At 47.7% G+C, this 140,681-nt stretch overlaps 9 protein-coding genes and 1 long non-coding RNA gene across 15 annotated transcripts; 1 reads left to right on the top strand and 9 right to left on the bottom strand.

Annotated features, from left to right (window-relative positions):
* Positions 1–42,976: 42,976 nt before the first annotated feature.
* On the bottom strand, positions 42,977–45,071 carry HOXD1 (homeobox D1). The gene is made up of 2 exons (XM_037523595.2): positions 44,444–45,071; positions 42,977–44,083 (listed from the first exon to the last, which is right to left on the bottom strand). The coding sequence occupies exons 1-2, from the start codon at positions 45,069–45,071 to the stop codon at positions 43,749–43,751; spliced, it is 963 nt and encodes a 320-aa protein (XP_037379492.1). The 3' UTR covers positions 42,977–43,748.
* Positions 45,072–45,429: 358 nt separating this feature from the next.
* LOC119255960 (uncharacterized) lies at positions 45,430–56,794 on the top strand. Of its 2 annotated transcripts, none has more exons than XR_005127588.1 (4): positions 45,430–45,451; positions 54,949–55,125; positions 55,590–55,742; positions 56,316–56,794. It is a non-coding gene; the product is annotated as an uncharacterized LOC119255960 (long non-coding RNA). The 2 variants fall into 2 exon arrangements; XR_005127586.1 differs by having other exon boundaries at positions 55,590–55,803.
* A 2,480-nt stretch (positions 56,795–59,274) lies between these two features.
* Positions 59,275–78,685, bottom strand: HOXD3 (homeobox D3). 5 transcript variants are annotated; one of them, XM_037523588.1, is made up of 4 exons: positions 78,647–78,685; positions 67,258–67,343; positions 62,650–63,952; positions 59,275–60,852 (listed from the first exon to the last, which is right to left on the bottom strand). In XM_037523588.1, exons 3-4 carry the CDS (start codon positions 63,188–63,190, stop codon positions 60,095–60,097), a joined length of 1,299 nt encoding a protein of 432 aa, XP_037379485.1. In that variant the 5' UTR covers positions 63,191–63,952; positions 67,258–67,343; positions 78,647–78,685; the 3' UTR covers positions 59,275–60,094. The 5 variants fall into 5 exon arrangements, with proteins under 5 accessions (XP_037379485.1, XP_037379486.1, XP_037379483.1 ...); XM_037523589.2 differs by lacking the exon at positions 78,647–78,685 and adding an exon at positions 78,302–78,343; XM_037523586.2 differs by lacking the exon at positions 78,647–78,685 and having other exon boundaries at positions 62,650–63,273; positions 63,846–63,952; positions 67,258–68,789.
* On the bottom strand, positions 78,113–90,221 carry HOXD4 (homeobox D4). The gene is given in 3 exon segments (XM_037523594.2): positions 78,113–78,743; positions 79,289–79,420; positions 79,423–90,221. Coding segments are annotated over 3 exon segments (777 nt in total). The 5' UTR covers positions 79,721–90,221; the 3' UTR covers positions 78,113–78,396.
* Positions 90,222–99,196: 8,975 nt separating this feature from the next.
* Positions 99,197–100,873, bottom strand: HOXD8 (homeobox D8). Its single transcript, XM_037523592.2, is given in 3 exon segments — positions 99,197–99,909; positions 100,289–100,616; positions 100,619–100,873. Coding segments are annotated over 3 exon segments (876 nt in total). The 3' UTR covers positions 99,197–99,616.
* A 4,610-nt stretch (positions 100,874–105,483) lies between these two features.
* On the bottom strand, positions 105,484–108,320 carry HOXD9 (homeobox D9). Its single transcript, XM_037522119.2, has 2 exons — positions 107,519–108,320; positions 105,484–107,171 (listed from the first exon to the last, which is right to left on the bottom strand). The coding sequence occupies exons 1-2, from the start codon at positions 108,288–108,290 to the stop codon at positions 106,930–106,932; spliced, it is 1,014 nt and encodes a 337-aa protein (XP_037378016.2). The 5' UTR covers positions 108,291–108,320; the 3' UTR covers positions 105,484–106,929.
* A 2,145-nt stretch (positions 108,321–110,465) lies between these two features.
* On the bottom strand, positions 110,466–114,521 carry HOXD10 (homeobox D10). Its single transcript, XM_037523590.2, has 2 exons — positions 113,627–114,521; positions 110,466–112,229 (listed from the first exon to the last, which is right to left on the bottom strand). The coding sequence occupies exons 1-2, from the start codon at positions 114,369–114,371 to the stop codon at positions 111,952–111,954; spliced, it is 1,023 nt and encodes a 340-aa protein (XP_037379487.1). The 5' UTR covers positions 114,372–114,521; the 3' UTR covers positions 110,466–111,951.
* A 7,608-nt stretch (positions 114,522–122,129) lies between these two features.
* HOXD11 (homeobox D11) lies at positions 122,130–123,903 on the bottom strand. The gene is made up of 5 exons (XM_054699458.1): positions 123,660–123,903; positions 123,130–123,548; positions 122,870–122,951; positions 122,601–122,660; positions 122,130–122,365 (listed from the first exon to the last, which is right to left on the bottom strand). The coding sequence occupies exons 1-5, from the start codon at positions 123,901–123,903 to the stop codon at positions 122,130–122,132; spliced, it is 1,041 nt and encodes a 346-aa protein (XP_054555433.1).
* A 6,408-nt stretch (positions 123,904–130,311) lies between these two features.
* Positions 130,312–131,272, bottom strand: HOXD12 (homeobox D12). Its single transcript, XM_054699188.1, is given in 2 exon segments — positions 130,312–130,575; positions 130,577–131,272. Coding segments are annotated over 2 exon segments (960 nt in total).
* Positions 131,273–136,353: 5,081 nt separating this feature from the next.
* On the bottom strand, positions 136,354–138,175 carry HOXD13 (homeobox D13). The gene is made up of 2 exons (XM_037521855.2): positions 137,398–138,175; positions 136,354–136,610 (listed from the first exon to the last, which is right to left on the bottom strand). Exons 1-2 carry the CDS (start codon positions 138,173–138,175, stop codon positions 136,360–136,362), a joined length of 1,029 nt encoding a protein of 342 aa, XP_037377752.1. The 3' UTR covers positions 136,354–136,359.
* Positions 138,176–140,681: the final 2,506 nt, after the last annotated feature.

Here is a 140,681-nt window from a genome sequence, read left to right as displayed (position 1 = left end):
AAGTGTTCCTGTTCCCTGCCTGCCTTGTAGAATATAAATCATTTTAATGCCTTGTATTTATGAAACACTCATATTTCTAAAGTACAGATATAAATATTTAATTTTTTTCTTTGAGCATGTCATATTTTGACTGTACATTAGCAGAGGGTGATGCCCCATGATAGCAGTTACTGCCTGTGTGTGTGGAGATGGCTGAGGGGTCCAAGGTAGGGTGATGAGTGCTTCCAGAATGTTCCTCCTGACACCGTCCTCCCCCTCAAAGCCTGAGTCATTTCTCATGGTGCTTGCTCCTGTTTAAATCACTGGTCTTTCAACTTGAACAGTCTAGCTTTGTTTAAAAAGTACTATCTTAAAAGATGACAAAAGTAACTCTTAGACTGTGAAAGAATAAAGTGATTACCAGACAGAGGTGGGGGGGGCGAGGAGGGGATAGAGGAGAGAAGGTGATAAGGTATCGGCACTGGAGCTTTGGTGGTGGGTGAGTGAAGCATGTGCACATACGGAGGGGTGAAATTGCACTCCTGAAATTATATAGTTATGTAAACTTTTGGCAAATCAGTAAAATTTTCAAAAAATGAAATAAAATAAATGGAGCTGTCTCAGCCATCTTGTTGCTAGTGTTTGTGGCCTACTCCTCCATTACATACTTAAAATGTGAACTTTGGGATTTTTTTTTTAATATAGAGTAACTTTTATTTATTTATTTATTTTTAGGATTTATTTATTTATTTATGCAAGCACTGGGTCAGTCAGAAGCGCGGGAGGGTGAGAGAATTCACCAGAGCCAGAGCGGGGAACAGAGCAGGCAGAAGGACCGAAGTACACTGCTGAGGGGAGCAGCGGGCGGCAGGAGAGGTCTGCGCGCCATGTGGGACCCTCCTTCGGTGGCCGGGGAGCAGCCGGGGATCGAACCGGTGCTGCAAAGGCTGCGGGCAGCTTCACAACCCAGCGCTCAACCGCTGCGCCACCGGGGAGGCCCTTTGGGATTTTTTTAAAGCAGAGTTTATATCTCACCTATTTCAGTGTTGTGTAGGAAGCACACAGAAAATACAGGGGCCTCTTTGGTGGCCGAGAGGTTAAGTTTCAGTACTATCACCACTATGGCATGCGTTCCATCCCCAGCCAGGGAGCTGACCCACAAGGCAAGCAGACCTCTCCTGTCTTGCCCGCTACTCCCCTCAGCAGTGTAAATCAGTCAGTCTGTCTGTTCTGTTCCCCACTCTGTCTCTGGTGAATCCTCTCACTGCTCACCCCGTCCCCCGTGCCCCCTGGCCTGTACCCCAGTTCTTCTACATAAAAATTTAAAAAAAAATTGTTCTCTGATTTCTTCCCATGTTGTGGCAAGGCAAAGTCATCCTCTAGGAGGGAGGAGCAAAGTTATGGAGGTTTGAGGAGAGAGAACCTACAAAATAGTCTAGTGGTTTAGAGCAGTGCTACTTTCAAAGAGTATCCTAGAAACCAGTCCTCTTTTGTAAATTATTCGTTGTCTGTGAAAGGTACAGAAATTGAGAGTAAGCATTTTAAAATTTTTGTAGTGATTCAACAGCAATTTTATGACTGATAAATTTAATAATAAAAATTTGGGACTCGCAATTTACATGTCTTTGTTTTATTTTATTGATCTTATAACTCATTTGTTCTTTTTTTCTTAAAGTATTATCTCAAGAATGGATTTAAAATAAGAAACTGGCTCTGTACCACAGATAGTTTAAAATGTGGGAGAGAGACTGAACTAAGCAAGTAGAGCTGGAAGCTTTAGGGCCTACCTCACAGAACTTGATGTTAGTAATCATGATTTAAGTCACACAGAGGAATCCTAGCTGTTTATGTCTTCTCTTATTCAACAGCACAAATAAATTTTTATTGGATGGAGAGTTGTATTTAAGCCCGGTTTAGTTTCTCCAGGTGAGTACAGTAAAGACAGAAGGAGCATGAAAGCTGGGAACAGCAAGGGATGGAATCCCAGAATGACTGTGCAGTTTGTCAAAAATCAGCAAATGTGAGTTTAAAACTTGTATATTCCTTTGTAAGTCGTGCACCAAAAGAAAATGTAAACAAATACTAAACTCCATTTAATAGTATGTGTACTGAGAACTTAGGGAGAAAGTAGGAATATATGTAAATTATTTTGAAATGCCTTTTTTTATAGATGAATTAATAGTCAAATAGAGGCATGACTAAAAGGATAAAAAGCTGATAAAACTGAAAGGTAGAATTTAAGTGATGGAAATATGGGTGGTCACTTTCAAATTCTTTCCATTCCTCTCTTTGAGATTTTTCATAATAAATGTTGGAAAAAATATTGCCTTGAGTATTTTCCATAATTATTCATTTTATCTTCTCTGCCCTGAAGGACAGGGAGGGTATATCTAGGAGGTTCTCTAGTCCATGCTTCTTTTTTTACAGATGGGGAAAATGAGTCCTGAAGGTACTGAGTGGATTTCATCAAGATCAAATGGGAAATTAAGGCATATAACTCCTACTTAGTTTCTTCCCACATAGAAGATGGGCAATTGAAGTGCATGACTCACCCCAAGAGGATCTATGAAAAGGTTTCTGGAAAACCTCCACAACCCAGAAACTGAATGTAAAATTTTGAGTGACTGCTCAAATGTATGTTTTCTAAGAAGAAATGCATAACTTTCAAAATATTCCCAAGTAGTGTGTGACTCAATCAAGCTTACTGTGTCTTTAAAGAGTTAGAAGGGCAAATTTTATATTCATCTCCATTCCATGGAAGTATTATAGTGTTTTACTGATAATCAGTGTTAAATTGATAATATTATAAGCTAATTAGTGATAATGATATTCAAGAAGGCTTTTTGTAGTTCTAAGATAGTAGGGATATTTATAATGTACAATTATACATTATAATTCTTGTTAAGCTTGTCCCTTTTGAACTCACATGAGGTTAGCTAAGTTCTGAAAACAATATTTGTTTTTATTTTCTACTGCTTTGATGTTCACAGATCATTGGGTTGTTTAGCAAAATCCATCCAAGGTTTCAATTTATAATTTCTAGCAAAATTTTTTTTAAGGATTAACATCCTTCAATCAAGCTTTGAATATGAGATAAGGAGCTGACTTTGAGCATAGATTTATGGTCCCATGCTCTACCCTAATTCTCTCCTTACCACCAGGTAGAGGAAAGCTATCTTCCTGAGGGTTAGATTGTTTGTTTCTTTGTTTACCTATAAATTAAATACATCCTGAAGTATGGCACAAAATTCTGTCAGTATTATGAATTAGTATTTTTAAAAGTTTATAGCAGATAAGACAGTAAATTATTTATATGACATTACAGTTGGTCAAGTCAAGGGGAAAATACAAGTTTGTATACTTCGAGAGATCCAAGATACTGTAAATCAATGATTTCGCAGAGATTACTCTAACACTGGGGATGGGTGTGGGAATGGGGATATTCCTTACCTCATATAAACATTATTCCAGAGTGAGTCTCCCATCTACCTATGCCTTAGTTTGCCATCCTTCTATTTTTCAATTGTGCCAACACCTACCCTCATGTCCTAAGGGCCACACTTGCTAAGTAAGTATTTCAAACTTATAAACTATCTGCAACAGGTTCTTAGAAGCTCTCATGGCTAACTTGAATAGATAGGTCTCCCTAGCGAAAGCAGGGCTGTCTGTGAATCTGCTTGGGTTGTCAAAAGAAAGAGAAGAATTGCACAGGAAGTAAAAGAGTCAATGAGACAAATTAAAGGAAATAAAGAATTCTGGTGTGGATTGAACTGACAAGCTTAAGGATAAAATGATAAAGACCTAATCATGTCAGAAAGTCTATAAAACTGTGTAAGTACAAGGACTAGAAAACGTTAATAATAAACCTCATCCTGTTACATAAGAAACAAAATGAACTGCCAAAATTTCAGAAAGGTCAGCTCTATCATATATTGTATCTGTATTGAATGCTCGTACTGAAACTAATTGGAAGTTTAATGAAAAATTTGCTTTGCTAGGAAAGAATGATCTTTGTGGTAAGTCAGATGATTTAAAATATGGAAGGCTCTTGGCAATCTGTACTTGCCATGAGAACATGCCTGGGCTATTCTATTGTAGGATGAGACACAAGGAGTGGATAAGCAGGCCCACTGAAGACCATCCTAAGTCAGCCAACTAGTTGGTCCTAGCTGAACAACAAGAAGAAAAAATCAGCCAGCCAAGTTCAGCCAAGATCAGCAGTCACTCAGCTAGGCCACAGCTCAGTCCCTCTTTAGCAAATACCCCTGATGGTGGTACAGGGCAGGGAGAGGGGCACCCCAGACCCCACAAACCTGCCTGCTCTAAATGGGTTCTGCCATCTGCCACATCAACACAAAACATATGAGACTTTAATGGGAAGCAACTTTAATTCAATTAGAAACAATACAGGAAAGGCAAAGAATATAGCTTCTAAATAGAGCACCCAAGGTTACCCGTCCGCTTGTGGGTAAAAGTCCATCCAAATGGGATTGGCCCAGATCAAGGCTCCAAAGCCTGCCACAAGTCTAAAGCATCTTGCAGTGGGGACCCACAGAAAAGGATCAGAAACCACCAGACAAGTCTGGAAGGAAAAGAGCAAAATCAAAATCAAGACAAAAACCGCCATTGTCACCTCCCCACGGGTCTCTCACCCACATCTGTGTCACCCAGTCCACGACCAAACAGCAAGCGCAGTTTTTCACGTGTCTCTCTCCATGTGCCTCCTCCAGGTCTCCTTCTGGCTCCATCTTGCTTCCTTCCTTCCTCAGTCTCCTCTGCAGCTTCTTCTCTCCCTGCTCAGCAACACCCTTCCTTGGGTGGGGCAGGAAACCTGGAAACTCCCCCTTTCCTGGGGACCACCCTGTTACAATGGGAGCAAGGCAAAATGGGAAGACAGTGAGGAGGTTAATGCAATACACTGTGCTAAAAACTCCTAAACCAAGAATCAATGCTGACATCACAAAGAGACAATTAATAGGTATTATGTGCGTTCTGAAGTGCACATAATGGCAAGGCTGCATCTTTTTTAAACTGAGTAGTATTCTATTGTATATATATCTTCTTAATCCATTATCTGTTCTTGGGCACTTAACTTGTTTCTACAACTCGGCTATTGTCAGTGGCGCACCACCACTTAAGGAGTCTTCCCAAGCAATAGAAACTGCTCTGACTACTGATTTACAAGAAATACAGGGGACAGGAAACATGTTAAACAATTACAGGGGCATGCAATCAGCAAAATCCAGATTATGGGAAACTCTATGGGACAAATTACTTAATTTCTTCAACAAATAGAGGGTGAAGAAAGAGGGAGAAGTAATCTATAGACTACACAACAGTGTCTAGTTTCTACACAAGTCAACTGTAAAAAAAACCACACTTATGGGCCTTCCTGGTGGCGCAAGGGGTTAAGCACAGCACTGTGAAGCTATCCTCACCCTCTGCAGCATGAGTTCAATCCCAGGCCGGCCAGGGAGCTACCCACATGGCACAGCAGACCTCTCCTGTCTCACCCTCTGCTCCCCTAGGCAGTGTATTTCAGTCAGTCTGCCTGTTCTGTTCCCCCACTCTGTCTCTGGTGACTCCTCTCACCTGGCCCCCACCCCTGCACCTCTGGCCTGTACCCCAGTACTTGTATGCATAAATAAATAAATCTTTTTTTAAAAAAAGGAATCTACATTAATTGGTCACTGCTGAAGCTAGTTGATGGATATGTGGATATGTGTGGGTTCATTGTACTATTCTCTTTGCCTTTGTGTATGCTTGAATTTATCTATTTTTTTTAAAAGTTTTAAAGGTATGAAAGAATACCATCTACATACAACATGTGATAGGAAAAGGTGCATGGCTTCTGCTCATTCTTGTGACAATTAACCTTACTACTGCAAAAAACCCTTTTCCCTTTTCAGACACTTATTCCTCTGGAGATCCCAAATGCATTATTAATGCAAAGATCCCCCTGGGCTGGAGAGTGGCTCCAGCCAACTTAAGAATGAAATGAGAGTCTGGTAGAGATGCATAAGCATAAGGTATGCCTGCAGGCCTTACTAGGTGTCTCAGTGTATATAGTTACTGAATGACTCTCCTTTTTAGTTAGCCAATTTTTAAATTATTGAAATAAAGTCACATTCTTGACCCAAAAAAATATTTTTCAAAGAGTACAGAAGATGGGAAAAAAGTGAATGGAAAAGTACTTCCCTTCAAAACCCAATCTGACTCCAGAAGTGTGGAATTAACAAACGTATACTTGAGTATCCTTCCGTAAATATTCAATGCCTAATGTGTGTGTGTGTTTAGAAAAGTTATTTTTTAAGCAATATTTGATTAAACACAAAAGTGATCTGACATGGTTAATTTTATTGTAAACAATTATTAATGAATATATAATTCATCTTTATTTTGCAGCAGCACTTTATATTCACAAAGCTATATATTTAATCAACTTAATCATAACCCTCATGTCATGTGATTTTCCATGTCATTCTAACAGTTATTTACATTTTATTTTTATCGATCATTTGAAAATATAAATGAACATTGCACAGTAATATAAAGAACATGCATTTAAGTGAGAACAAATTAATGACTTATTTATCATTGTTTCTTTAAATCCTTCAAATTGAAAATGTTCATGTATATTTTTCCCTTTGAGGCTATTATGATGCTGTCTTTCATCAACCAACTAATACAAACTTTTAGTGAATGAAAAGAACAAGATTGACATCTTGTTCTTATGTCATCAGCCCAAATTAGAAGTAAAAATGATTTTTTTAGAGATATGAACACATTTTCAAAATATATTAAAATTGCGAGTGTAGCTTTTTAATATTACCTTTCTATAATGTCTAAACTTTCTTTAAGTGTTAAGATTTGCAGTAATAAAAGTATTTTACTCCATAAAAACATTTAACCTGCTAATTTTCCACATAACTATATAATTATTGCATTTAAGATGACTCTCCATTGAACATAGACTACAAATTCATCTTTTATTAATTATTTTGCAATATTTCAATTCAGGCTTTCAGGCTTTAGTTATCCATTACCCTCATTATCATGTTATTTTTGTGATATTGACCCTACTGGTGTGTGCTCATTTTGTTTGTGCTCTTCCAAAGATTACTGATTTTTCAAATTACTAATAAAGAAAGAGCCATTTTTTACTTTAGTTATATGCAGCACTAGCTTCAAGGGTGTGTCACCTACGTGGCCCAGGTTTGACCTAATGCTCTGCTATCACTGTCTTGAAATTCATAAGATCATCTTTGTAGTTGTGTTTGGTAAATGAAGTCCAACTTCGCTTTTTCTTTAAAAAAAAAAAAAAAAAGAAGTGCTGGGCCTCCCCGGTGGCGCAGCTGTTGAGCGCTGGGTTGCGAAGCTGCCCGCAGCCTCTGAGGCGCCGGTTCGATCCCTGGCTGCTCCCTGGCTACCGGAGGAGGGTCCCGCATGGCGCGCAGACCTCTCCTGCCGCCCGCTGCTCCCCTCAGCAGTGTACTTCCGTCCTTCTGCCTGCTCTGCTCCCAGCTCTGGCTCTGGCGAATTCTCTCACCCTCCCGCGCTTCTGACTGTACCCAGTGCTTGTATAAATAAATAAATAAATAAAATCTTTAAAAAAAAAAAGTGCTGTCTTGCAGATTCTTGTGCACCCATGGCTCCTTGTACCCCTTTGCATACAGCCTCCCCAAGCTGCATGAGCATGGAATTCCAGTAGCCACAAGATGGGAGTGCAGCAGGACTAGAGGCCACCCAGAGAAGATGAGCATTTTATGGAAGCTATTGACATCCCTAGAGTGTTTGCAGAAAGTACATGTACCAAGAAGTGAAATAGAAAAGAAACAGTAGAGGTAGGATTTTTTGCAGCAATTCCAATGTTCTAGTAAGAGCAAAACACCTACGCATGTTCAAATTACAAAACACAAATTGTGTAATTTCAGTGATTTTGCATAGAAATTAAATGTTCTCCTGTTTGCATTTAAGGCTGGTATTTCATACTAGAAAGATGAATGGTAAAAATCATGCCAGTAATTTAAATGTTTAGATTTCTTTCCTTGGAGCAACATTAAATCACAAATTTAAAAACACTGAATTCAAAAGAGAGGCTGTGGGAGAAGAGAAAAAGATATATATTTTAGTACCTTGAAATTTTTGCCTGACTTTTGAACAAGGGGCCCCACATTTTCATTTTGCACTGAGCCTCACACATTCTTTAACCAGTCCTGGTTATGTGTTCTTTATCTGCTGGGGAATCCTCCTGCAAGAAGCATCTGTCTTCCATTCTGAAGTCATTAGTTCAGTCTTGCTGAGAGTTCTGGTCAGAGGAAGGACATCTTTATTTTGGCCAATTGACAGAACTGGCAAATAGTAGCAAAAGGAATCATCACGTGTCATGAAACCTGGTATTGTAAAATGCCTATGCTCTTATATTAATAGATTAGATTTTTTTTTTGGCTTGGCTTGGCTGCAGTTTATAGCTATGTATTTTTCCCACTGAAAATCAGTTGTCAAATAAATACTTTTCCTTCATTATTTCTTTACAAAAACTCAAGACTTCCCAGTGCTGTGAATTTTCTTTTCCTTTAAAACTACTCAAAATGACCCAAGACTAACCAAAAGCTGTAGTAATTCTTTTTTTTTTTTTTTTAAAGATTTATTTATTTATTTATACAAGCACTGGGTACAGCAGGAAGTCCGGGAGGGTGAGAGAATTCACCAGAGCCAGAGCGGAGAGTAGAACAGGCAGACTGACGAAGTACACTGTTGAGGGGAGCAGCAGGCAGCAGGAGAGGTCTGCGCACCATGTGGGACCCTCGCCCAGTGGCCGGGGATCGAACCAGCTGTACAGAGGCTGCGGGCAGCTTCGCAACCCAGAGCTCAACTGCTGCGCCACCAGGGAGACCCTGTAGTAATTCTTATTATGCCCTTTCTGTCATTATCTCTGATGAACTGTCTTCAGATTATTTCAACAAATAGTTATTGAGACCTGACCTTATGAGAATCTCTGTGTGAGGCACTGGTATAACAAGTGAAAGAAAAAGCCTCTGGCCTCAGGGATTTAGATCTAAAGGTTGTCCTGAGGGAAATGAGTAAGGCCAAAATGGGATGGCGAGTGATCCAGTTGATGGGAGAGTTCTTTTGGTTTTCTTTTTTCCTAGACTAACCAACAGACATTATTGTTCATGGTACATAAATCATTCCTTAAGAGCAAGTTAAGCATATTAAGTTAACTTAGAGTACCACAGGGTAAATTATATTACTATTGCAAGAAATGGCAAGAAGGGATCGAAACTGACTCATTTGGGAAGGGAAAATGCTCTTTTGAAAAAAGCCATTGTCCTTTTGAGTTGGAATTTCAGTTTCTCTGATTTGAAAACCTGAGAAATGCTGTTTAAGAGAATCTGACCAAAATAAAACTCCTGGAGTCCCAAGTCTGTGATTCAAAGTAACCCCACTGACAATGATCAGAATCTGCTCAAGTTGTGACAGGCTGCTGTTACGTGGAGCCCATTCATCCACAACTCTCTAAGGTCTTTGTTTCCAATGTTCACTCACTCTTTATTCTCAACACCTACATTAGGAGGAATAACTTGTGATATGTATCTAATACCAGGCCCTTAAGAGTTGCTCTAGTGGATCTATTGTAAAAGTGCTCCTGAAGATAATTTAACTTATATTTTAAATGAGTCACTTGATGTTAGGAGACAGTAATTCTTAGGGACTTGTCTACATGAAATGTTAATATATGGCTTTACCCCAAAATGCCCCAAGTTACATTATATGTATTTTTTCCCAACATCTATTCTTTTTTTTTAAGATTTTTATTTATTTATACAAGAACCGGGGTACAGGCCAGAGATACAAGGGATGAGAGGATTTACCAGAGACAGAGTGGGGAACAGAAAAGTCAGATTGACTGAAATACACTGCTGAGGGGAGCAGCAGGCAAGACAGGAAAGGTCTGCCGCACCATGTGGGACCCTCCCTGGCAGACTGGGATCCAACCGGCTCTACAGAGGCTGCAGACAGCTTCACAACACTGCGCTCAATCGCCTGCGCCACAAGGGAAGGCCCCCAACATCTATTCTTTCCCTCTTTGAAGTAGTACTCCTGATTTTTAGCTGGGTAAATGGTCACCTTGGTATAAAGGCATTTTTCAGCTTCCCTAGCTGCTATGTATGGCTATATGACTAATTTTTATCTAATGTGATATAAACAAGATAATTGTATATAATCACCTTCTCTCCTGTTGGCAGGAATGCAAGTGTGACAGCTGGAGCTTTAGCAGCCACTTTGGATCATGAGTGGAACATGCAAAGGAGTAAAACAGCAAGACAGGAGAAGCCTAAATCCTGATGACTTCAAAGACTGTCTAATTCTAGATTTGCACATGAAGAGAAATAAAGTTCCATCTTGTAAAAGTCACTATGATACAATGATGATAATTATTAAAGATGAAACATGACATAACACATATGTTTTAATATTTTTCCCCCTTTATCCAGTTTTTTTATTGTGTGTGTGTGAGGGGGGATGTTTTAATATTATTAAATAAGTAATGAGTGTTTCTATGCCAGATCCCATACTAAATATTTCACACTTACCATTTCAAACCAATTACTATTAGGTGTTTATTAGGAGCCATTATTATCCCCACTTGGTAGAAGAGAAACATGAGACTTATCTCATAAGTCTCATGACTTAGAGAAGCCAAATTACTTTCTCAAGGTTGTAAATATGACTCAAATCCAAGTGTGTCTAACACCACAGCCCATGCTCCTAAACACTACAACATAGTTGAATTTCATCAAAGGCACATGATTCAAACTCTGTGTCCAGTAATCATACTAAGAAAATATTTTTTAATTCAAAAGAAAGGCAATACCATCCTGGAGACAAATGGTGGTGGTGATGATTGCACAACAGTGTAAATGTACTTGTCACTACTATACACTTAAAAATTGTTAAAATGATACATTATATATTATTTATATATTGCCACAATAAAATTTGTAAAGAATTCAACAAGAAGAAAACAGTATTTCAAACTAAAAAGGTGATTTTATAATATTTTACTTTAAATGTAAAAGTAATGTCAAAATTAAATATAAATATACATTTCCTGTTTTGTTTTCATGTATAAAATTGCATATTCAAGTTGACTAAAAACTTTGAAACTATTTTCTTATTGGGGAGATGAAATTTTTCTTAAGTTTGATATTGTCATATATTTGAGCATGGCAATTTTCAACCAAAAATCAATAGCCATCTAAATGAATATTTAATGAATTGAAAAACAAGACAAAGATAGCTTTGGACATGAAGTGACTCAGAAATTTTGCCATCCAGAGACCACTGAGGATTATCTCAGAGGTTATTACAGCAAATTGAGAAATGTAGTAAAGGAAGACAATGGCTTAAGAAAAATTAAATTAATGAGTCAAAAAAATGAAGACAACACCAGATACACAAAGATGATGTATGCTATGTTATTTTAATTTGCAAATTTAATGGGAAGTAACCAAAATGCCCAAGGAAAATGAAAAAAAAGTTAGCTAAATTATGTTTCCACTTGAGAGAATATTATGTAGCCATTAAAAATTATAAGTACAAAGATTTTTGTTGCAACATGGAAATATTTATGCCTTAATGTTAAATGGAAATATGAGATGAAAAAGTTTATTCACATTATATTTACCAGTGATATAAATATATGTGTACAATAGGTATATGCAGACTGAAACAAAATTTGCAAAATAAAGCAATCGCCTGGTTGAATGAGATAATTTTTCCCCTGTACTGTCCAAACTTTCTGTAATGCTATTACATTGTAATAGTAGTTATTTTTTATTTTGGAACAAATTACCCCAAAATTTAGAGACCTCAGACAACAAGTATTTATTTTTGCATCATTTTTGTGGCTTAGGAATCCAGGCTCAGCTTTACCAGATGCCTCAACCTCAAGGACAGCAGTCAGCTCAAGGCTTCACCAAGAAAAGATTCACTTCCAAATGCTTTCAAGAGGTGGTTGACCAGATTCAGTTCCTCCAAGACTGCTGCATTGAGGGGCCCAAAGCCCATCTCAGTGTCTTGTCACGTGGCCTCTCCAGAAGACAACTCAAGACATGGCAGCTGGTTTTCAGCAGAGCAGACACAGGAGGGCAAGCACGACCGCAGGCAGTCATTTTGTAGCCTCATTATCACTTTTGCCATATTTGATGGTTGGAAGGAAGTCACTAAGTCTTGCCCATACTCGAGGAATTGGGGATCATTGAGGCCATCTTAATTGCTGCCTGCCATCATTGTCGTTGAAATAAAATACACGAAATAAGAGCTCTTCTTTTTTTATTATCCAGCAGAGTCTAAAATCAGCCGATGACCCATTACTCTTTGAGAATAAGATTCAGTAACTTCCTTTAGCACAAGTATCAGTAAGAACAAACAGAAGCATCTTTAAAAATTGAAAAATTTATGTTTCTAGGCATGCAGGGTGGCCTTTTGGGACTTTTCCTAAAAAGGATGGAGTGGAGTGGATGACTAAGGGGGAAATGTAGAAACAGTCTGCTGCGAGTCCCTAAGAATGGGAGACTATCTTCCTCTTCCACCCCAAATTCTAAAGGATTTCTTTAGAATCTTTGACACACAAATGTCTTTGAATCTCCTGACTCAGAAATGAATCCTCATATTGTGTATTTTTTAAAAGGTCAGAAGTAGAATAAGAAGATAATGGGGAAAAACCAAGCCCAAACTGGTGGTTTGTCACAGGTACATTGGAGTCTACTATAAAATTTGCACATATCTCACAGAATGGTGATATACCTTTCCATTTATGAGGAACTAGGAATCCCTGACTGGTCAAAGACACAAGGAGGAGAAAAATGACAGGTAGGAGGAAAAAAGGCGAATAAAGATACCTCCTCAGCTAATGATCAGAAAGGGAGAGATGCATTGACTAGATATTAATAGTATTTAATTATGACTCAGCTGCCAATAAAAGCCACTCTTCAAAACCTGGCTTTGACAGCACTATTTGTAGTAAGGTCTTCACACCTAGAGCAAGAAGTTGCAATATGACCTCTTAAAGGGAAAGGGAAAACTTATCCCACTTACCAGTCCAGTTCAGCCTAGAATGATAAATATTTAAACTCTTACCTGCACATACCTGTAAGAAAGTAGTCCTTTATCTGAATTTACTGTTTGAAATATGAAATATACTCCTCCCACCCACATCCACCCCCACCCAAGGACTCAAGAGTTCTCTTTTAGCTGAGTATGTGACTGTCCTAAGTCTGAGAACTCTCCCTTACCTCTGCAAGGCTTACTTGGAGTTTATAATTCAAAAATAGTTGCTCCCAATCCTCAAACTAAATGACAAATCTCTCCAGCTGAGAAGAGCTTTTGCTTTGCTGAAAAAGAGAAATGCTTTGCCCTTTTTGTTGTTTGGTTTTCAGAGAGATTTTATTCAGCCTGAAGTAGGCAAAAATGTTCCAATCCTAATCCCTGAAACCTGTGAATCTGTTAGGTTATAGAGCAGAAGAGAATTCAGGGTATAGATGAAATTAATGCTAAAATAGTGAAATAACTTAAAATAAAGAAATTTTCCTGGAATATAAAGACTCCTCAAAAGTGAAAGCTGGAAACAGAGAACGTTCAATGTTAGAATAATATGATGTGAGAAAGACCTACCCAGCTCTTGCAGCCTTTGAAGATCTGCAGTCAGGGCATTACAGTGCCTCTAGAAGCTGGAAAGATCAGGAAATGGATTTTCCTCTAGAAAGGAACATAGCCGTACCAAGACCTTGATTAGGCCGGTGAGATTCACATTAGACCTCTGACTTCCAGATCTGGAAGAACTAATTTGGATTTTTTTTTTTTTTAAAGATTTATTTATTTATTTATACAAGCCACTGGGTACAATCAGAAGCGGGGGGGGGTGAGAGAATTCATCAGAGCCAAAGCAGGGAGCAGAACAAACAGACTGAAGAAACACACTGCTGAGGGGAGCAGCGGCCGGCAGAAGAGGTCTGCGCGCCATGTGGGACCCTCGCCCAGCGGCCGTGGATCAAACCAGCACTGCAGAGGCAGTGGGCAGCTTCACAACCCAGTGCTCAACCGCTGTGCCACCGGGGAGGCCCTAATTTGGATTATTTTAAATGGCTAAATTTATGATATTTTGCTAGAGCAGTTATAGAAAAGCAATATAATCCACAAGTCAAAGAAATTGCTAAAGTATAGCTTAGTCAGTCACAATTAGATTGAATGGTTGTTTTGCTAGGAGGGGTTGCATAGAAATATAAGGATTCTTTTGGGACTCAGTTGTAGGACAGCTGTGAAAGCAGTCTAAACTAGGTATTGCAATCATTAGACATGTTCACAGAAATAGCAACCTTAACTTTCTCATTGACTTTTCACACTGACAATAATGTTCATCCACTACATAAATTGATTTCAGTTAGTGAAGAAACTGGAAAATATAAGCTTGTGTATTTCAATTGAAATGAATGGAAAAATAAAGACTTTTCACTCTACTGATACTGTGAAAACATAAAGACTATTCTCAGCTTTAAATCCAAGTATTCAGAGTCATTTTGGCCTAGGTCAAAAAAAAGTTCTTTCATTTCCATTTAAGTCAGAGGGACTTGGCTTTTCAAATTGTGTCTTTCATGGGATAAATTAGATGAAATCCCATTAATCTATCCTATAAAGATAAAGAGCAAATTTCACCCTCGTGGGATGGGAACATGTGATTCCAAACAGTTTAGCCATTTTAAAGCTGAGGCTGTGGTATGGTAAATTCATAAGTGTAAAGAGATGCGCACCTCTTACTTGAAAGTTCCATAGGATTTTCTTTCCTTTCCCACCTGCCTTCAAGAGACTGTAAGTATAGACAGATGAATGTGGGATGTTAAAAGGTAGATTCTTCCGATGATGCACTTGCTAAGCTTCCATTAACACTTTGGGGAATTATGTGCAACTATCAGTGGGAGAATATATCCCTAAGACTCTATTTTTAATTTTTTTTTCAATTAACAAGTATGTTTAGTCAATCCCCAGTAGGATTTGTTGGTAAGATTGCTGGCTTCCTAATGCAAGTTTTTTTTCAGTTAGCCCAGCTAATGCTGATGAGCTGTTTTCACTTGATGATGCACTGTTAGATATATCCAGTGTCTACCTAAATGCATTTGTGAATTAAATCTTGTCTGGGAAGGTTTGCTCATTCAATCTAGGGATTAGAAATTATATTGACCCCAGGAGCAAGACTTGCTATATTTAGTCTGGGATCAGTGCCAAACATGCACAGCCAGACCAAGGAATTGGGGAGGGGGGGCTTGACATCATTTTTACTCTAGTGTCTTATAAAATCTCAAGATTAGTGATTATGCTACATCATTTGAAAGATACAATTCCCAGGTTTCAAATTATTTAAGATTTTTTGTTTAGAGCCTCTTTTTCAGGTCAGTGATGTTCAGTGCTTGAATGGAAAACAAGGAACTACAAAGGGGAAGAATCAGCCTTTAGCAAGGAACCAATATTTTTATTCACATTCTGCAATGAGGAAACCAATCTACAGAAAGGCTAATTAAATAAACTACAAAAAGGTACAATCTAATTAGTAGCCAGATTAGTATTCTAGCCCATACCTATGTGACTGCAGATCCCATGAACTTCTCTCTTCACTGTGAAATGTATCTTGATGGGAGAGAAAAAGAGGCATGTATGTTTCACTTCAGTTGGAGAAGTGAGACCATAATATGAATGGAATTAGTTCAGAATCTCCCAAGAAAAGTTGAATAATAGCTTCTGATTCAAGCTTCCATTCCTTTTTTAGACAATAATTTTCTTCCTCTTCTGCCTTTCCTTCCTAATAAAAGCACGAATGAAATTAAACATTAAAACTCCAGGAGGAAAAAAATCTCCAGGAGGGCACAGCTTGTCATTTATCTTTGTATCTCAGTGCCTTGTATATTACCTGGGCCAAATTAGGTGCTTGTCACTGACTGTCATAGGAAAGAAAGAATGAATTAATAAACGAGTGAAGATTGTTCTATTTATAATGTATATTGGAGCTGCTGTTTCACTTTCAAATGCAGAGAAGTATTTTGTTATTATTTTAAGTCAGTGGATTTGAATATTTTAAATATTCTAAATCTCTGAAGTGTGTTATTATGGACTGATTCTGGACATGAAACTGTTTTTTCTCTCTCTCACTTTATACAGACACACATATGTATTCAAGTACTATGTTTTTTGGGTTTTTTTTTAAAGATTTATTTATTTATGCATACAAGAGCTGGGGTACAGGCCAGAGATGCGGGAGGTGAGAGGATTCACCAGAGACTGAGTGGGGAACAGAACAGACAGACTGACTGAAATACACTGCTGAGGGGAGCAAGTCAGGGTAGGTCTGCTGCGTCATGTGGGTTGCTCCCTGGCTGGCCGGGGATTGAACTCATGCTGCAGAGGCTGCAAATTGCTTCATAGTGCAGTGTTTAACCCCTTGGGCCACCAGGGAGGCCCAAGTACTATGTTTTTTATTGTGCTTCCAAAATGATTTGCAACAGTTTATATTCAGAGCTGTAAACATTCTGAACTCCCAAGGACCAGTCTCAATAAGGGTTTTTTTAAATTTCTTTAATTAAAAATAAGATCTCCAGAACTTCCATATGATCCAGAAATACCATTTCTGTGCATTTACGTGAAGAACGTAAAAACATTAATTCAAAAAGAAACATGCACCCGTATATTTATTGTAGCACTATTTACAATAGCCAAGGGAAACACCCAAATGCCTAAGGATGGATTACTGGATTAAGAAGAAGTGTACAGCGTTTCCCTGGTGGCGAAAGGGGTTAAGTCTCAGCACTGTGGAGCTATCTGCAGCCACTGCAGCACAAGTTTGATCCCCAGCTGGACAGGGAGCTGACCCACATGGCACAGCAGACCTCTTCTGTCTCACCTGCTGCTCCCCTCAGCAGTTTATTTCAGTCAATCCATCTGTTCTGCTCCCTACTCTTTCTCTGGTGTATCCTCTCACCCCCTGCATCTCTGGCTTACACTCCAGTTCTTGTAGACATAAATAAATAAAAAATAAATCTTTGGGGGGGGGGGAACATGGAATCTTGTCATTTGTGACAACATGAATTGATCTTGAAGGACCACTCTAAGTGGAAATAAGTCAGAGGGGAAAAACAAAAAACATGTGATTTCACTCATTTGTGGAATGTAAAAGAAAAAAAAAATCAAACAAGAAAACAAACAAAACAAACCTGTAGACTCTGACAACAAAATGGTTACACAAAGGGAGAAAAAGTGGTAGGCATAGTTGATAGATGGTAACTGGATATTTATTGGTGAGAGTGGTGTGAAAAATACAATTGCTGGGTGAGAAACTATATGCCAGAGGCTTCTACAATGTTGTAAACTAGTGTTATCTCAGTGAAAAGAAAAATATATATAAATAAAAATAAAGTTTCAAATTTTAAAAAATAAAATAAGATTTCTAGAGTTTATATATTGCCCAACAGTAATGTAAAATAGTTTTAAAACTTGTGTAGATGTGAAGTCACCGTTAACAAGAAATTCAGGGGAAAAAGTAGTTCATATGTAAAAGCTGACTGCAGTTGAAACAGTGGTTATAGTTATAGCTACACAATTAAAGGCAGCAGTCAAATCTTTCCAAAGGTAATATGTAATGATGCTTTAGAATTCTTCTCAAAATATACACCTAGTGTTTTCCACATTAGATTTTTTGCTAGAACAAAGTATGACATCATTAGTATCTTTCTAGAAAAAAGCAAAAAAATTTTGGGGTTTTTCTTATATAGCATTCTAGAAAATACTTTGTGTCCAAGTTAAAAAAAAAAAAGTCCTAAGAAGTTATAACTAAAAACATCACTTCAGTAAAATGACCATTCCCAGAATTTTATTTCTAGCCAAAGTGAGACATTTCCACTGAAAGACTTTAACATTTATATCCTTGAGAATAGAGAATTTTTTCATAATACCAACTTTGGAGGGTATATTGGTAAAATGAAAATGTCAATACACGCAGGTCATACATGAGGTGTGTTTGGATTGATTATATGTTCTAATAGCCCTAAATCTAAATGAAGAGGTTTTTTAATAAGAAGGTAATAGGACTATAGAGATCTTTGTATGCCATAAAAATACACAGAGAGGTGTGTTGTAATGTGAATAAGACTAATTGATCATGTTATTGGAGAAACACTGATCTCAAGATGAATAATGGCTACATTGTTGTTTGACATTTGGATTGTCGATGGCTTGACCAGAAGAAACCTTAGTCAAACACTCCAGAGACATGAGCAGTTCAAGAGAGCAGTTGCTTGCCAAAGGTCACTGATAGAATAATGGGTTTTTTTCTTCACAGTCTTAAGAAAATCATCTGATGCTTCTTCTATCCCAGTGAGGGGGAAGTACAGTGATGGCTGAAAGTCATGTTTCCATTAAAAATAATAATATTCATGTAAAACATGTAATATGTTTCCTGTCATGTAATATGACAGGAAAATCCTCAAAATTTCTACATATTAGAAGCACTATGTACCCTACTTAGACATGTAACATGTTGTAGTGGCAAGAGGGGCACAGGGCTGGTTCTTTTTTTTTTTTAAAAAAAAGATGTATTTATTTACGCATACAAAAACAGGAGTACAGGCCAGAGATGTGGGGGGTGAGAGGATTCACCAGAGATTGAGTGGGGAACAGAATCTTCAGATTGACTGAAATACACTGCTGAGGGGAGGAGCGGGCGAGAGAGGAGAGGTCTGCCGTGCCATGTGGGAATCTCCCTGGCTGGCCCGGAATCTAACCAGCACTGCAGAGGCTGTGGACAGCTTCACAGCACTGTGTCAACCTGCTGCGCAGCCAGGGGAGGCCCAGGGCTGGTTCTTTATGATTCGTGGAGACCTGGTGAAGGAGAGTCCTGGAGCCCTCGGTGGCTTTCTTGGGCTTTTATTGAGCTTTACATGTAGTGTGGCAAACAGGTACACAGCAGGCAGGGGTTGCAGTGGGGTGAGGAGGGGGAACCAGGAGGCCAGGAGGCCTCCTTGCCAGCTCCTGGCAAGTCTTCACTCTGGGTTTCCGGTTCTCTCTCCTGCCTCTCTCCTGCCTCTGCTTCTCTTTCCCATATCTCAGTACTGACGTATGGCCCACAGAAATAAACAACACAAATGCAGGTGCCCACCATCAGGCATGCAATCCTAATGGTGGGAGGGCAGAAAAGCCTGAAAATCATTTACCCTACACCTGTACTTGGCTCACCTGATGGATAGCAAAAGGAAAATACCAAATTCTTTTTCAGAAAACATAAGCTGAGAAAATAAGTTGAATCACTACATATCTAGCTTGAAAATCACCTAAATGAGAGACGCCTCAAGTTGAAAATACCTATTTGTTTTTTACATTTCCATAATAAGAAAAATTTTTCATTATAAAGGCATTTTTGAAAAGAAACAAAGAAAAAGATCCAGCAAGCCTCTCTTCACTACCATGGAGTTTCCCAGAGAAGAGTTAGTGAATGTGCTTAGTCATTCCATGCACCTTTGCTAATTTCTACATTTCCTGTCCCCTGAAGCTGCTCACATTAAAAATTTTAATTTTAAAATTGTTTGGGATTTTGATACCACATTAGCAAATACCACACAACTGAATTATTTAACAAGGAGTTGGTAACAATGCTAAAATGACTGGTGGACTCAAAGCATTCCTAACCTTCTCAAAGACTTCTCACTCTTTATCAAAGGAAAGATTTCACAAAGCTCTCATTTCTAACCAAACAAATGCTACCCTAAGGCAGATAGATATAAAACCTAGGACCATATCTGGGGAATTAAAAATTTCCCCACTACACCCCCACCCCAGAAATTTTTGCACAGTGGATTTCAAGTTAAAATATATAGTATCAGATATACTTCAAAGCAAAAAGAAGTCAAAACAATGCAATCTGAAGCCTGAATTTCATGCAGAAGGTGCCGAAGAAGGTTGAGGCAACTTCATTCCCCTTTGCCTTAATTTAGAACTGGCTGTGCATAAAAGTCACTCATCTTACCTCCACTCTTCTCTCATACAAAAGATGGGTACTCTTTCCTTCCCTGTCCTGATCACTAGCAACAAGGAATCTCCAAACAATACCACACCGATTCATACCACCCCAATGAATTTTCTGGAAATAATCTGCTGGTTCGTGGCAAGTAACTAAATTGACCACTAAACTGTTTTCTGCCCTCAGCAATGTGAAATAAATTTTGAGTTCTCTTAGGCATGAACATTTTCACTAATGGCATCATTTACCCACAGGCTCTAAAAAGTACAGTACAGTTTGGGTAGAGACAAAGGTTAACCTAACAACCAAAATCACTGTGAGATTCAAATTCTCACTAGCACTTCCTCCACCCTGCCTAGGCCATTCCTATATCACTTAAAGAGCATGGAAGAAACTTAAAAACAACATCTCACCTGTCCTCTTCAATCAGGCATCCATGCTTATAAGTCCCAGAGAAAATGTAAGTATCTCTGAAATACCTTTCCTCTATGGCTACCAGTTTCACTAATTCAGTAAAATTAACATTTTGCCAACATTATTTTTACAAGATTCCATGCAGATTGAAGTATTTCTTATAGCCAAAGATTGCCATCATCTCATAGCTTCTTTTGATCTATATATGGACAAGACCTATAGGATCCTCGGCCATCCTAGAAACAAACATGAACTTCAAGAATCAACTGTCTTTGGAAAGATGAAAAATTACCTGAAACAGAAGTGTCATGAAGTACCAAGCTGAACTGCTGGTCTACAGAAAGATGGTAACATCCAATCTTCTGTCTGATTTTGAGGAAGTAGCTTCATCCCAATCAAACCATTCAAGTGCTTGAGCAATTTTATCATTGCGCCTCAGACTCAATAAATATTAGTTAAAAATCTGGTGAGCCAGAGCTCTGAGAAGGGGCCCTGTCCACCAGGATGGGCTTTGTCATTAATTTCTGGGATGTTCCTCTACTTACTCTTTTTTGTTTTTTTAAAACTTTTTTTTTTAAGATTTATTTTATTTATTTATACAAGCACTGGGTACAGTCAGAAGCGTGGGAGGGTGAGAGAATTCACCAGAGTCAGAGGGGAGAGCAGAGCAGGTAGACTGACGAAGTACACTGCTGAGGGGAGCAGCGGGCGGCAGGAGAGGTCTGCGCGCCATGTGGGGCCCTCGCCCAGTGGCTGGGGATCGAACCAGCACTGAAGAGGCTGCAGGCAGCTTCGCAACCCAAAGCTCAACCGCTGCGCCACCGGGGAGGCCCAATGCTAGTTCTTTTTAACAAAAATTCAAATTTACTTACATAGATACTTTAAATGGGATGTGGATTTCTTTTATCATTAATTTAGTGGTAAATTATCTCTTTTTACTATTTCATAAAGAGGAATAATCAAGTTTGTTTAAGATTTGCACATTAAAGACCGACAGTTTACAATATTATATTCCGTTTCTACTCTTTAGTTAGCTTTATTTTTTTTTCTTTAGTTAGCTTTATATTTTAAAAGACATTTCATATAATTTCAAATAATGTTCATTTTGTGCATGCAAAATTTTCATCGTGATTTTTTTGTTCTATTACTGGGTATATAGTTTCCAATTTTTCAATATTATCATAAATAACATTGGGTGGGAGGGAAAACTTTGTGCACAAGAGTTTTCTCTCCTTTGGTAATTGTTAATTATTTAAGATACAGATCTAGAAATAATATGACTATGTCAAAGTGTGTGAGCACATTTTTATGGTTTTGATCTGTTTTTGTTGAAATTAAGTGCAGAGGAAAAAAGCTGTTAGAAAATGGGGTCACAAGAGGTCAGAAAATACAGAGATTTACAAGGTGGGAAGAAGAATATTTCAGGCAGAAAAAAATCTGAAAAAATAAACAAAAGCAGGGTCTCCTTGGTGGTGCAAGGGGTTAAGTCCCAGCACTATCAAGCTATAGGCAGCCACTGCAGCACAAGTTCGATCCCCAGCCAGGAAGCTAACCCACATGGCACAGCAGACCTCTCCTGTCTTGCCCACTGCTCCCCTCAGCAGTGTATTGCAGTAGATCCACCTGTTCTGCTCCCTACTCTGTCTCTGATGAATCCTCTCACTGCCCCCCCACCTCTGCATAAATGAATTTCATGCATAAATGAAAAAATAAACCTTAAAAAATAAATAAACAGAAGCAAGCACAAATGCTTAATATGAATAAAAGATACAAGGAAATTAATCTCACTAAATTAGAAGGACCTGGGAGCAGTAGCGGGAAATCAGGAAGGATAAGGATGAGTTAAGTACATTTTTATTAGTGGTGGTCCTTGAAGGTGAGATCTAATGTTTAAGCTTGCTGTGGAATGCCTCGAGTCCAGGGCAGGAGAGGAAGGACACTGGATGATGGAAAAATTGCTATAATCAAAGCTTCCTGTGTGGTGGCAAAGGAGAGAAATATGGAAAGTGGGCCCAAGAATTTGAAGATAAAAATAAAAAAAAAACTTAGAATTAGGTTCATATACAAGAATGAAAAGGATTGTATTTCCCAAGAGCTCTCACCCAGTTACAGAAAGTGAGAAGTAGGTGTCACTGAAGTGACAAGCAGTCAGGTAACTAGGGAGGGGAATCAATTTACGAGAGAGGTAAATTGGTAGGGGATATTGATTTTAAGTTGAGAATAGGATATGCAACTGGAAAAGCCAAGTATAGGCAGGTAAAATCTTTACATTCTTAGGACTTAGTGGTTTACGTTGAATGCATATAAAACAAGGAGTTCATCTTTCAGCTTAGGATATTTTACCAGAATAGAGAAATGAAACTATGAGATGCTTAAATTCTGAGCTTCTGACATGCTCAAATCAGCCAATCCTTGGACCAACACAGCAAGAAATCCTGACTTATGAACACATAACTTCCCAGGACCAAGGCAGGAGTCTGAATTTCATGAGAATTCATGTCTCATTTTCTAGTTCTCCATCAAATATGTCATGAAGCATCAGAACAAGAAGTAATGAAATTAAAGTTATTTCATTTAATGTAGATATAAAACTAGCAATGCTAATATAGTGTAACCAATTTTATTTGGAGGGTCGATGACATATTATTCATAAATTATTAATTTTTCACTTCAGAAAGTATCTATTCTTATAAACTATGTCATAAGGACTCTGGAACTTAAAAATCCTGAAGTGTGACTAGCTTTCAAGAAACTATATAACAGTGAAAATCTGGCAGGCCTCACACCTGCAAAGACTTAAAGATGGACTCCAATCTCCACACCAACAGTCAGAATTCTGGATTCATCTTTTAACTATAGAAAATTCCACAAGAAGAATCTAATAATCCCCTGGGTCATCCAGAACCACTGAACACAAACCCTGTATTCTAAATATAATCCTCGGCATTTTTCCTTAGAGGAATACTAATCACATGTGTGGACCATATGTTGCAGTCTAATATCTCCCCAATCAACAAGGAATTTGCTCAGATTTTTCACAGAATCCCTGAGGAGCCAGAATAGACAGCAGGAGAATACAGTTCGAAGTAATCCTCTTAGATTGAATTAAATATAGTCATATATGTAATGGTACAAGGATCTGCTAGGAAAATTGGGGTGTATTATGTGTTCCTGAATTTATACGTTTTATCTACTTTCAATTATCACTTTTAAAATTATGGAAATCTTTCATTAAAATATTTTTATAATTCTAGAATCATAAGTAAAATCATCAGTGGAGTCATAATGAGTCACCTCAAAAAAATGCTCACATTATCTTTGAGGTAAGTCAGGAATGTACCAGAATAACTCATTGACAGTCGGACTGCTCATGGCCCGAGGACTGTCAGCACAACCTATCTGCTGAGCATTCTCAGCCTGCAGAGGAGGAAGACTATGGAAATTGCTGTTGATGAGTTACCCTAAAGTCCTGTTTCAGAACTGATCAAGCCAGAAGTGCGTTAGAAACATCCATCTCACACAAATTCTCAGGCACCCAACTCCTAACCCGCTGGGTATAGAAAGTGCCCTAGGGCCTCCCTGGTGGCGCAGGAGGTTGAGTGCAGCGCTGTGAAGCTATCCACAGCCTCTGCAACATGGGTTCGATCCCAGCCAGCGAGATACCCACATGGCGTGGCCTACCTCTCCTGTCTCCTCTGCTGCTCCCCTCAGCAGTGTATTTCAGTCAATCTGCCTGTTCTGTTGCCCGCTCTGTCTCTGGTGAATCCTCTCACCCCCCACAACTCTGGCCTGTACCCCAGTTCTTGTATGCATGAATAAATAAATCTTTTTTAAAAATTAAAAAAAAAAGAAAAGAAAGAAAGTGCCCTAGCCAGAGGTCTCCTACTTTCTCTAGATCTGGGCTGGCTAGATAAAGAAGCAGGAGAGAGGGAGAGAGAGAAAAAAAGGAGCAAGGGAGGGAGCACTCTCTTCCCTATTATCAGAATTACCTTGAACATTTAAATTGATAAAAGTTCACAGAATTATATATATTTTTCTTTTCTATAACTCCAATAAATATGTTCATTGCAATTAAATAAGATTTTGCAGTCCATTACCCTGTAATGAATGTAGCCTTTGGGTATTTTTGAAAACTAAAATTAAAAGAAAAATGAGCAAGTAAATATGTTGATTAATGCATCTATGAGGATCGTTCTACTGTCTCTTAAGCAGAATAATGAACATTTTAAAGCAAAATAATAATATGTGAAAAAAGTAATGAGTATTTCTAATGATGGACCTGATTTTCAAAACACCACCAATGAATTAACAGTATCAAACCCATTCCTAACACAGAGACAGTAAGACTGACTTGCTATGCACACGGTAAGCTGGTATCTAAAACGGTTGGCCGACTAGGTGACAGTGGTTATCATGACATTTGTCAAGAGTTTCAGGGTGGTATCCAATTTGCTTAAAAGAGGAAGCATTTTATCTATATTTTTGTTGAGCTTTTAATAATTCTTTATTGAAGTAACATTGTATTATAACATAGATTTCAGATGGGCATCATTATAAATAAACATCTGTAAATTGTACATTAAGTTTTCACCCCTTAAAATCCAATTCTCTCCTTCACCATACAAATTAACCCCTTTCATGCCATTTTCCCACCCAACCTCCCCTCTGATAACCACTAATTTGATAGTCTAAAAGTTCATTTTGGTTTTATTTACTTCATGAGATTGCTTGGTTTCTCTATATTTGTTTTTTGTTTTAAAGATTTATTTATGTATACAAGAACTGGGGTACAGGCCAGAGGTGCAGGGCATGAGAGGATTCACCAGAGTCAGAATGGGGAACAGAACAGGCAGGCTGACCAAAACACACTGCTGAGGGGAGCAGCGGGCGAGGCAGGAGAGGTCTGCTGTGCCATGTGGATTTCTCCCTGCCAGGCCGGGAATAGAACGCATGCTGCAGAGGCTGCGGACAGCTTCACAGCGCTGAGCTCAACCTACTGTGCCACCAGGGAGGCCCAGTTTCTCTATGTTTTGAAGCAAGCTTGTGTTTCTGAGGTCTGTATTTCCCTTCAGGGATGGTCTCTTCCAGAATATCTCTCAGATCCTCTGTTAGGATAGGGAAGGGTGGATGAAGCTTACTTTCTTGTTTCCCTGTCAAACTTGTCAGGGCCAGTTTAAGACCCCCCTCCAGAGCCTCCTCACCCCTGTTTCTCCTGTTCCAAAGTTAACTCATAACTAGGACTGGAGCAAAGGTAGGTTTGACAGCCAACCCTCAAGCCCCCCACTCCCGGTCTTCACACTGGGTGTAATCTACTCCCACATGGAATCAGAGCTGGCCCGTGTGGTTGACAGACCATTCCAGAGTGACAATTTCAAAGGATAGACCATAAAGGCATGAGCTACAGACCTTGGTTTCTTGTATTATTTATTTGGAAGGCAACAGTAGTCACGGCATGAGGACACCCAAGCAGCTGCCTAGACAGTCCCACCTGACAAGGCTGACCCGTCAGCTCTGTGAGTGAGCCACTGTGGGAGAAATCCCCCAGGCGCTGCCACCTGTCAGGCTGCTGCGGCCTAGCTGACACCTGGCTGTAACCTGGTGGGAGATCTGGAGCAAGAACTTCTGACCCACAAAAACCAAGGGATTTAATAAATGATTGTTGTTGCTTTGAGCCACTAAGTCTTGGGGTGATTTGTTACACCGCAATGGATAACTAAATACAGGAGGTTAATACATAACCCCTCTTGAGGGGCATTTATACTTTAACCAAAGTCTTTTACTAAAGGAAAAAAAATGATGGAGAGACAGGCAGGGTAAGTGAGGAGGGGGTGGGCATCACTGGCAGTCTCTCTAGCATAAGCAAACCCTCCTTCCTTTGCTCTGCCTCCCTTCTTCCTATTATGGGAAAATAAAATGGTGCTTTGGGCATCAAGTTATGTTTTTTCCCTCAGGCCTAGACAGAGTCTTGATTATAACCTTGTTTTCTCCCCTCCTCCTGGTTTCAAGAAACCCAGACGGCTAATGAGCATGTAAATCTCGAATTATCCTGGTTCTCCTGACTGTATATGAGTGGCCAGTGCAGGATCTCTGTGCCTTGGTTTTTTTCAAGAGTAAAATGGATGGCTAATGTATATTTAGTGTTTTTTACATACCTAAAACTCATCTTACATACTTTTTGTACATTGTTTTGTTTGATCTATAGCAGCCCTGTGAGGTAGATACCATTTGGTTAATGCTTCATAAGGAATTTGAATCACAGAAAAGCCCAAATAACTTGCCCAAGGTCAAACAGTACTAGAGCCAGCCTGAACCAGACCTCTGATTTCTAGGCCCACACTCAGAACTGGGCTGGGGAATCACCAAGGTCCTTTCTAGTACTATGACCTTTCTGTACTATGAGAACCTCTTCCTCCACTCTCTGCTTCGTGCCACAACAGTGCACCCTCCACCTTTATCTGGGTGTATGGGTACTGTCAGCCAACAAGGTGTTCCTCTATCCAGGATGTTGGAGAGAGCCCCATCTCTGCCCTGGACACATGTGTCTCACCTCTTTCTTCATCAGCTTGTGCTCTCCTGAAATTTCCAGGTGTACCTTATCTCTTGGAGGTCTAGTTAAAAAAAAAAAAAAAAAAAAAAAAACCTTGATCAAAACAGAAGTATGGAATTGAATTACGGAATTGCATATCAGCCATTTGTCATCATCCACACTCATACACAGAGACCAAAGGGACTAGGAGAATGGGCAGATACATTTGAATCTGGAGGAAATTTGAGAGCTATCTAAAAATGAGGCATTTAGGCTGTTTGGAAAGCCTCCTGAGGGACGGAAGATACCCAGTAGGTGAGAGTAACCGCTTTACACACCCACCCACAGCCCAGATGCAAAAATAGAAAAGTTTTACCTCAATTATCCAGAAATTTGTAGTCAGAAAAACAAGACCCATATGTTTTTTAATTTAACCACATACATAATTGGGGGTGATTTTTGAAATGCAATTTTATCTTAAATGACTTCTAATGGAGTGAGGGACAGTAAAATCACTTCTATTTTGAAAACAAGCTGGTCAAAATAAGCCAGACATGAAAGAACGGATATTGTATGATTCTACTGTGTGAAATATCTAGAAAAGACAAATTCATAGAGACAAAAAGAATAGTGGTGGTAAAGGAAACTCTATGGGGACTACACCTGAGGGGGTGGGGGAAAGCAAATATTGTTTAAAAATGAACAATGATGGGGCCTCCCCAGGTGGCGCAGGCGGTTGAGCGCAGAGCTGTGAAGCTGTCCACAGCCTCTGCAGCACCGGTTCCATCCCGGCCACTGGTGAGGGTCCCACATGGCGCAGCAGACCTCTCCTGTCTTTCCCACTGCTCCCCTCAGCAGTGTATTTCGTCTGTTCCCTGCTCTGTCTCTGGTGAATCCTGTCACCCTCCCATGCATCTGGTCTATATCCTGGTTCTTGTATTAATAAATAAATAAATATTTTTTAAAAATGAACAATGATGTAAAAAATACAAAAAATAATAATTTAAAAAATTTAGGAAGTAATGACAAAAAAAGAATAGTGGTTATCAATAATTCAGGAGATGAGGTAATGGGCAGTCAGTGTTTAGTGGGAGCAGAGTTTCAGTTTGGGATTATGAAAAAGTCCTAGAGATGGATAGTGGAGATTGCTGTTCAGTACGAATATATTCCATGCCATGAAGTATATTGCAATGACTTGCACATTTTAAAAAGTGGGTAAAATGGTGTATTTTAATGTATGTGTGTTTTTCCATGCTTTTTTAAAAAAATATTTATTCATTTATGCATACAAGAGCTGGGGTATAGGTCAGAGGTACAGGAGGGTGAGAGGATTCACCAGAGTGGGGAGCAGAACAGACGGATTAACTGAAACACACTGCTGAGGGAAGCAACGGGCAAGACAGGAGAGGTCTGCTGCGCCATGTGGGTCAGCTCCCTGGCCAAGGATTGAACACATGCCGTAGTGGCTGCAGATAGCTTCATAGTGCTGAGATTTAATCCCTTGTGGCACCAGGGAGGCCCTACCATGATTTTTTAAGATCATTTCTATTCCTAGATCTGTAAGGTATATTTTTGGTCTTGTTTCTCCTCTTCTACATCAATCACTAACTCCTCCCTCCAACTGTTTTTCCTCCAAAATGTATGTTTTATATTTTCCTGTCTTCTTCATTGCCCCAAGCCTTCACCATCTCTCATCAGGGCTGTTGAAATGAATCCTTAAATGACCTCATTGACTTCTGACTCTTCCCTTCTAAGCCACTGACAGCACTGCTTTCTGTGTCATCTTGGTTTTTAACACACTCACTGCCTCACTCATGCCTCTTGAAACTTAAAACACATTAAAGCAGTGTTAGCTCTCATTCTGAGAGAAATCTTGTATATGTAGGGCTGGATACCTTTTTTTAATATTCATTTTGTCACTTACATTGGTTGTGAACTGCAGCATACATGCAGAGAATACATCTAAATTCTTGTGTACAGTCTAAAAACCATCATTAGAGGCCATTCGTGTAACCAGGTAAAGATAGCTTATTGCCAGGGCCTCCCTTGTAGTGCAAGGGGTTAAGACACAACCTCTGCAGCATGAGTTTGATCCGTGGCTGGCCAGGGAGCTACCCACATGGCGCAGCAGACCTCTCCTGACTCACCCGCTGCTTCCCTCAGCAGTGTATCTCAGTCAGTCTGCCTGTTTTGTTCCCCACTCTGTCTCTGGTGAATCCTCTTACCCCCCCACACACACACCTCTGGCCTATACCCCAGGATATTGCCAGTTGGTGCTTAGAGGGGACTAATCCACTACTGTTGGGAAGGTATGAGTAGAGAGAATAGGGGCAGAAAGAGAACCCCCCCCAAAAAAAAGACATAGAGACAAACTTCTCTTACTTTATCATTTCAACACAGACATGAGAGGTAGTACCTTCCAACAGACCAGAGTGAGGCACATGGACAATGATTTTAATCTCTTTATTAATTTTGTTATACAATCAGCACAATATTAAACATAGTAAAATTGGATATGGTACAGATTCTTGAGTCAGAAAAATGAGTCTATTACTGCTCCTGCCCCAGAGGAGATACACACGGATGCAGATCATTGCAATGAGCGGCAATCATTCTGCAATAAAGATGTAAAGCAAGCAGTGTGGAGCATAGGAGGCTTAGAACTAGAAGGCATCAACATGAATCAAACTAAGAAACAAGCAAGAAGCAATTGGTAATGGGGTTTCTGTCATTATTTAGTCCAAAATCTCCACTTTAAGCTGACAAATCTCTTTGGAACCAAGAGAGATGGAGAGGGAACAAGCCTACTCTACTTCTCCATCGTAGTGTCGATGAATCAATCCACTGCAAGTTACCAGCGAAAGTTGTGGAATTCCCTTCTCCGGAGATCTTACGATTGACTTTGAAGCCTTAAGTATTCAATGGGCTGCCAAATTTGTTAAAGCAACTGGATGCACACCAGATGGCCACTTCATTTTGTGCTGTGTAGACACAGTCCTAAGCATGTGAAGCTCCTGTAGGGCACTTAATGTTATTTTTGGACTTGTCTCATCTCCCTCACTAGTGAGTTTATAAGTTCCTTGAGGGCAGTGCATCACACAGGGTTCTGAAAGGCAAACTTTGGCCCCATCGTGCTAGATCAAACAAGAGAAAAAGATTAACTTTAGTTCTCTCTAGGAGGGTCACGGAACTAGGCTTAGCAGAGACTCTGTAGCCAGCTGGGAACAGTACCATGAATGTAAGCCAGGGACAGACCCCAGAGTTGGCCTCATCAGCATGGGCATGAGAATCCCCTGTTCCTACCCCACAGAAAAAGTGAAGGCCATTTGGGGACAAAGGAGGATACTGGGCAAAGCAAAACAACCAAGACAAGGGTAGTTACCCATGTCATTGATGATCCCCAGAATTTTAATAATTTTAGCCAAAGGAAGATAACTACTACAGTCAGAAAAGATATACATCTTTTTGTTTTTTAAGATTTATTTTATTTATACAAGAACCGGGGTATAGGCCAGATGCGTGGGAGGGTGAGAGGATTCACCAGAGACAGAGTGGGGAACAGAACAGGCAGACTAACTGAAATACACTGCTGAGGGGAGCAGCGGAAGTGGCAGGAGAGGTCTGCTTGCCATGTGGGTTGCTCCAAGGCCCGCGGGGATGGAACCAGCACTGCAGAGGCTGCGGACAGTTTCACAGTGCTTCCCTCAACCGCCTGCGCCACCAGGAAGACCCAAGATATACATCTTTTTAAGTTTTCTCATACATATTTAGAGGACCAACTTGGTAATGAAATAAGCCAACTTCAAAATAAAACTGGTAAAAGAACTAGTATCTCCTTATTGTGGTTATCTAACCCTCAGCTTGCTTCCTGGAGCCTTCTAGACCTGTTTCTTTGTGAGTTTACTTCACAGACCATCCTAGAATGTCTTCCCACCACAGAAATGAAAGAAATATACCAAAGATTATTCTGATGTCACTCTCTAGAAATATGTAAGCCTTGTTAAGAATCTTACAAAAAGTTTGCTTGTATCTTTATAAACTTGCTTTTTAATATTAAAAGCAATATTAAAAGTTTCTTTGGGGAGTATGTAGATACCATATCCAGAAATAGAGTTTTCCATATTTCTTGGTTCTCCATTTTACTTAAACAAAAGGTATTCTCTTCTTATTCTTTTACTAATCATGAATTCTGCTTTTATCAGCACAATTCAGAGCTAGTTTCCAACTGGTAGGATGAAAATTGAACATATGTGACACCCAAGTGCTGAATTCCCTGCTGAAGAAATGAATGATAGACCTTATCTATCATTTATCTAACTCATGTGTACACCCATGTATATTACAGACATTTTTATTTAATTATTCAGGAATTGGCACATGAGATGCATTATCTAATTCCTCTGGGGTATTCCACTGGCAAAAATAAGTGCAAAGATTGTGGCTACCGAATGCATTTTTTCCATTTTCATATGTTTTAGAGTAAAGATTTTACTATCTCAACATTTAATGGTTCATTATTTTAAAATTTTAATATAGAAAAGTACTACAGAGAAAAAAATGAACAAAATCCTGTTATATCAAAATAATCATCATTAACATTAGTTGAACAACTTTTCTTGACATCTTTTTCTAAATAGACACACAGATAAGAGGAGTAGTATGTAAACACATGGGGTGATAGTTTAATAATCAGAAATCATTTTCATAAATGCATGTTATTTGAAATATAAATATTAATATGTATATAATATATATATAATTTAACAAAATAAACAGGTGAAACTAACAGTCTGATCACTGTTTTTCTTCATAAAACAGTAATCTTTAAAAGAGCTTTCTGAGATTAAAGGGATGAAACATTTAAAAGATTGGATCTTTTTAGCAACCCAAATGTGCTTTTAAATTCTCTTAAAAGTGCCCATGATACTACATAATCCTAATTAAGAAAGATTTAGGATAACTCCATTTGACCTGAATTCAGAATAACTTTTATGACTAAAATGGGAAAATCTGAAACTTTTGTTCAAATAACCTGGTAGTAGCTCAACAGACTACAATAACTCTTTGTCTTTTATGATGATGCATATTGAGTTAAAGAGAGGACATTCATAAAGCAATGCCTTTATTGGTCTGTGATCGTTTTTCTTTTTTTGAGATTTATTTTTATTTATCTATGCATACATGCATACAAGAACTGAGATGTAGGCCAGAGGTGGGGCAGGGGGTAGTGTGAGAGGATTTACCAGAGACAGATAGGGGAGCAGAACAGGCATATCTACCAAAATACACTGACGGTGATGTCGCAGTGACTGGGGATAGCTTAACAGGGCTGAGACCTTAACCCCTGTGCCACCAAGGAGGCCCCTAGTCTTTGATCTCTTAAAATGAGGTTCTTTCAGCTCACTGTTGTAGCAAAATATGGAACTTACAATAGTTTGTCTTTTCATGTGACCAATTAAGAAACCTCTAACATTTTCTTATAATATATATTTTTTTCCAAACCAAGTACCAAGCCAAAAAATCACAAACCTTCCACAAAAAGTGGACTTAGGAAGTTCTTGTACAGCATCTCCATTTGACAAATTCTGAAGCATCTTCAGAATACAAACACAGCTGTTTTTGAAGTTTGCAAAGAAACCATATGCTACTAGAAAAATGGATTATTATGAATACATGTAGGCTTTTATTTGAAATGAAAACAGAAGAATAAATTGGGCTTTTTGACAGGTTAACCCAAGGAAATTTAAATTGTTCTTAACGTTGATTGGAGGTTTTTAAGGACAAATAGTATAATATCCTTGTCTAAAAGAAAAACATTATAGCTTTAATTTGTCCTTTGGAACTCATTTTATTTATTTACATTGAATCTATCTTTTCTAGCATCTTTTATAAGCTAGTAATTTCTCGCCTGCTATAGCGAAGCCAGCACACTTCATGAATTTGAAGCATAGCTCAGGTTTCAAATATAAGAGGAAATATAAACAATTTTATATAATAGAGTGATCACTCATATAAGTAATTGAATACCAACATGTTTTTGTCAACTAGTCATTGGCATTTACGAAAAATTACGTACTATTTACTCAGGACTATCCTTTAGCCATTAATTAGAACTCAAAGTGTCCTTTTAGCAGCAAACTTTTTTTTTGTTTTGTTTTGTTTTCAGTTTAAGGGCAGATTTTCATAAACCCACAGTGGAAACAATTACAGATTTATGTACAGTTGAGGAAATTCATGATTCCCTGCTGCAAGAATAGGTGGAGAGAGGAATTTCTTCTTTCTGTAGCAACAGTCAAGAATGTGGTTGATCCTACTTTAACTTTGATGTCAACATACTACAATAACCCGAGTGTCTATTTCTAAGGATGATAAATTCAACCCTGGGGAGGCACCACAATGTAGGAAACGCATGTAAATCATCACTGCATTCTAATTTATGACACCTGACCTTCAAAATACCATGCATGTGAATTCACATGTCCTTTTGGAGAGGAAAAGATGGAGCAGAAGTGTGATGGATTTCAGTATTCTGAAATGATCCAGTAAATTGGAATGATCCAGTAAATTGGAAGCAATGTTTAAAAGTATCATGTCTCTTTCTTCTTTTATTTTCTCCTGGCTTCTTCTAAGGTCTTGGACTCCTGTTTAATTTAGTGAGTGCTCAGCCATTACTCTCATCAAGTATCACTGACTGCCATTTTACTTTCCTCTGCTATCCTGTACTATCAATATTTGTTCATTTTATCAATAATGCATTGACTTTTACTTATTTTCTCCAACCTGATTCTCTACAATTCTCATTCTTTTTTCATTGTCTCTTCAATTCTATTTGTAAAGTCGGTGCCTGACACCTGGGAGCTCAATAAATATTTGTTTTATATATAAATATTTTGCTCCCTTAGTCATTTCTTTCCATCCTAGCTACCTATTACAGCTCTCATAAACCATCCTGACTTAATAGTTAGCAAATGTTTATTAAGCCTCAGACAGGCTAAACAGTATGTATATTCATCTTCACAAATTAATTAAGTAGGGACATTATTATTCCCATTTTTAAGGGAGAAATTTAGAGCTCAGTGACACTGAGTCGCCTGGCTCAGGAGTTGCTTTTCATGCTCTAAGGAATGTTCTTATACGCACTACATTTGTCTCCAGATCACTCTTGAGAAATCTCACTCCAGACCTTGCTTGGTTTTAACAAAGTTCTGTTTCCATAAGATACTCATGTGACTATAGCAAGTAACAAATGTAATATACTAAAAAGCTTCAAACAATAGCCAAAGTGCATTATAAATTATAATGGATCATTTTAGATAAAATTCACACTCCTTATTGGTTTAAAATACATTCAATCAAAAGAATGTGCTTTGCACTCCCAGACTTCAAACTATACTACAAAGCCATAATCATCAAAACTGCATGGTATTGGAACAAGAACAGACACACAGACCAATGGAATCGAATAGAAAATCCAGAAATAAACCCACAGATTTATGGTCAACTAATCTTTGACCTAATATGCATTGGAGCAAAGAAAGTTTGTTCAATAAATGGTGCTGGGAAAACTGGGTCACTACATGCAAAAGAATGAGGCTTGACTACTACATCATACCATACATAAAAACCAACTCAAAATGGATTAAAGAACTAGACATAAGACCTGAAACCATAAAATACGTAGAAGGAAATATAGGCCAAACACTACGTGATATGCACATCAAAGACATCTTTACAGACACATCACGCAAAGCAGTGATAGTGAAGGCAAAGATAAATAGTTGGGACTACATCAAATTAAAGAGCTTCTGCACAGCAAAAGAGACAATAACAAAAACAAAGAGAAACCCCACCAACTGGGAAAACACTTTTGCACACAACACTAATGGTAAAGGACTGATCACAAAAATCTACAAAGAGCTGATGAAACTCAACAAAAACAAAGAAAATAATCCAGTCAAAAAATGGGCAGAAGAGCTAAAAAGAAACTTCTCTGAAGAGGAAATGCAAATGGCAACAGGCATATGAAAAAATGTTCAACATCACTTGTCATCAGGGAAATGCAAATCAAAACTACCATGAGATGCCATCTTACACCAGTGAGAATGGCACATATTAAAAAAACTAGCAACAACAAATGTTGGCGAGGTTGTGGAGAAAAAGGAACTCTCCTGCACTGTTGGTGGGAGTGCAAACTGGTCCAACCACTATGGAGAGCTGTGTGGAGATTTCTTGACCTACTAAACATAGAGCTTCCATATGATCCAGCAATTCCACTTCTAGGTATTTACCCAAAGGACACAGAAACATCAATTCCAAAGAGCACCTGCACCCCTATGTTTATAGCAGCACTGTTTACAATAGCTAAGCTTTGGAAACAACCAAAATGCTCAAAAATAGATGACTGGATCAAGAAGATGTGGTATATATACACAATGGAATATTACTCAGCATTCAAAAAAGATAAACACATGCAATTTGCAGCAACATGGAAGGAGCTAGAAGGGATCATGCTCAGTGAAATAAGCCAGAAAGAAAAAGAAAAATACCGGATGGTCTCACTCATAGCAGGAATCTAGAAAACTTAAATAAGAGACCAGGAAAAAGAATAACTATAAGAAAGAAAATATCAAAATCAACAAACAACTATAAACCAGAGACACTCTATGGGAGGTGGGGGGCAGGGTGGGGAGGGATTGGGTCAAAATAAGGGGGTTGCAATTGTATGGGGAATATAAAAATAAAATTTATTATAAAAAATAAAATATATGATGAAATTGTGGAAAAAAAAAGAATGCGCTTTGAAGCACAGGAGGGAATCCAACAGCTCTCCTTCTTCTATCTCCTATTTATATTTTATTGTGTGGTCAAGAATAGCTTATTTTCTACTCTAATAAAATATAAAGGATGGAGGCAAATAGGTCATTACAGTGTTCTTCACCTGGTAGAAGAGAGTTGTCTCATGATAGTACTGTACTCTTTCACCTAATAAAAACTATATCCAACATTCAACAAATAGTATAGGATCACTTTTGTGTATAAGGGGTTCATGAAAGATAAAATATCTACCCTTGGAGAGAGAACTAATGAAGGAAGGGAAAGAAGGAGAGAGTGGTGAGGAGCCATAGGAGGTGGGAAAGAGAAAGAGACAGAGAGATTTCATAACATGGCAGGTAATTGTTAGGTGCGGAGGAGTAATATGAACAATAATTGCTATAGAAGCTCAGAGGAGATAGTTTTAAATTTATCCAGTGAAAAAATATCTCACAGAAGTGGTAAGAACAGAGCTATGCCAAACTGGCAGAGAGAAAGTAGGAGATTTTTATGAGAGGCATGAGTAAAGGATTCCAGGCTGAAAAGCATAAATTTCTTTGGTGAAAAAATTAAATAAATCACAATAACAAGGGTGAAGTTTTTATATCAATCAGTGATAATGAGATGAACATGGATGGATACAGATGTTGGGGGACCTGAATCTCAACCTAAGAACGCTTGGGTTTCTCCCACTGGCAACCAAGGATTTAAAGTGGAACAACATGAAAAAGACAAGACTTTAAAATGGATTGACTGGGGGGCCTCCCCAGTCAGGGATTAAGGTCTCAGCACTATCAAGCTATTGTCAGCCACTACGGCAAGAGTTCAATTCCCTGCCAGGGAGCTAAACTACAAGGAGCTGTCTCACACGCTGTTCCCCTCAGCAGTGTATTTCAGCAGATCCACCTGTTCTGCTCCACACTCTGTCTCTGGTGAATCCTCTTACTCCTGTACCCCCACATCCCTGGCCTGCACCCCAGTTCTTGTATTCACAAATAAATAAATCTTTAAAATAAAATAAAATAAAATGATTGACTGGCAGGAAGACCAATAAGTGAGTCATTGCATAGCTGAATGAGAGATGAGAAAGTCTGAACCACTGGAGAAGGAAGAAAGGCATGAAACATTTTGAAGGAAAAACTGGCAGAACTTGGTGACTCACAGAAAGGAAGAACTAGTTGGCTATTCACATTGCTTTTCTTCAACAGAACAGAGCATTTCCTTTGGACTCCCGAGTATCTTAAAGAAAGAGAAATTCAGAATTATGCCCCTATTCTGAAAGTTGTCAACTATGAAGTATGGAATTAAGGACAGGAGATTTAGAATCTGAACTCGAAGGGGATACACTGACACACATTTGAGAAGTCTCTCTTTTTTCCCTTCCATCCCCTTGTCCTTATCTTCCTCACCCTCCCTCTCAACCCCAGAGCCCTCACTGAGTTTATTAATGTCCACTAGCTTTTGTAAATATTTTACTTTGTCAAATCTCCATTGTGTAAATGTCCAGCATTTATTTTTGTCATTCTGACTTGCTTCATTACACATTATTCCCTCATACTCTCATTTTGCAGTAAATGGCAACATTTCATCGATCCTTATTGCTGAATAGTACTCCATATGTGGACATACCACATCTTCTGGGTCTAATCATTTGTTAATGGACATATAGGCTGCTCCCACATCCTTGCTACTGTAAATAATGCTGCAATAAGTGTTGTAGAGCATACAATTTTTTGCATTGATGGTTTCATGTTTTTTGGCTATAAACCTAAGAATGGATTGCTGGGTGATATGGTACTTCACTTTTAGTTGTTTTTTTTTTTTTTTTTCACTTTTAGTTTTTTTAGGGTGAATCCAAATCACTTTCCACAATTGCAGTCTCAATTTACATTCCCACCAACAGAGCAATAGGGCTCATCTTTCTCTGCATCCCCTCCAGGACTTGTTGGTGGGAGTATTTAATATGTGCCGTTCTCGCAGGGGTGGCTTTGATCTGCATCTTTCTTATTGGAAGTGATGAAGAACTTTTTTTTTTTTTTTTTGTGGGACCCTAGCCTCCCGTGGCCAGGGAATGAACCAGCACTGCAGAGGCCGCGGGCAGCCTTGCAGCCCAGCGCTCAGCTGCTGCGCCAACAGGGAAGGCCCCATTTTTTCATATATCTATGGTCTTCTGGATATCCTCTTTGATGAATGGTCTGTTCATATATGCTGCCCATGTATTAATTGGTCCATTTGTTTTCCTATTGTTGAATTTTGTACTTTATAACATACCTTGGATATTAGCCCCTTATCAGTTACATATTGTGTGAATATTTTCTCCTATTCAGTAGGCTGTCTTTTGAATTTTCTTATTTATATTTTTTTGCTATGCAAAATCTTTCTAACTTGAGATCATCACAATTATTTATTTTTGTTTCTATTTACCTTGCTGTAGGGGTTGGGTTTCCTAAAATAATGACGTCATGGAAGATATCACCAAGGTTTTCTTCTACATATTTTGTTACAGGCCTGACATCTAAATTTTTGTTTGTTTGTTTTATTTATTTTTTATTTAAATATTTTATTTTATATAATTCTTACATCTTTTTTCATCTTTGCACAATGTATGCATTTTCATTTTGGTTATATTCCCCATACAATTGCACCACCTCCTTATTTTGACTCTAGTCCTTCCTTTCCCCGTCCCTCCCTCCAGCCCCTCCATAGTGTGTCTCTGGTTTATAGTTGCTTGTTGATTTTGATTTTTACTTTGTATTGATTAGTCTTTTTCCTGGTCTCTTATTTAGGTTTTCTAAATTCCTGATTTATTTCGCTGAGCATGATCCCTTCCAGCTCTATCCATGTTGCTGCAAACTGCATGTGTTTATCTTCTTTGATTGCTGAGTAATATTCCATTGTGTATATGCACCACATCTTCTTGATCCAGTCATCTATTTTTGGGCATTTGTGTTGCTTCCATAGCTTAGCTACTGTAAAGAGTGCTGCTATAAACATAGGGGTGCAGGTGCCCTTTGGAATGACATATAAATTTTTTAAGATTTATTTATTTATGCATACAAGAGCTGGGGTATAGGCCAGAGGTGCAGGGGGGCATGAGAGGATTCACTAGAACAGATTGGAGGGGAGAACAGGATTGACTGAAATACACTGCTGAGGGGAGCAGCAGGTGAGAAGGAGAGGTCTACTGCGTCATGTGGGTTAGCTCCCTGGCTGGGGATTGAATTTATGCTCCAGTGGCAGCAGATTGCTTCATATTGCTGAGACTTAACCCCTTGTGCCACCAGGGAGGCCCCTTACATCTAAATCTTTAATCTATTTGATTTATTTTTGTGTATGGAGTTAGAGTGTGATCCAACTTCTTTCATTTATATGTGGCCTTCCAGTTTTCAAAGCACCATTTATTAAGAGACTCTCCTTTCCATCTTTCCTGGAAATGCTTAAAAGTTAACAGTGTAGCTGTGTTTATCTCTAGCTCTGTATTTCTCATTCATTTGTATCATTGGGAAGAAAGCACAACAGAAAAGTACCTCTAGGATGAGACAGAGTCCCCATTCCAAGACCATGAAATAATTCAACCAGCCAGTAGCCCAGAACAGAATGGGATTGAGATGCCCAGAAAGGAGAACAGAGTCTACCTGCCATTGTCTGTAGTTTCTATTTGATGAACTCAGAGAGGAGCAAAGAGTATAATTCTAGCTCTAAAATGTTGGAGAAAAGCAATCATTGCTATCACTATATAGGCGGTGACTAGGTAGTGGGACTGGAGCAACAGTTTCAAAGAAAGCACAGAGGTGGATTTACTTTCAACACAAAGAAGCTTAAAAGTCATTAACCTGGGTCCTTCCAGGTCCTGAGAGGTTTTCTAATAATTTCATAATTATGATTTTTTTCTTAAAGATGTCCTCTCAGATTATGGTTTAGGCTCTTCACAACCCCCAAGAATGGGATGTTCTAAATAGTTTAGAGCCCCATAGAAGTGCCTTAAAAGTTTCCACTGACCTGCTTTATTACCTCTTAGAAACCCAAATGACTGCTTTATGGGATGTCTTTCCAAATTACATCAATAAGAATAATATAAGTAGAAGAGTGTTTAAATCTTTACAATCTAAATAATAAACTTTCCATCCATACCAAATTTAGATTTTTTTCCTCTTGGCTTATTATTGAATTTAAAAGGTTTCTATTGATACTATATTTATAACTTCAGAAGCAGTTGCAAAAGAGATATTGAATAAACTATCTCATTCATGACCCAGAAATATGCTCTAGAAGTCAAAACCATAAAAATCTTGATTTCTAGTTAGCTGGAGATTTATCATTATTTGTGAGGTATGTCCAGTATGGTTTCACTTTAAAACCACAAATAAAGTTTTAACAATGGGCATTTTTCTTGTTGAGAGATCTGCGGTCAGACTAAACATCTCTCTGAACCTGATTAGGTCCTGAGGTTTTCAAATTCAATATTCGGCAAATACAGAGCATTTCTTTGGCCATAAGAAATAATTAAGAATTTCAGACCTAATGCAACTCTCCTGAGCCTGCTTCTCTGCTCTGATGACATGATAATCAGACATAATCTCTTTTGGTCCTAGGCCTTACCATATATAAGATTAAGGGAGAATAAATCACATACAGTTAATCTTTCCAGGATCTAGGTAACACTGCATTAGGTTTTCACATCAGCAAGTCTATCATTTGCTAGTGCTCAAGTGATGGACATTTTATATATTATTAAATGCTTTATTTTTTTCTTCCTCATTCCCAACTATCCTGATCCAGAAAACCAGATACTTGGGCATTCTGTAAATTAGACAAAGGAACTTTGAATAGTCAATTATACCACAGTCAGAACTGTTCACTGTGTATTCACTCTTGTAAGGGATAGCTAGTGGATAAATTAGCATAGTTTGAAATCTTGTAAAATAGAAATAGGATTGTTTTAGCAGTTTTTGTGTTAACCATCATACTTTGCAGAAGATCTGTCTCACCATAATACAAGACGCTGAATAAGGCGAAGGGGAATGTCCTATAAGCCATCTGCTTGGGTGAGGAACCTCTACTCACCAAATGTATTTGATAATATCTACAATCAACTTTTCCTATATAAGTGCAGTATCATTATGATCCTAAGGACTACATTTGTTTTCTTAGAACTGAACTTTTTTCCCAATCACAGGCCTAAAATGAAATATGCGGGAGTCATTGAAATGTTTGTTAAGGGACCTCCAGAGGTCACCTAGTTTGTCCCAATCTCCAGCCAGGACTCCCTCCATAATACTGAATATAGCTGTACAGAGATCTGCATTAAGAAAGCTTTTAAAGATCCCTGGGGTTGGTCAAAAAATAGCTAATATTGGCCTGATTCATAGAACAGCATTATACGTATGTCAAAATAGCCACCTTCATCAGGAAAGACATCCATCAGGGCTGTTAAGTGCTAGTAGTAGCTTCAGAAGGAAAAGCTTTATTTTCTCAGAGAAAAGTAAGGTAGATTAAGGAAATGACCAAGTGTGTTGGTATCTTTTGTTTGTTTATTTAGGGGTACATTTCAATGCTTATCAAAAAGGAAACATTGTCTTATCAAAGACCTCTGCAGAAGCCTGCAGTTGGCTTTAAGGGAGCAGACCACAACTCTATTGAACAAGTCCTCCCAAATAGCAACAGAGCTGGGGGGTGGGGGGGAAGGGGGCTGTTGTTTCAAACAAGATCTGACTTGCATCAAGTAATGTTGACAGACTAGCTTTTTAATTGCTATCTTCCCCCTACCATCAACTGAGTTTGTTAGCACTGATAATTTTATTTCATCAATTCCGTTAAACTGTGGGTGTAAAGAGCAGAAATTTAAGTGCAATTTCAATCTTCAAAGACAATTAATCACATTCCTGTTTTATAGGAAAAGTAATCCTTCACAATTGTTGGATGTCTGAATTTTTGGACTTGAAGCACTACAACAGAATCTAGAAATCTAGCTAAAAGAGAGCTGAGGTCCTTATCTAGATTATCTGGTTTCTTAAGTCTTTCAGTTCAATCATCCAGAGAATGTGAAGATACAGCTATAAAGGGAGGAAAATGACTGCCCTGACAATTGTCCCATTTTGTGCATTAACTTAATTTTGTGCATTAATGTTGCATTTTTTTCTCCAAATAATAAATCTATAGGGTCACATAAAGGCCTGGCCAACTATGGGTACCTTTAGGATTGGGAACTAGCGGGCTAGCTAAAAATAAGGTTAGAGGTTTATCATCACATACCCTCTTGCCAACTTTCAAATTTTGTGCTTGTACTTCTCAAAATAAATAATTTGAAAATATTTCATTAAAAAAAAAAAACAGAAGAGGACCTCTGTGGCAGCTCTTTCTTTTTTTTTTTTTTTTTTTCGTTTTGTTTATACATGCACTGGGTACAGTCAGAAGCGCGGGAGGGTGAGAGAATTCACCAGAGCCAGAGCGGGGAGCAGAGCAGGCAGAAAGACCGAAGTACACTGCTGAGGGGAGCAGCGGGCGGCAGGAGAGGTCTGCGCGCCATGTGGGACCCTCCTTCGGTGGCCGAGGAGCAGCCGGGGATCGAACCAGCGCTTCAGAGGTCGCCGGCAGCTTTGCAACCCAGCGCTCAACCGCTTGTGGCAGCTCTTTCAAAGCCAGAAACTCAGTCTAGGTCATAGGAAGGGACTATGGGCCTTGCTGGTCCTCATTTGTAGTTCTAGTTCTTGACTTTGGAAATGGGAATTCAGTCTCTGAGAAATTTTTGATGTGCAGCTGCCTTTCCCAGAGCCACTAATCACATAAAGAACTCTTCATGTCGCAGTATCTTCCTTTTGGGAGAAGACAAAAGAACAAGGAAATTTCTCTCAGTATCTCCTGGACTATAGAACATTCCCACAGCGGAGACCTCTCCTTTGACTTAATGTGCAGTCCACAGATTTGACCTCTATCTAGGGCACTTAAGGCAAGTACACGCTTCCTTAGTTAGTTGGGTATTTTTCAGAGTTGGGTTTTTTTCCTCCTTAAATTATTCAGATACTTGTCCCTAATCTGTTTGTGTACACAACCTGTTAGAAGTGTTATTTTAAAAAGCTATCAACCTAAACAAATTCCCACCATAGAATTTAGAAATTCCAAATAGAAGAAACTGAATTAGCTTCAAAAAAACATAATCAAAATGAAAGGAGTATAAGGTAAAGCTGAGAGTAGCAGATTCTGTAATTTTTATTACAAAAAAAGTTCAAACCCTTTACATGCCAGGACATTAAATGTCATATATAAGTACATTACAAGCAAACCTTTTTAAAAATATACATACTGTATATATTTACATTCAAGTTTGAGTAACTGGTGTCAAGGTGTAGTTCAGGTTCTAATCTTTACCCACCCTGTGGATTTGTATAGCTCTTAATTAACTAAACAGCAATTGTATCTTCACTCAGGCACATGGAGAGGTAGAAACTGCTTAAGAAAAAAAAAATGAGTGCAAATGTGAAGATCACCATTTAAGCAGCTTAGTTACATCAAAGAGGCCAAAACTAGCTCTGGTCATCTCAAAAAGCTGAATACATGTAGCCTTATCCTTTAAAATACCACAAAAACTTTGGGTAGACGTTCCTCTGAGAACATCAGGGATTTGGCAGAGCTCAGCAACTAATTCTTTGCCAGTCTACACCCAAGAATTGCATATGACTAAGTTAGGCAACATAGCAGCAGGGCTGGGCTGGGCAGCTGGGCTGGGCAGCTGGGCACCTTTTCCCTGGTAAGACAAAAGTAATGCACAAATGAGTGGCTTAAGAGATTTCAAATTAATATCTGTACACCCACAGCCTAGCACTCAGAAGCCAACTAAGTGAAACCTCTATTAATTTCTGTCCCTGCCCACCTCCATCTGAAAATGAGCTAGGAAGTCTAGAGAGGGGTGAAAAGGCCTATGACTTCTGGCAGGCCAAGGTTCCTCAGCCCTTAGAGTAAACCTCACGAAGGCTCTTGGACCTGAGAAGGGCTCCCCTGGTTCTTGCCAGGCGTGGTGGGGTTTGTTCCTGAGAGGGGAATCTGGAGGGACGCCACGGGGGTGGCCGAGGGCAGAAGCCCTTCTCGTTCCCTTTTCTTCTGTTTCATCCTGCGGTTCTGGAACCAGATTTTGACTTGGGTGTCATTCAGCTGCAAGGAGTTGGCGATCTCTATGCGTCGGGCTCGAGTTAAGTACTTATTGAAATGAAACTCCTTCTCCAGTTCTGTCAGTTGCTTGGTGCTGAAATTCGTGCGGATGGCGCTGGAAGGGCTAGCAGCTCCGTACTCGGCCAGTTTGCCTGCAACGTGAAGGCAGGGTGTCAGAGGGGCGGGAGGAACCCGAGAGACAGATGGCAGAGGCTGGCAAACGGGGGGTGGGGAGGGCTACAGAACCCTCGCGCGCAGCCCTCCCGGGTCTCCGTGAGCACAGGGATGCCAGGAGGAACGCCCCACACAGAGACCCGTCCTCCTCGATGTCTGGCATTCCCGAACGTGTATTCGGGGCACGTCGCTGGAACTTCCAAACGCCCCGGCGCGCGTTTGCGCCCCAAGCCCCAGCCCGCGGTCACGAAGGAAGCCGCGACGCGCTCCCGGCTCCAAGCCACGAGGCAGCCTCCGTCCCCAAGCCCGGTGCCCGCGTCTGCAGCGCACACACTTACTTTTCTTCGGGGCGTTCCTCTTCACTTTCATCCACTCAAACGTGCTGAAGGCGGCCGGGAGGCCCGAGGCGGGCGAGGCGGACTTGGGGTAGGCGCCAGGGGCCGGGGACGCGGTCTGGAAGGCGCCGGCGTGGCCGTCGGCTGGCTCCTTGAGGCACGCGGGGAAGGGGCCCGGCTCGCCGAAGGCCGCGTAGTCCACCTGGCCGCTGAGGAGCAAGGAGCCGCCGCCCGAGAAGACGGCCGAGGCGGCGTAGTGGACGTGCGCCCCCCCGTCGTCGGCCGGCCGCCCCAGCGCGCACGGGAAGTCGTAGGCCGGCCCGGGCCCCAGGAAGCCGAAGTCCGCGGCCCCCGGCGCGGCAGGTGCGGCGCCCGGCTCGTAGGCCCCCTCCAGGGTGCAGGGCGCGTACGCGGGCGGGGGCGGCGCGGCCGGCGGCGCCGGGCCGGCCGGGGGCGAGGGCGCGGGGCGGGCGGCGGCCAGGGCCAGGGACCCGACGAAGGCGCCGTCGCCGCTGCCCAGGGGGAAGGCGGGCTGCAGGGCCACGGGCCGGGCGTCGGCGCGGCAGAACTTGGGCGCGAAGCTGAGCACGTCGCCGCCGCCGCACGACACGTACTCCAGGTAGGAGCTCATGGCCCCGGCCCACCCCCGGGGCGCGCCGGCCGGGCCGGAGTGCGGGGCCGGGCTGGACCGCCGCGCTCTGCGCCGCTCGGCCTACCCGCTCCGCCCGAGCTGCCCTCGCCGAGCCATGGCGAGCGAGCCGGAGGGAAATAGTGGCCTAATATAGCGGCGGGGGTGGCCACGTGGCGCCGGCCGGCCAATGGGCGCCCTCCCCGCACGGCCCGGGGCCGGCCTGGCGCGCCGCTCCCGGCGTCAGCCCCGCCGCCAACTTTCCCAAACCTGCGGGAGGCCGCCGCCCGGCGCCCCCAGCCCCGGGGACCGCGGCGCGGCCGGGGGCGGCCCGGGGCGGGGCGGGGCGGGGCGAGAGCGCGGGACGCCGGCTCTGCGCGCAGGTATTGGGCAAGGTGGGGAGAGACAGGCGGGGCTGGCCGCTGCGTTAAAGGCGAGAGGGGCCGGGGCCGAGAGCCTGCGCCTGCGAATAGGGGGTGGCATTCCCTCGGGGGCGAATTGTGGGTGCCGCGGTGGGGAGGAGGTTCAAGGGAGCTCGGCGGGTGGGGACTCTGCAGCCCTCGTCCAGAGAAAGTAAAGTTGTGCCCTCCACCCCCACCCCCGGTCTGGCTTGCTTTCGGGTTTCTTGGCGTGGTTGTTATCCCTCTCCTAACCTGGGGCAGACTTTTGGTTTTCCCTGTACCCACCCTAAATCCCCCACTTCTGATTCGTGGGGCTGAATTGTGCGCGCAGGTGGTGTGTACCTGGGGCTGCCCAGTCTTCACCCTTGACTATATGTTCGCGTCAGTTCGCAGCGTTTCCTTCCCCTGCTTCCCCCCTCTCCATGTGTGGAGGCAAGATAACAGGGAATGTGTGAGTGCTGGGTTTTGATTTGGACCGAAGATAAAGTTTCTGTCTTGTGGAGACGTTTAGCGGGTTTGTCTCCCAACTAGGTTGTCAAAATAAAGAATCTGCCCTTGAGGAGGGCGCGTCGGGCTCCTTCCCGGGAGGCTGGCGCACCCGGCCGTGCTGCGCGCACTTTCTCCTCGGAGCTTGGCTGGAGGGCGCAGAGGCTTCCCGGGGACCGGTCAGATCTCAGAGGTTTGGACGGGCTTATACCTCGAAGCAATTAAAGCTTCTGTTCCATCAGATAAGTGCTGCGTCGTCTCTTGCGAGTGAAATCTGAGGGCTCACAATGTTAATGGGCTCACTTCTTTCCCTTGATAATATGGTTTTGTTTACTGAGTGTACAGAGACGGGAAATAAAAGTGCAACTGGCACAGGAAATGAAGAGTAGAAGGGTTACAAAGACAGGCTTTACATTGACAAACTTTCGAACTTCCTTGAACATTTCTTTCAATGTTTTCCTCTTTGGGGAGGTAGGAAAGCAACAAATTAAATATATAAATGTTATTTACACACAGTAGTAATGAAAGAGGGTGGTTTCCTAAAACTGTGAATGAAGAGGCTACTCCATTATTCAAGTGCCCTTGAGATGATCTATTACAGTCTGTGAGTTATGGTGACCTGAGGTTTTATTATTGTTTTACTGATCCACTTGTCAGGAAAGAGCGATTGAGCTCTTGCCTAAAATTCCACTCTGAGGAAGTCTGGAAAATAGGAGCCATCACAGTCTAGGGAGCTGGTTCCTTACAGGGATGTGAACTTGTGGATAAACAAAGCAACACCAAAAGGATAGTCTGCTGGTGAGGTTGAATTCAAGCCAAGATGGGGAGAGTTGATGCAGTGTGGGGAGGGGAGTAGATACCTAGGAATGAGCACAAAGCTACAGGGGTCTGGGATTCCTGCGCTGCTGGTGTTCTTGGATTTGACTGAGAAACAGACTTCTGTGCTGGAAATACCCCCTTTAAATTTGATGTTGCTTGTCCTATAGCCAATCAGATGACAGGTCCTAAGTAGTTTTTAAAAGGAGAAAAATTAAGAGTTTTCTCTAGTACTCTGTCAAGGAATGCTAAAACTCTTCAGACCTAGCTCAAGCTTCAGCTGTAGATGAATTTCTCCACTGTGTCCCCTTTGTGCTGCTAAAGCAAAAGTGTCGGCAAGTCAGATGCTGCTGAGTTCACAGTGTCCTCTTTGTCCACTCCTGGTTTGACTTTAATTTTTACCAGCTAATTTTTACCAGCTTGTTGTCACATTTCTCACACTCCTATCTCAAAACTCTAAGGCCCTCTTTCAAAATGTACTCTAATCACAGCTCTCAGGCCCAGAAACCCCAGAGGGCTGAGAAGGAAGGTGACTTTGTAAACCTGTCTGAAGAAGTCCACCTGGCTGCAGCCCAGGATGTAGAACAGAAAATCCAACCTGATCATCTGGCAAGTCTGACCAAAACCTGTCAAGTTAAGGTTCTCAAAGATTTCTGGAAAAACAGGTGGCCTAGGTGCCCTGGCAACCTTCATGACAACAAAGACCAGGTTTTTGCTGTTAAGCATTTAGGGCAAAGTTCCTCCTTTCTGTCATAATCAGACATTGACTTTGATGTACCCATGAGCTGTCCACACAGTTTCCCTGAAGCAAAAAATTTGAAGTTGGACTTTTGCTGAGAGAAGAAAGTATAAAAGAGAAATACTTTTAAAAATTGTCTTGTGGTCTTCTATGGGTGAGAGTGGGTGGCATGTGTGATATTTGTTCAGACCCAAGCGCAGTTCTCTGATAATTGCAGACAGAGAACTCCATTCTGATCTTCCCCTCTGGGCTCCTTTGACACCCCCCTCCCCCAATTCCCGGCCTGGTTCTGAACACAGGTTGGAAATCAAGACTTCTATCCTCTCAGACTGATATTCAGCTAGCATTTGCCAAGGACCTGCTGTGTAAGAACATTTTGTTAGGAGAGGAAAAAAGGGTTAGACTGGAAAAAATTATATTCTCAGACCAAAGGGACAAGGGATTAATTTCTGGCACAGTTCTTAACTATACTATAAATCTACTCCAGAAGAATCTGAATCTGTGATTTTCTGAGATTGGGAGATATTACTGGGAGACCTGTGCGTAGAAATATGTGAAGATCAGATATTTATAGTAACCTTAAAGTTTGTCTTTGAAATGTCCAGGGTATGGGAGAAATGTCTTACTAATTTTATTGCTTGTTCAACAACCATGGATTCCCAAGGGTCACTTGCCCAGCTGGGTCCCAGTGCTATGAGTTCTCAGCAGGCTGTAACAGCAGAGGGACCTGATTGCCAGGTTGTGTTTGATGTAGGAATGCTTTGAAATCTCTCCCATCTTGCTCACAACGGCAGCCATCCCCTGTCTACCCCACCCCCACATGCCATGACTACCTTTCTCTTCCTTTTGAACAACAAGCTGCCTTTCTGCAGACAGAAGTGATGAAGGGTGGCAGTCTGGTGGTGTGTGTTTACAGTTGTCCCTAAGACCTCTTGCAACCCATCTTCATGACCCCACTGTGTTACCCGTTGAAGATGTTTGAGCACGTGCAAATTGTTGGCTTTATCCCCAAATCATAAAAAGGTTCTTACTGAGCTGGGTAAAAAGGAGGGGGCAGATCTACCAAGCAAAATTTGCAGTGCTCTTCAGCATCCATCCTTCAGTCATTCTAGGATGGAATGAAAGAGGTCCTAAAGGGCCTCCTTGGTGGCACAAGGGCTTGAGACACAATCTATGAAGCTCTCCACTGCCACTGCAGCACAAGTTTGATCCCTGGCCAGGGAGATACCCACATGGTGCAGCAGACCCCTCCTGACTCGCCCACTGCTGCCCTCAGCAGTATATTTTAGTCAATCTGCCTGTTCTGTTACCCTCTGTCTCTGGTAAATCCTCTCACCCCCCTGCTCCTCTGGCCTGTACCCCAGTTCTTGTATGCGTAAATAAATAAATCTTTAAAAAAGAAAGAGGTCCTAAGGACAGGAATTCTAGACCAGTATGGAAGTATAACAGGACCCTCCCTGAGGAAAGCAGTTTAGAGATTTGTGCCTTACCAAGAGCTTTGTGAATGAAAGGTTCATGGGCCACACCCATGCCTGGCACACAGTAGGCATTCTATGAATGTTAGTTGGACAGAAATAAGAGTGGCAAGAGTGGTGTATGTTCCTCATGGCTAATATTGGCTAAAGGTTGCTTAGATTATTGGCTCCCAAAACCACTTCATGTGGATCACCACAGAAGCTTACTTAAAAGCACAAATTCCTCAGCTCAGCCCCAGAACCCTGGCTCAGAACTCTGGCTTTATTTTTAACAAGTCTCTTGAGTCACTCTAAAACAACGTTCCTTAGAGCCACACTTTGAGAATTTCTGTTTTATCAACTGGAGGGGAAACAGCGTGGGGAGAAAAGTGATTCCATGAGAGGGGCTGTGGAGCAGGAGTATCTCAAAAAAGTGTCCAGGAGCCTGTTGAGTGGTAAGGGCAGATAGCTAAGTCTAATTGGGCAAAGTTTCAGAAAATAGCTGTTAAGAGGTAGTTAGAAGTTTCCCAAGTTTTGCAGACAAAGTAGTGCTTTGCAGGACCCAGCTAACTTCTGCTCCGCACTACTTCCCTAACTTGACTTTGAGGATGCCAATGAGGTGGGAAGGGATTTGTCTTTCAGTCTCTTCAAGAAAATTTGGAAAGTTTCTGAGACAATAGGAAAAGAGAAGAGTAGGCATGGAAAGGAGGAGCCAGCTCTCATTTCCTTCCATTTCTCCCAAGTTGTCTGGAATGAGCTTTTGAGCCCCAGGGATCCTGAGAGAGTAAAATGAAATGTCTCTTAATGTAAGCCGTAACTCTTCCTCTGGCTAAAGGCTAACCTTTCACAGCAAAGATGTCAATGTTAGAAAGTCCTTTATGGATAAACGACATCAAACCCCACATTTAGAGACAGACTCAATTTACTCAGAAAAGGCAAAGCCATCTTGCAAAAAATGAAGGAGCCAGCCTGAGCCTTCTGAATGTGTATGTGTCCTGCCTGCCCACAGTCTGCAGAGAGGGAGGAGTGGGGTAGCCCTCCTGTGCACTGTGGTGGCGTCAGTGCCCGTCCAGCAATGTTCAAGGAGATAGCCCTCATTTCTGGGAGACTGCAGAGCCAGTGTGGCTGACCGGAAGGCCTGGTGTCCTCTCTTTGGGATTTTTTTCCCCTAAACTTGTGTTCCAGACTTCTGAGATCCTACCTTCAGCTACTCCTGCCAGAGAAGGCAGAGATTTGTCCCCCAATCACACCCACCACCACCACCACCACCACCACCTTGACCAAGCAAGGATAAAAGATCCTCTCATTTCCTGCTGAGCTTGATCAGCATCAGGGCCCTGAAGGGACAAAACAAAAGGCATCCCTAGATTAATGTAATTGGATACAGCAAGTACAAATAAGGACATTTGTGTATGCAGCAAGATACACCCAGGTCAGTTACACTTGTACTGATCTTTTTTTTTTTTTTTTTTTGCTCCTTTGTTGTTTACAAAGGTAGTATGTTTAAATTTACATGGTTCAAAGAGTACAAGAGTATACAGTGAAAGTCTTTAACCCAGCCACCTGCTCCTCTTCACATAGGTAACCATTTTTACAGATTCTTCTATATCTTTCCAGAGATACCGTATACTTATATTGTTATATATACCATTATTTATTTATTTACATATATATCCACACATATTTGTACACAAACAACCAGCATATAAGATACTCTTTTGCACCATGTTTTCCCATACTGTATCATAAAGGTCACTTCATATAAATGCATATGAAGCTTATGGTTTATTTTTACAACGTCTTGCTGTTCTGTTGTATATATCTACAAGAATTTATTTAGCCAACCCCATATTAATGGGCATTAAGTTTGTTTTCAATCTTTCGCTATTACAAATACATGTTCTAGTCTTCACCTACTAAACATGAAATTAGTTGAAAGTGTGTACCTTGGTGTTATTCTATATCACCAAGGGGAATATAGAAGGGGATCAGTTCACACTTCTACCAGCAACAAATGAGGATCCGTGTTTCCAAGACATTAGGAAATTAAAGTTTTTGATTTTGACAATCTGATAAGTGGGAAATAATGCCTTTTACTTGGCCTTGTAACAACTCCAAAAATGCCATCTTCCTTATCTTATTTGATCCTTTCAATAATTCTGTTTTATAAATGGTAATACTAGCACAGAATACTAGCACTGGCTAAACAACTTGCTGTAGCCTCACCCAGTGTAAATGGCCAAGGTCAGATGTTCAGCACTCTTGCCTGCACTGTCAGGTGCCACACAGAAGGTTAAGGAGGTTCAGCGAGAATCAGGTGGCTTTGAGGATTCCTTGACAGACACATGATATAAAAAAGCACAGAAGCTTTCTGACATCTGCTAAAAGATCTCCTCTTTATTGGTCTGATACCAAGACCACATTTCTGCATGTGTCCCCTGGAGAGTACCCTCAGGAAGCAGAGGGGCTCTGATTAGCAATCTGACCTGACTAGTCCCAAGCATTTGGATTCAATGTCAGGGAAGCAATAGGGTGTTGTTTTTTTAATTCCCCTGAGACTTCTTTCTCATTGGCCACCCATAATCTAAGAATTGATCTGTATGGTGTGGATAAGATGATGTTTTCCCTAGCTTTTAGTTTTCTATAGGACAATCAAATCACTGGGACCTAGTGAAGGTAATGCCTAACACACACACCACACACACACACACACAGCCGTGCGTGCGGCTCTAACCTAGAGGTAGATGTCTTTATTGACTGTTTCATTGATGATAAAACTGAAGGCCAGAAAGATTAAGTGAATTGCTTAGGGTCACACAATTTATCAGTAGCAAAGCAGAAAAACAATGTAAACCTAAAACTGAGCTCATTATATTCACCTGCAAAGTCTTCTGTTCCTCCTCCTCTAGTCATTTTGGTGAATGACCTACTATCCACTCAGGCCTTCAAAATAGAAACTTAGGGATTAATACCCACAACTCCCCTTCTATTCATCCAGTTGATCACCAAGTCCTGTGAATTTTACTTCCCAAATACCTTTCCTTTTCATCTTTATTACATGATTTCCCCTCTGTTCTGAATTATTGTAGCGGCCTTTTATGTTGTTCTTGCCTTCTCTCCCTTCTTTATCCAATCAGACACTGTTCCCCAAAGCATCAGCTTTCCAAATAGAAAACCTCACTTCCCAGCTAAAAGTGGCTCCCCGTTGCCTACAGATTAAGTCCAGACTCCTTTGCCCAACTATTCAGCCAGAGGCCCCATTCCAGGCTATTCTCCTTGTTCTGAGTTCAAACCTTGCTTTCTTGCCTCCCTGCTTTTACATCTGCTGCTCTCCACCTGGTATATCCCTCCTTCCTGAACCTAAAAAAAAAAAAAACCTCCTCTACTTCAGAGACCCAAATTCACCTCCTCTGAGAAGCCTCATTCTCATTACTACAGGAACGTTGTGGTCACACTGTTGTTACAGTGTCTCCCACACTGTTTTAGAATTCTTTTTCTGTCCCCATTGGATTGAAGGACACAAGCCATTTGTGACTCACTTTTGTACCCCAGGACCCCCCCCCCCCACTAAACACTTAGGAGCTGTTCAGTAGGTATTGGAACCAGTATTTTAATTGTTTAGTGAGTTCAGACACTGCAAAGCTTAATGCTTCTTGGGCCTCCCTGGTGGTGCAAGGAGTTAAGACACAGCACTGTGAAGCTAGCCACAGCCACTGCAGCACGAGTTAGATCCCGGCCAGGAGATACCCACATGGCACAGCAGACCTCTCCTGTCTCACCCACTTCTCCCTTCAGCAGTGTATTTCAGTCAATCTGCCTGTTCTGTTCCCCACTCTGTCTCTGGTGAATCCTCTCACCCTCCCGCACCTCTGGCCTGTACCCTGGTTCTTGTATACATGCATAAATAAATCTTAGGGAAAAAAAGCTTAATGCTTCTTCAGCTTATATCTATCTCAGCAAAATGACAGAACAGTTCTCCAGAACAAACTGATTTCCACCCAAGAGGATGATAAGGGAGAAGAGGGCACAGGGGAGGGAGAAGAAACCTAGGACTTTCTGTTGGGGGGGGAGGGGGTTGCTTTCCTGCGTGCTAGAAACACATTTAACTACCTTCAGAAATTTCTCAGCTGACGTCAAAGAACAGTAAATAGAAAGGAAACCCAGAAATTTAGAATTTACAAATAGAATAAAAAGTGTACCCCTGGACAGGGGGTACCCTTCTCAGTCACACAAACCCTCCTGCCATAAACAGCTCTGACCACCCCACCCCACAACTTTGTTTATCCCCTGTATGAGGTTCCTAAGTTGAATCCTCTAGAAGCTGATATAAAAATACTCTAGGGTCCTTCCCTTATAACAGTCAAGAGAGAAGAGGCATATCATTGTGATTGGTGTTTTGAGTATATTTTTATTGTTATTTTAAATAACATTCAAGTTTAATTCTAAATTCAACAGCAGTCTTACTCTGCTTCCTCCCCCACAAAATGCTCTTGCAGGTAAAGAAGAGAATGAAAGTAGTTCCGACTCTTCCCTGAATTTAAAGCTCTTAAATAAAAAAAAGACATCTATTTATGACTCTAAAAAAAAGTGTCTGCCAGAACCTCTGGCCCATTGGGATTTTTCTGGTCCTGCCTTCAGAGATGGATCTTTCTGGAGTAGAGCAGAGTATAAGGGTGTCACTTGAGAAGGCAGAAGGCGCGGGGTGTGGGTTTGGGGATAAGGGAAATGCAGAATCACTGGGGGTCAGGAGGGTGAGGGGCGTTGTGTTTCGAGGGCCTGGGCACCCAGACGGTCGAGGGCCGGGCAGTCGGATCGCGCTGCCGGCCCCGGGGTGGGTAGGAGACGCTTTCCTGGGGCCTCGCGCGGCTGAGCCCGGGCCAGGCTGCGCGGCTCCCAGCGGGCGGGCGCGGGGCGGCGGGTCGCGCCCTCTGTTAGCGCTCACCCTGCGTGCTCGCGTCTCCTCCGCTTGCGGTTTCTGGTCGGATCCCAGCTGGCCCAGACTTGCTCTGGAGGAGGAGGAACCGCTGTCGAGCGAAAAGTGCACACCGGGTGATTGATGAACTCTTAATAGGACTAATCTCTCCCGCCCCCCACCCTCGACGCGCGGAGCCACCCTCGCCCCAGCCCCCTTCTCGGGCGAGAGGGGACGCGGTCGCCAGCCGGTGGGGCGATTAACTCACCGTTTGTCTTCTGAAGGGGCTCCAGGTGGATGCGGAGCACCCGCCCACCCCGGCGCGGCCGCTCGCGCGCTGCACACCGCGTCCTGCCACGGGCCAGCGAGCGCCGAGGCGGCGCGCGTCTCCCGGTGGCGCGGGCCCGGGTGGCCTTTGTGCGGCGCGACCGCCACCTGGGGGGGTGGGGGGAGCGGGGAGGTATTGTTCCCCGCCGGGGAGGGAGTGTTCAGACTCGGGGTCCACGTCACCCCCCTCCCCGGTGTACTCAGCTCCGAGGAAGGCTGCGCGCTTCCTTTGTGTGTTCTCAGCCTGCGGCGGGGATGGCGTCGTGGCAGCCCCCAGGGGCGGCAGACCCGGGTGACGGAGCTTGGTGCCAGCTCCTCCACCGCCTAGAGCTCAGCTTATCCGACCCAGTTTTCGGCTCAGCCCTTGCAGAATAGGAGCGGAGGGATGTGACATTTGAGGGCAGCGCTTTGAACAATAGAGCTATATCACAAGGCCTTTTCCCACAATCCTTATAAATCAGGGACGCTCTTCTCTGTTCCAGCAGAAAAGGCCCTGACCCAACAGGTCCTCCAGGCCTAGTCTTAGGTCTGCTTCCCCAGTAAAAACCACTTCATCAATACCAGGGCTCTGGTCGAATAATGATTTAACCTACGATCTCCTCTGATTCTTCCAGTGTTAAACCTCCGTGTTCATGGTTCTCCAGATATTATGCTTCCAAAACAACAATCCAGAAAGGAAGCAGTCAACATATTTTGCCACAGACTCTAGGCTAAGAGAACTTAAGTAGTATCTCCCACCTTGCAGATCTCCTGGGAACCCTCCTTCACCTGCTGCTGCTTCTGCTGCAAATGACTAGACATCCATCTACCTTGTCCCTTCATATGTGGAAATCTTTTCTTCACTGTGCTTAAGGATGGACCTCGCTGGAGAGTGAGAATGGGTCTTTGGTGGATTGTGTTTGTACACTGCCAATTTGCCAAGGTGGGTATGCAACCTGCTGGAAGTATTTAGGCATGGGCATTAAATGGAGTATAGGAATCTGTTTAGCATCAACCTTGGACCCCAAAGGTAAGGATATTTGTGGGTGGAGTAGAAGACAAGGAAGCAATGAGAACAAAGAATTCATCCTCTGTGATGATGCTTTCCACCAGCAGCACCAACAATGTAGGAAGTGCAGAGGAATTCAGCTGCCCAATCTCTTCTAGGGAGATCTAAGTAGGCCAGTCCTCAGAGATGGTGAGGGTGTGGCTGTTGACTAGATGTCAGCTCCCCAGGCCCACAGTGTTTAGGTATAGCCTGTTCACTCAGGCCCTAGCTATACCCTTTCTGGGAAGTTGTAGTACCCTGCAGTGATGAGGCTATAGGCCTGTGGAAACTGGGCTTTCTGCTTCTCTATTTTTATTTAATATTCATAAACGTCTGCTCATTCTATTCTTTTCTTACAGTTTCTGACAGAAGGATGAAAGCAATGCTAAGAAATCCCAGATGAAGACCTTTCTAGATCTGTAACTGGGATTAACCAATTCTTGACTTTACAAAGATGTTTCAGTTCTGAGGATAAAGTCAGAACACCTTTGACTATCCCTGAAGTACTGAAGGTATAAAGAAGCTTCTGGATCCCCTAGGTCAAGCAGAGAAACTTTATTAGAATGTTGAATGGTAACTTCTTTGTTATTCAAGCATACACCCACACACATCCTCTTTCCCCTCCCTAATGAAAAACCTCAACAGATGGAGAGCCTAGCCTCCCAAGCCTGCTGGCTGAGAAGATGCACTTCACTCAAGGGTCAGTCAGCTGGTGCAGACTGGGGGAGGGAAAAGGGAGAGTAGCTAGTATAGGTAATCACTATCTTTTAGTACTCCTTACAGATAGAAATTAGAAAAATCCTGTTCCGCAAGGTTAGCAACCTCTGGGGCCTGGGAAACCAATTTGGCTGAGTTGTCTCTGATAGGGTCTAGGCTTGGGCTGCACGGAGAGGAAAGCTCTTGCTCCGTATTGTCTCCCTCTCTCTCATTTGAAAGCCTGTACAAAGAAATGGTACAAATGGATGGTTAACTTAATGATTCCATCAGGGGTGGATTTTTCTCTGTCAGGTCCCTGGATGAGTCTGAGGTCTGAAAGCCAGGAGGCAGAATATGTACTTAATCGCGCCTTCTTACTCTCTTTCCAGGGGCCAGGACTACTCTCCAGGCCTTTCCCCTGCAATCGCGGACCGCAGGCCCCTCCCCCTGCCTCAGCTAGCTCTGTTGGGCCGGCCTTCGCACTCCGCTTCCGTCTGGATCCTGAGTTTGTCCAGGTCTCCTGGACAGGCTTCTCCCTCTGCCTAAATCTTGCCCAGCGCCCGTCTCCCATTTGGCTGCCTGACTTCTACCCTCCTTTAATTTACATTTGCTTGCCCAGACAGAACCCTCGGGGGCTCCCAAACGAATGTCACCCTCACCCATGCAAAGGCCTGGGCTTTTTCACCCAGACGCTTTTCTTTACTGTTCTCCACTCCCTCATAGCGGGAGTGGGAGGGCGAAGCGCTAGCTTAGGCCAGAATCAAAGAGCCATTTCTTCCCCTTGGGCAAAGGAGGTGCACCTCCCAGAGACAAACGCCGGGAGCGCGACGGGCACTTCCTTCCCTCCCGGCGGCCTCCCAGCCCTGCCTTTGTGTGGCCGCCCCCGCCGCCGAGCGGGTGGCGAAGCTGCGCACACAAAGGCGCAGCCGCTCCCGGAAAGCCCGGCTGTTCGGCGCCCTCAACCCAGCACCCAGGGGCGGGGGTCCCGCGGCCTGGAGGGCTGTGTGCGCTCCCCCTTTGCCCCGGGCGCGCCGTCCCGGGACGAAGCCCCGGGCTAGGGAGCATGAGGGTTTCCTTCCCCGGCAACTCGTCCCTTCCCGCTGCAGACCCTCCCCAGGAGGCGAGGCCTGGACCCAGGACGCCATTGCCGGCCCGGACTCCCCTCCCCCACTCCCCCTCGTTGTGCGTCTGAGACCCGGGAGGGAGGAGGCGCCTCCGCTGATAGAGCAGCTATTGTGACCTCCCCTCGCCGAGCGGGAACCCAGCCGAGTGTCTACCGCCGGCGGTGGCGGGGGAGGAAGCGACAGCGTGTGCAAACCTCGGGGTGCGGAGGGGGTGGCACTGGGAAATAAAGATTTGCATCCTCGGGCGGTCGGGCGCTTCAGAGGGCGTTTGGTTGTGTTTAGACTCCGGTGCTTCCTAACACTAATTGCAGGCTCAAAGGGGGGATTTATGGTGAAGGCCAAGGCGGCTGGTTTATAATTTATGAAGTTTTAAATGGCTGTGCCGCGGCCCCCACTCTCGCCCTGGCCGCCGGCCGCTCGGGAACGCGCGCTCTGCAGACGCGCCACCCCCACCCGCGCCGGCGGCGACCGAGTGTGCCCATCACTGGACGTTGGAGCCAATGGCGGGGGCCCATCCGAGCCCATCTGAGGCCTCGGGGAGAATTTCTCCAGAGGTGAGAGAAAGCCAGTTTTGTCCCAAGCGAACTGCCCCGTTCCACTAGAGAAGGGTGCCTCTGGGCGGCTGCGGCTGCCAGGATGGGAAGCCCCCAAGCCCGCACTTCTGTGGAGCCTGAGAGCGAGAGGAAGCTGATGTCAGCCGGGCTAGACACCGTTTAAAGTCTAATCCATGAAACCCTAAGCCGCAGATGACACTTGGGGCCTTGCAGACACCCGCAGACTCAGCAGATACTCCTGCGGTAACACACCGCGCTGGAAAACGCCTGGAGCCATGATGCATTATGTATTTTTATTATTATTTATGGTAGGAAGAGTAGATGAGGGAAAACCGGGCTGAATCTAAACAGCCTGACAATTCATCTATTTAATATTAAGCCAGTTAAGAAAGGTTGTAATCCCTGCAAGGCAGCAAGGGCTTCTTTGATTTCTCTAGTAGCTTAAAAAATAATTTCTTACAAGACAATTAGAAATTCTGCCAATGGATGCAAATTTCATAGAAAACAATTTTTAAGCTTTGAAAGTGGGTAAAATATGTCTTCCGTGGAAGTCATTTATTCTGTTGATACACTTCTACAACATGTATACTTTAAACCTGCTTGAATAAAGTGAAATTTAGCAAAAGGACATTCCCTTCCCACCCCCAGTCTAACATGCCATTTTAAAAACAGCACAAGGGAACAAGGAAACTAAATATTTTGAGCCATTATTTAGCGAAACACAAACATCCAAATAGAAACGATTGTTGTTTCACCAGAAGATTAGAAGTTAAATTATGTCCACACAATAGAAATTTCACCTCGTGTCACCAGGGATGTAGTAGGAGTTGCATTATTTGTCAAATCAAATAGAGATGCGTGGGCGACTTTGCTGAAATACAAAAGAATTGAAGCTTATCTGAAGGCATTTCCAAGTACCTCCTCCCCGAGAAGTGGGTGTAAGTTGTCCACCCCTGACTAAAGCCACGCTATATTTACAAAATGGTTATAAATCCTTGAAGACGTTTTTTGCCCATTTTGCACAAAGAAACAGGAGTAAACAAGGTGTGTTTATATTTGTTATGTTCCACTAATGAAACTTTTATTACTTCACATCATGGGGAATGTTTGTTTTCTTTAGAAATTAACCACTGACCACCATAAAAGGGAAAGTTGTGGTAAGCATTTCCTGGGGGTGGGGTGGGGAGGGAAAGCTTAGGTTAGGTGCTTTCTCTGAATGACCATTCATTTCTTTTTCTGCACCTTGGCTTTTTCATAGCTCCACTTGTTTTTCTTTGATTGTCAGTTTTCTTTCAAAGCTTATATTTTATTACTTAATGCAGAAGAGTGAGCTCTGGCCTCCCCATGTAAATACAATCTTTAAAAAGTCGATTTGTGTCTAGAAAGAGGGCAGTAGAAACAGGAAAGCAGGGGCAGCCGAAAGCCCTATTCAAATCAGCCCGCCTAGAACATTTCTAGGTTTGCCCCCCTCAGATCCCACCCCCTGCAAACAATGTCAATAGCTGGAATGTAAATCAGGTATCCCCAGAACCAAACTCCTTGTGTACTCCATTCCAAAGAAATTAAATATATATATTTTAAAGAGCTTATCTGGGGACCTTCCAGGGGATTGTGCGATAAAGGCAACAGCATCTAACTCGCAAGTGTGATTAACACAGATACACTTCCGGCTGAGAAATTTTTTTATTCTAAATATTTGTTCAAATAGTACCAGACAATTTGAAATCAATAAACTGTCGAGTGGCAAGGGCTGCGGCTGTTGAGAAATGAGTAACGGTGTCGTGCCACACCACGGGGCCGCCTGACTCTACCCATGAAGGACAATTTGGGTCTTAATCCTTTACATCAACTACAAACACCAGCCACGGTTACAACTGTTCAAACTACTCTCTCAACTAGTTCAGACCAAGGGGACTAAAGAGGTGAAATGTGGCCCCCGCGGCCTGGGGAGCGCGTTCCTAAGCTCGGCTGGAGAAGTCTACAAATATACACATAAATACATTAAGACGAGGATAAATAATCAGGGAAACGAAATGACTCGCTTCAAATAATAAATACAGATCGTTGAGTCCGATGCAATCCTTACGGGACTGGAAGGAGCATATAAATTAAGGTCTCCACAACTAAGCTAGACCGGGACCAGGCCCGCGGCTCTCCGGACTGTCGTCCCTCTGCAGGGCGCGCAGCCGGTGGATCTCAGACTTACCTTTGGGACACCATTACCAGATTAGAGTCCCTCGGTCCGCAGTATATGGCACTGTCAGGTTTACAGAGTCGGATCTTTGCGGCTGATTTATGGCGAGTCCCCCAAAGGAGCGCGCGCCTGGAGGGGAGGCCCAGTCGCCTGCGCCTCGGCCGCTCTTGGCCCGAGGCCCGGGAGGCAGCGACGGGGCCAGAGGGGGTGGGAGGTGTCACTGAGCTGCCCGCCCGCCACCCCGCCACCAAAGCAAAAGAGGTAATTTCGCCGCGAGTTCGGGCCGACGGCGGCTGCTACAGATGCGTCAGTTTGGGGGCCTCGGGCAGGCGTCCCTGAGAGGAGTGGTGGGCCGAGAGATCTGTGTAGGTGGGATGAGGGTCGCAGGGTCCGTGGTGGTGATTGCCGGGAATCTGTGCCGCGCAACTGTAGTCCACGCTGGCCGAAGATGGGTGCGAGAGGTGGCCCAGGTTGAAAACAGGCCCGGACGCCGGGGCCATGGAGTCGACGAAGTTGCCCCCCACGTACACCGGGCTGCCCTGCAGATTGGCGCTGGCAAAGCCGCCGCCGTTGCTCGCCATGGGGTGGGGCTCAAACTCGGGCGCCGCGTAGCGCTTCTGCTGCGGCAGGCAGCTGCTGAGCGGCGCCGTGTAGGCGGCCAGGCCGTACATGTTGGGCTGAGATTTGGCGAAGGCGGGCGGCGAAGGCGCGTCGTAGGCCAGGCCGGGAACGGGCTGCAGCTGGCCCGAGTAGGCCACGTGGCCCGCGGCGCCTCCGAGCGGCGGGCTGCGCTCGGGGGACTGGCCGGCCGGCGAGTGCAGTATGCCTTTGGCCTTCTGGTCCTTCTTGTACTTCATGCGCCGGTTCTGGAACCAGATCTTGATCTGGCGCTCGGTGAGGTTCAGCAAGTTGGCCATCTCCACCCGGCGCGGCCGACACAAGTAGCGGTTAAAGTGGAATTCCTTCTCCAGCTCCACCAGCTGCGCACTCGTATACGCCGTGCGCACCCGCTTGGACGCCGGGCCTGGCGGGCTCTTGTCCTCGCAGCTCTCTCCTGGGTAGAGAGGGAGAGAGAGGGAACGCTGAGAGGCGGAAGTGGGGACACGCCAGGCCGGAGAGGGGTGCTTCCCTCCTCTTCCTCCACGCCTCCCCCGCACCTTAATCCAGACTGGGCTGGGGGAGGGGCACTGGGGAGGTGAGATTCCGACCGACCCGGAAATCACTGGTCCCAGGCCTACCTATCAGTGGCACCTGAAACCCTCATCTGCCTTCTGAGGTCCGACTCACTCTGCCCTCCCTCTCCCCTCCAGCCTAGTCCATCATCCCTTCCCAAAGGCCATGGAGGAGTTTACTGAGAGACTAGCAGCAGCTGGTTAGGCCTCCCTCCAGATTGCGTGAGCACTCCTCCCAGCCTCTGATGCTGGGGTGGAGGCAGCCCCCAGTCTGCCTTGCTTGGGGGCTGGCTCCAGAGCAAAGTACCCCAGGAAGTGTACAGTGAGGGTCCACATCTTGGCACCTCACTCCAGCCCAGCTGTACCCAAGGATTCGGCACCCAAATACAAGTAGACAGTAACCCATAAAAATACTGCCCCCAAATTGTTAGGGGACCCAAAGCCAGACTGGGGGCATTTTGAGCACTGCTGTGCTGGGAGCAGCAGTCCCCACACTGGCTTCCACCACCACTGCCATCTCTCAGCAGCTTGTCCACTCCCTCCCTGAAAAGACAAATGGATTTCTCCTGGGAGGGCGGGCCTGGGCCTGCAGCAGAAGAAGGAGGGGCAAGAGAAGCTTACAGGCTGGGAGAGCTTTCCCCCTGGGAGCAGCAGCCCCAAAGAGCAGTGGGCAAGCCAGAGACCTCACAATAAGTTAGCTACATCCCAGGCCTCAAACTATCCCTGGACCTGGAATAAGTTCATTGACCTAAAGATAAACCCCATCAAAGAACTAAAAGACAACAAATTTTTTTAAGACCCAAGCAGCCTGAACAGAGAGAAGCAGCAGGCCTCATTGCTCCTACTCCTGTCCATGTGGTATTCTTCCACATACCCTGAATGGACCTATAGAAGATCTTCTCAACACTAGGGTCTCCTCCAGGGAGAGAAACCCTGGAGGGTTCCAGAGCACATCCTCTTGCCCTGGGACATGCTCCTCCCTATATGCATTTGCTTGAATGGATAGATTTGGGCTGGAGTGGACCAGTAGAGTCCCATGGTTATGCCTTGCAGGCCCTGGATGGATTCAAGTTTACCACGCTGTGTTTTGTGATCTTGGGCAAGTCACTTATCATCTCTAACAGTTTCCTTATCTGTAAAATGGGGATGTTATCATATACCTACCTCAAAGAGAGCTTCAGAAAATTAGATAATGCAGGCAGCACTTAACTTGGTTCTTAACATACCTCGCCACAAACTTTAATGTTTCTGCACTCAAGGGTGTGGGATTCATGTGTTATGGGTTATGTAATCACCTAGCTTCAAGTTTTGAAGAGCTGCTATGTGAAAGAAGGTGCTGAGTTATGACCAGCAGCCCAGGAAATACATAGCTCAGTATAAGGAAGAGCTATATACTGACCTAACACTCCTCATTAATGTAAGGAAGAGCCGTCTACTAATAACTATGAGACTTGTCCAGCAATCGCACCAGCAGCCCTGAGTGAAAGTGAGCACCTTGTCACTGGAAGGCTATAACCCCAATTGGAGATAATAAAAAGAAAGGATATAGGAGCTTAGATATATGGCCTCCAAGACTGCACTTCTAGACCCAAATCGCTTGTTTCCTGGATGAACTAGTTACTTGGGAGGAGACTAGTTTGGAGGAGACTTGGCCCAGGGTGAGCCCCTCACAGAGCTACCTGCAGTGGCACAGCTGTTCTTCTGCTTGGAGTTCTGTCGGGACTCTTTCATCCATGGGAAGATCTGCTTACTGATGGTAGCTGAAGAGCCAGAAGCATTGGGCCCACCCTTGGCCTTCTTGACTTGCACTCCACCTCCAGGGTTGGTAGGTGAGGAGGGGGGTAGGGTCGGTGGTGGAGGAGGGGGTTGGGGTGGCTGCTGCTCTGAGTTCAGCCCTGGAGGCTGGCTGCCACCACCTCCACCCTGGCTGTTCCCAGTGCCAGGTCGCATGCAGCTTCCATTGAGTTCAGCCCCTTTGTGGGTTGGGGCTCGAAGAGGTGCAGAGCTCTGGATGGAGCAGGCAGAACCCGGGTAATCAGTGTCCAGAGAGTTGGCAGCAGCAGGGGGTGGGTAAGGCTGATGGGGGTTACTGTAGCCATAAGTGTCAGTGGCTTTGCTATAGCCATAGCCTCCAAAGAGTCCTGGGTTTTCATAGTAAGCAGCCTTCTGCATCGTGAACTCAGGAAGCTCTGGGGCCTGCTGACCCTGCTCAAATAACATTGACCACCACAGTCTCCTTCAACACCACATTCAATGTCTCGGGAATCCTGAGAAAGCTGAGGCAGCCCCCAGCTCCAGGTGACCTGAGGAGAAGAAAAGTGAGAGGCCCCAGAGGGACTGTCAGAGGCACTACCAGTCAAGATAGGACTAGCCAAGACTCTGCTTCACACTCACTTCAAACTGGAGGGATCTGGGGTTTTATGAACTTATTGCAACCCTTAAAAAAGTCATAGGGAATTTTTCAAAGACATAAGACCATTTCTTCTCTTTAGCTCAACTCCATCCAAGGGAAGGGACCTATACCACACCTCCCCGACTAGGATAAAATTTTCTTTCTCCAAGACTGTCAATTTGGTCTTTAAAACTTCATGAAAAAAACACTTAGGATCTCATTTATCTTAATGGCTGATTATCTCTAGATTTTGAGGTCCTTACAAGCAGGAACTGTGTCTTTTTCTTCCATACGTGCCTAACATCCAACCCAGTGCCCTGAAAGTAGCAAGTGTAATAAATGCCTGTTGAACAAGTGAATGAATGTGTGACTAAATCAAACGGTCAATCATTGGGTCATCCCAGAATTTTGATGAACAAAAGAAAGCCCTATAATACATTCAGAGTGGCCAGAGCACTAAAATAAAAATAATTACTTCCCCACCTGATTTCAAAATCACAGCATCTTTCATGGAGACCCCGATAGTTCACTTCCTGTGACAGGGTGAGAATCAGCCCAGTTAGCTCTGTGGGTCAGCACTGTGGACTCTACTAGGAGATGAAAACCAAGAAGAGGGCTTAAAACTCCCAGACATATTTCAAGGCTAGAAAATGTTACTTCTCATCTACATTTTTCCAGACTCTTTAATAAACTTTGTCTCCCACTACTTTAAAATGGATACCAGTGGAAATGCAGGGAACATGAGTGAATGGAGAATGCTTTACGTTATAACTTTATCACTTTATCCTGCATTTATTATATAAGTACATATTATTGACCGCTGCTCTGGATCATCCATTCCCGCCCCCAACCTCCCACCCAAACCACAACCAATTAGAGAACCTCTCATGGCATGATGAATGGACCCAGAATTAGAGGAAGAAAAATACTAAGAAAAAAAATCAACCCCTTTTGTAGTGCCTGACTCCTGATGGGGGTTTCCCTCCTCATAACCCACCCCTTTCTCCTGAAAGGCTCCTAAGGAGTTAAAGTATAACTAAGCTATTCAACCACTTTTGTTTGTTTGATAAAGAAAACTCATAGGTCAGCTCCCCAGGCTTAATTCTTGATCTCTCTCTCTTTTTTTTTTTCCAGGCAACTTTCCTTCCCCAAAACTCCCATCATGGTCACATGATGGACCACATTGTCTAGATAATGTATATGACTAATACAATTGACCACTAGTACCAAAACCACTTGTCCATTCACTCATTTCCCCTCCTCTTTCAACAAAAAAACCTAACCCAATAATTTAAAAAATTATTCATATTAGCCTTTGTTTAAAAATACTGTGCCCATTTTGTTTTAAATTATAAGTGGAAATACTACTTTTTTGATAGGAGACAGGCACTTCTCTATGGCATAATAAATAGAATACTAGGATGTTATGTTCTAGAAAATGTTTCTATTACTGTTCTTAAATATATGCAGTTAGGATATCTACCTAACAATGCTTATTTAATCACTTTCAATTCATAAATTTTATATATCATTCTCTGTCTCATCCTGTGACTGATATTTATGTTTTTGTCCCTAAGCCCTAGGTACCCTGGGTTTAGTTAAGTTCCTAGACTTTTCTGGGATCCTGCTTCCACTCTTAAACTTGGGCTTGCTGCATGTCAAAATGGCCATATTTGACACTCAGACCACCAAAACTGCTGCTTCTGTCATTTTATTTACAACTGTGGGAGCGAAACATCACACTTTTGCATGTCAGGTTGACCAAGTTTATCTTGATACACAGACCAATCACATTAAAATAACTTCTTTAGGAGTTGAGCAGGTATTTGAAATAGATGCTTCTACACATATTTGTTCCTATGGCGCATTCCTTTTTAAAAAGCTCTGTGTATGGGCCTCAAAAGTGCAACTACTGGGCAGCTTCATGAGTAGTCACACATTTTTTTCTCCTGCCTCTGTTTTCATTGTCTTCAGGAATTTCAAGGCCTACTCAGTGGTGATCCACCACCCCAATGCCCACTTCCCCAGAAGCAGGGAAGCTTTGCAGCATCCACCCTAGAAATACAGTGCCCTAAAGAAGCCACCTCTTCTTCAACAGAACCTGGAAATGTTACAAAATTAGTTTTTTAAAAAAGCTTTTTTCTTTCCAGAAATCCCTACTCCTTGTGAACTCTGCTTGAACTTAAAAAGCAGGAATGGGTCATAAATCACTTGGACAATGGTCAACTGTTCAGTGGCTCATCTTTTTGATCACCCCCCCCCTTTTTTTTTTTTTTAAGGCTTTCTTTTCTCACCCTTTGGTACTTCTGCTCCTTTGGGCTCCTTTGCCCAAATGCCTCGGGGTGAAGACTAGCCCTTGTAGGGGGAGGGGCGGTCTTCGAAGTCGTCCTGCAGCCCTAACCTCTCTCATCTCCCCTCTGCCTCCCAGCCTGGGAACCTACCGGATCAGTCACCCCCCAAACCCCGCTGGCGCCATCCCAGGCCCCCTTGAAGTTGGGGCGCCAAATGGGGTCTGGCTAGCCCTTTCTCGAGATCCTAGGAAGTTGTCCAACTCAACTCGGAGATCCAACAGCAGACGGAGAATACAGGGCCAAACGGTCCTCCGTTGGAAGAAGGCGGCCTCTGAGCAACCACCGGCCGGTCCCAGGGCCGCGCAGCCTGCTGCACCCGCCGCGCCTCCGGAACAGCCTAGCACTGATACTTGCTCACTGCACTTAATTCTGCCCGGGATCAATACCTAATATGATACCGAATAAATAAAAGGCGCTCACAGCGGCCAGGGGACGGGGTTATTAAGCAGCTGGAGCTCTCACGGTGCATATCAATGCACCTGTCATTGTGGTTTGTAACAAAATTTATGACTGCGAGCACCGCGGCAGTAAACGCTTCAGTAAGGAATGAAAAGAAAAACACTTCCCAAGGCCCGGCACTTTTCAGAAGTGGAAAACAGGCTCCGCGTAGGAGGAAGCGCAGCAAAAGAATTCCCTACTCCGCACTTTTCCCGGCCCCGCGCCCTGCGAGCAGGGGGATTATATAAAGTGGTCGGTGCGGCCTCTGAGAGCTGCTCGACTCGGCGGCGGGACCAGGGACCGGACGCTCACAGCCTCTCCGGGGGCCGAAGCTCTTCTGCCCGCCGAGACCTCGCATCGCCCGGAGGCTCGCCAGACGCGCGGAGGCCGACCAGGCGCTCACTCGCCCGCCGAGGTCCGGGAGTGTCCGAGGGGCTTGGGGAGGGAGGAGAGAGTCGCCAGGCTGTGACTAGCGCCATAATCCCAGTAAATCGCGAAAGGGCAGAGTCAGCCCTGCAAGTTGAAAGAGAGGGGGAGGCGATGGAGTTCTAATTGCTTCTGTTACTCTAAATTTTTCTCTTAGGTTTCCAGTTGGACTCCGGCCTCGGAGCCCCGCGATCTAGTGGCAGACGCGACTCTAGCTGAAGTTGGTTCACTGAAATCGAACGAGGATCCTTCCCTCCCTCTTGGTTTTGCTACTTCAGGATTTCCAAACTACTCCTTTTCGGATTTGTTCGGAAGGGGATGTGTTTACTGCAGAGCTGGGGCAGCTTTCTGCCTAAGTTCTCCTGATCTCTCAGCCTGAGCCTCTTCTGCCCTATAGGAAGCCCCTGACGCGCCTTCTAAATCACTCTTATTTAGCCCAGATAACTCAATACATAATACACCCTGCATTTAAAGCACTAGGCTCACCCCATTAAAGCGCCATAAATTTGAAGGCTGATGATCGGTTATCATGTAACGCGCCACAGTTCACACTGAGGTGATCCACTTCAAAGCCGCCCTTTGTTTTATGTCTTGATGTATGAATCCTGAGATGGCTACCTTGAGTTGCAGGACAGATGGAAATGTAGTGGAAATTATTTTTTTTAAATCACTCCACTCACCACAATTGTGTGTGTGTTTTCTCCAATTGTCTCTAACTTTTTTGGTAGGCTCCTCGGGTTCCTTTTGATATTCTGTTGAGGCGAATCTGGAACAAAATGGAAACTCTCAGTGGCAGCCGCTTCTTTCTTACAAACACACTCGAGAGGCTTTATTCCTTTTAAGGATGTCATAATCAATGTGACTATTGTATATGGTGCCCACTGCCGTTCCACAAGCCCTCTCCCAGGCAGAAAGGAGACTAGGTTTGCTCTGGGGAAAGGGCTGGGTGGCCTTTAACACTAAAATCCTGAGCTGGATGGGAGAAGGGGAAGACCAGAGAAGGGAAGGCTGGACCCTCCAGCCAAGGGATGGGCCAAATGGGTCAGCCGTAGGGAGGGAGACCAGTGACTCTCCTGCTCCAGCAAAGCTTTAAATGATCCAGGTGCCCCAGTATCAGAGGCCAAGCCCATACCCTAGGAGTAGAGGAGAGGGACTAAGCAGCGCCGGAGTGGGGAGGAGGCTGTAACACAGGGCATCAGAAAAGGAGGATGAGTATGTAGATGGGCCTGGGTGGGTCCGAGTCTGGGGCCGGCCACAGAGCCTCAGAGGAGAGGAAGCTGGGTGCTACTTCCTGGTTTGGATATTGTATGTCTGATGGTTTCCCTTGAGTTTATTCCATTCCAGTGAATAAACAACACACTTCTGGCTTGGACTGCCCATGCCTCGTTGAGGATCTGACTACAGATCGCCTAAGAAACAAATATTCCACTCCTACCCCAAACCAGACCAAGCTGCCCACCACTGCCTGCGCTCAGCGGGCGCCTGCCCCGGTCAGGTGAAAGGAGAGACACAATCCCCCTCTTGCATCTGCCCTGTGCAATTTGTCGACTCAGTAGTTTGCAAACACTAAGCCGCGCCAGGGAAAGCCCCACACAAAGCGTTCCGGGCCCTTCTAAAGGCTAGAGCGCGCAGCCATAAGCCTTTGAAGTGACCTTTGGCTCACGCGGCAATAACTCACCCCTTAATGAACACCCAACAGAAGCGCCTCGGAGGGATCCCGGCCCGGTAGGGCTTCTACCGTGGCTCCCGCGCTTCAGCTTCCCAGCCGGCCAGGACCCAAGGGGGCCGTTCCGCTGGGCGGGTCTCGAGGGCTGCGCGGTGGAGGCGCGAGGTACCCGGGCCCTCAGAAGGGACCCGACAGCCCCAAAGCCGCTTTATATGATACATTCACGTGGGCGGACGTCAACTGTTGCCGCTTGATTATTTTATTTATTTATTTACTTATTTATTTATTTATTCATTTATTTTTTGAAAAGCGTTCTTTAGCAGTAGGAGCTGTCCTTTAGAAGAAGGGCTAAGTTCAGAGGGCCACCCAGTACCTCGATCCCCCAACGCCTGTAGGTAGACTTTGTTTTCTCAACCGCGGAGGAACAGGGTAAGTTTGCGCCTGGGGGTGAGTGTGCACTCAGCGTTCCGAGCGAGCGCTGGAAGCCTGGGAGGTGAAAGGAAAGAGGACCCCTCCCAAGCCAAACTTGAGCCCCCAAAACCTTCTCCCCGGCTCCCTCTCCAGCCCACCCACCGCCCAGCTACCAGCCCAACTTCCGCCTCATGCTTGCTTGGAATGGTAGACCCAAGCCGGCTGGCGCAGGGCCACCAGCTCGAGTACCCATTCCACAGCCAGAGACTGGGGGAGCGAAGGGAACCCCGTCTTCGAGGTGTCAACGAAGAGCTGGTCCCAGACAGACATGGCCCTCTATCCCATCCCCCATCAGTACCCAGGGAAAAGTCTTTAGGGTAGGAAGCCTTGGTGCGGATTATTGAAATTTTCGGGGAAGTTATAAGTGAGTGCTCCATAGGGCCAAATGAAATGCTGCTCGCAGTAATTGGATTCAGCTGACTAAGTTGGCAGGCGCGCAGCTCCAAGGCAGCAAGCGAAGAAAAATGTCCAGCGACTTTAAGTTCTATGGAGCTAAGCGCAGGAGATTGACAAAACAACTTTACTGCTCTCCTTTAATGGCGACGCCCCTGAAAGTAGGTCCCTCACCTACTGGGGCCCCTTCCCAACCTACTCTAAGAGAGTGTTCCTTGCTTTCTGGGTCCCTTCCACTCAGAGGCCCTGTCTGGCCCGACCCCATGGCGTTCCCATGAGCATGGAGCCTCTCACTCAGACTCATGAAGTCGCTTACTGCGCCGGCTTTGGCTGGGGGAAAGACCCGGGTTGACTTGTCCAGTTCTCCTCTAACTAGGAGCCACAGGACGCAGTAAACAAAAGGATGGATGGGATGAGGGAGCCAAAATATGATTTAGCTTTCATTCCGGGGTCTTTGGGGAGAAAGACCCAGAAGCCCTAACCCTTTTTTCTTGCCACTATTGTAGTAAAAACCCCAAATTAGTGATGGAAGTGTGGTAGAGCTTCCCAAACTCTTCTGGGTAGCTGGGGGGTTCTCTTGAATTTGAGGAGAGAGCTCGAGTAGCATTTTAATCTTCCAAGAAAAAAGATTAAGCCAACATCAAGAGATAAAGGCATGCATAATTGGAGAGAGCTCCCAGAACAATGCAGGGAGCTGGCTGGCCATAGAGTTTATTTTAAATACATATAAATCAACCTGCCTGTGCCCAGCCCCGCAGCTCAAGACACAGAATTAATATGATGTTCCATCTTACTTTGGCAGTGACAGTGTAAAAAAAGTTTCTTTTTATTCATTTCATTTTCAATCCATTTCCATAATTGTACATTCAACCCCCAAATACTTCCTCCAGCCCCAACCCTCTTTTCGGACCCTCTCCTCAAACTGCCATCCCCCGCCCCCACCATCACCCAAGGCCACCGGCCACCCTCCAAGCCTGGCGAGGTAGTGTGTCCTCCTAACCTTTGGGTAGGCGGGAGCATCCCCATAAAACGCACCTCCGTTCTGATTAATCACCGTCCTCGATGTATATGTAGAATTGTATCTAGGTCTACGCGGGCTGCCTCACCAATTGGCAATAATCAAGATCACAGATTACACAAAATAAATCATATTTAGTATCCCGCTCAGGGCAGCAAGCAGCCCGGTGCCCAAAGATTTCCATTTTGTCATGCAATTGCTTACCTGGATCCCAATTTATCATAAACCTGGTGTCCTCGGCCTCAGAGTGGGCGCCAGTGGGGGGCAGAGCTAGCCTTCCCCCTTTGTCTGCAGACAACACTGTCCCAACCCTGGTCTTGCGCGCTCGCAGACGCGGCCATATACCCGAGCACACGGAATTCCCGGTAGAACGGAACCAGGCTGAGGTTCAACTACCAATAAACGCAGGAGGAACGAGTTCGTAGTCCCCGAGCTGGCTTCGCCTGCGCTGCGCGCCTGTCGGTCCACCCGCCCGCCTGTCGGCTCCCAGGCCCAGAGCGGTGGCCACCCGCGCCCCCACCCACTCTTGGGTTCCTGCCCAGCCCTCCTTGGCCCCCCAAGGCTCGGGGTTTGTTTTGCTTTCGGAATGTGGCCCAGAAAGGATTTGGAGAGAGCCCCGGAAACCCCCTCATAGTCGGGAAATACAGACGCTGCCTTCAAATGCGAGCATATTTGTTCACGTGACCCCTGGGGAAGATTGTACTGATTGAGGCTGAAACTTTCACGCCAAACAGCCCCGGAGCGCAGCCAGGCCTGGGGGCTGGGAGGAGGGGCAGGAAGGTGTGGGACCTGGTTCCTTCCCCGCAGCAGACACGGGTGGGTGTGGGGCAAAAGGAAAGCCCCCATCTCCAAGCTCAGGATCTACACGGCCTCAGCCATGCTGGTGGGTGGGGAGGATGGGGTCCCTGAAGGTCTCTCCCCCCACGACCTCTGACCCTGGCCCAGCCTGCCAGCAGACTGGTCCGGGGATGGGAAATATTAGAGGCCAAGCCTCTCTTAGAGGCATCTCCCAGGCGGCTGTGAGGTAGCAGAGGCTCAGTGTTCCCCTAGCGCTCTGGCTGCCCGGGGTCCCCCAGCATCAGCACCCGTCAGGCGCCGCCTAGGAGAATTCGCTGATATTCCGCTCCCCGGGCCATGGGATTGCGTTATAGCAGAGCAGGTTTAGCCCTAAGGTGGGAGCCTCCAACTCAACAGCCCAGGATAGTCAGACGGAGGAAATCCCACCACGGCCGGCCCCCGCCACCGCGCCGCCATCACCGCTTGGTCCTCGACTCTTTCCGGGGACACAGCAGACGCGCTGACACTTCCATAGCCAGAAAAGGCAGAACCCTCAGAGGTCTCCCTCTCTGCATCTTGCACACTCCACCTGGACCCTGTGGCACGGAGCCGCCGAGCCACCCAGCCTGTGCTGGAACCTGTGAACCTCGGTATCTGGGCAGGGCTGAGGGATCCTGCAGGCCCAGGGACAGCGAGGCCACCGCGTCCCGCTTCCTGCGGCGCCTCCAAGAAAGCCAGGAGGGAAGGGGAGGTGCGGGTCCAGTCTTGGCTGAAGTTATTTGGGGGATTGAGGGAGCTTCTGTTTTTAAAAATATGAAATCAGGACAGGTTTCCAGCGCTCCCCGAGTGGCTGGAAGGAATTTAGGAAACAATTCTGCAGATGGAAAGAATAGTTAAACTTCTGGCTCGGGTCAGCCGCTGCTTCCAGCTCTTGGGCTTTTGATGAGTCCACGGGGTCCTCCCCACCTCCCACACCCCAAAATCTCACACCCATTCTGGGGTCTCCACCCAATTCCCCAAGTCTTGCTCTCATGGCCCGTTCTGCTCTTCAGAGGCATCCCGCACGGAGCAGATGCCGTGTGCCGGCACGCAAGGTCTGGGAAAGGTGAAGGCAAATGTGCCCGGCAACCGGCAACCGCAGGCAGAAGGGCCCGGGAGAAAGGGGTAAAGTCCTCGGCATCTTCTCTCCAGAGGCACAGAAAAGTCCCAGAGGGCAGGTCACAGGCTCAAGCCCCCAGACCTGTCAGCAAGCCCCTCCTTTTGTTCACCTGACTGGGCCTGGCTGAAGGCCCACTTGGGTGCCTTTTGGAGTCAGACTGTGGGTACCCCCAATGCACCCCCATCCCAAGGACCCCGCCCCCAGACTCCTGCCAGGAACTGAGCAGCCGGCCCACAGCAAGTGTTAATCTCCAGTCAAAGAGGGGGGCTGCTTTGCGGGAATTTGTCTCCAGGAAAGGATCTAAGCCTTCTTCAATCGGAGCATATGTTCATAGAGCAATAAACCGGAAAGATTTACAGTCCTCGCCCGGCCCCCAACAGCCTCGCACCCTTTCAGGAATTACTTACGATGATTTATCACACCAACCCGGGCAATTGTCACACTGATAAAATAGCCCGGGCCGGTGCCCGCCAAGCCCGGGCCTTGGGAGGCTGTTGGCTGCGGGACTACCAGTGGCGCTGGAGAAGCTTTTTGTGGGTTCCTTCCTGGGCCTACCAGGGGATTGGGGGGTTTAGGGTGGGTGGGGCTGGGGGTGGGAGGACAGCCAATTCTCATTGAGAAAAACGCAAGCTGCTCAGAGAAAGCCGGCAAATCTGCGCCGGAGTCACTTGCAAAGCACATAAACATTTGTCATCTTTGAATAATTGAATTAATGTGTTATTGTTTGAATGTATAATTCATAACGGAGGAAACTTTGTCTCTGTCCTGACGGGGAAATATACACACACCAAAAAAGAAATCAAAACACACACACGGAGTCCCAAAACAATCACCACACACAGTCAGCCCCAGCTCGCCGAAATCCTCCTCAAAGCCAACAGGAGGGAAGCAGGAGAATCAACTCTGGCTTCGGGCGGGAGTGGCGAGCTAGACCAGACCGCTGCCGCCCCCAGCCCCGAGGCTGGGTGAATTGGGAGCCGAGTGACTCTGGAACATCGACTCTCCTTGGGGCTCGGGAGGGAAAAAAGGTTGAAGTGGGAGAGCGCTGGAGACAGAGCCTTCGCAGCCCGCCCTGGCCTCGCCCGCGGACCCCGTCCCCGGCGTGCCCTGGCTCCCGGGTCGCCGGCTCGGCTGGCAGGGACTTGGCCCTGCCTTTATTTGAGATCGTCCTCCGAAATTAAAAATACAAAAATAATGGGAAAGTCCTGGCTGGGGTGACAGAAGCAGCAGCGCTTGGGTGGGAAGGGACGGGGAAGGGAGAAGCAACTCGGAAATAATTATCTGTTGGTTAAAACCTGCCTGGGGTAAAATTTCAACTCGATTTTATAGCCTTCTATTATGACGCAAAGAAAAATTTACGACCCTTGCTTGAAAAGAGGGCCAGGGCCTTTTCTCACCGGTTTAAGAATAGGCGGCAGATGCCGTGACAGCGACCATTGTTCCCGGTAGACACAGGCGACCGGGCAACCTCAGCCCGCGTGCGCCAGGCGCGTCCCCAGCCGGGCGGGTTTTTACAACTCCTGTTGTCTCCAGGCAGCCCGGGCGCACCCCGCGCCCCTCGCACCCCTGTCCCTCACCTCTCTCCCTCTCTCTCTCTCCCCCCCCCCTCTCGCCCTCTGTCTCTCTCCCCCTCCCCCCAACACACACACACACACACACACACACACACACACACACACTCGGTCGCTCTCGGTAATTTTTCATAAGTGCAAAGCTTTGCTGAACCAAAGGTCACCATCCAAGCCACTAACAACTTCTCGCCGGCGCGCGGTTCCAAATCAGGAAGCAAAGAGAACTATTTGTCAGCAGCCCTGACAGCTAAGTTCATTAAGGATTTAAATCTGAAGAAATAAAAGTCGCCCAAATATTTACCTGCCGCCTGCGCTCCCGCGCCCGCCGCCGCGGGGTTGGGGTGGAGGGTTGGGGGCGCCGCGCGGCCCCCCTCGGCGGGTGATATTCTTGGGATCCCTGCACTTTCCAAGTCGGAGAGAGCCCTTTGCGTGGCAGATTAATGACGACTCCGTGTTTCTTAAGGGACGTGCTGAATTAATTATTTCGCCAATCACGTGGTCGGGACTTGTAGAAATCTATTCTTATCATCTTCCTCGCACTTTGAAAATTCTCCGGGTTATGAAAGGCCCTCCCCCGGCAGCCGGCGAGCCCCAGCCGCCCAGCCCAGCGCGGGGGGCAGGGAGGGCTCCCCAACATGGCGGGCAGGCAGGCGGGAAGCGCCGTCTGCCGAGGGTCGGGATTTACTGTACTGTACACCGGCGGGCTCGGCTATGGACTCGCTTCCTCTTCCCTGCCGGTGATTCAATACACACAACGGTATTGATGTATTGGTGGGCACAGGAGGAGCCATTAACCAGAAGACGGGCAGAGGACAATCATAAAATGTGTCTGAATATTTAAACTTCTGTCTGCGCACTTATAAATACACATGTCCACGCGTCTGAGGCGAGCCCTTCCATATATTAAGGACACATGTCTGATTTTATGCATTCTGCTCATTTCCTGTCTCCAGCAAGCGCCCCCCCCACCCCATCTATTTTGGGACTCCAGTCTTGGGCCCCTCTTCTAGGCGAGGCCAAGACGTGAAAATGCCCTCGTGATAAAAATAGCACAGGCCACTTTTTAGAGAGGGGAGTGTTTATTGTGGTCTGGAGGGCAGGGCGGAGGGGGCGCTGGAGGCAGGAGGGGCAGGTGCTGGTAGCCCCCGTGGGACTGAGCAGCACCAGAAAGTAAAAGCCTGAGTTTGGAGACCAGAGGGGTCATGTAGGAGCAGCCAATGGCCAGCCCAGGCTTGGCCCAGAACCCAGCACCACTATTCCAGAGTTGGAGGGTAGGAAGGTCTCTCACCTATCCTACCATAAAGACTGAAGAGGTTTGGTGCTGGCAGGGGCACACAGAAAGCCAACCTGGAGCCTCTTTTTAGCTTGGGATGTTAACTCATTTTCCTTTCAAAAAACAATACCCAACACCCCTGCAGCCTGAATCCAACTCCAGGCTTCCCAAGGCTCAGAAAATATGGTGGCCAAATTGGGAGTGTGTATGTAAGGGGAGTGGGCAAGGATAGAATTTTTCTAAGTCTTATACAGTACAACCTTTACAAACCAGGCACATGTGGAAAACAAAACACATGGTTTATATTGAATGTTTGTTTTTAGAAAACTTAGTAAAGAATGCTTCTGTAGAGGCACCAAACAGGAGGGAGATTTCGCTACACCTTTTATTATTTCAAATATAGATCAATGAATTACATCAAAACTACAAGCAACAATTAGTATAAATAATACTTTAATCAGTGGCAGTAGAACATCGGTCAATTCTATTTCAAAAAGCATCTTGTGTGAACAGACACCATGGGGCTGACTGACAATATCATCCCCCAACAAAAGGCTGCAATGGACAGAGTGAGATGGGAGTCTAAGGAGCCACATCCTCAGCAAACACTTAGCTCTCCCCCACCCCCAGTCACAACCCCAACACAGCTTAAAAAAAAAAAAATAAACACCAAAACACTTCTGGCTCATATTTGGGGGAACTGGAAACAAAAGCAAATGGACGTTGAACCATTCTATATTTAGCTTTCTCCAGAGCACGTTCCCAGATGGAAACTCATTTCCTTCCCTGCACTAGGTGGTTGGGGGCCCTGCTTCTTCCCTGCCCCACTGCTGTGGGCCCAAATGGACTCTAGGGTCTGATAGGGACCTCTGGGTGGAAGGCAGCCCTCTGGGCCAACCAGGCTTCATTAACATTTCAAAAGACAATCCCTGGAAGCTGGGAAGAGGAGCTGAGACTTATAAACAAAGAAGTTGTTTCTCCTCTAAAGTTACTTTCCAAAGTAGTGGGACTAAGTTTGAGAAAGAGTTTGGGTTTTCATCCTGAAAACATGTCCCTTTCCTCTGGGGCAGGGGTGAAGGCAGTTAAGTAGTTTGGTTTGGCATTTGGTCTGAAGCTGGGTGAGCAACCTGAACTTCTCTGAAAGAGGGAAGTCTCTGTAGTAATCTGTGATATACATGTCACTGGATGTTGTGAACAGATACTTCCCCCCTCCCAAGGAGAGGGTACAGTGTATTCACAGATTTGAGTTTTAGGAAAGAATCTTAGCAACTTCCCAACTTGCCTAAGGATAGCGGCTCTTTTCAATTGCTGTGTCCAAAGCCTGCTCTGCACGTTAGAGGAAAAAAAGAAGAGAAGGGTAGTCAGAGTCCAAAAGGTTAAGGGTTTAGAGGTCAGTCCTCCCGGCTGAAATACAGCTAATCGAATAGAAAATTTGTCCTCTGGATGAACCTGATTCTGTAATTTAGCCGAACTTCAGTAAAATACCTTTTCAGCTTCTCAACGTGAGGGCATCAGAAAAAAGACGTCTTGACTATGTATGAACTCTGTGCTTTTTGTCATAGAAACAATGATGCGAATAATGCAGGAATATCCATCTTTAATATCCCGACGTGGCGATATTCAAGTATTGCCATGTGCAAGTCTGAGAGCCAGGCTCACCCCAAGGAGGAACAAAGAGCTGTCCCCAGGGTCTAATACAAAAGACTAAGGCTTGGAAGATACTTTAGAGAAGTGGAATTTCAGCCTAGGGACTCCAGTGAATACCTGCCCTCAGCTCTCAGGAGACACTGAACCAAAGAACATGCCTGCAGAGAAAGCAACCCCCCCCTCCATATACACACACTTAAATATATTTTTAAAACTAATGCTGAAAATTTCTTAAGTGTTCTGGAGCACTAAAAAAATAACCCAAATTCTCCAACTCCTTTTTAAGTTCACCCCTTCTCCCTCCCCCCTTTTGTCACTTCTCAGTAGCTACAACCAGGGTTCCTCTTTGGAACCAGAGGCATTGGGGTTTAAACTTCAGGAAGGCTTGTTTCATTTGAGTATATGAACTCTGGACATTAACTTTGACTCTTCCCCTTGTCCTTAAGGGTCAGCATTCTAGAAAAATGAGCTTTGAACCCTTCGGAGGAAAGGCATAAGAAAAATGACTGAAGAATCTCTCTCCTGTTTTGGAGAGTGATTGTTTTTAAACCACTATTCTCAAGGCAAGGACTAGGACCTGAAAACTTTTATAGTTTTACAATTTATGCTTCTAATTAATAAGATGAGAAAGACTCTAAGATTTATTTTAAAAATTAAAAAAAAAACGGAGGGAGAAAACCCTAAAACAAACTTTTGTGGACTTCTAGATTCAGTGAGGTTTTTCTCTCTTTTTGAAAGTAGGACTTCCTCGCCTTCGCAATATAGTCCCCTCACTCACATGGGCCATACACCAATTTCTATAAAATACTGCTATATGGGGTATTTGGGGGCATTTGGAATCCAGTTGGAACAGAAAATTCAGTCATTATCTAATGACCCAGAACATAGAGGTTTTGTTTTCTTTCCCCAGAAGGAAAATGTTGGGCCATTTGTTTCTTTCTTTTTTCCCTCTCCTTTAATCACCCAGAACTGGTTGTAAGCACAGTGCTGAAAAAAGCACATGTGGAAATATATTTTCAAGAACTCAAATTTGAGTGGACCCTTTGCTTTCCTCTAAAAGGGTTAAGGGCCCCCTACACCCATTTCCGGGGAGTGGGTGGAGTTCAAACTGCAAGTTACACCAGAAGTAAGTCCACAATCTCAGATTCAGCTCCCTGAAACTCAGTCCCTTTCATCATCTTGAGGTTTTTGCATTTAGATGTCAGTTATTTCTGTACTCCATTCCCCACAAATAAATATTTAAGCAAATATAATCTAAACATAAAACAACCCGTTTCCATTTCCTTCTTAGACTTATTTGGACATGGAGCCGCTGGGAGAGAAAAAAAAATTTTCACACTGGAATCTATATAGACAACCCAGAAAGTTCAGAAACCCTGGCCCAGCTCTCTTGCTTCTGTTGCAATCACCTAGCACCGGGGTGGCCACAGTTCTGCCTCAATTCCCCCACATTATTAAACCACAAATATCCCTGGAGGGATGGGGTGGGGGTGAATGTTCAAATTCACAGGGGTAAAGCATCCAACCTTCATTTGCAAATTCAAAATCCAACAGAGGAGATTTTCATGAGTTTAATGACTCGCAAAGGTTTTATGTTCTCAGTAGCTCCTGCCATTTGATAATAGACTCAGAGAGAACATCCCACCCCCCTCCCACCCCCATCCCTGGTCCAGGGAGGGGGCTGCCCTCGGGCAGGATGCTAACCTAGTCCGAGGGCGGCCTGCTTGTCCCAGGTCCACCCCACAGTACCTTAGAGCCCAGCGAGGTGACAGCAGGCCCGGCCTGCACCCGCAGCTTCGGCTCAGCCGGGAGCACAGGGAGGGATGGGCCCAGGGTCCCCACTTCTATAAGGTCGTCAGGTCTGTGTGGTGGTCCTTGACCAGAGGCTGCAAATGCTGGCCAGGGGCAGCTGAGGAGGTGCAGGAGGAGGAGGAGGAGGACGATGCAGAGGAGGAGGAGGACCTGCCTTTCGTGTTGGGCAACTTATGGTCTTTTTTCCACTTCATCCTCCGGTTCTGGAACCAGATCTTGATCTGGCGCTCAGACAGACACAGGGTATGAGCGATTTCAATCCGCCGGCGCCTCGTCAGATACCTGTTAAAATGAAATTCCTTCTCCAGTTCTAGGACTTGCTGCCGGGTGTAGGCTGTCCGGGACCGCTTGGGCTCCCCGCCGGTATAGTTGGGGTTTACTGCAGAGACAAAACAGACAGCAGAGTCAGGTCAGCACTAGGCCAGTAGTTAGGCCCCTGCCACCAGCACTCACTTCCTGGCGCGCCCAGAGGCCCAGCGCCCTCCCCGCTCCCGAGCCAGCTCTCTCCCTCGCTCCCGCCCTCTCTGCCAGGCGCACACGCTGGAGCCTATCCACCCGCACACCCACCCACTCCCCCAGGCTTGCAGGCTGGGGTCCCCAAAGGTGCTCCCATCTCCCTGCTCCACCGCTTTGTGCTCCGGAATTCCCAAGTATTTTGGAAATCCCTTTCTCCCACAACGTGTTCCTTCCACTCTGAAAATGGAGTCCTCCCCCACCCCACCCCCATCTCCACCCCCTTTTTTGCCCAGAGCCAAGCAGTCAGCCACATGGTCCTGGCCTGCTCCCTTAGCTATAAAAATTTATGGAGAGAGTAATTGCAGCGCCCCATTGAAGCCCCACTGGCCCCCACACACTTGCACCCCTCCCGGGTTCCAGGCCTTGAGCTAGGGTGGGGACAGAAAGGTCGCTGGGCCCACGCCTTACCAGAATTCACGTGCACCTTCTTCATCCATGGGTAGACCACGGCGGGCTGCTTGAGTGCTGTCCCGGGGGCCGGAGGCTTGGGGCCGCCTGGCTGGCTGCAGGCCCGGGCGCCCGGCAGGGGTGCGGGCGGGGCGCTGAGGGCGCCGGGCAGGGCTCTCCCGGGGCGCCGTAGTGGCCACCAGGGCCGCTGGGTTCTTGCCCGTGACCCCGCGTGGGCAGCGCCGAGCCGGGCCCCGGGCCGCCTCCGAAGGGCTGCTCACCGAAGTCGGGCCGTGGGTAGAGCCCCGAGGGCTGGAAGTCGGCACCCTGCGCACCGCCGCCGTAGAAGTCGGCGCCCTGCTCGCCTAGGTAGCCACCCTGCAAATATTCCTCGCACGGAGGGAACTTGGGGTCCACATACTTGGAGTTCACCATATACGAACTCATGGCCATTAATTTCAGAAGGTAGAAAATACTAATTTTTCTCGTGTTGTCTTTTTTTCTCCTTCCATAGGGCCCTCCTACTTGCTGTCAACTGAATAAAGTTGGTCGGCCATGTGACCAGCCCAGCCAATAGCAAGGGAGCGAGTTTATCACCGGGTTGGTGAGCATCTCATAATTTTCACAAATTTAACTAAATAACATACGTGTAATCAAGTGACTCGTAGGTGCACATTTGAGGGCCCCCACCAGATGTTAATGTGGTTCTAATCCTCAGCACCCTCATTCCCTGCAGGTAATTCCAGTTTTTGTCTGCCACTGACTTTGCTAACCTCTAGTGCTCTTCCTCCTCAAGCCTGCGTGAAAGCAGCTCCCCAAAGCCCGCACTGGCCCGGGAAGGGGGGCGGGGATGAATCCCCATATCCATGAGGGCATCCAAAGGTGGGTGGGCTGGACAGCCTCTGAGTTGGACAGAACACCCCAAGCAGGCAGGATTCCAGCTCGCCAGAGGGGGACTCTCCCATACAAAGGCCGAATCCCGGCTTTGTCTTCATCAGGGTCACCCAAAAGTTACCAGAATCTAGCTGGCCTGAATTGAATTAGGCAATGAATAACCTCCAAGCTTTCTACCGGTGCCTAGGCCAGGGGTGTTTCTAGTCAAAGGCAGACCTTGCCCATTAGAGCAAGAAGTCCCCACTGCTCCAGTCAGAAAAGTGGTGAGGCACACACTGCTCACCCAAATGAGCCCCCTCTTCTTCCTAGCTTGCTTTCTTCCTTCATGGGCCATAAATGCCAGTGAGCCCCCTCACCGGGCACTCTCCAACCTCTCGGAGGGCAGAGCTGAGACTGGGGCTAGCTGGCCTCCCACCTTTCCCCCCCCTCCCCAAAACCTAGTTATTTGGTCCTGTATTCATGCAACCAATTCGTTTTATTAATTTATTTTGTTGTTGTTGTTGTTGTTACAGCACCCACAGGAGACTGTTTTTAGAAATGAGAAGCTTCTGGAGGAACAGGCTGCTCTATATCACCAGGCTCAGTCGGTCCTCCTGGAGTCCAAGGTAATAAAACAGAAAGAGGCACCGCCGACCGGCTGGCTGCCTCTTACCTTCACTTTAGACTCTGGCTATTTCGGAGAAATGTGAAGTTTTTGCATCGACCATATATTCCCCTAGAATCGAATCTGTGACTATGTGGACACCACACAAATTCGGTTCTACAGGGTATATATAGACAACGTTACGTTACAACCTCTGGATTCCACCCAGGCCGGTATTTAAACTGCTGCCAGCCCCAGCCTCTTCTTCTGAGGCACCACCAGCCTGATACAGCCACCCGCACTTTGAGAGCCAGCCGGTTCAGGTAGGCTGAAGGGCTTGGTGGCAATTTGCAGCAATGAGTTCCCCATCCTTGTACCAGTGCCGGGGTTACAGAGCAGTCAAGCAGCCAGGACAGTGTTCTTCAGAAAGAAAGAAGAAGAAATAATCCATCCCAGAAATGGCGGCTTTATTATACCCCACTCCAGATCTAAATAACCTCCTCCCCTCACCCCCTTATCAAGTGGTATTTTCCAAAAAGGAGCAAATGCCATCGGTGACAGAAGAAAAAGAGGCAAGAATGGAATATCCTCCACCCATTCTTTTTCCCACTGCCCACCCAAACCAGGTAGGCTGACAAAGCTAGCTCTCCAAAAAGTCGTGCATTTACCTTCCCGGGCCCGGTGTGGGGCTGGCCTGTCCATTCCTGTCCACCGCTGCTGCTGCTGCTGCTGCTGTTGCTGCTGCTGCTGCTCCTGCTCCTGCTGCAGACCCAAGGCAGGAGCTGCTCACAGGCACCGAGCTGCCCTGGACCCCATGAACTGGGGTCGGCTTGCTAATGGTGAAGGGCAGGGCGAGGGGTCATTCGAAATCATTTACAAACATATCACAAAGTTTCATTATTTTTGCTTTGCCGACAGCAGCACAGAAGAGTACAAAAGTTCATGAATTGCACCCGCCCCAGTGCCTCGGTGCTGTCTGGAGCTCACCATTCCGTTCGTTCGGGGCATCAAGAACACAGTTGCATTCAGGATCTGATGGATTTCAGGAGCACAGGGATGCCTGCGCTTGGGTGGGGCTTTTGGATCCCTCCAGAAGTGTTTTAAATTTTTTTGATTGTTTTGATTTTCTCATTATGATTCAAAGATTAGTTTTAAGCCCCAACCTGGGCCTGGTGGGGTGGAATAGGGAAACTCCCCTCTGTTTCCTCCCCAACCCTAGTCTGGCAAAATTGGCTGCCTGCTTCAACTCTCCACGTGCACACACCTCCCACTCCCAAACTATATTTCCAGTGAGTTGGCTACTTCATAGGAATTTCCTGGGTGACAATTCTAACAAGAGCTCTGAATTTGTCCCATGCCCAATCCACTTGTCCCAGGAAGGTTCACCCCAAGTCCTCTAATGCCAAGTACTCCCACTTACCTACCTTCTTCCTGGAGACACAGGGCCTAGATTTTATCCAGAAAAATTGGGGGAGCCTGCTAGGTTGGGTGGAGACGGGGTAAGAGTACACATTTTCATATTTGTTAGACGCTGTGACCTGCATTTCACCTTATTGCTCGACTTGTTCAGACAGGTCAAAGCCAACGAGTTATTGATGAACAAAAGCGTTAAATATTCACCTCCCGCTCAACTGCCCATACAAATGCTTTTGATCTCTCAGGGTTATTGTGTGTGTGTGTGTGTGTGTGTGTGTGTGTGCTGTGTTCAGCTATAGGGTACCAAATGTGGGTTTGCAAGAGAGGCGCCTTGGAGCAGATAAGCACCCAGAGCCAGGGTGCTAACTGCTAATAGGAACATGGCAAGACCACGGGGTCTGGCGATACCAGATTTTCCTCCTTGGAGTGACTTGCGCCAACCTTTTTCATAGAGGGGAACTAGGTACAGGGCAGAATCTCCACTTTTCAGGGTGAGCACAGATCCTAGGGAGCAGATCAGGCTACCCAGATTGGCCCAGAGCCAAGCCCCAGCTTCCCAGACCCTGGAGATAGTGGCTTCTCTCCAGAGAGGGAAGATGCCTTAGTTCCGACAACCCTGGAATACTCCATCTGCCATTGAAACAAAATCATCTTCACTTTGCAGTGAGGGAGGAGCCACTGTTTTCTCCTTGACTCTTCAGACACTGCTATCATCTTAATGAGATAAGGAGACTTCACAGGTCTCCTCTGAAATGTACCTGCCTTCCATAGCACATGGAACTCAGATCCAAATTTACAAGCCCCCCGCCCAACCCCCCTATGTTTGCCTGCAACACCCGCAGTTCTGGCACAGAAATTCCCAAATTGCAGTTACCGAGAGGTGAAGGAGAAGGGCCCGCATCCCTCCTGCCCTACTCAGCCCGGGTCCCCAAACCTAATCCTAAACCGGGGGAGGGGTGAGCCGTGAGCGATGAGGAAGAAATTCCACCTAAAGCTCGGAATTCCCAGCCGTTCTAGAAACGGGCCAACTCAACACACCCGCAGCCATAGAGGGTTAAGGTCCCCACCCCCGCTTCTTTCTCTCTTCTTTTTAAGAGAGAAGGTTGGACCAGGATGGACATGGTTAAGCTGGGCTGGGCTGGGCTGGGCTGGACTGCGGAAGGAGTTCACCGTTGCCTTAGTGTTTAGCAGGTTGCTTGGAGGAGAAGGCGATTCTCCCTACAACTTGTTAATAGGGCACAGGGCGGACTGCTAATTAGCTGCAAGCTCTTAACTGAAGCTTGCGGGCTGCCGCTGCGGCAGAGCTGCACCTGTGAGAGCTGGGGAGACGGGGAGGTCCAGGCAGACCCAAGAACACAAGGTCGACATTCCGTAGAGGGCGTTCCCTTAGTTAGGTGACTGAACTAGGCCCCAGAAAAATCTATCCAGGAGCTTAGTTGGGGCTCCTACCTCCCAAGCGAGTTTCCCTCACATCTCCCGGCCTGGGCCGTTCTTCCTCCCCGCTCACTCCCTAGGCGAGACCCTGCCCCGACCACCTCCGCCATCTAGATCAGTCTTGGATTCGGAAGAAACGGGGAGGTACTTACAGAGGCGATCTCTCACGGTCCCGAACCTGTTGCAATGAAAACGTGGGTCACTTAAATTCCACAGGATAAGAAAAGATAGATGATACACAGGAAAATGACAAGGCCCAGACACCCCACCAATACCCAGACCTCCTTGCTTCGGGTGCCGCCCGCAGGAACTGTGAGCCAAGTTCTCCGCGGAGCAAGCCGAGACCGCAGTCCTAAAGGGCAGACCACGAAGTGGAAAAATATGGCCCATCGCCTCCCTCACCACATGCACCCCTGGGCAAAACCTTACTGGTAGTTTGTCCCGACTTAGGCTGCTGTAACAGGGTTTCCCCATTTGGGAAACAGGAAAGCGAGGAGAAAATGGGCCTTTGTGTGTTTCCCCCTGCAAAATTCCCTGGTGGGCCCAGGTCCACTGGGGAAGGGGCAGCCCCTGTATCTGCCCTCCACCCCAGCTCCCTGTGTCACTCTGGGAATAATTCAATCCCCCTTTCCAGTTTCAAAGTGGTTTCAAATTCCTCAGCTCCAACTAGCACCCCCAACCTGTCTTCTGCTTCCCAAAGAAAGACCAGGCGTGGCTGAGACTTGCCTTCCTATTTCTGCTCCAATTCAAAACAAAGAGCAATTTCCAAGGGAAATGAGGACCCAAGTGATAACCAAGGAGGAGGAAAATCGATGGGGTAAAAGGTAAATGGCAATGCTTCAGATTGTTATCCAGCTCTATGGATATGACATCATTTTTTTCCTAGCACTGCTGCTGGGGAACCCACAAAGCAATCTTTCAAAGCAGTGGTCCTCACAAGCACTGGTGTCCAGCTTAAAGTTTTCCATCTCCTCTAGTTTTATGTTAGGATGGCAGTCTTCTCTGAGAAATCTCAGAGGCAAAGCCATCTCCACCTAGACTATCCTTGTTTTATTCCTCCTGAAACAGATGTTCAATGATGGGGGAGGAGAGAGAGCAAGTACCTCTCCTGAGCTTGGAGCCCTCAATTTCTAACTTTCAGAGACCAGAATTCCTAACTTTCTATGTCCAGAATCGATGGTAGAAAACTGCAATTCCTATTCTACTTGTTAAGTTAGGTTTAGGCTAAAATTAGAATTCACCTCGATGAGATTTGTCCCGCCCCGGGTGGAAAAGACAGAGCAGAGGAATCCCCCATGGCTGAAGTTGTTATGGAAAAAGTAACGTAACTTACTGGTTTTCTCTTCTAGTGGGCAGGGAGGCTGGAAGTAGAACTGTTTCCTTCTGAGCCGGCGCTGGCTGGAGCTTCTCACTTTCCTATCACTGTTCGAGGAACCAAGCATCTGCGCTTGTATGCTCTTAACCTAATTTATGGTGGGAATTATATTTTGGCTTGTCAACTCTCAAGCCATAAAACAAAGTTTATTGGAATCACGTGTTCGTAAATAGCCACTCAGGTCCCATCTCTGCAGAACCATAAATAACCTTCGGCTTTAAACTTTTATTCACTAAATAAAGGTTCACTGCAACTGTTCCCTCACATTTAAATAGTTCCAAATATCCAAGATGCAAGGGGGGTCATATTCATATCAATACCCTGGACTTTTCAAATAGCATCTTTTCAGAGAAGGCTGTTTAAGTTGGGAGATAGTGCTATTTGGAAAAGGCTGGTTGGTGGGCATGTCTTATGATTCTTTGGCCGCATTCACTGTGAGTACCATCAACTCCTTTATTTCAATCATTTTTGTAGTTCTAGATGTAATAGATAAATAAAGAGGAAACTCGAAGATCACTTCTTATTTGCCTCTATTAGAAGTTGAGATTTTGTTCAAACTTCAGTAGAAAAGGGTGGTTAGGAAGAGGCTGGGTAGGCTTGGGGTGGGGGCAGGGGTGGCCGCTGGAGTTAACACTTGGCTCTGTATTGTTGTGAATGGGCTCAGCAAAAGTTGAAGGTAGCCACATGCCTAGAGTTTTCTATAATTTGCTTAGATCTGAAAGGGAAGTCTTTGCAAGTGACCAAACTGCTTAAAACAGCAAGACTTGGGGTTTGGTAAGCTGAGAAAGTGGAGAATAGCCCTATCAGAATCTTTGGCAACTGAAGCTCTAAAGAAGGTTATAAAACAATAAAACAGCCATGGTGTGAAGGGGACAGGGTGTGAGGAAGCAAATGAGGCTCTCAAGGAACCCAAGCCCAGGAAGTCAGATGTCCCCACTCCCACAGTGCTCCCAACCACAAGCTCTGAGCTCACCCGTCCTGGGTGGGATCATTAGGAGGGCTTCCTCTCCCCCTCCCCACCCCCACCCAACACTGCCACACCCACCAGAGGGAGCGCCTAAGAGAGCAGGAGGGAGCTTGCTGTCCTGCTGGGAAAGTCAAGAAAAGGAGCTTGGGCCAGAGCACTGCTCTGAGGGAGAATGTGGCATTCCATGCTTGGGGGGAGGTGGAGGTGGGGAAGATGCCCCCAGGTCCCAAGACAGGACGTAAATAAAAAGAGATCTGACCCCCAGTATCCCTCCATAGCCCACCAGAGTTGCCACCAAACTTCAAATGTGTGATTTTGACTATTCTGATTAAAAGAATAGATGTTCTGTGTACATTTCTTGAGCATCCCACAGATATGATTTCTACATCAAATTCAGTCACAAAAGTTTTCATCAGCAAGTCCCATCAAGCCCATGTAAGAGATCCCTCCCTACAAAGATCTCTTTGCATCCTAATGCCCACTTTTTCTCTGTGGATTTCTAAACTCATTTCTTGATTTGACTTTCAAATCAGGTGGCCTGGACTGAATGGCATCTATTTCTCCTTATTTCCCCCACTAGCCACAGAGGAGGAATTCCCCCCCCCCGTAAATTTGGTAGTATCTATCTTAAAAATTAGATAAAGATCAAGCTTTTACAAAATAGTTTTCTGATTCTGTTAGCACTATATTAGCAGTTTTGAACTTAGTCCCTGTTAATCCACTGTAAAAAGTAAAGTTTGAACAGGTAGAAAAAGCTTTTTAAAAATTTTCCTTAAGTTTCTTTTATAAAAAAGTATCAAATGATTGTGATTTTCTGGGCATTTGTAATGAACTTTCTATGAGGGAAGGAGAAGACTAGACCGAGGAGGTAGTGTCTGAAATAATGCTGGTACCTAGTGAAAGCTCAGTGAATTTTTTTTCTTCAGTGAATGATGATGAAAGATGGTAATTAGAACTTAGTTGCAGTCTTCATTGTGGGTTACCTAAGAGGATGAATAAAATTACACAATCTACTCTACATTTAAATAATAACAGAAAAAAACTGGCTTGCATAGGGAAAAGGAGGAAAGAAAGGAATACATTCAAGCAGGCATCTTCAGTTACTTTTGATCTTAGGACAACCAAGCAACATGATCAAAGAAAGACCGTCCACCTTCCTACACTCCTTTCTGGCCCCCAGCCCCCAGTGTCCTGGGCTTCTGTACATGAATGAGAGTGGGAATGGGGAGAGACAACTCAGCCTATGAGAAGGCCAAGCATCAGGGGATGAACAGAGAGCTAGCTTAGGCCGACTTGTTGGGGAGTTTCCCAAGGACTTTTGAGTGGTGGTAATGGGAGAGGAGGGGGGGGGAGAGAAAACCTGTATGGAATCAGTTTTTGGGTGAAGTGGGACTCTAGGAACTATCCCTCTCCATCTGGTTAGAGAGAGCCAGTCTTGGCAATTCTTGCCCAGAGTATTGGCATGGGGCAGGGTCCTCTGTTACTACTCCTCCAACCCAGAAGCCACAGTAGCTGCCAGGAAAGAGGAGACAGTGAAGGGGTCCAGGAGGGAACGGCTTCACTCCAAATGCAGAGATCAGCTCTTTGCCCAAAATAGGAGCCCCAGGAAAGAATATTCTTGGCTTTTAAGAGCTCTCCTACCTAAAGGTGGTATTGAGCTCTACACTTAAGCTAAGTGTCTGCACAACCAGAAGGGATAGCTGGGACACTGGATGAATTCCCTAGGCCAGGGGCAGATGGAGGAAAGAGACTATCCAGGGCTGTCACTTAGGGACATGGGGTGGGGGTAGAGAAGAGAAGGGCTGAGAAGAGTCCCACGTAGGAGAGAAATATGATTCTCTATTTCTGGCACTGTACTCTGAAAGAAAAACCCTTCTTTAGCCACTCCCAATTCTACCCAGAGAATGAGGCTGGCTTATTGGACCTCATGCTTGGCATCCTTTGGGAAGAAGAGACTCCAAAGGAAACCTCCAATAGTGAGATAAGAGAACCAAAAGAATGGGACAGGACCTCTGACCATGGAGCCAGGGGCTAGAAAAGGCTCCAGCAGAAGGGCAGATGGGGTGGCCATCCAAGTGCTTTGAAAACTGAGAATGGAAATGGCACAGGGTGAAGATGCCTGGAGGGCTCAATGTTGCCCTATGCCATAGGCAGAACTCTACTGGATATGGTTTGTAGCAGAACAGACTATGTGTGTTTTGAGAATCAATCTGACCCAGGTAGACTCCTGGTTAAGCTAAGAGAAAGGCCTGCAGAGGCCTTCTTAGGAAAAGTTTGTAGGTAGAAGTCATGGAAATGAGGGGTAAGGGGATAGAACTGATTGCAGAGGATGTATACATGTTGCAGCCTGAAGTAGCATTTATGTAACTCTTTCAAAGTGTGTGTGTGTGTGTGTGTGTGTGTGTGTGTGTGTGTGTGTGGAGAGAGAGTGAGAGAGACAGAGAAAGAGAGAATATCAAAACACTGGAAAAGCTGACTGAGATTTGGTAGGATAAGGCCCCTCTTAGAATTACCTTGGTATCACTCTGGCTAAAGTTGGAAGCTACAGTTTAGCCATGGCCCTGGAGCCCAGATCTCAGAGCATAAGCAGATTAAGGGGAATGGGACACTCCTGCCCTCCTCTGCTATTGCCCACTGGCCTTTTGCTCTTCTTAGCTTGCCCCAGATTTAAAGAGACTGAAAAGTGAGTACTTGCCCTAGGCCTGTAGAAGAGCAACCAGATTGGTGGGTGTGACTGATCAGTGATGGGTACAGGTGACTCCAGGACGTGGGTAGCTTGGCCTGCTCTCTGGGAAGGCCTGAAGCCCTTTAGGTGTCACGCATGTGCCTGTGTGAGTATAAGGCCTCCTCTTCCTGACATCTGCCCTCTGAGAAGCTAACAGTATTTTCCTCCTGGGTATTATCCTAAAGTCTACCTGTACACAGTTGCTAGATGCTGAAATCCAATGGTGTAGGGCCTATGAGACCCACTACAGCAATAGGAAGAGTTGCAGAACTATGATCTCCTGCAGCTTCTCTGTAGAATTCAAAGATTGAGTATGTGAACCAGGTTTCTTTCAGTTCTAAAAGTCTAGGCCTGGCTGCTATGTCAAATAGGTGTATTAATTATATAGAACATGTCATGAATCCTTGTTAATATGACAAAATTTGTTTTAAGTACTTAACCAATGAGTTAATATATATGTAAGTTAGAATGTACTTGGCACATATAGCTATGTAGGTAAAAATCCTCATAACAACCCTTGAAAATACTCTTCTATCCATACTTTGCAAATGAGGAAATAGGCCCAGAGAGTTTGCTTACTTGCCTAAGGTCACACAGCAGGTAAGTGGTAAAGATGTGAGGCAATCTGACCTACTCACCTATTTGAAATCTCCAAGTTTGCAAGGGATCAATGTCCCCTGTTTAAAATGGAAGTAATTTTTACTCAGCGTTTGGGGCAGTGACATTAGAAAACCCAATTAGGGAGCAAGCTCCAGGAACTGCTGAATGGTAGAAGGAACTTGACCCTTGGGGAAGGGAAAACCATAGAAGAAGCAGGAGAGACACTTGTGGCAAGCATCCTAGTAAACCTGAGGGAGAGAGTTTCCAAAATGCAGGTCCTGCACATTCTCACTCAGTAAATCTGGGTGGGACCCAGAAACCTGCATGATAAACACTGAAATGCAGGCCTTCATTAGGAATCATTGCTCCAAAGTAGAATAAAGAGTACATTGCCAGGAAACAATGAAGGATCAATGGGGTCAGGTAGGATCTGAGCCAGGTGTTAAAGTTGGGTGTCACTGCAGGTGAAAGAAACACCCCCCAGAATGGGTGCAATGGTGAGAGGTGTGTGGGTGAGCTGGAAAAGGGTAGAGACCTGCATTTGGGGTGTCCTTAACCTTCAAAATCAGTGGGATTTTTTCTGGCTCTCAGAGACTTTAAGGAGCCCCAAGAGAGTCCTGGGCCCCTGGCCTTGTTTCTAGGAGCACCAGGGTGAGGCCCATCAGCCTGCTGGAAAAGCCACTGGACTCTCTGCTTTTCAAGGCTGCCCATTCAGGAATCGCAGGAAAGGAAAGTGGCCAGAAGAGCAGTTCAGCTTGAGGAGGCTGGTTAGGAACCCGAGGACTGGGGGCAGCTTACCCTATCAGGGCACCCTAGTTCCAGACCCTAGGAGCCCAGAGCGCAGAAATCGCGCCCCCTCCGGGAAGGCGGAGGAACTGAGGTGGCCTGCCACCCCGGAACCGGCCTGAGGCCGCTTCTGCTGTCCCTGGGAGCGAGCGCAGCATCACCGACCCTCCGGGAGGCCCGAGCTCCTCGCAGGCGGAGGTGGCGGGCCGCGAGGGCGGGGCGGGGCCCCGTGTCCGCCCCTCCCCCGCCCGCTCCCGCCCGGGGCATCACCCGTGCCGCCGCAGCCGGCGAGACGCTTGTCCTACAGCGCCTCCTCCTGGACGTGGTGCCAGACAGCGAGCTGGGGGACCGCGCCAGCGGGGTTCGTGCGGGCGGGGGGCTTCCCGCACCGGCGGCTGAGAACAGGCCCCGCAGTGGCCCCTGGGGCGGCCAAAGGGGGTCGAGAGGGCCCCGCGGCCGCCGTCCACCCCGCCCCCGCCCCGACCACAGGCTCGATGCTCGGGAGCGCGCATCGCCCATTAATTAGGCGAGCCCAGGCGGAAAAACCTTCAGTTTGTCCGTTTATTTACTTATTTGACCGCTCTCTGCTGAGCCGCCGGCTCCTAGGGAGCCCTCAGACGCGCTGCGCTGGGGTAACAAGATCCGAGAAGGGTCAAGCTGAAGGGTGGGTTGGCCTGAAGCTCGGCGGTGTGTATAGGCGCCAAGAGGAAAGGCCTTTTCCCAAAGCACAGAGACCAGGTTGAAAAAAAACTCTAAAAATCTACACACTTCCCCGGGAGTCTGTCTCTCTCCCTCTCTCTCTCTCTCTCTGCACTCCCAACCCCCCCACACACACTCATATCCCCCCCCCATATCTATATCTTCTTTTAGGGTGTTAAAATCTGTGTATTTCTTTTAATACCTTGAAAGATTTGGTTTTCCCTTTGGTCAATAGCTCATGTTTCCAGACTGTTTCTAGGGTACAGATTGAAGTTAGGGTGAGGTAGTGTGGTGGGTCAAGATGACTGGAAATAACGGGGTCTAGGGCAAGCTGTCTGGCTGTATTTAGGTGGCAGACTGGAGTAAGAGAAAGACGAGTAGCAGAGGACTGAGGACAGAGGGAGGGAGAGAGGAGTGGAGAGAAGGGGTTATAGGTTGCATCTTCTCCCGAGTCCACTTACCCCTCCCCCCTCCCTCGCTGTGCCGGTTCGACTCTGCACAGGCGCCACACCCCGGGCCGGCGCGCGTGGCCGGCGCGCTGGGCTCGGACCCGTGCGCGGGTGGGTGCGGCGCTGTGCGGGCTGCTGCACCGCGCACTGCTTCAGCGCCTGCCTGCAGGGACGCTTGGGCGCGCCATCTCAGGAAGGAAATAGACCTTTTTCTCCCTGGAAAACTGTATTAAAAGTCTCAAACGTCCTTTCTGATTTGCAAGTTCTATTCCGCTGAACCAACAAAATCGCCACGTTTCCAAGGTACACTCTCAAGGTTATCATTTGCATCAGCCATTTCCCATCAAGTGCACCGCTTCTCTGGAGTCGTTAAGCAAGGAGGGGACACCCTACGTTCAGAAACCACGGTATCATCCGCATTCTCTCCAACTATCAAGTCTAAGGGATCAGTTCCTAGAAAGAGGGTAGCCACACAAATTCCGGAAAAGTAGCTCTAAACTGGACTTAAATCGGAATTCCTAATTCTTGGTGGCTTCTTCCAAGCTTCCGGTGCCCTGGCGTGCCCTGCCCGGCGGCCCGCACTGCGGCAAGGCCGTAAATACCTCTAACAGCTGCCTGCCAGCCCAGAGTGAAATACTGTCTTTGTTCGGATTTCCCCTGCTTCTCCAGCTCAGAAAACAGAATTCTGGCAAAAATATACTTATTTTGAGGAGCATTTGACAGGGAAATGTCTTTGGTTTTCGGCTCTGGTGCTTGGCCACATTTATAATAGTGAACTTCATTCTTTGCTGGTTCTTGCTAAGAACACAAGCCCAGCTCTCAGCCTGACCCGCAAACACCACGGCCCTGACTTCCTATGGGAGCCCTGGTCTACAAACGGGTAGAGGTCCAGGCTGAGGACACTGGGAGTTGCACCCCCCAGCTTGTGAGTTTGTGGTTGGTTTCATTTTTTTTTTTTTCCGTTTCTTTTTCTTTTGTTTTTAGATTATCAGGGACAATGGGGCATTTCCGGCAGTGCCTTAGTCTCCTCAAGGACTAAGTAGCTAGAGGTCAAATGATTTGCACATTATTTATTCCCTTAGATGCAACTGACCATTTCATTCCAATAAGCTCTTGATGCTGCCAGGGGATTTACAAAGAGCCCCCTCAGTCCTCATATCTGCCCATGACATCACCCTCTGCTGCATAATCGGACCTGCAGCCCACCAAGGTTCCTAGTCTCTTGGGCTCGCAACAACCCTCCAACCCAAAGAAAAGTCACTGAAGCTGTGAACACAAGGGCTAGGCCACCCAGGCCAAAACTCTCCCTACCCTCCAACCCTAGTCCCAGGGGCTATTCCTGGGCTCTTCAGGCTCTGGAGCTGCCAGGGGGGGGCCTAAGTCCCCATCACGAACCTGCTTTTCAATAGGTAATGCTTTACCAATATGAAAGAATGATCTCAACAGTCATTGTACCTTAGTCGAGAAATAGACATGCCAGCTTTAAAAATACAGACATCCCAGTTTAAAAAAAAAAACAATTCAGAGTTGCTCAGTTGTGAGCTATCATTGTTAGGGATTCACAATTCTGCAACCATCAACTGACCACAAATCATGATCCTCCATTTTGAAAGGAGCGTGATTCCATCGTTAATTACTAAAAATACCGTTCTACAAAGATTCCATTTATTACTGAGAAATGCTTTAGGGCCAACAGTTACATTGCATATTTTGGAGAAGCATTAAGTCAGGATTTGCCGCTGAGTGCTTTGGGGCGGATACTCCTCCGCCATGCGCAGGTCAGCCCTATGCGCAATGCGGCAGACTGTCCAAGGGTTGTAATCTTTCACAATGTGTCTGTCCATAATGCAATAGGCAGCAGGGTTTGAAAACAGCATCCTCAAATGCCTTTCAAAATCAGTGGGTGAAATAGTATTCTTTTTCTCCCTGCAATTTTCTTTTATCTCAGATAATGTTTCAGTTCAGTAAATTTGAAGTGGAGGGGGAAATGTTATATAATATTTATTTTTAGGCAAAAACCACAATACATTTAGAGAGCAAAATATCTACTCTTCCTACTCTGGCAAATAAGAAACACACGCGATGTTTGAACTTAGACATGCTTCGCATTTCTGAAATGTCTATTGGTTTTTCCCTCAAGACCTGCACCAGATTTTCTGACACTACTACCTCCCAAAACATGCATCCATTTTGTGACATAAAATAATCCAAATCCCCCTGGCAGATGACTAGGTGTGGGAGAAATCTTTCTTAGGTTAGGTTGTTGCAAAAATTCGCTAAACACTATAGAAATAGTTAAAAATATTTAAAATTCCATCTTATACACAAGGCCCAATGAACCATACCCCCTAGAAGTTAGTTAGCAGCATTCACCAAAGCCTAGATGGACAAATCAAGCACATCTTGGGCGCACAGAATCCACCCCACCCCACCTCCACCCCAAACCCTGGCCCTTCATGTAACACCTGTTAGCCTGAGATACCTCTGACCACAGACAAACGACAAAACACTGCTTTATAACTACAGTGCCTTTAGTGACCCCCAGCAAAGCTGAGACGTCCAGGAACCACCTACACACTCTTCCCAGGATGGGGACGAAGGAGCTCTCCACCCAAGAACTGGGGTCCTGCCTGCCGCTATCCACCTCTTGGAATCTCCAGAGGAAATGGGACTTCCCTTCGTTTTATGAGTTCAGCGGGACTCCACCGGGCGTCCCAGGGGGCGCCAGCTCTGAGATGAGAATGACTACGGATCAAGGGGGGCAGTCACCCCAGATCCCAAGGAAGAGTAGGGGGTCGGGCCGGGCTCCCCGAGTTGCCCCAGGGGGTGGGTGCCTCGAGTTCCCCGGTGTCAGTGCGCGGGGCGCGAGGAGGGAGCGACTCTTACCCGGAGGCTGCAGAGCTGGAGGCGGCGGACGGCCCCGGCGGCTGCTGTAATCCATTGGGCGCGCCCGGCCGGGCGCACCCTGGGCTGCAGGGACCCCTCGTGTCGGAGCAGACGCGTCGGAACCGCGTGGCTGCGGTCCCCCGAGCAGGCCGGCCGCTCGGGAGGGCGGTGTCAGCGCGGGCGGGGGCCTGGGCGCCCGGATTCCTTCCGGCTCCTCCACCCGCCGGGCTCCCCACCAGCTCCGGGGGCGGCCGCGGCGCAGCCCGGGCAAAGCGGCGGGCCAAGTCGGGCGCCCGGCGGAGCCGAGGCCGCCGCGAACCCCGCAATCGGCGACTGGAGCCCACCTCTGCAGAGACAAAGGTTAGAAAAAGAGGGGGTGAGGCTCTAGGAAGGCAGAATGCGGGGGGAAATTCGCCTGGGAAATCAGGAAAAAGGCCGTGAAGGCAAGCGGCGCCTGCACATGACCAGCCGCAGCCAATGACGACCGCAAATAGGTCATAAAAAGGTCTATTACCAAGTTGTAAATTTTCTTCAAAACAAAAAGGAATTTACTGCAATTCCTTGCGGATTTTGCACATACAGCTCGCAAGCGCCATGTTTTTTCCTCTCTTTCTCCCCCTCTCCCCTCTCTCTCTCTCTCTCCCTCCTCCCCCTTCCCTCCTCTCTTTTCCTCTGCGCCCCCCTTTCTGGGCTCTCTCATTCTTTCTTGCTTCCAAGGTTCCTGACTCTCTCACCTTTTCTAGGAATTCTTTATTTTCTTTCTTCCCCCTCCCCTGGTTTGTCTTGAAACCTCTGCTCACATGGGCACTATATTAGGGGGAAAATGAGTGTGGTGTAGTACCTAGGAGCACTGGAAGGTGATCTTGGCAGTCAGCCCCCTCCAACTCTCCTCCCTGGGAGGGGGGGCGGATCTTGGCTTCTCCCCTCCTCCCCTCCCCTGCCCTCCCTCCTCCCCCCCTTGCTCTCAAAAAGGCCGGCTCCGGAAGGGCAGCTAAGTACTTTCGGTTTTTGCCCCTCTCATCTCCCGGCCAGCCCGCTCCAATCATCTTGCCCAGAAAACCTGGACTTTGCAGGCCAAGAAAGTGTGCTCTCCCCCCACCCCCTATCCAACATAAATTGGGGGCCTTCCCTTTTCTCTTCTGCAGCAGGAGAGTGAGTGACCTACCAGCTCAAAGTCTGGAAATGGTTTTAGCACTTGTTAACTTCTTAAAAATAACAGTTTGAACTGTCACTGCCTGGTCTTTATCTGGGTAGAAAAGCCTTTTGGACAGTCCTTGGTTAAGGGTGAAACAGTTTTTCTGGATCTTCTCAGAAACCCCTTGCATTAAGTCTCCCCTAAGTGTAAATCTCATTTCTATGGAATTCAGTTCTAATTCCTCCTCTCTTCTCTCCCTTGCTCCCCAAATGTTTGTCCATTGAAAAGACTGCTCAGTGCAATATTGAAGACGACAGGGGGTCCATTTGTTCGGGAAAAGAGCAACTTCTCATTTCAGCCTTGAAAAAAATAGCCCTTTTTCTTTTAAGGCAGGAGTCACATTCCCTTTGCACTTCTGACAAAAACTGTCCCAGTGAAACCCCCTGAAAGTAAATGGCCTTGGCTGGTCCCAGCACTCCCCTAACATTAATGCATGGGCATGGACATAGATATCCAGATTTCAGAACCTGCCAAAAAGATGTAACCCCTCCCTCCATTCCTTCAAGGACACTGTGTTTGGACTTATAGTAATACATTTATAAACATTTGCATTGAATATCTATGTGTAAGTTCTCTGTTACTAACATCCTCACACACCCAAGTAGCCCAGACATAAGAAACCCACAGCACCCTCTGGAGAAGGCCATTTTTATCTCTTGAAAAAGTCCCGACCTTCCATGTTTTTGATTAAAGGACTGACATCTGTCAGCAAAAGTCATATTCTTCTCAGTGTGCTCTAATTTTGCTGGAGGGACCATAGCAGCAGCCAGGTCCATTAAAATGTTCTCTCTCTTCCCTGTCTAGCCCTAGATGCCTGAAGGTTCAGCAAACCCCCGAGAAGCAGAGAAGCAGAGGACACAAGCTTGATGTGGAATAGAAACACCTGCATTGAAGAATAATAAAATGCTTTTAATTACACAAGAAAATGGGGCAAGTTGTTGGACCCTCCCCAGTCAGAACACTTCACGCTAGTCTACACATACAGAACTGAACAGATTGATTCTAAAATTTTCTGAAAAAGTCTCACTTGTCAATTTCCCTCATTATCCTCTCCCGCTACCCAAATAAAAGCAGAGCTTTATGACCCTCCTTTTCAGTGTGGGGAGGGAGGGCTGGGAAATAGTCTGCACTGAAAAGGCAGCCATATTTGCACTTTTCCCCCCTGTGCAGAGGTAAGCCATACCCCGGCTTTGTGGAACCCCCACAAGATGGCAGCTCCTGAACTGATTTTTCTCTAGGAATCACTGAGACCCAAACCCTCTTCAGTGTGTTTATGGAATCACGGAATCACTTGGAAGAAACTGAATCACTTGGAAGGCTTGGTTCTTTAATTCAGCATTAACATTGGAGGGTCTTAATTTTGTCTAAAAGCTTTACAGATCTCTCTACGCAGACTAAATAGTCCAGAGCAGAAAAGCATTGCCTAGGACTGCCAATGGGGTCTCTGAAAATTTATGCAAATTTCTGCAGCAAAAATCTTTGCTTGCTTGTTGCAGCACCCCTCTGATGTTTACAGATAGGAGCCAATTAGAAAGGCATCTTCTGCTCATCCCTGCTTCAGTCTGCATAAAGCACTACGATGGGGGTGGAGGTTTCTGCCCACTGTAAAAAAGAAGGTGGTGAGTGTGTGTGATGTGTAGCTCCCCAAGCTATTTGGAGACAGAGCTATGCCTTTTCCCAACTGCAAAAGGAAACATATAAACATATACCTACACTTTATTACCAACAGTTTTCTGCGCACTTATCACCTATGTGTGTGTGTGTATATATATATATATATATATATATATATATATATATAAAGCAATACCAAATTTATACATGTACAAATATTCTCAAATATACCAGTTGTTACAACAGAGCATTTTTCTGTACAGGAGTTACGATATTACTATGGGTTAGGGGGCCAGTGGGGCCAAAAGTTACACTTTTAGAGCACCACTGAATGCAGAGGAAATAAGGACTTTTTTTTTTTTTTAACCTCCCTTTTCCACACCCATCCATGGATTAGGTTCCTCACCTGATAATCTTGCACAAATCAGAGGCTATAAAGTGACTTCGGGGGAGCATTTTTGAATGGGGGACATTGGATTTTGTTATAGACAGGAAACCCTTAAATCAAGGGCAGCTGGAGTTTAGCCAGCACCAGTCTCTGACCAGCTTACTCTGGGCTGCAACCCCTCAGGCTGTTCCCTGGCTGTGCTTTCAGGAGCGGAGTCTCCTTACTCTGTATACGGCAACAGCAGAGTCTCAGGCAGTGCATAGGGCAAAACGTTTCAGATCTAAATCCAGTATGTGCGTTTGCAGCTGTCTCCTTTGTGCAAATGTTTCTTAAGCTGGGGCCACCCGGACTTAAAGTTGTCTCTCCTGGCTCAGGTCAGCAAATGCCACAGCCCAGGACTTTTTCCTGGGTAGAATGCCAGGTGGTGCTTCTCCTCTGGCCCATCCAGTGACGACATTTCCCTGGTCCTTGAAACAGCAGGCAAACAGCCTACCAACGCCTGAGGGGTGAAAGGCCTAAAACTATAGGAGTTCGTTTTCTTATTGTGCAATGAAATCACTCTGAAAATTAAAATATACCTCTTTAAAATAAACAGGCTTAGGAAACGCAAAGAACTGTTTAACGTTTACCTGGTAAAGGTGCTTTTCCTTTTGTGAAGAGACATGTTTATTTGAATTTCTCCTCTCTCCTCTTCCCCTCCTCTTCCCTCATAAAATGGCAGCTGCGGTAGCAGCCTCAAATGGAAAATGGATATCCCGTTAATAACAGATCCCAAACCCCAGCATTAGCGCCAGTTCAGTGAAATTAAACTGTGATGCAACCTGGACTCTGATTCCTTTCCCACTCGGGCCTACAATTGGAGGACCTTGTGAAGTTCAAAGCTTTCAAAGCATCTTAGAAAGGGTATTTACAGCAAGATGAAGTCAGGATAGCTTGTCCAGCCCTCTCTAGAATGAAAACCCCTTCCTCCCCTCTCTGGTTACATTCATTTATCTTTTTTTTTTTTTTTAATATAGTGGGTCCATTTAATTCCCACCCCTTTTTTAATCAAATAGAAGCTTCATTGGAAAGTTGCCTTGGTATAATATAAGCTCAGGCCATTGATCCTGACTCGGGAGAAAGGTTATTTGCGGCGCTCAAAGACACTAGTTCTAGAAAAAGATTCATTTCTTTATTAAGGAGCTAGCTATGTTCTGCAGCGGTTGTTTACACTCATTTTTTTTCTGCATTTGCTCTCGCGGCTTGTTTCAAACAGGTGAGGCCATCCTAGAGAACAGCAGAGGACGTACCAACCGACATCTGAGACACACACAGCAAGTTGGCTCAAAATGGGCGTGCAGAGTGAACGGAATACAAATAAATATGGCACCTACTAAAAAAAAAAAAAATGGAATCACAGCAGCGGCCACAGCATAGAAACCTAGCAGTTTTAGGCAACACCAAGTGTGGTTTCAAAACGAAAGTAGGTTGAAAAATGAGAGGAATCCCACAAGGCGATTTGCTAGAGTGAAAAGTTAATGAGTGAAAATGTTATAATTGGCTTTTCAAGTATTCATTCACTCTAGATGATTAAATGGCATAATTTGTACAGGCTACAGAAAAACTATTAAATGTTAACTTTAACTTTGACATTGTGCTGAAACTTCTGCCACTGGCCCAACACCATCCCAAAGTTTAAGGAAGCGGCAGAACCCGGACTACACATTACAGTCTTTAGTTAACATGTGCTTTTCAAATATTTGGCCCAGACTTTTCCCCGAGATATTACATTAACAAAATACTCAAAGAAACCTTTTAGGAGTAAAGAAAAGGCACCGGAACCATTCATTATAAAAGCAGAAAGAAAAAAAACATAAATAATACATTTTGATCAAAATAATATAAAGTAAATATTCTGCAGGCATAATTTTTAAAAAAATTAATAGACTTCTTTTAATTTACTCACCATAAAGAAAAGATTTAAAATGTTCAAGTGCACTTGTCTGATTAATAAAGCATTTTATATTCAGTTATTTAGTGCTAATCATTAGGAAGTTTACGTTGTTGAGGCAAATCACCAGTTGAGACATTAAAAATTACCATTTTCAAAATATAGCTACAAGGTCAGTATCAAATTACCCTTACATAGGTCAGCTCAAGCGCTGCTTCTATGAGATGCTAGAAACTTTTTTTTTAAACACCCCAATCCCTCTCAAAGCGAAGAAACCTCAAGAGCAGTGACATGAAGGTAGCTTGAAATAAGGTAAAGTCCTTTTCCAACAAAGAAAATAGGTGGTGTCCACCAGCATATGTTGATCATTAGTTTTAATAGTCTGTGGTAAATTTTTAAAGGTAGAAGTTAATTTGTCGGGCCCTCGGCTCTGTCTTCCTCCAGCTCTTGGGCTTCCTTTTTAGTTTCCCCGTCTTTCACCTCCTGTCGGGAAACCGGGAATTTGTCTTTGTTGTTCTCCTTTTTCCATTTCATCCTCCTGTTCTGGAACCAGATTTTTACCTGTCTCTCGGTGAGAGCTAAGGCGTGGGAAACCTCGATTCTTCTCTTCCTGGTCAGATAAGGGTTAAAAAGGAATTCCTTTTCCAACTCTAGGGTTTGGAAACGACTGTAGGTTTGTCTTCCTCTTCGTCTACCAGGAGCTGCTGATTACAACAACAAAAAAAAAAAAAAGAGGAAAATAATTGTTTAAAAAATGGAATGGTGTCTCTGTGGGTTGCTGGAGGTTTCTGGACCAGGTCTAAGGGCCGGACTGTACAGAACTCTCCTTAGCTCTTGTATATGCAGGATTTGCAGGCAAGAGGGGCAGAGAGAAGGTCCTCACAATCACTCTGTCCCCATCATCTTTACATGGTTTCTACTTTAAGGGGAAAAGTCTGTATTACTTTGAGTAAGAGCCACTGCAGCTACACAGGAGAGGGAGAGAAAAAGCGAGTTTTAAAGCCAGAACGTGAGATGAAAGTAGATTTCTCCCCTTTCCCCAGTTTGGAAAAAAAAAAAAAAAAAAAAAGGCATCCCAACCTTGTGGTCTCATCCAGGGAAACATTTGAGAAGGAGACGAGCTCTGATTTAAGTGGTCTGGGTCCTCGCCAATATTACCACTGGACGATTTACAGTCAGGATATTGTACCAGCTCGGCCTCTTGCTGGGTCGTAAAAATCGGCTGTCTCTGTAAGTTATCGTATCCGTAAAACTTCGCGGGCTCCCCGTGACAGGCAATCCCGCCACAGGGGGGAGGCGGCGGCGGAGGCGGAGGGTGCGGAGGAGGAGGAGGGGCGGCCCGGTAGGCTGCGGCCGGGCTGCCCCCGCCGGGGTGGAAGTAGTCCTGGCCGGGGCCCGGGGCCCCCCAGCGCCGCACCCCGGCCCCGCGGGCGGCGGGGAAGGGTGCGGGTGCGGGTGCGCGTGCGCCTGCGGGGGCGCGTGCGGGAAGCCGGCGGCGCTGTTGCCATAGAGCTGCAGGGCGGCGGCGGCCGCGGCGGCGTGGCGGCCGCCGAGGTCGGGCGCGAAGTGACAGTCGTAGTACGTGGGATGGACGGCCTCGCCCGCCGCCGCGGCCGCCGCCGCCTTGTACTTGGAGTACAGCGGGTTCACGAAGTACGAGCTCATCGGGGCGGCGGCGGCCGGGGGCCGAGGGGCGCGGGGCGCGGGCGAGCGGGCGGGCGGGCGGCGCGGGCAGGGAGCGCGCCTCAGCTCGGCGGCTGCCGCGAGGGCCTCTGGGGCGGCTGCTCGCGCGGCGCGGCCGCCGCTACGTCGCCGCTGCCGCCGGCTCGCCCGCCCGCGCGTCGCCTCTGAGGCCCGGCCGGCGCGGGCGCCCGGCTACTGGGCGCTCATGCCCGGCCCTCGCGCTCGCGCCGCCTCCCTCGAGGGTCGCGGGGCCTCACCCAGCCCCCGCGCTCCGCCGCCCGCCCTCTCCGGCGCGCGCCGGCCCGGCCGCCGTGGGATCGCCGCCGCCCGGGTGACCGGCCCCGCCGCCGCCACTGTTTCCTCTGAGGCGCCAGCGGCCCCGAGCGCACCGGGACGAGAAAAAAAAGTGCGCCCGGCCCACGGGGACACTCTTTGGCTTCGGCTTACAAGCCCCCGCTCTGGAGGGGAAAGGAAAAAAAAAACACCCTCTGCCCGCCGCCACCTCTCACCTCGCCCCCCCCGCGGCCCCCTCCCACCGCTCTCGTCGCCGCTGCCGCCGAGGCTGCCGCCCCGGTGCGCCCCGGCGAGGCATTTTCGCACCACGCCACTGCGCGGAGAGGCAGCGAGATGGGGGCGAGATAACCGCGCGGAGGGATCCGCGCGGAGGCGACACCATTGCGCCCGACGGGACGCCTCACGCCGGCCGGGAGATGCCTCCGCCGGCCTTAAAGGGGGCCCATAAAGCCGCACTGCCAAGGGCTGGCGGGGCCCCTGGGGCCGCGGGCGTGCGGACCGCGGCCGGCGGGGCGGGGGCGCGGCCGAACCTTACACTTGGGGGGAGGCAGGGAGGCCACTCCCAGGAGGCTGCGGAGCTGAGGACTCCCTCCCCGGGTCCCCGGGGCTGCCCCGCAGAGCTGGCCGCGTCTTTTTGCACTGACGGACGCGCGGGCGCAGCCTGTCGGGACAGTCCAATTGGAGTTGGGTCCCATCTAAGCGCTTTGAATTAAAGGCCACAAGGGTGACCCTAAAGCCGGGCTTTATCACGGCGAATCTAAGTCCTTCTTTACCAGCTGAGCGGGCCTTGTGGAAATGAGATGTACATTTACCCTTGACGCACTGCACGCCTGGCTAAGGCTCCCAGGTTAATTGATATTTAATGGAAATCATGCCCATGAATATAGTTTCCATCATTTCACCCTTGATAGACGTCAGCGCTCGGCACAGAGGGGGGAGCTGAAGAATGTGGTGGGGGGGGCATTAGCATTGCTGAGGGAGTAAATAGAAAAGCGAAGAGAAATGTTCCAGGGCGGGACGCAGGACTCCCTCAGGGGTGGGTGGCATTTCCGCGGGCGGGACGCGCGACTCCCCGCTCTCGGCCCCCGCGCCGAGCGGACCTGGGCCGGCGCCCCACCCCGACTCCCCCGGGCAGAGCGCGGGGGGCTCACGCCTGCGAGTCCCCCCCTTGGAGGCTCGGGGCCGGCGCTTGGATCCCACCGGTTCCAGGCAGCTGCAGGCGGCGCCCATCTTCTGCGAACGATTCTGGTTCACCCGCGAAGCCTGTGAAGTTGCTGCCAAGAGTGGGCGCCGGGCTGAGTTTAAAGTTACTAATTTCTCCCAAAGAAAACAATGAGAAGCCTCAGCTTGTGCATGATGTGGAAGAGCAACGTCCCCGAGTCCTGTGGGCAAGTCGAGCGCGGATCAGCAAAATATTGTTCATTTTCGAAGCCTGCTCTTTAGCCACTTTGGCGTTGCACCACCAATCGCCTTCTCTCCCCGACATTGTTTCCCCGCTCCTATTTTAATATCCAAATACGTGTACTATCTCTCTCTCGAGTGCGTTTTCCCTTGCCTACGCAGCCTTCTTCGTGGGTTCTTTGGGCGACCAAATCCCCTTTTCCCTGGGAAAAATCCACGGCTGTGAAGACACCAGGCCCACCGGCCTTGAGCACCAACCTCGCAAACACGCTGGAGCCCACAGAGGGCTCTCCTGCTAAAGCTGAAACACAACACGCCGGTTTTTCACGCCAAATGCGAAAGTCTAAAATCCCCGGACTGCCCCCACAGGTGCAGCACCCCAGAGATTTCAGCTCCCCCTATTGCTGGTGGGTTGGCCCAACCTGTGAGTGCGAGATCCTGAGGTCAGTCCGCGTGGACTGAATATCACATTTTTGCAAATGGAGAAAATTATGTCGATATGTAAAGCCATAACAAGATAATAACGTCTAAACTTTCCATTGCTTCTACAGGGAATGGCTGGAAATGGTGAAGGAAAAAAGGATTGCTAATGGATCTCCAGATAATAAAGCCATGTTTTATTTAATTTTTAAATTAGCAGGGAGTGCAAGAGACTTTTGTTATGGGGGTGGTGGAAGGTAGGGCTTTCTGTTGTTTTCTGCTGGTTGTCGCCAGATAAAACTTTCTTTAAATCGGAAGGCAATGAATCGATTTTGACTGCCAAGATTTGTGCTTCTGTGTTGCAAATGCCCAATTAAAAGAGTATTATTTTCAGTAAAGCCTTGAAACTAACTTTGTAATTGTCACTGTTTATTTCATTCTTTGGCGTGCGTGCGAGTGCATGTTTAAACCCTCAATAAATGAGTATGTTTTGGAATGGAACGAGCTTGACGCCAGATCTCAATGATAGAAATATCGTTTAGAACTGTGTGATTCCCGGGGGACGAAAAAGAAGCAGCACTAAAACTACAGAATTCACTTCTACACTTTCTGGCCTAATAAAGAAACCATTACAACACATTTCCTCTTGGGATAAAACTTTGTTTTTCAAGCATTCTGTTTGTAACATGAGTGGGGAAAGCGCGATTTACTTAGTAAACAAAGATCTATACTTTTACACCTTTCCGTTTTGATAGAATGAGGTAACTTAACCATGTTTTTTTTAGTTCCAGCTGTACCGTAGTCCAAATTTTCTGAAGTCTTGACTAAGCCCAAATTTTATACCTAACAAACACGACTGGAGAATTTAATGGGGGTACACTTCTTTTTGGTTAAATTTATCCTAATTTGGAATTTAAAATAAGATTGTAAATATTTTTAATGAAAACCGTCCTGCGCCGCAGCGCCAGCTTTACGAGATCACACAATGGAGTAACGGCGCTCTCTAGTGGCCAAACGCAACCTCGAGCCGACCGTGCTTAACTTCGCTTTTATTCTACTCAAACCAATTCCAATCTTGCTCTTTAGTTTGACTGGGGCTTGGATCGCTGACAATAATACTGCTTCATCCCTTTGATTGTCAACAAGTCAAGTGCAGCAAACAGGGGCTCCTGAATGCCAAAGATATTTGTGCTCCCAAGGGCTTCCAGTACAGTCTTTTCCAAAAGCTTCCAGGCTTTCCTTTGCCAGACAAATTAGGTTTCCATTCTGTAATCGTCCACATTAAAGGACGCGCCAGATTTAACAAAAATTACAACTTTCTAAATTTTAACGGCAACAAACTTTTAAAAAAAGGGGGCTGGGGACTTCGAAAACTAAGAAATTATGTGTTAATTCTGATAATTTTCTTCTTTTAAAGCTGTTACTTTTAGCATTAAATCGTGAATATTTGCTATTTTGTAATTTGTAATTCAGGCCCATTTTGCTGGCCAATGGCAGGGGTGAGGTGGGGGGAACTAAAGCTTTTTTGCTGGATTTCTAAAGTGGCTCTCTGGAAAAGCCCTGTTGGGTTGTGCTCATTGAATCTTCTGTGCACAATAAATGAGATTTTAAATTTACATCAAGTCAGTGTGAAATGAATTATCTGTACATTCCACTTGAATTTATTTTTAAAGCAAAGACTTTAATCATTTTAGTTGTTTCCTGCGAGCATAATCTTTTTTTCCCTCATTTTCAAAAGTGCTTCCCTCCAGTCCAGTTGTGATCTCTATTCTTTTAATAAACAAATAAAATTTCTAACAATAGTTTTCCTGCAAAGTTTGGCATGGAGAGCCAATAACTTAATCTTTTCCCACCCACCATGCCACTGCGAGAACCTCCCCTGAGTAAATGACCCAAGATCACTGGCCCTCCCACTCCCAAATAACAAGCTGGGTTAAAGAAAAAAAAAATTAGCTAGACCCAGCCACAGTAAAAATATTGTAAACAGCCACCCACACTAGACTACTTCTAATACCCAGTTCATTTTTTTTTTTTTAAATCAGAAATCCATCATCTTCTTTCTCCCCTTCCTTTCCCTCATTTTTATTTCCTAGGTGCTCACACTCACCCGAGGGCTCCCAGGCCCTAGCTTTCTCGGTCCAAAGCAGTTTTGTTTATATTTTATTGTCCAGATTTTAAGACCCAGTTTTGTCTGCATTTTTCCTTTCCTCCCACAAACACAAACATCAAAATGAGATGGTTTCAAAGCGAAGCGCCGGACCTGTCGTAAACTCATTACCTCCAGACGTCTCGCCGGCTAGATGGCTTTATGACACCTTGGTTCTTCCTGTTTTCAAAGAGCCCTAGGTATCGGGTTGGCGGTAGGGGTGGGGGTAGGCAGCACCTTCTGCCGGATCTGGGCCTTGGCTTTCCCTCCCAGCCCCCCTCTGCTTTTCCTTCAAGTCCCCTCTTTCATCAGGATCCCCCAAAACTCTGCCGTCGCCCCCGCCTTCCGCCCAGCCCAGGCAGCCTGGCGCCGGCCTCTTGGCCTGCAAAGGCCATGCTGGGCCCGAACCCTCACTTACAATGACCTTCATTTTAGCCTCTGAATGCGGCCCTCAGAGGGCCAAGCTGGGGGCTAAACACACAGAGGCTGGATGGGGGAAGGGGGCGGTGGGATGAGGGTAGTTGCAGAGGAGAGCCTTGACCATTTTGATCTGTTAAGGTCACTTTGTGGCTCCTGTGGGGAGGGGCAGAGGCTCACAAGCCTAACTGGCTCAGTCCTCCCGGAACCAGCCAGCCCCGCCAAGCTGGAGGTTGCTCCTGAGTATAGAGTTGGTCCTTTTCTTTTTGTGTGGGCGGGGAAGACCCCGGTCTGAAGGCTGGGGTTCCAGCAGCAGAGGGGTCCTGAAGTGCAGTGTGCCAAAGTCCCAGCAGCGGATTCCTGGCTCCTGGAGCCCATAGGATCCACTGGGCCCAGGGCACAGAGTTCTCTTATGTACTGAAACCAGGTTAGGGAAGGACCAGCTGCAAGGTCCCACTACCCCCTCCACCATGTGCTCTAGGCTAGGTGGACCCACATGAAGGGACACTTGGAGGCACATCAGAGAGACTTCTCAGGTGGAAGGGTCCTGGATTTTTAGCAGTGTCTCCATCCTAGGGACAAGTCCAGTGAGAATGACATTTGGCAGAGAGACAGAGAAAGCAGGCACACAGCGTTCAGGGCCAGCGTCTGGGCTCCATTTGATCAGGTCAGCATTTATTGGTAGGAAGGGTAACATTTACAACTGGTCCTCAGGCAGGAACCCCGAGGGCCTGCACCCGCGGCCGCCCCGCGAGCCAAGCACTCTCCGGTAGAGAGTAGCTCCTCCAGTGCACTGAGAATAACCCCCCCAACCCACATGAAGCCCTGGGCTCCTGGCTTAGGCCCTGTTCCAGGTCTCCGTCGAGGGCCTGCGGGCTCCCTGAGGAAAGGGGGGCTTTCTTAACCGGTGTGCAACCCAGCGGGGCCTCCGCCTGGGCGAGCCTCCGCAATGTCGTTGCTCTGCCTTCATTTTCCGAAACCGGGCGCTCTTGGGCCCTGCTTGAGCAGCGCTGGGGGCTAAACTACAGCACTTTTCAAAAACATGGGGACATTTACACAGGAGAGGGCTCCTCAAGCCAGCGTGCACTCACAAAATAAGCATTTCCCAAAGGAACCAGCGGGGCGCAAAAGGGAGGGAGCGGGACAGGGCAAAAATCCCAAAGCCACTTGGTTTTTCCAACATATTAGCGAGCAAACAGAGTCCCCAAATACCTCACAGAGACCAACCGCACAGTCACTTCTACCTAAAAAAGAAAAAAAAGTCCGAGTCGCTGGAGAGTTTCTGGAAATCAAGCACCCACAAAGGAAAAAACCCCACTGCCTTTGCAAAACAGAGCGGCCCCGCCGGCGCTGCGCTGGGTCAGTCTCCTTTGGGGCATTTCTCCTTGCTCATCTTTTTCATTTTCATCCTACGATTCTGGAACCAGATTTTGACCTGTCTCTCTGTGAGGTTCAGAATCCTTGCCACCTCATAACGTCGGTCCCGGGTGAGGTACATGTTGAAGAGGAATTCCTTCTCCAGCTCAAGCGTCTGGTATTTGGTGTAAGGACAGCGCTTTTTCCGGGTGGAGCGAGCGTGGATCCAGTTAGCTGCGGGGTTGTCTACGAAGAGGGGGGTTTGCAGAAGGGGAGCGAGGGGCGGAGGGGAGGCAGGGAGAGACGACAGGGTGGGGGAGAGAGGTCGTTAAATTAATTTCACCAAGGATGGCCGCTTTTCACAACTTGGGGTGAATTATCATAAAAAGCCTTAATGTCCGCGCACTGTTTACCGTACAAACCGCGCGCCCAGGGTAGGTGGTTATGGGAAGCTTTTTTATGGATGCATGTTGCTCGCCTAGGCTAGGGTAGGCGTCTAGACGTTTTTATAGGTTAGTAAAACTATCAGTTTTGCACATTCGAGCCTTACAGGTTTCAGCAATAAATCAGGGGGCAATTTCTTTTGCACTTACTTGGGTCAAGTTGCTGCGGTGGCGGCTGCGGATGCTGCTTCTCCTCCTCCTTCAGCGGGCAGCCCGGGCTCGGGTGGTCGCTGCAAGCCGAGGGCTCCGAGGAGCCACCCGCCCCGGACCCGGACCCGGACCCGGACGCGATCCCCGCCCCGGGCCCGGCTGCCCCGGACGTCGCTGCTGCCTTGTCCCGTAGGAACGAGTTGCACGAGAACTCGGGGCCGCCACTCCCCTGGGACTCGCGGGCCGCGGCGCACTCAGTCCGTTTGGAAGTGGAGGACGAGGACGTGGAGGAGGAGGTGGCTGGGGTCGGGGCCGCTCCGGCTTCAGGCTTAATCCCGTAGTGGCGCCCGTTGGGTGGGCCGCCCGGGCCGGGGCTGGGGCCGGGGCCGGGGCCCGAGCCCGCGCCGCCCCCGCCGCCCGCGCCGCCGGGGAAGCCGGGCAGCGGCTCCATCCAGGAGCGCACGTAGCGGCCGGGCTCCGAGGCGGCGGCGGCCAGGGGCGGCGGGGGCACGTACGGGTGGTAAAGGCCGCTCATCGCCGCCGCGGGCGGCTGGGCCGGCACCGCGGACCAAGAGGCGGAGAACACGGCAGATTTGGGGGCAAAACTACACGAGGCGAACTCGGCGGCCGCGGCGGGGCTGTCGGCCACACCTGCGGGCCTGCCCTGCGCGCCGGGCCCCGGCGGTCCGAAGCGCGCCGCGAACACCTCGTCGCCCTCATGGCCTATGAGCGAGTCCACGAAGTAGTTGCTGAGGGTGCCACTGGAGGACATTTTGAGGCGCCGCGCGCTCCACACCAAGGTTACACTGCCCGCCGCCGCGCCGCTCCCCGCCGGCGCCCGAGCCGCCGACTAGTTCGCAGGCTGCAGCCTCCACCATTGGTCGCGCGGCCCACGTGATCATATTTACCAATACCGGGAGTAAATCAGTCCGCTAAAGTGGGGGCTGCTGTGATTTTAAAAAAAAAAATCATCATCAACATAAGCCCTGCAATTAGAGCCCGCGGGCCCCGGCCCGTGCGCCCCGCTCGGCCCGGCCCGGCCCGGCCCGGCCAGCCTGGCGGCGGCCGGGGCCACCCGTCCCACCGCGGCCGCAGGAGGCGCCGGGGACTATTTGTTCGCGTCCACTTGCCGCCCTTGGTCTTCCAGTCCCGATCCCGACGCTGCCTCCCCGGCGCCGGGGCGCCCGGGCGCGCGTGTTGGGTGCACCGAGCGCGGGGCCAGCCTGGAGCGAGCCGGGGCGCACAGGGCCGCGAGGGCCCCGAGGCAGGCCGGGCTTCGGAGGCGGCCCCCTGGCGCCCGAGGGGAGTTCTTTGCTCGGAGCCTCTCTCTGCCCAAACCACCCCTCCCCTCCCTACATACCCACACACGCTCTCTCACAGCTTGTCGTGTTGTTTAAAACAGGTGGAAGACCTCTGTAATGATATTATGCCTTTCAATAAAAATTTTATGAGGTGTATTTGATTATAGATTAATGTGTCCCTAATAAAACGGACGGATGGAGCAGTTCGGAGGGCCCCCTCCCCCTACCGCACTCACACACGCCGGCGCAGCCACACACACCCCCGACGTGAGGCTGAGCACACGCCTCGGCCCGAGGGGTTAGCCGAGGTGGCCCGGCCCCAGGATTGGGCGCGGTGGCGGCCACGGCCGGCCGCGACTTCTGCCCGGCCTCGGAAGGGCCGGGTGGTTGGCGAGTCCGCACCGCGCGGGCAGTGGCGGCCAGACTGCCTCGTCTTCTCCTGGGCTTCTGCAAAGGCCCTGCAAGAGAACACGCCATCGGGCAGAAGCCTAGTGCTGGCGAAGGCCCACTCCCACCCGCCGGCCCGACCTTGCCTCAAAAAGGCCGGGGAAACTGCATCTCCCCAGGCAGGGCCGCTTGACATGCTTCCCACTTGGAGGCCTGCAAGTGGATTCCGGAGATGTCCTTAAAATGGCCTGGTCCTTGGGCTACTGTCTTCCGAATCCGCCCCCCACCCCCCTTTTTTGCCTCCAGAGTTAAGGCTGGGCAGCCTTGAATCTGAGGGAGATGCCCATTGTCACTCCCAAATCCATGGTACAAAGACTCAGAAGCCCGGCTGGGAGCCGAGACAAAAGCAGCTGGGCGCTCGCGGCGGAGGATCTGCTCCTCGCTCTACAAGTTGCCCAACGCACCCTTGGAGGGCTACCAGCCCACCTCGCGCCCCGGAAAGGAAGGGGGCAAATGGCTACTTATGGCCTGATTGATTGCTTTTGCCAATGGCTTTCTGATTTTGTTCTAGAGGGGCTGCCTTTGCCTGTAGCTCGGATTTTCCTCCGAGACTTGGCCCCTTGTCAACAACTAATGGCGCTCCTCACATCGCAGGGGATGGGTGAAGTTAAAATTGCCTTCCTTCTGCCCAACCAATGGAGACCTGGGGCAAATCTATTTCAGTGTTCCCAACCTGGCATTGATTCGAGCTGTTTCTTTGCCGCTAGGAAATGGCCCCTTAAAGGATCTCTCTTGGAATTCTGAAAGGTTTTTTATTTCAGGAGGGAGTTTAAAACTCCAAATAAATTCTGTCTCCCCAAGACTTCCTGGATGAGGGGTCTAAGCTTAGAGTCGCCAAATAGATTGTTTATAGAGGAAAAATGAAAAGGACATGTTTTGTGAAGCTGCTTAAAGCTGTCTGAGACCCTTCAAAACCACAGCACTATCTAGGGTAACGAATTCTTGAATTCTCTGTTAGCTCTTTCCCCTAGACCCCAAGTTCTCTCCTCATTTCTCCCTGGCAGGACTGGATTAAGTCTGAACTCTCTTGGGCCGAGGATCCTGCAATATCTACATCTATGTATACATAAACACTTGTGCAAGCTGTCTGGAGTTTTCTGAGCCCTGAAGGCGGCATTTGGAACACTGGCCTTCATGGGAAGTCATGTTCATTTGCAAATTCTCTTTCAGTCACCCTTTGTACATTTCCCTGTCTTCCAGATACAGTGACTCTGAGGATCAGCATTTCGTAATTAAATAGAGGGAGGATTGACTGGGGGAAATCTTTTCTTCCTTTAACAAATTTTCATGTGGGCCACTAAAAGGTAATGGCAGCATAAAATTCTCCCACAAGGAAACGAGGGCAAAATGGGATGGGAAAACTCACCCATTTTGGGCTTTGCTGTAGCGTGGCTGTCTTGTGCTTGGGAATGGGGCTGGGGATGAGGAAAAGGGGGGCAGAACTGGATGCGATGCAATACTAAGCTGCTGCTTGTCATTGTTCCTTTAGTGGAGGCCCAGCGGCTTCCAGGTGGGCAAGACTAGTTTCAACCCAGCCCCCTGATGATGGTCCACCAGCTGGAATTCACCAAGATCCTCACTGAAAGCATTAAAAATAACACAACCACCACCAAAGAGAGGAAGATATACAAGTAGACAGCTCTGAGGAGCAAGCTGTTGGGGCACAGGTTTACTTAAAAGGCTCTAGGCAAGCTCCCACCCATTGCCAGTGCAATTATGTTACTATCAGTGAGGGGAGGAGGAGAGAGGACTCTCCTTCTTCCCAACTATGAAAACACAACACAGGCAGGCTGGATTATCACTTCCTCCACTAGTGACAAATGCTAGGAGAACTAGCAATTTAGGTCTCCTCCAGTTTCTCTCACTCATCTCCCTTGTCCCTGCTCTCTACCCCCAGCAACTGCCCGGAGCAAGCAGTTTAACAGAAAGATAACCTGGCCAAAGACTTTCATTTCCACCGTGACATATTTCCATTTCAGAAACCAGAGGGAACAAACTCGTTTCCAGAGTTTATTGCATTATACATGCGACCAGAACATGCACAGAAAGGACAGGTTGCTGCTGTATTTCTACCAAACCACAGATGCACCACAAGGGAAAGGCTACAAGGCATTAGTCGTCAATATTCCATCTCACCAAGGACAATTGCTAAATTCATTTGCGAAAAAGATAACATTGTAATGTGCTTTTTTATCCCCCTCCCCGCCAAAGCTTGTGGGTTTTCTTAAATTTTTTTAAATATATATGTAATTTAAGTACTTTTTAGTACTGGATGTATTCAAAACGCCATGAACTCATGGACTAACCACACACACAGACCTTTTGTGTTAGGAAAAATATGAGAAAGTCACATTGCTGGATGGATGAATGGATTGATGGATGCTCTACAGTTCCAATAAGTTAAGACCCAAATGAAAATGCGCAGTAATAGTTACCCTGCATTACGATGAAAAAAATAATAAATTACACGTGCTAGTGTTTTAATATATATAGAGAGAGAGTCAGAGGGATTACAGATCACTTGCAGCACGAACAGAATGACCCCCAAAGTCACATTCTAGCAGGAAAACAAAACAAAAAACAAAGAGCAATGAAGGTTTTGTTTCCGCCTTCCTGGTCCTCCAGCACTGGGCCCTGGAACGCGGTGCTCCCTCTCTGATCCTGGCCTCTCCTGGGCCTCCGGACCTAAGAGAAGGTGAGGTTGGCGGTCAGTTCTCGGATCCGGTTCTCTCGGCTCATCTTCTTAAGTTTCATTCGGCGGTTTTGAAACCAAATCTTGACCTGCCTGTCGGTGAGGTTAACGCTCTTACTGATCTCTAGGCGGCGCTCTCGGGTGAGGTACATATTGAACAAGAACTCTTTTTCTAATTCCAGCGTTTGGTGCTTAGTGTAAGGGCACCTCTTCTTTCTGCCACTCTTTGCAGTGAGCCAATTGCTGGTTGGAGTATCAGACTTGATTTCCTCTAACAAAATTAAAAGGAGAAGAAGAAAAAATATCAAGATTTTTTTTTTTTTCCCTCAGTCTGTTCAAATGCACCCTTGGCCATGACCCTGCTGGCAGCCAGGCCACTTTGGGAAATGCTGGTATTAAACATTATTCACATGAGGTGGCACCTGGAAGGTGCATTTTGTAATTGATGCCAGGTTAGTTTAAATGCCCAAAATGACACACGATGGGTGGGTCCTCTCGCCCCCCCCCCTGTGTCAGCCGCTTGCGCGCTCTCTCTCTCTCTCTCTCTCACTCTTTCTGTCAACTTTCTGACCTGCAAGAATCATTAGTGTAACAGTAAACTTTCAGGATCTCCCAAGCAACATTCTAAATGGTCACCTCATAACACAGCTGGAGTAGAAGAGGCAAGACACAGCCTGCACAAGCTCACCAATCTCACTGCTGCCTCAGGTTCCCAAGTCTGCCACTTCTTTCCCACTTCGCCTTGGCAGGCGGGTGCCCCACAGTCAGGTTAATAAGTTCCCATTCTATTTCAAAAGATAACCAAGGAGCCAAGTATACCCTCTCTGCCTTACCTGGTCATTGTTGTAATCCCCAGAATTTCCTGAATTCTCACGCATTCTTGCCCCCACCCAAAAGCACTCCCCCAGAAACGTAGCTCCTACTGTAGCTCGCCCGCTGGATAACAGGGGAGAAGCTTAAGGCCATGGTTCCCTCTCAAAAAAGCCAGAGCCCCTGGCTCTTTGCCCTACCCCAGCTCTAAGGCTGGACCTGCTGGTTGGGCCAGGAAGGTTTTATCCTACACCCTCTGCCTTTGCCCCCTTTGTAAACAGATTGCAAAGCCTGCGGCACTTTCCCCAGACAAAGCCAAGGTTACCTAGCCCTGCAAAGGCTGGGAGCCCTGTTCCCCAGTCCAAGCGCCAACAGACCCAGCCATCCATTCCTCTTTCTGCCCCCAAGCTCGTAGGATGCGGGGTGCATACACTTGAACACGAACACGGTGTCTGGAACCACCTTAAAATCACCACTGTGCAAAAGGCAAAGCTGGAAGTGCAACTCTGAGCTGGGGGGAAAAAGGAGATTCTGGGGCTGTGTTAATGAGCCGCAGGTCTCACTTGCACTCTTTTGTTGCATTTCAGATCTAGCTCAGGAAAAATAAAACCGTCAAGCCCTTCCTCTGCCCCGGCGCCATCAGCGTGGCGCCAGGACTAGCCAGGGCCAGGAGGGCCAGGGCAGTTGGGGGGAAGCGGGGACCTTCTCGGGACTGAGATGGCCCCTCTAAAAGCCAGGAGAAACAGCACCTGCCAGTCGGGCCCCTCCTGGGCTTGGCGCTGGGCACACAGGAGCTCCCTCTCTGCCGGGTTCCCAGGCTGCACGCCCCGCTGGGGTGGCAACTCTGCTCATACCGACCTTTGCTTTCCTTCTCCTGTACTTCTGGACTGGACACGGAGACCTCAGCCAGGCAGCTCCTCTCTTCCGGAAGGCCGCCCTTGGCCTCGGAGCCTTCCACCTGGGAGACTTTGGTGGGCTCCTGGCCGCTGGCGGTCTCGTTCATCTTCTTTTCCATCTGTAGCTGGGCGGTCGAGAGCTGCGGCTTGGCCGCGCCGCGAGGGTTGAGCTGGAGCATGACTGTGGAGCTGCCTTCGGGACTGTTATTGTACTCTTGGGTTTTCCCGGTGGCGTAGGTCTGACTCAGTCTAAAATATCCAGGGACAGGAACCTCGGGGTTCTCAACGGGACAGGACTCGGGGACCAGCCTCTGGTACGAAGGGACCTCGGCCGAAATGAGTTTGTTGCGCTTATCAGAATACATGCAGCAATTGGATTCTTCCTTAATGTTGGTGGTGAAGGAGCAAGTGGGCACTTGCTGTGTAACAGGTTGCTCTATTCGACAAGATCTGTTCGGGTCTGTCCAACTGTCTACTTGAGGTATATAAGGATGCACATTCATACCCATATTTTGGTGGTTCACTTCTCTTTTGGCCAGAGACGGGAGCAGTCCACAGGTTTGCATTCCATAGGTCCCCATGTCTGCGCTAGGTGGTGGCATGTACATGCTGGCGCTGCTCGAATAAAAACTGTCACTCCTGCAGGCACTGATCAAGGAATCTACTAAAAAAGTATTAGCAGCAGGAGAGCTGTTGGGAAAGGACATTTTGGGGAGGAATTTGAAGAAGAGAGATTGTGTCCTTTGTAGGCTGACATCTCTAGGAAAACATTCCCCGTGTAATTGTGGATGCCTCTGCCGACCACATGACAACCAAGCCAATGAGATTTGAAAATGGCCTTGAGCCGCAGCCTCCTCGCGGGTCACGTGCTCCGGAGCCCGGCCGGCCGGCCGCCTAAGCGCGGACAACAGCGACATCTACTACGCGCCCGCGATAGTGCGCGCTGCGGAGAGCCGGGCCGGCCCTCCGCCGCTCGCCCGCCTCCCCCGGCGCCCGCGGCCGGCCGGCCCCACTCACGACCCCCGCCCCGGCCTCCCGGGCCCGCCGGCGCAAGGGAGGTCTCGGCCGCCGGGGCCCCCGGGAGGGCGCGCGCGGGGAGGGAGCCCGGAGCGCCGCGGCGCCGGCCCGCAGCTGCACTCCCCGCACACTTGCAGGCGGAGCGCGCCCGAGAAAACCGGGGCCCGGGCGGGGGTTGGGGGCCCCGGCTGGTTCATTTTGTACCGAGCAGCCTGGGAAGGTGAGTCAGATTCCCCGCGCTCTGAGACACCCCGTCGCAGGGACCCAAAGGAAACATCTCTGGCGCAGGGAGCCGGCCAGGGTGTCTCGGCGAGCGGAGGCGAGAAGGGCCGCCAGGGCGGAGAGGACACGCAGCTGGCCGCGCTCACAGTCCCACGGGCCGGTCCGCCCTGGCGCTGCCCTCACCCTCGGCCTTCCAGCCCGGGTTCCAGGCCCCTCCACGCCCTGGGGGGCCAGTTGGCGCCTTGGGTCTTGGAGGAACCACAACCCAATCTCTGACGGCCCGACCGCTGGGGACTTTCGGTCCTGAGACAATCCCTCCCCAGCAGTTCGCTCTCCGCAAAAGCGTCCATCGGTGTTTCCACAGGGAGAGCTAAACCAAGGTTTCCCTCCTCACACACCCTGATACTAGAGGGCTAGGGGGAAGGAAGGAAGGAAGGAAGACAGAAAGAAAATAATTTTTTCAAGGGAAGGAGAAAACACTCGCTCTCATACTCCAGAAGTTTTAGAAAACTGATTGGGCCAAGCAGGAGAGCGTGAGAGAGAGAGAGAGAGAGGGGTGTCATTTGATTCTTCTACGAAGAAAAATATGTTTTCCTTTTATGGATTTTGTAAAAGCATTGGTTTCTGACAAGTGCAAGGTACAAAAGGTTGTGGAATTTATTAATACATATTAAGAAGAATCAGGGCGATCAATAAAATTCTCATCTACATTCTTGGGCTACTTGGTAATTTTCTTGCTTCTGAAGGTTTTTAAAGAGTTATACCCGCTGTTGCCACACACGGGAAGATATTTTATTAACAAATCAATCGAGACTTTGTAAAGGATAAGATTAATAGTTAAGATTTAGCATAATGGTGTTCGCTTTATGAATTATTGAAAATTATACTATTGATTTTTCCCCTTCACTACTAACCGAGAAGGTCAATTTTTGTTTTAACACAAATCGTCAAATATAAAAAGCTATACTTTTGTCAGAAGTTGAGTTTTATAGTTTTGGACAATTCCTAAAATTATTTGAAAAGGTTTTGCTTGGGTAAGGGGAGGGAGAGAAAACACAGGGAGGCATCTCAATCCTGTTTCCTCTGGTGAGGGAAAGTTCTGTGAGGGGGAGTGGGTCTGGGTTGTGGTGGAGCTCATTAAAGAACAACCACCACCACCACCATGGAAACTCAGAGTTTTATGAGAAACTTCTCCAACAACTTCCTCCCTTGTTCTCTGGTTGCAGGCGGGTGAGCAGCCCTTCTGAAGCCCTGGCCTCGGGCAGCAGCAGGGAGCTTTAACCTTGATTTCCAAAGGCTTGCCCTGGGCGAGGGGCCCGGCCAGGGTGCTGGAGCCGTCGCCGGCTTCCCGGATCCCCTTCCCTGCATTCGAGAGAAGAAAACTCTGATCGTGAACCAGTTCTCTGTCCAGGAAGGCGTCCGTGTTTTCTTCTCCCCACGCTCACCCTGTCATGGCCTGGCCTTGGGTTTCTGGCCCAGTGACTGAACTTGTGGGCAAATTGGGTTTCCACCTCAGCAGAACATTTCTTTAGAGTCCGAGGCTCATTAATGTGCCTCAGCCTTCTGGAGGATCTAGCAGCGCGTGCACTTCTTCACAAAAACCTTTTCCAACAAAACCTTTGTCCCCCCCACCCCTCCCCAAAAGGAATCTCCCTGGCTTGGTGGAAACAGACACTGAACATTATTTTCAGCCTTGGGACTGCTTCGCCTGTCCCCTCGCATTGCCTTGGCCCAAACAATAACCCCTTTTAAAAAAACTCCACAGTGGCAATGAGACAGACCTTTCAAACCTTTACGCAGCTGTTCAAATACAACATCATTGTCAGGTTAAAAGCCTGGCGCCTCTAACTACTCCGGCTGCGGGATGCCGGCCGCTGTAGCTGGAGGTTTAAACATTACCTTTCCGAAGGGGCGGCTGTTTCTGAGATTGAGGGTAGGGAGGGGGGAGGAAGACAGGAAAAAACAACATTTGGCTCCAGCCTGCTAAAGTCCTATCCATAGCTAACAGTCACTGACCAGCACCCCCAAAATCACTCTCTCACAAGGCAGAGATCAGGATCCCAGACACCGCTAAGCGTGCCCAGGGCTGGACAAAGTGCCCGCTGCACGCGCTCACGGCAGGCGCCCAGACGCCAGCCAGCCGGGTGCTCCAGCACTGTCTTGCCTTTGCGACCGGGCCAGGAGAGCTACCGGGAACTCGGCTGTCCGAGTCTCTGCATCCCGCTCTCCAGGCAAAGCGCTTCAATCTAATCGGGAATTTTATGCCCATCAAATGCCCTTTTATAATCTTTATTTATATATGAAGAAAACATCGAGACCCGAAACAAGTGATTCCTCGCAAAGCGGCTAGATCTGCGGTGAGCCAAGACAGACAAGCTCTGCCTTCCGAATTTGGGGGGCTTTCTGTGTAGCTCCCGGTGGCGTCCAGCTCTAAGTCACCCTACACTGAAATTGGTTTTAAATAGGTTCTCTTCGCTAACAGGAAAAACCTGTACCCGTTACAATTTTTGAATCTACTATTACGAAATTCCTTGTTTTCTTTTTTTTTTTTACACCTCTGCCTTCAGATGAGCTCTGAAATATTGGCAGAGATTGCCAGTTACTTCAGATATGTTATCATAAAAATCAATCATAATAGAAATAACACAAGAGAGTGAGTGGGGCCAGGAAGGATAGAAAGTTTGGTTAAGAGCCTAAGGCTGAGATGAAACAAATGTGATGAAAAAGACAGTGACTTTACAGACCAGCTTGTATTTTGCTTATGAGTATTTAATGTAGCTGCATAGCTGCTGTTTTCGATCATCTTTAGATCAGCTGGAGCAGTTACCATTAATAATAAATCAATATTGCCCCATAAAGGAGATAAATATTCATATCTGCACCAAGACATCCCTCTTCCTGACATAGCTCTTTCCAGAGAAAAATTAAAAGAGTTCTTTTAGCAAAAAAGTGAGACTTCTAATCAAGAAGAGGCTTACATGTGTTTTCTCTCCTGTCTCTGGGAGGTGACCCCAAGACTGAGACTGAGTGGACCTAGGGGATGCTACGTTTGCCCTGAATTAGGGCCCTGAGTGGTCTCAGGACTGTGCCACTCTTTGGGGGGCGGGGAGAGTGGATGGGGAGAAATTTTGAAACTTGCTTCCCCGGGCCACCCCTCCGGTTGCACTGTGCTCCTCCCAGCCAATGTGAAAAGAAATCAGGGGGCAAATGGGGAAGCTGGAGAAGTAAGCACCAACTTGATGAGGGGGTCTATGGAATCATGCAAAAGGACCAGCAGCCCGGAAGCCTCATCCCTTTGGAGACACAAAAGACTCCTACTTCGAGGATTTTCTTTCCATTTTTGGATCTGAGACATCAACGCCTCAAAGTACATGGGCACCCTTTATCATCCCCGCATACCCTGAACTCGCAGGAGGGCTAAGGGCTGCAGGCTCTCAGAACTCCTGGTCCATTCATCTTTCTCAGGCCCATCTTGGGCACTGCCTGGGAGGAAAGGAAATGCGGATTGCTGAGCAACAAGGTCTGCGAAAGGCTGCCAGCCAAGACCAGTGGCGCCCCGGGGGGGTGAGGACACAGGCCCCCTCACTGGGTCCTCTACAAAGAGGAACACAACGCTATTTGGGGAGAGGGCATCTCTCCCCAGATGGACTGAATCCCAAGTTAGGCCCCAGGAAATGTCACTTCACAGAAGCTAAACTAGACCGGCGGTCAGACAGGCAGGAGCCTGGGTGCCCGCGGGGAACACACATGCCTCTGGCTGGCGCCTCCGGAGCAGGAGCAGGGGTCTCATGGCACCCCAATCTCCTTTTGAGCAGATGCCAGCTCCCAGGGGTGGACTCAGGGACTCTGATGCAGGGTCTGGAGGGAGGCGGCAGAAATAGCAGAGGCTACGAGGATGGAGCTAATTCCCTAGCCTGTGTGCGCTTCACAATGAACTTCGGAGAAGAAAGGATCATCACCCTCCCTTAGATTGGCTTGCGCCCTGGAGTCCTTCTTTTTGGAACCTCCCTTTTCGACCGTGGATGGTGACACAGGTCCTCCCCAGTGATCGGGGATTTCTAAAGGAGGGGTGAGGGGAGGGCACGCCTCAAAAAAACGGCTTGCCAGAGGCATTGCCAAAATCCAAATCCGAGCTCAAGGCTACTAGGCAGCTTGGAAGGGGTGGCCAGGGTTCTGTCAAATTAAAATCGTTTACTTCAGATGCATTTCCCATCCCAGGAAATCTTCGAGTACAAACGCTCCTCAGGACAGCCTGCTGCTTCCCGCAACCACGTTAGTACAGACTAATCTGGGCACCCCAATGCGGTCCTGCCTGCACCTCCAGGTCACTACCTACCGCTCAGGGCTCCGGGCATCCTGATGTGTGGGAGGTTCCCCTCTGGAACAACACCCCGCCGCCCCCCCAATCACCACCCCTCTCCTTTCTTCTGAGACCACACTCAGCTAAGTTGCTGGCGCCCTGATCTGCTTTAAACAAAAGCCTTTTAATCATCTCAGGCGGTCTGAGAGCCCGCGATTCAGACCTGGTTTTGGAGAGGGGGTGGTTCCTAACCTCACATTGCTCTCCACACGCACACCAACAAGAAAATTGATTTCCATAATTTAATTAACAAGCAGCAGCCGTGACCTAATTCAAAATGCACATACTTGTCTTTTTAAAATCTCTTCTAAATACCACAGGTTATATACCAAGGTATTCTTTGCAACAGCTTTATCTTTAAGGAGACAACGATTAGGTGATCGCTAGTTTCAGGAACCTGGGTAGCTCTCTTTTCCCTGTCTTTATACAACTTCCCAGACCTCATCACTGCTTAGAACAAACAAACAGCAAACAAGCACCTTAGCGGCCTCCTGTCTCCAACGGGCAGAGATTGCCTATTAGAATCCAGTATCGGAAAGATATGGTACCGCGCGGCCTCTCCGCCAAATGCGGCTTCTGGAACGTGAGCACGCCCCCGTGTGGTTCTCCAAGGTCATGCAAATGGGAAATCGTATTTGCTTTGGCTTGTCTAAAGGTAGTGGACATACAGGCGATCTATATCTAGACACTTAGAGAAAAAAGATAGATGGAGAGCAAAAGAAATAAGCCAGTTTCTTTAGCTCCTGGAATGATCATACTACTAGAGCACTGGCAATTTAACGAATGCCTGGAATTTCAAACAAAGGAATCCCATCCCGAACGAAATTATTTAATTGTAGGCTTTGTTTCTATTGCAGCTTCACCAAAACCTGGGGGATTTTTTTTTTTTGGAAAGTAATACAAATATATTTTCTTTTGTTCCACATAATAAAAAGTGCAATAATTTATTTGACAGAATGACAACATTTTTCAAATATAATGAAGGTATAAATCTGAATAGAACTTCCTCTTTCAAACGCCTGCTTTTAGAACTGTGGTTCATTACAGCAGAGGGGACTGTTATGTGAACACCCCCCCCCAATAAAGGTCCCAGCATTTCCTAGTTGTATTAAAAGTGTGCTGGTAGACATTTTAACCTAACCAGTATTTTAAAAAGTCAATTGCTATTGAATTACACAAATGTTTGAAGGGAAATTAAAGTTATTGATCCTGAAATTAGGAATTTGCTTAGATTTATGAGGAGCCCCCAATATGATTCTGTGTGGTCATAAATGTGTGTGGGGGTCTGGATGTGTGTGAGCATGTGTGTGGGAGAATGGGTGGCAGTTTGAATATCACAGAAGAACCTTAAGGCACCTAATTATTCAGAAAGGTTAAAGGTGATGACCTTGACATTTTGGAAGTTCAAAGGCGTACACTTATGCACTTATGGTTTTCCTTCCCCCAAAAAAGGCTTTGGCAATTAAGTTTTTTATATTTGGAAATGCATGCCTCCTTGGAAGATGCATGGGGTGCTGTACATCTTATGAATTTATTTTATTTTTTTACTTTGGCCTTATGAGAGGTTAAGAGTCGTAAGATTCACTTTACTCTTTTCAGAGAAGAGAAGCTTTTCTCACTCCTCCAGTTTATTGCACATTGCGGAAATCTCTTTTGGGCCCACCAGAAGGTGTATAATATAACCCAATTAAGCTGTTTAGAACTTTGGCTTTTATGGTGTTGTCTAGACAGTTCAAGGTTTTGTAAACAGCCTGGCCTGGCCCTGCAACATAAAGTGCAGTGCAGCCCCCACCAAATTCTTTAACTTGAAGCGATAAATTCAGGTGAGAAGTAGGTCTGCAGTCCTGGACCCTACCCCAGGGAGGGGGCTTGCCTTCCCTCCTGGTTTGCTGTGACACCAGCAAGGACCCCAAGCTCTCTCCACCTATTAGTAACTTCCTTTCAGTAAACTATTTTTTTTTTCAATGAAGGGTTCTAATTTTGATCCCTCTTTTAAGGGGCTCTGACCTCTTATTAAGAGTGAATTTGGATTTTTGAACTAGTTTTTGAAATCAAATTTTGTCTTGTTAGAAATTCCAAGTCACTTAGACTGGAAGGGGGTGGGAAGGATGAGGAGACTGGTATCTTAGGTTCCTGCTGTCTCAGCTCACCTCCTTGGGAAGGCAGCACCAACACCTCGCCACATCCTCAATTCAGAAATACATCCCGAAAGTGATTTTTTAAAAATCGGTGTAGTCTAGAGGTGGTGGGAGGGATAACTCCTAATCTTAATTTAGCAAAATGAAAAAGCACTTCACTTGATTTTCATTTGCTTGGGGGAGAAGGTTATGGCCCCTTAAATAGTGGGAAATACATACAGTGTACTGAAACTGTAACCTCCATTTTACTAGAAACCATTTATTCACACATGAGACAATGACTTGTGCCTTGATAAGACACACCAAAGGTACATTTCCCAGAGTTTAAATAATCGGATTTACCAAGGCGGGGAGGACCTGGTCCTTAAACTCAGAACAAAAACAAGAGCCTTGCAGCCCAGAGGCCTAACTCTACAGATCCCACAGCGGCGCCACCGGGACTGGGAGAGAGGGAGGGAGAACAACAGCACATTGGCGGTAAAATTGTAAAGGGACATTTGCATTTACCATTTTTCCCCTTATTAGGATCCGGTCGGCCAAGTCCCCGGCCTCGTCCGCAGGCTGCAGTGGTCGCTGGGAGGTCCCGAGTTGACCGTGGGAAGGAATCGTGGAGTTCCACAGAGAAGAGGCGTCATTAAACCCAAGGACATAGATCCTGCCGAGGGCAGGCTGGTGGGGAGGAGGGTGTGTGAGTGGGGCTCGGGGGAGGGGGGTGCTTCCTGGAGCTCTCAAAATAAGGGATTTCCAGTGAAATACTGCAGACGGTCTCTGTTCAGTTTCTTTTCTTTCATTCTGCGATTCTGGAACCAGATTTTGACTTGCCGGTCAGTGAGGTTGAGCATCCGAGAGAGTTGGAGTCTTTTCTCTTTGTTTATGTACACGTTAAAGAAAAACTCGCGTTCCAGTTCGCGGATCTGGTACTTGGTGTAGGGACAGCGTTTTTTCCGGGACCGCTGGGGGGCCACTGCAAGGCAAAGACACGAAGCGGTGAGAGAGGCCGCTGCCTGCCCACCCCTGCCAGCCCGGGGCCTCCACGCGGGGGCCAGGCCGCGGCCCGCTGGGGACATCCCCTGCCGCCGCTGGAAGGGCCGGCCTGCCTCGTGGGGGATGATATATGGGCGGGCACAGGGAGAGCGCGGGCGTGGACGTGTGTGCACTCCCAGACACACGCGCGCGCACACACACACACACACACTCACACGCGCGCACGCAGAGCAGCACAGAGGTGGGGAAGCAGAGGGCGAGAGGCAGGCTCTGGGCTAGAACCCGGTGGGGAAAGCAAACGTGAGCGCGCGGGGGCATCTGCTCGCGCCCAGCCAGCCGCGCGGCAGCCAGCGGCTTGGATAAAGTCCAGTTCCAGGATCAGACTCCACACCCTCTCCCTGACAAGCAGGAGGCCCGAGTGTCCGCACTCGCAAACTTGAAATGCTCCCTCCCTCCGTGGCCTTCAGCACACACCCCCACCCACCTTCCACCCCGGGCAGGAGCTCTCTGCAGCCATTAAAATGGTCCTCCTCGAGGTCTACCTTAAGCCCACCTAAATTGGTTTCCTATCGTAAACACGCTTTACAACGGCCCGGGAAATCTTATAGGATGTATAAACCCCTTCGAACGCTTATAAAGTAGCACATAAAACGGCGCGAGCAGAGGGAGGCCCCCAGCGACCCCCCCCCCCCGCGCGCCCGCGGCCCGCCGGGCCCAGCCGCCCACCGCGCGCCCGGTGCCTACCTGCGCCGCCGCTCTTCTCAGCCCCCGCCTCCCCCGGGGCCCCTCGGCGCCGCCTTCCGCCGCCCCCTTGGGCTCCGAGGCTGGGGTCGTCTTGGCACAGGGGCTGCCCCCGCCGCCGCCCGCGCCGGGCCCGGGCTTGGGGTCGCCCTTGTCGGCGGCGCCCTCGGGCTGCGGCGGGGCGGGCGGCGGCGGGGGCTGCGGGCCGGCGAACGGGGGCCCGGGCGCGGCCTCGTAGAACTGGTCGAAGCCCTGCGGCAGGATGCCGTTGCGGCCCACGGCGCTGTAGAAGTTGGAGGCGGCGCCCGCGGGCGCGTGCGGCGGCCCGGGCGCGGCGCACACCGGCTCGGGCGCCTTGAAGAGCACGTCCGGCCGGCGGCCCGCGGGCGGGAGCAGCTCCCGCTGCATGGCCGCCTCCTCGGCTGCGGCCGCCGCGGCCGCGGCCGCCGCGGCCGCCGCGTAGTAGGGCGCGTAGCCCCCCGCGCCGCCCGCGCCACCCCCGCCGGGGCCGCCCCCGCTGCCGCCCCCCGCGCCGCCCGCGCCGCCGCCGCGGTACGGCCACTTGGCGCGCTCCAGGCCGTAGTCGCGGAAGGCCACTTCGCGCACCGGCTGGACGTGCGGCGCCAGGTTGGAGGAGTAGGGGAAAGTCATCTGGCAGGACGACGGCTGCGACAGGAACGAGGGCTTGCTGGCGAAGTCCGACGGGGCCACGTAGTAGGCGCAGCCCGGCAGGTACATGCTGGCTGCGCTCGGGCCGCACTCGTCAAAGTCGTTCATGGCTGCGCGGCGTGCGCGCCGGCGAGCCCCGGGCCGCTCCCCGAGCCGCCAACCTGAGCCATCGATTGCACAAGAGGCTTGGGCCAGGATCAACTAAGCAAAAATCCCCACCGGGCGCTGACGTGCAATTCATCTTGATTGATTCTGGTGGTAATTATGTCACGTGACGCCATGGAGAGAAATGTCCTTATATCTATATCAGCGCTCGCCAACACGCCCTGGGACGGCTCCCGGCGCCCCGACTCGCGCGCGCTGGGGGCGGATCGCGCCCGGGCTGCAGCCAGCGCTCCCCCGGCGCCCCGTGACCCGGCTGCGCTGCAGGCCGGTCACCTGTGCGCCGCCGGCGGCCGCCACTGCTGGGTGCATCTGCCACCGCCCGGCCGGGCCGCCCGCCCGCGTCCGCCCGCGCGGCTTTAAGTACGCGGAGTAAGGCCGGCGGGGAGGAGGAGGGAGGGGAGGGAGGAGGAGGGAGGGGGAAGGGAGAGACGCGGAGAGCAGAGGGGGGAGCCCCAGCCTGGGGCGCCGGGGACTAGGTGTGAGGGTGTGAGTTTCCCACCCCCCCTTCCTACCACCGCTTTCTCCCCCGCGACACAGTCACCCTCTGCAGCCTGCCCGCGCCGGGAGCTTGTTGCTTCTTGTTCAAGGGGCGTAATTGCGCCGCTCTCGGGGCGCAGGGAGCCCTGATTTACATATTTCTCAGTCCCGCACGGCTACTAGCCGCCTGAGCTCGGAAGCCGGCCTCGGAAAAAAAGATGCCAAATCCCTGTCAGAAACTCACCCAGGCGGGCCTCGGTGCCCCCTGGCCCTCTGGCTCTCTCTTTCTCTCTCCCTCTGTTCCTGTCTCTCTCCAGTCTCCCCACTTCTCTCTCTGCAGGCCTCTCTTCTTCCAGCCCCCTGTCTTGTTTCCTCTTTCCTTCCTCCTTCCTATTCTTCTTCCTCTCTCTCTCTCTCTCTCTCTCTCTCTCTCTCTCTCTCTCTCTCTCTCTCTCTCTCTCTCTCCCTCTCCCTTTCTTCTGGTGTGTCACTGTCTCTCTCTCCCTGTTGCAGCTCTGCCTTTTCTCTCTCCACGCTAAAGGGGAATTTGGCCAGCAGAGACACCCAGTGGCCCTCTAAACGCTGGGGAGTCTGAGGAACAAAGGGATCTAGGACCTACTAGATCAGGCCCCCTGTTACCCGCCCCCGTGCCCCACACACAACCAGAGACAACCCCCAGCACCTCCTCTCTGCTCACCCTCTTGTCTTTCTGGTCTGGGCATCTCATGTGGAGTCCCTCCCCTGGTTCAGAGCCCCACCAAGGCCTACACACCCACCTGCTTCTCCCCCAGGCTCCTGCTGAGTCCTAGGGTGCCACAGTCATGCCCCTGGCCCCAGGTCCTTCGGCTCTGGGCAGATGATTCTTGACAGCTCTTGCCTTCTTGTAGAAGCCCCTCTGTCCACCTGGCCCTGAGAACCCCTCGTCCCCATGCCCAGAGGGCTGACTCTCCCTGGCTGCAGATGAGTTTCCCTTCCTAGTTCGTGGGTCCATGCAAGGCCGGGGCTCCTGCCTCCCGGAGAACCAGGGTTTTCCAGACACAAAATAAGTCTCTCAGAAATGAGCTTTCCAAAGCCAGATCTTAGATTACGGAGGCCAGGAAGTCGCCCTTCTCCCCATGATTCCTCTGGGTCCAGGGTTTCAGCCCAGGGCAGGCCACATGGGCTGTGAAGCTGGTTCCCTCCCTGGCCACAGCCACCACCGCAGTCCCCCGCCGTGAGCTCTGCCCCCCATGCCAACAGACAGAGAAAAGGCGGGTGATCAGACTTCATATCTATTTTCTGGCCAGTGTTCCCCCCATTCCTCTCTTTCTCCTCCCTCTCTTTTCTCCCTCCCACTGCCCCTCCCTTGCCCCCTCCCACTTCTGCTTTCTTGAGAAAGCAGCGCAAACAGGTCGGCGGTGGCGACTGAAGAGCAAGGAGCCTCCCCCCAGAATTGCTCGTCCTTCTGTGCACCCTCTTCTCAGTTCACATGCCAAGTCAACCCCCTTTTTAACCCAGACTGCCTCACACTTATCTGCTTCCCCATCTCCATCCTGGGTCCAAGCTCCTCTCTTTCTCGCGGGAGGCTGACACCCCCATCTCTCCTAAAATGGCTCCCCCGACACTGCACACTGGCCCTGCGGCTGCTCAGGACCCAGGGCAGAGGCGAGAACCCCGGCTGGGTCTTTATGTATCTGGGGGTACACAAAAATTTCCACTTTCTCTCTGTATGGGGTGGGGCACAGACAGCCCGCTGCCCCCAAAGTGGAGCTTACTGGCCACGAACAGGGAAATGGGGAAGCACCATTCAAGTTCAACGACATGGCGACGGCTGCTGCGGCGGGAGCTGCGCTTTAGCTGGGGAGGGCGCGCCATCCGCAGCGGCGCCAGGGTGCATAGGGATAAGGGGCGACCGGCCCCTCTCCGCGCTTTACCGCGGACCCCGACCGCGCATCCCACCCGGGGTTTTCGTTCTGGGCCAACCCTGCGACACCCTTTGGCCCCAGCTCCCTCCTCGACCCTCACCCCCAAACCCAAGGAAAACCACAACCTCCCGACTCCGCGCATCCCGCTCGAGAACCTACCGTGAAGACCCTGGCGTTGTGGCCTTGTCCTCGTCTGCACGGCCCCACTCGAAGCGCGGGGAGCGGACCCGACCCACCAGGCACCGCCGGCAGCTCCGCGAGTGGTAGCTTTCCGCGCAGCGCCCGGATGCGATGCGGTAATTTTGAGCCACCCAAGATAAGACACTAACTTGACCTTAACTTTGTCAGGGCGCCCCTGGTATCTGGAGAACGTGAACAGACACTGTCTGGCAGCTCTCGTAAAAGCTGACTGGGGAAGGGATTCTGAGTCATTTCATTTATTGCCACTACAGTTCTGCAAGAAAGCTTTTCCTCCCTGCCAAACTTTAATTATTTATGCTCTTTTAGGAAACGAAAGAAGAGAAATGCGGAGAAAACCCCCAGAGCCAGGCCCTTCCCTGCAGAGCATAGGGATGCTTTGCTTAAGTCAAGTGACTGGAGAACAAAAATGTGGGGAGATCACCTTTGTCCAAGGACGACCGGACAGGCGCCATGCCCCCCCCCGGGGGGTGGATGCAGCTGGGAGAGGCGGGGTGAAGGGGCACCCCTCCTCAGACATGAATATTTACAACGGTTCCGGATTTCTCTTCCACCCGCCGGCCTCCCGGAAGCCTCCCCAGCCCTCATCCCTTGGGGGGGAGGGCCCAGGCCTTAAAAGAGTCCTCCGTCGCCCCTGGGAGCTCAAAGCCGACTGAAGGCCAGACGAAGCCGTTTATTTCTGGTTTTAAGACCTGTTTCTTGGTCAAGAGGCCTGCCTGGACTGCAGCATTTCGGAAGGTTTATCCGTCTTTGTGCGGGGGAGTACTGAGCACTCAGATTTCAGCATCATTTTTCTGGGGCGTTTGTTTCTTACCAATTTCGTGGTGATTTCAAATCCCTGCCAGCACCTCGGCTAGGAAGAGAGAGAGGACACTGCCGCCTTGGTATTTGTGTGGATCAGTTAAAGGGATAGATTTGGAAAACACTGTTGAAGCCCCAATCTACAGAAAAAAATTTGCACTTAGAATAATTTCAATCTCCTTGGGGAATGGACTCAAGAATATCTCCTCCCATCCCACGACCCAGGCTAAAGAGAAAGAGCACGATGTTTAATCATATCTGTTGGAAAGAAACTGCCTTCCTATGGTGTCTGAAGGCCTGGGTCTGAGTAAGTCTGATTTCCTGGCCCCTTACCCGACCCTCAAGCCTGAGATCTGACTATGGCCTCCACCTTTCTTTAATTCTTTTGGAGGAAGGAAACCTCCCCATTGGGAGAGACCACATTCTGGGTGCTACCTACCTCCTTGAGCTCTGCCCAGGGGTAAACATTTCTAAGGATAGAGGCTTGGCTGCTTTTTGCTCCTCCCCCTATTGTATTTTGCAAATGGAACTGTTAAAATTATATTTTAAAAAACATCAAATTCAGTCCAGGGAAGGGAAGTTGGAACCAATGGATGCTTGATATTAGAGATTAAGCAGTTTTACTAATTCTCCCACTTGCTAAAAGCTAGCAATGCTCTAATTTTCATCTCAGTTAGCTGGGAGTAGGGATCTTCAAGAGGGTGGTAAATACTGAGGAGGCCCTAACTTTCCCGCCGGCTGGAGCTACAGGCTCTGAAGGCCTAAGGGGTATGAAGACCACATTTTCCAAGGTGAACTCCAGGCAGAGGTGACTGTATGGAGAATTCCACAGGGGACTAGCCTGTTGGAGAGAAGACTGGCTAAAATGTGGCCAGGAGAGATGTTTTTAATTGAAATTTGAGGAACCATCTATCCTGGCAGTCTCTGATAACAGCAAACATCGAAGTTTGAGAATTTAGGCAAAATGCAGAAGTCCTAGCCTACGACAAGCAGAGGGTTCCCTTAGTGTGCGAGACACACTCAAATCTACCCATGATTCCCCCCGCCCCTTTGAATGTTTCATACGCATTTTGTTCATAGGCTTTTATACACCATTTCCTGACTGACTTGGAAGCCATTTTGTCATTTAATGAACAGTCAACACCCGCAGTGAAACCACAACCAGGAAAGAAAAACGAATGTGGTGGCCTGAAAAACATTAGGAGGGAATACAAAACATTTTGAAAAATCAGCATCAGTCCCTTGACAGCTTGCCTGGGACCTGGATATTTATTTCCCCTCAAAACATTTCTACGTGTTTGATATACACAAGCTATTGCTTTTGACAGAATCAAAACAAAACAAAACATGCACGGCAACTATTAGATAACAGAGGAAATGCAATTAGGTCTAAACATCAACTGAGGTCAGTTGTACTGAGACTCGGGGCTCCCTGTGAAATGGCCTCTCCACGTCTAGGGCCTGGTTCTCTGATGCAAAAAATAAAATAAAATAAAATCATTGGACTTTGGGAAAATATCCTCAACTCTTTGTCCTGTATCTAGAAGTTGGGAGGTGCTACTTCTCCTAAGAGGCAAGGCAGGCAGGAATGGTAGCGGGAGCTTGGGGGGAGACCCTGGAGTTCACTGAGATTAAGGTTGGATATCCAGCACACCCAGAACAATTCCATGTGGCAATCACGAATCCCAGCCTCTACACAGCAAAGCTGGCAGGGCCCAGGTCCTCACAGAATCCACTGCGGTAAGCGAGACACCATCTCAGAAGGGGCTCAGCTACTGAACTTTTGATTAAGTTGGTGGGTGGGTGTTGGAGATGAGAGATGAGGGGAACTTCTTCTCTCTACTTTGTCAAGAGCAGTGACCAGGGGCTGAGGATGCGAGTGGCCTCCTTCCTTGCCACCTGATGGGTATAGAAGCTTTCACCTCTCCCTGCAATGGCCCATTACAGTAACTCAAGAAAGACACATCAGCACCTTTACCCACTTCAACAAGAAAGCCGTACTTACAGTCAAAATGCAGGAACCCCTCTCCTTGCTTACTCCTTTCTCCTGCCCCTGGATATTTCCCCCTCCTCCTAGTGCAACCGAGCCTCAAAGCAAGCCAGCAGCTCTCCTTAGCAGAGCTCAGTTCTGGGGGTCCAGTTACACAGCACAGGGCCCTAGCCTAGGCATGTGTGAGGAGGTGGGAGAAATAGGAGACTTTTACCAGTCCTGTCTGGAGAATGCAGTTTGCTGAGGAGTCCAGCTTCCCTCATCCCATTGATGGGAAGGAAGTATTCAGTCCATTCCCCCTACTCAGCTGGGCCAGAACTCTGAGGTGTCTTCACTGACTTTGTCCTACCGTCACACACCCTGCTCCTCCCCTTTCCTCCTCAAGTCCGAAGGTCTAGGGCAGCCTTTGTCTTTCCTAATGGACCAGGGCAGATGGGGGGGGGGAGCAGGGGTCTCACTTTCCTTTTTCCAGAGTGAGAATCTGATTTTGCCACAAGGGACGTTGTCTGCAAAGAGACAAAATTGTGCTCTCAACCCTTTCCACTCTGCCCCCCACCCCAGATCTTCTTAAATTCCCTTGAACTGAGCTCTAGCTACATGCTTGTTAAATGCAGAAGGGGTTAGGGAGAGGAGGGAAGGGACACTAACCGGGTGGAGGCAGAAAATCCAAGTGCAAGGCAACCAGAGCGAGACCTGGGTGTCAACGCCCCAGTCAGGCGCTAGGACAGGTGACCCTAGGGAAACCTCAAGACCAAGGTTGTGCTGCAATTTCCACTCGTCCCTCCTAGAGCGGAAAGCGTCGAGGCCCAACTGGCTAGGTCTCCAAATCTCCCGCTGGCTTCTAGAGATGCAGACAGAGCTGGAGAGTTCCTGGGACCCACCGAGAAGGAGCGGAAGGAAAACCACCAGTTCCAGCTCTTCCTCCACGCCAGGCCTCGGCTCAAAAAGGCAGGGCCGGGCTGGCCTTGGCCACGCCCGCAGCTAATATAGTGCCAGTGCCTGCTCACGCAGCACCACCCGCTTCTTTTTCATACGCCTGTTCTGGAACCAGATTTTGACCTGCTGGTCGCTGAGGTTCAGCCTGTTGGACAATTCCTTGCGCTTCTGCCGGTTGATGAATTCGTTGAGGAGGAATTCGTTCTCCAGCTCCGCAATCTGCTGCTTGGTGTAGGGTTTCCGCTTCTTGCGGGCCTTCCCCGGGGCCGCCCCCCACGGCAGGCCTGCAACACAGCCCCAACCCAAGTCAGTCCAGCCCGTTCCCTGTTGCCTTGCCCGCCCCAGTGACTCCCTCCCTCCAGACACACTTCCCTACACCCCACCTCCCGTTCCTGGCCCAAAACTGGCCCGGGGAGCATGGCAACGGTTTACCGTCGGGCAGCGAAGGTCGCAGGCAAGAGGAGACGCCCGCCGCCTGCACTGTCATGTTCAAGTTGAGCGGGCCTTTGGCGTCGTCCTTGAAGCTGGCGGCGCAGGGGGTCCCCTCCAGCAAGGCCGCAGAGACGGGCGCGGCACGGCCCACTCCCGTGTAGTCGTACTTGGCGGCTTTGAGAGCAGCGGCCGCTGGGGCCAGGCTAGCCTCGGGGGCGAAGGGCGGCCGAGCACGGCCACGCTCCTCAGGCCCGGCAGCAGCGTCAGGCGTATAAAACTTGGCCTGCTCTTCGGGTCCGTCCTTGGAGCCCAGGGGTTGCAGGCCAAGAGCCCCGGAGCCGGCCAGGTAGGGCTGAGAGAAGCTGCCAAAGGCTGTGGCGCCGGCAGGCTGAGCTGGGGCGCAGGAGGCGGGCGTGGTGGCCCAGGGCAACGCGCTGCGCGGGTAAGAGATGGGGGGAAGGGCGGCCAACTGGCCTCCATTCGGTCGCAGGTTGGAGAAGTAAAAGGAATCGGGCGACTGAAGATTTAGAAGCGAGCCCACATAGCCCGCTCTGTAGAGACTGCGCTCACACATCTCCAACAAAGGGCTTCGGCTGCGCTTGCAGCAGTATTTAGTTACAACCGGGAATAAGAGGACAGGCTCAGACGATTGGACGAAACTTTGCCTGCAGGTTCTTCAAAGCCGGTCATTTCAGCACCGCCTACATCCCCCGACCCGTTCCCCCCACCCCTTCAGGGTATTATGATAACACGCGCGATATTCGATGGCAAAGGAAGAGGCTGTCAGGCAAAGTCAAGTCCTGTTGAGTGAAAAAGAAGCCTCTTCACTTCCCGGCTGCCTTGAAGAGCTGGGGGCACCAAGCGTCCAGTGCTTTTGCCCGAGTGTCCCCTGGGCCCTTCTTGAGCTTGATTGGCTTTACATTCCCATCTTCACTGGCTACCAGAGGCAGGCTTGCTTCTACCAGTTTTAAGTTGCAGCTGAGGCCTTTACCAGTGTTGCCCACCTCTTGCCTGGTTTGAAGAACCTGCAGTCTGGTGGTGTCGCCAGCTCTGTCCCTAGGTCTGAGCAATGCTACTCTTACCACCACCCTCCTATCAGAGGGCTGTAGAGTGGTTTCTGCATCCATGATGACCTGACAGTGAAGCGCTTGGACCCTCTCTGTACCGGGCTTCAGACGCTGTCCCAGAGGTTTGCTATTCCAGGAGAAATGAATTGTAAACTGCCCAAGTTTGGTGCCCAGGAAGGAAAATTCACATCATTCCTGCTGTGCGTCTCCATGGTCAAGCCCTCTGCTGCTAGGGGAGTCACCATATAGGTTTATGGAGAATGCTGGACCTGGGATGGTGCAGTTGAGTTGGCCAATCATGGCCAAAGGGTACATTCTTGCTCTGGGTAGAGTAACCTTGGTCACTACATCCTGCAAATTCAAACTCCAAATGCGTTCATCCACTCCCTGGCAGGCAGCACAAGCATGGACTCCCCCTACCTGATGTGAAGGGCAGAAGAGCTAGAGCCAGTGGTGCAGTTTCTCAACTCAGACCTTCCAGAAGGTACAGGTTCTCGGTAGGTTCCGGGTCTGGAGAACAGGGAATTGCCAGCCAACCCTGCTGCAGGATAGAGCTCCCATTCTGGAAGCAGCATGGCAGCTCCAGCCCAAGCCTTCGGTCTAGACATGCGGGAGGGTTAGGGGTCTTCCTCTCCTGTCTTCGACCCAAGGCCCCCAGCGATCCCGTGACTGATGCCCGCTCCAGCCTGCAGCCTGTCTCCCAGTCCCCCAGTCAAGCTGGAATTGGTTAGACCGCCAGCTCGGCACGGAGACCACACAGGCGCCGCCGGAGGGCAAGGCTGACCACTGTGCTGCGGCTTTATTGTGTGAGTTATGGCGACCAATTGGGCGGCTCTGGGGAACGCAATCGACTTCTTCCTCCCGCTCGAGGAAGGGGGGTAGGGGTAAGGGATAAGGGTAGGTAGCTCTGGGGGTCCTCAGGGCTCTTTCAAGAGTTATCTTAGCAATTCAGAGAGAGGCGCTCCCCTCCCTGGAAGGTGCAGGCAACAATCTAAAACCTCAGTTCCTGGGAATTCAGGGGACCCAGGCTCTTATTTTCGGAAACTCGCCCTGCTGTCGAGGAGCTGTTGCCTCTCCAGGCCCAAAAACTCTTGCTCCAGGGTTCCCTGCGGTCTCCTCCCTTCCGGGCAGTCCATAACGATCCTCCAGTATTTTCAAGTTCGGAAGCGTCTTCTCCTAACCTTCAGACAGCCATCCAGCTGGGGTTTGCCTCTCAGGACTACAGATGTAAAGGAAATTAACTAAGAAACAAAAAAGACTAAAACAGTCTCCCCGTTTCTCCTGGAGCCAGAACGGGGCCCATCCACCCCACCCGACCTCTCGGGTTTCTGATTTCCGAGGTTTAGCAGGCAAAGTTGCCTGTGTGCGTGGAGCTGAGAGCTAGGGGCAGGGAGGGAGGGCGTCATGGCGCCGGGGGTGGGGTGGGGATGGGGGTTGGGGGCGGGGATGCAGGAGGCTTGGCTGGTAATTGAAGAACCGGGAAACAATTTGGCCGCGGAGCTGAAAGGCGAGCTCCGCCAATGCACCGACCGCCCAGGAGATGGCGAGCGCGCTCCACGCTGGCGAAGCGGCGGCGCACGGTCAAGATCAACAGTGAAGGGCGGCGCAGCCGGCCAGGGGTCGCCAGCCCGTGCGGTCAAGGCCCGCTGCCAGGCGCTGCCGAGCGTCTCGGAGAGCCAGCGACCTTGCGGCGAGGCTGGCGGAGCCGGCGGAGCCAGAGGGACCCGGCGGGCTGCCAGACACGAGGGAGCGTCGCGGCCGCCCTTTTGTCTAGCTGTGCGTCCCGGCTCCAACGCCTCCTTGGCCTCCTGAGTTACCCGTGGACACACGAGCCTGGATTCTCCACCGGCGGCGCTCGAAACCTGCCAGGTTCCCGAGGCATCACCCTCGCCGCAGCGTCGCGGTCTGCACCTCCAGGAAGGGCCTCCCGGTGCCCCGCTGGCCTTCCCTCCGGCGCTTCGGCCACCGACCCGCGCCTCGCCTCCCGCTTCGTTTCGAAATAGAAATGGAATGCATATAAATAACAAAGTCTTCATCTGTTATTGATTTAACCGTCAATTTAAATTCCACCGGAGAGCGTTTGAGCTCAGTTTTAATCTTCAGCAAACCTCCCGTTTCTCTCCGGCGGAGAGAAACTGACCGGCAAACTATAGATGAAAGGGAAACCTCGAGGCAGTTCCCCACCCCCAGCCCTATCCCTAACGGGAAACCTGAGAAACGGACCTGGGAAGGGGAGTCCGGCCCTGGAATCTGGAATTTACAAAAAAGAACGGGCTTGGGGCGGGGGGGGGGGGGGGTGAACCACGGTGGAGAAGAAGAAAAAACGTCCATTTCAGACGAAAACTTCTTGTGAGAAAAAAATCAAAAAATGCTAGTAACTTCGTGGCGTGGCACATGGGGGGGCCGGTTTGGCTCCGTTCTCAGCGGTTGTTTCTTCTCCAGAGATGGACTAGTGATGACTTTTCTTTTTCTTATCTCTCCCGTAATTAAGACGAAGTTGGTCGCCCTCCCGCAGTTGGTTGCAAGACAGGAGAGGAATCAAACCCGGCCAGAGAAAACGAAAGTAGCTCCGGACCTGAGGTTTCTGTACTTTGTCTGGCAGATCCAGAAGGGAGCCCTCCTGCTAGAAGAATTCACATATTGTGTGAAGTTTTAAACATCTGTATTTAACTTGTATATCAAAAAGTTAGCAGCTGCCAAATTGCGCCCGGGCGCTAAGAAGGAGGAGGCATCCAGTTCGTCAGCGGCCAGCCATTTCGAGTGGCAAAAAAGGCCTCAATAAGAGAGTTCACATTGCCTAAAAATTGTTTGTAGAGGTTTAGGGTGTGTAATTATGGCTTCAGTCTTCAACTGCTCTGTGCAGGCCGTCCCGAGAAGGCGATAAGGGATACACTTGAACTGTTTCTTCCCCAGTTGCCAAATATGGATATGTCTAATTTCGAGAGCTTCCTAGAGTAGATATTTATAACGGCCTTTCTAGGAAGAAAACCTCCAAGTGAGCAATTTTTTTATGCCCAGGCACACCCATACATATTGATTAAAAAAATAAAACTTTGAATAAATTGATAATATTGATAAAGAAGTAAAATTTTATTGGAGATGTTTTTGAGCTGGCCTGGTTAAAACACACACACACACACACATACACAACACACACACCATTTTAGATACCACAAATTATATCTTCATTGAAAGACATCATTACTTATGTTAAAGCCACAAGGAAAAGTGGAAAGTCAGGAGGTTCCAGAGACCAGAACTGGTGTTTCTTTTTCTTCATCTATAGGGGACATCAGAGTGTGCTGGATAACAAGATTTTTATAATAAATAAGAACAGTTTCTAGAGGCTGACTTAAAAAAACAAACAGAAAACAAATGTATAAAGATTCAGGAAATCAGAGAGTTCTGTTTATTTGCATCTCCCTAGGAGTAAAAAAGTGATTTTTTAAATGCCTGAAGCACTCTCCAGGTATCCCAGCTCACAGACATTGTATCTACAAAAATAATCTTTCAGTTGTATAAATATGCAGCACTTTAAAAGTATCATCACTTTCAGAAATTTAAAAATCTTTTTTGATTCTTAGAGCTCCACATTTGTTGCATTTGTGTAAGATGTTTTAAAGCTCTATGAGAGGTCCCTTACATTTGTTCAGACATTCAAGTTCTTCATTGGGTTTTGGATAAAAGTTCCCACCCACGATCACATTGATTCAGCCTCATTGGGGGGACTGGAGACGGCTTCAATTCTAGTCTCACAGACCTGAGGCTAAGGAAAGGTGTACTTTTACATTATCTATGGTCATTCTGCCAACTGCAGTCATTTAAATATCTGCATCTAGAGCTGGGGAAATGAAGGCATCCATGAAGATTCACTGTTTTTCATATTAAAGATTATAAAAGCACAAACCTACGAGACATTAAACACATATAACTACAAAGGCAAGTGAAAGACCCAAAGTCTGAAAGATTGTCTTCAATCCTCTATCAATGCAAACCCTATTTAATAAGGTAGGAAGCCACTTTTAAAGTCATGACAATGCCCCCAGTCTCCTGTTGTTAGATTTTCCCAGTGACCCTAGAGCACTGCTTGCCCTTAGCTGTTTCCACTTGCTTCAGGGCAACTGTGGAGAGCTAATGATTCAATTACTCAATCACAGGATATGGATGACTGCAAATCGTTCTGTCTTAAGGTATTATGAAGATAATCAGTGCTTGGAAACAGGCATATAAAGTGATTTTTTAAAGAATCAGAGTGATACTTCTGCAATTCCTGGGGGAGGGTTAAAAAAGACTTCAAGTCCTTTATACTGACCTGGAGGGAGAAATTGAACATTAAAAATGTCATTAAAAATAAACCTAGACAAGAACAAAATCAATATCAAACAAGTAAGAAACAGAACTACAAAGTCAGGTTGGGCAGCAAAAGGTTTTAGAACCAGTAAGGGGACAGGAGAAAAACAATTCACAAAATTTGCCATCATTGGCAGCGAGGTGGAGGGGTGGGGTGGGAATTAAATACACATTCAAGTCTTTCCAAAGGTGTTTTGGAGATAACTGTAAGCATTTAAACTCTTGGTGGCCTATCTGGCCCACATCAGGAGACAGTGTCTTTGAGCTTGGAGACGATTTTCTTGTCTTTCACTCTTCGGTTCTGAAACCAAATGGTCACTTGTCTCTCAGATAGGTTCGTGGCAGCCGAGATGCGCCGCCGCTTGTCCTTGTTAATGAACTTGTTAATGGCATACTCATTCTCCAGTTCTTTGAGCTGCAGTTTGGTGTAAGGTACCCTCTTTTTCCTCCCCCGACGGTAGACACACATGTCTGGCTGATTTAGAGCCACCTCCCCTGGTATAAAAAAAGAGCATATGAAAAATTAGATGGAGATAGCTGGAATCCCCAGCTGAAGAGAGAGAGAGAGAGAGAGAGAGAGTGTGTGTGTGTGTGTGTGTGTGTTGGGAGGGGGTACAAGGAATGCAGAAAGGCTATTTACACTTTATTATTATTTACAAGACATATTATTTACATGTTATTAAAGAAAGATTATTTGCACTTCAAAGTGAAGGCCAGTTTGATGGATCACCATGGTTTCTCAAACCGGCATCTTAACAAGAAGGATTTTATGGCGTGGTTATTGGGGACACTCCTAAGAACAGTTTTTACAAATGCTGGTTATACACACATAAACATAAACAGACTTAAAAAGAAAAATCCAGGTTAATCGCTCCAGCTTTGATTTCTTGTGCTCCTGTGTGTGGAGTCTGTGAGGTGTCTAAAAAGTTTTAGTGGTCGTCCTGGGGCAGCCATGTCCTGAAAAAGTGGGGCTCAATTCTGTGACACCTCTTTGGGGAGGAGGGGCCAAGGCTTGAGCAAACGGCTGAATAGATTCTCAAGTTTAAGAGAAAAACATGCTCATGCCAGCCTACAAGAAGAAAAAGACTGTGACCGAGACAGTTGAAATTAAAAGAGGAATTTACAGATTTCATGTGACTTGGACAAGCTTCCACTGGATGAACCGTGGTTAGGTGAGGCGGGCGGGAACCCCTCAGAACTGGGGGCGTATTGCCCGGTCCTTTCATTTTCTTCACTCGCTCCCTCGCGTTCCCTCCCCCCACCTTTCCCGTGGGGTCCCTACCTGGAAAGGATGATTTCCAAAAGTGGGAGCCTTGAGGCTGCTCCTTGGCGCAGTACACCTGACTGTTCCACCCGTTGGCCAGTGTCCAGGACTGGTACCCCTCCATGGAGATGTACGCCTCGTGCCGAGGCTCCCCGGAGCTGAAGGTCGACACCATGTCGATGTAGCCAGGCACGTGCTGGTAGGGGCTCGTGTAGCCTTGGTAGAAGGACACCTCCTTGGCCCGCGCGGGCACCTCGTTGCTCGGGACGCTGCTGCTCGCCAGGCCCGACACGTCCATGTACTTCTCCACCGGGAAGCCTCCCAGCGAGGCGTGCGGCGACGACTTGAGAGCATTTTGCTGCAAGCCCACGCCGTGCGACATGCGGCAGCTGTAGTAGCCGTTGCCGAAGTGGTAGCCGTAGCCCAGCGCTGGGGCGCCCGGGGGCGCAGCGGCGGCCGTGCCGGGCGCGGGGCACTCCTTGGTGGAGGGAGCCTCGGGGCGCGCCGTGACCACCGCAGAGGACGACGAGGACGAGGCGGAGCCCGCGCGCTCCGCGGTGCCCGGGTAGGCGAAGCCTGAGGCCGCCGCGGCTGCTGCAGCCGCCGCAGCGGCCGCCGCGGCCGCCCGCCCCGAGTGCGCCCCCGCGAACACTGGCGCGGAGAGGAAGCCGCGGCACTGGCCGGGCGCTGCCGTCGCCACCGAGGAGGAGGAGGAGGCCGACGAGGCAGGGGCCGCCCCGGCGGCCCCGCCGTCAGCCCGCAGCCCGTCCATGTCCCAGCTCCCGGCGCGGCTCATGGCCCGGCCCGGCCCGGCCCTGGCCCTGGACTTGGCCCCGCGCAGGACACCATGGCGCGGTGCGCCTCCTCCCTCCTCTCCTTTCTCTCCCGTTCTCTCGCTCCCGCCCTCCTCCTCTCGCCCGCTCTCCCTCCGTGCGCCTCCCGCCTCCCGCCCGCCCGCCCTCCAACAGGTTAGCTCATCGCGGGACGTTTATAAAAACGAAGTTCAGGTTGGGAGGGGGCCTGGGCCGGGCTGGGGGCCGCCTCCCTCCCGGAGGGCTCCCGCTCGGGGCCGCGCCATTGGCTGCGCGGGGCCACGTGGGGTGGGGGCGCGGGGAGCCTGGCTCTTGGCCGGGGTCCCGCTGGACCCACCCACCCGGGCCCCCACCCCTCCCCAGCCCCCTGCACAAGCCCACCTCCCCTTCCCGCCCTCCCCCGGACCCAGGCGTTTACGCCGCCGCCACCCCCAAGAGCAGAGCGCTCCACCGCCCGGCCGAGGCCCTGTCTGCGACTGAGGCAGGCGCCGAGGCCTGCACGGTGTCTCGGCTGCGGCGGTGTGGCCACCTCTCGGCTCCCCCGGCTGCACAACTAAATGAAGACAAGGACAGAAATGGTCCAAAGGGGGTGAAAACAGACCGATATTTCTATCCTGTTACTTAATTCCTTGGATTAGCAGACCTAGATCCAAAACTGAGGAAGCTCATTTTTCCTACGCTGCGCACTGCTACGAAGCAAAGGCATTTCATTCGTGTTACTCCGTGCGCGATCAAGTGGAACTGACCCAACCTATACACACGCGGTGCGCCCGGAAAAATAGCCATGGCGCGCCCTTGGGGCGATGGGCTGAGACTTACCGGTAAATCCAGCAAAGGAAAAGACCCGGTCTCCGTGCCGCAAACTTGAAGATTTGCCCCAGCTGGAAGAGTCCGGATGCCCGGTCCCCGCTATTCGCTTCTACACTGGGGGCAGCGGGGAATTGCCTCTTGAGCTGGAGTCCCCAGCTCCAGTAGTGCCCCCCTCCCAACCACCCCTACCCTCCACTCTTTCACCCCCACCCCAGCAGAAAGACTCAGTGGAAGACTCCAGGAGGAAGCCACTCTGCTGCCCAAAGCGAAACTTTTGCGCCTCGAAAGCAACTACCCGCCTCTTGCATTTTGCAGCCACCACCCACCCCCACCGGTTACTCACACCAATTAATTGAAAACTTCACTTTCCCAGAGACCTTTGTTTCGCTTTCTTTTCCAAGCTGCCAACTGCAGAGAACCGAGAGCGGCAAATTAAAAGTTTGATTTTTTTTTTTCCCCCAAAGGAAATTTGGGGCTCATGATAGGAGCAGCCCAGAGCAACTGAGTTTGACTTCCAGGAGGTGGAGTTGGCTGAGGCGGCTCCACCAGGGTGTCAGGGACCATAGCCTGGAACCGTCTTTATCCCTTCCTGGTTCTCAGCCACAGAGAACCACTGGACCATCCCTCATCAGAGCTATTAATGGAGAGCCAGTGTGCATGAAATTAAGGATCCAACCTAAGAACAACATCAGATCTGCTGAGCTGAGGGTGCTGGGTGGGTGCAGCACCTTCAGAATGAGCCCATTTGGCTCTGTGGCATCATTCTCCAGCCCAGCCTATCTCCAAGAAAATTGCTCGTCTAATCCTGTGATAGGTGATGGCTGCTTTCCACCTAGTCCCAATGCTCCTGGACCCAAGATGGGACCTGGATGGCAAGCAAAACAGCCTGGAAACTCCTCCTGGGCCTGGCCCAGCTTTGCAGGGTGGGCTGCTGGTGTTGGGAGTGTTGACACGCAAAATGCAGTAACCATAAAAGGCTCAAATAAAGGGGAAAGTTATGAGAGGGGCACTGGAAAGGAAAAGCAGGAGATTTTGTTTGACCTTATTGAGTCCTAGACATGTTCATGATCAAATTTGAGACAGGAGGGGGCTAAACCTTTGCAGAAAACTGTAGGGGATAGAAATTTGCTGATGAGAACAGTTACGAGAGAAGGCAAAAGCTAGCAGCAGGAATTGGATGGACAACTTTTAAAACTATAGCCAGAGTTAGGTGACAGAGCTGCTGATATTTGGGGATAGTTCTTTTTATCCAACAACTTCAGTACCAAACCAATCATGGGATGTCACCCCCAAATCTCTTATTTTTCCTTCATCTCCCTTATTTTTCCTCAGAGAGGGAAAACATGGAGATACTAAAATTTTTTCATGACTACAGAAAACAAGTTTGTTGAATTATTTATGAGACAAAACTGAAAGCAATGAATGTTTAGTGATTTAAAACTAATTATATCTGTGGCTTTGTGCCTGGGGACTTCTGTGCCATTTTTGATAAGAACAATGTATTTTAATGACGATTATATGCTAAAAACATGAAGAAAATGAAATTGATAGATGTGAAGAATCTGTAAAGTTTGCTGATTTCAGACAGTCCTTCACTTTTGGCTTAAAGGGCAGGATTGGGAAGGAAGTCTAAATTAATGAAAGACACTTCTCAATGGTGGCCCTGTCTCCATTTATCCT

The sequence above is a fragment of the Talpa occidentalis genome, unplaced genomic scaffold, assembly GCF_014898055.3.
Source record: "Talpa occidentalis isolate TD23 unplaced genomic scaffold, MPIMG_talOcc4v2.1 talOcc4.3, whole genome shotgun sequence".
NCBI classification, from domain to species: Eukaryota; Metazoa; Chordata; class Mammalia; order Eulipotyphla; family Talpidae; genus Talpa; species Talpa occidentalis.
This window is presented reverse-complemented; position numbering and strand designations above follow the sequence as displayed.

Excerpts from the sequence above, each read along its gene's own strand:
- HOXD1 (XM_037523595.2), bottom strand. The coding sequence starts at position 45,071 with ATGAGCTCCTACCTGGAGTACGTGTCGTGCGGCGGCGGCGACGTGCTC. Across the intron at positions 44,084-44,443 it reads GAGGAACGCCCCGAAGAAAA|GCAAACTGGCCGAGTACGGA; the intron begins GTAAGTGTGTGC and ends TTCACGTTGCAG.
- HOXD3 (XM_037523588.1), bottom strand. The coding sequence starts at position 63,190 with ATGTTATTTGAGCAGGGTCAGCAGGCCCCAGAGCTTCCTGAGTTCACG. Across the intron at positions 60,853-62,649 it reads GAACAGCTGTGCCACTGCAG|GAGAGAGCTGCGAGGACAAG; the intron begins GTAGCTCTGTGA and ends CTCTCTACCCAG.
- HOXD9 (XM_037522119.2), bottom strand. The coding sequence starts at position 108,290 with ATGTCCTCCAGTGGCACCCTCAGCAACTACTTCGTGGACTCGCTCATA. Across the intron at positions 107,172-107,518 it reads ACCGCAGCAACTTGACCCAA|ACAACCCCGCAGCTAACTGG; the intron begins GTAAGTGCAAAA and ends CCCTCTTCGTAG.
- HOXD10 (XM_037523590.2), bottom strand. The coding sequence starts at position 114,371 with ATGTCCTTTCCCAACAGCTCTCCTGCTGCTAATACTTTTTTAGTAGAT. Across the intron at positions 112,230-113,626 it reads ACAGGAGAAGGAAAGCAAAG|AGGAAATCAAGTCTGATACT; the intron begins GTCGGTATGAGC and ends TAATTTTGTTAG.
- HOXD11 (XM_054699458.1), bottom strand. The coding sequence starts at position 123,903 with ATGAACGACTTTGACGAGTGCGGCCCGAGCGCAGCCAGCATGTACCTG. Across the intron at positions 122,952-123,129 it reads TGAGAAGAGCGGCGGCGCAG|GAAACCAATTTAGGTGGGCT; the intron begins GTAGGCACCGGG and ends TGTTTACGATAG. Across the intron at positions 122,661-122,869 it reads GCTCCTGCCCGGGGTGGAAG|CCCAGAGCCTGCCTCTCGCC; the intron begins GTGGGTGGGGGT and ends ACCGGGTTCTAG.
- HOXD13 (XM_037521855.2), bottom strand. The coding sequence starts at position 138,175 with ATGAGCCGCGCCGGGAGCTGGGACATGGACGGGCTGCGGGCTGACGGC. Across the intron at positions 136,611-137,397 it reads TTGGAAATCATCCTTTCCAG|GGGAGGTGGCTCTAAATCAG; the intron begins GTAGGGACCCCA and ends TTTTTATACCAG.